The sequence below is a fragment of the Elephas maximus genome, chromosome 2, assembly GCF_024166365.1.
Source record: "Elephas maximus indicus isolate mEleMax1 chromosome 2, mEleMax1 primary haplotype, whole genome shotgun sequence".
In the NCBI taxonomy this organism is placed as follows: Eukaryota; Metazoa; Chordata; class Mammalia; order Proboscidea; family Elephantidae; genus Elephas; species Elephas maximus.
This window is the reverse complement of record NC_064820.1, coordinates 193,215,584-193,337,479: the sequence shown is the minus strand read 5'-3', so window position 1 is coordinate 193,337,479 and position 121,896 is coordinate 193,215,584. Positions and strand designations below refer to the sequence as shown.

Below are 121,896 nucleotides of genomic sequence, written 5' to 3'. Positions count from 1 at the left end.
AGAATACTCTTATCAAGATAAGAAAGAGCCAAATTTAAATTTGACAAAACAGGGTGTTCTCAGACAGCGCTATATTTTGTTATATTAAGCCCTTAAATTCAAAGTTTGAAAATTTAGTTTAAAATATAAATATTAACAAATTCCAGTACTTAGTAGTCCACGTAATTAATGGACCAAATCAAATATAATACCTTCAACTCAGTGTGCTATAGAAATTATATTAAAAGGCCATAGTCTATAAAGGAGGAATCTGGGTGGTGCAAACAGGTAAGTGCTTAAGTGCTAGCCAAAAGGTTGGCAGTTTGAACCTACCCAGAGGTGCCTTGGAAGACAGGCCTGGAGACCTGCTTCCAAAAGGTCACAGTCTTGAAAACCCTGTGGAGTATAGTTCTACTCTGACACACACACAGGGTCACCATGAGCCAGAATCCACTTGACAGCAACTAAGAACAAGATCCTAAAAAGAGAGAATCTAGGGAGGATCTGGGAGTTCAAAATCCAGAGACTTGTTAATCAAGATCCTCATGAAGAGTGGTCAGAAGCTGAGAATCTTCACCGAAAAAGACCGAAAGCTAAACCTCCTAGATACTGACTTTTATTATTAAGCATTTATTTCCTTACTTTTTTTGGACATTTGGCCTTAAGAGGTGAGGGAACACTCAGATCCTGGGATTAGGCCCCACTCACATACAGAAGGCTGCAAATAAAAAGAAATCTGCAGGGCAGCATGTGAACTGACAATTCACGCCAAAGGAACAACTCGCCAACGTTTACAGCCTTATATAAGCAAAGCACACTTGCCACTAGTACTTACATGACTGAACATTTTGTCACATCAGTTTGCTCTGCCTTGGCCTAAAAGTATACTCTTAATACTTTAAATATGTTATATTCCCGACCGTGGAAGCATAATCTACTTGTGTCGAAAATAAACAAGTATATTAAAAGAAATCTGAGTTAAAAGTTTTATTCATTCAACATCTCACATTACAAATATTTAAAAATTATATGCATACTGGTATAAATAGTCATTTGCAAACTATTTAATAACATTAATTTTCCACTAGCACTTCAACAAATGAACTCTTTTAAAAAAGGAACTGTGTTATATAACTTAAGAGTAGAACATACAAAAATAGGAACTTAAGGTGAAAATGACCTTAATAAAAAATGAATTACCCTTATTTAAAATGCTATAATAAATACTACAACCTCCCCATACACAGTAAAAACTATATGGAAATTCAGCCAAGTAGTACAATTAACTGACATACTTAAATAACTTTTCCTTCTGATAATATGAGCAATACACTGGAAAAAAAAAAAATTAGGGATTAGTAAAAACTAGACACCCACTTGCTAAAAGTTTCACTTCCAAAAAATATAACAAAAATCTGATGAAAATTATAAAAACTAATTATACTTTAAATTTTAAAAATATAAAAAATAAAACAGTTGAATACAATATCATCCCAATTCTTACAATGCTATCAATCACAGTAGCTTCAAAATAAGATAATAAAATAAAGCAAATGACCAAAACCTCTTTTATTCCATTTTTAAAAATAATCTCAAATTTACATTAGTAGAAAGATTGATTTCTGATTCTTTTCTTTAGAAACACCAGCAAGAAAGAGGATTACTCTTAACAGTAGAAAATGACATTTTTAAATGTCTGCAATTAAAAACAAAGAATTACACTGCAAAGATCTTTCAAAAGTTTGAAATAAGTATTGCACATAACTTGAAGTTAACTTGCCACAATTCATCACATTCAAGTTTTAAATCACCTTTTAACAGAAGATTCAACTCTTCAAAACAAAAGGGGTGAATTATCAAGTCTTCCCAACAGCACTCTCGTGAAATGCTCAATTCATTCACTGCAAGTTTTATTTTGCGTTCTGCGGAGGTCTGTGTATGGAGAAGTAAATACATTACACCGAAGCCTAGGGGCCGGGAGGGGCAGGGGAGGGTGCCTTCACGGAGAAAATAATCAGAAACACTTCATTGTACATTGCAAAAATAACCATGTAATTACTCCGTAACTACATTGTAAGTACATGGCTGGTGCCATGCTAGTGCGCTAGAACTACATGCTTGGTAAATTGAAGTGATACTCTAAAATCTGGGAACTAATTACATGTTAATTATGTTTTGAGTTACATGGTAACTCCCAACTACGATCTCGTGTAATCTGAAGGACATGTAATCGATAAAGTCCAGAGTAGTAGATAATAATGTTTTATGCCCTTTTGAAGTGTAACCAAATAATCTGTAAACACGCTTGTCACACAATCACAAGTAACTATTAGCAGAATAACGATTTCTTACATTAGTCATGCATACTAACATTACACACCTGTCCCATGGCAGGCTATTTTTTTTTTTCTTCTTTATATATAATTTAAAAGAGCAGACATCTCTGAATCAAACACTTAACATCAATTTATTAATATTAAAAATGGTTAAACATTCACCAAAAATGTCTGCGCTATGAATAATTTAAAAAACTTAGTAAGAAGCTGTAGACAATTTTGTTATTTTAAATTTCTACCCTATGCTTACGCTTTTTTTTTTTTTTTTTAGGAACTACAGTGTTATCTGTCATTTTCATGCGAATTTTTTTTCTGTTGATTTGTGACTTTACATAGATCTATTTCTTAAATTATAGGTACACCAACAGCTGGTGTTGGGGGTAGGATGTTTAAGCGACATGCTTTCTCTTCTCTGCAGACTCTAAAATAGCATTGCCAGTGCACAACATTCATAATTTAAAATGTATGCAGAGCACTGAAATGTATAAAAAGCAGAATATAAGAAAATAAAATTTATTAAAATTATTTATATTAAAAAATGAAGTATATGAAGATCTCTCAGTAATAAAAGTACAAAAAGCTACTCTTTGCAATATGAAAAATTGAGGTATTGCATAAAGAGATATCCCGTCAGTGAAAAGTGTGCCTAAAAATGTTCACTGTTGGAAAAACAAGATATACAAAAGTAGTGCATAACAAATATACATTATGTGCATGACAAAATAAGTTAGCTACAAAAACACTGTACCGAAATTCAGCAGGTCATGTACAAAGGGAAAAATTATTATTCAAAGCTAGTTCTCAAACAGTGTTATTTCTTGTAATGTAACTCATCACACCTGTTTACTGAGTAGGAACAGCACAATAGCACACCCCAAGCCACCTACAAGCGTTTAAAAGAAGAAAAAGAGGCAAATAAACATTCCAATCAGAATTATGTAGTTCAGGAGAAAAGAAAAAAATGTCCCTGACCAGCTACATCAGAGCACCCTCCATCCGCATGACTGCTTCCAATATTTGCAGGGAATTCTTTAAAAGCAACTCCCTTTCTGTGTTTTGACTATTAGACAGCAAATGTCTCCATTTTGACCTTTGGAACTTAACAGGTATAGTTCATTAAAGCCTGTACTAAAAACAAAGGACTGCTTTTCCTAAAGAGAATCAGTAGGGGGAATCAGCCAGGTGGTTCCACAGCAGCGCTGGGGGAAGTCTTTGGTTTTGAAGGATCCAAGATGGTACTGTTAGGTAGCACAACTAGCAAGATTCCCACTAGAGTTTTTTATTTAATGTTTTGCACACTGATGATAATAATCCTTTCAACGATGGGTAGGGCATTTCATAAGAGACTTTCAATTAAAATAAAATTTATTTCCATGACCAGGGCTTCAAGAGACTATTTTAAATTTACTCCTGAAGCATACTGTTCAGCACATAATAACGCCTTTCAAAGCTAGAATTTTACTTATAATAAAGCATGCATTACTTGATGAAGTTGGCACTTCAAACACTGACTATGTCCCATGCTAAGTTCTGAAACTGTAACATTATTTTATTTTATAAGAGTAAGATAAACATACGTACCTTTGCACAGATTTACACAGTTACTTAATTCAACAGTGCAAAACACTTTGCGACTACTTAACTTTTTTTAAACTTTTTTTTTTGTCTATGTTACAACTAAATTACAGGATACCCAAAGTAACTTCAAATCTAAAAAGTATGCCAATCAGCAGCCAATTTGTATATTGGTTTTGTCTTCCAGTTTTGGCTACAGGTGTACTGTAACGCAAAATCAAAAATGATATCCTTGAGGTATCTCTAGATCTGTTTTTAACGTCAAAATGGAGAGCAAAGGCTGACACCTGATGAGTGTTAGTAAATCAGGATATGGAGTTATATATAACATCAAAAATAAAATTTATATATTTGTTCTTTAGGAGAGGAAATGCTAGTTTTTCCACCAGTTGTCCTTAATTCTAGCTTTGGTAGGTTTTCTGGGGCTGTGACCAGATAAGTAAGTTTAAGAATAATAAATAAGTGCACTCCCCTCAGTAGTAATGTCACCCAATTTTTACATTCTAAGTTTTTTTTTAATTGTTTAAAAGAAAATACACCTAGCTCTGCCTACTTTATTTATTTATTCTTTTCTAATATGGTAGTATCTTTGAGGCATAATGAAATTATATTTGACCTCAAAACCTTTAGAGTTAATTATAATGCTGCTTCAATCCTGCTCATGCATTTGTTTGCTTTAACATGCTCTTTCCTGTTAATAATTGTTAACTTCCTCCACTGCTGTGAAAAGAACAAAAAGGGAATGGAAAAAAAGAGAGAGCTGATAAAGAGGAAAGAAAAGAAGGAAAAGGCAAAAGCACTTCCCCGGGGGAGAACTGTGTCAGGACAGACTGATAGTGTTATTGTTGCACGGATATTTTAATAAAAGTATTCTTATATGTTATATTATTAACAATAATTTAATTAAAAACCCAAAATACTCTATTGTTTCATTTCTCTTTTAATATTTCTCTCTCTCCTCTAAGAAAATGTTGTAGGAAGTTTTGGATCTTCTTGGTCTCCAGTAAACCAAGGGGATAAAACTTCCATGCAACATGATGGCAATACAAAAAAGGAGTTCATTTTGTTTTCAGTGACACAAGAATCTACAAAACGCCTATATTATAGGTCATTCTTCTCAGTATACTATTGTTGTTACAGACTGCTACAAAAGGACATGCCAGCGTGAAGAGGCTGAGGAAGGGGTCAGAATTAACAGAAGAGTGCACTGATTCTGAGGCCTGAAAATGAGCACTGTAGTTATCCTTTAGTTCCAGCGGAATGAAATATGCCGAGGGCGGTCACCGCCTTCCTTCACCAGGGGCTTGTGGAATTCCCTGCCAGCACGGGAGTGGATAGCAGCCCAGCAATATTCACAGTAATACTGCAGACAGGTAACATTAGCACAGAAAAATGGAGCAAATTTTCCCCCACAACGGGCCCCCTGACATTCATCACACAGCTGATCATCCAAGACATATGGCTTAACTTCCACCTGCAATCAAAAAAAAAAAAAAAAAGAGGGGGGGGAGTTTACATTTCTCAGTGGCTGGACCAGGTGGCAGATACCATACATGTACATTTCCACCTGTACGTGTACATTTCTACCCACTGCCTGAGTGAATCTGTGCTAAGGTGCCCAAAAGGGAAGAAGGGCTAATAATTCATTTACTGAAGAGAGTTCCTCTTTTGACAACCTGGTAAAGTGTTTATACCTACCATTTTTATATATTTGTTTTATTTAATAAACATTTTCAAAGAAAAAAAAAGGATTCTCTCAGAAACCATAAAGTGAAGCCAGTTGTTTAGGCTAGAATGTTATAATACTGAGAGCCCACAGGAGATTTTCAGAGATAAACCATCATTTTGGTTAGTGGGTCTGGATTTTTTGTCACAGGTGAAATGGTAAGACAACTAAGTGCTCACAAGTTCCACAAAACAGCACTTCAACGTTCAAATCTGTGGGACGATGCCTGACTTCCGCATCCCCAGCTTCTGAGCTCTAACAAAGCCTGGGGCAGGATTTCTATCATAGTGTACACAGCCTGGGTTATCATCACAAACCTGGAACTCTGGGGAAACCAGATGCAGCCACAGTACTCACAACCTAAAACCTTGCTTTTGTTCTTTGTCAGTAAGAACAGTTTACTTGGGTCTAAAAGTCAGAGGTGAACTTTTAAAACCGGGCCTGTTCCAGTCCTCAATAGGCCAGCCTGTCATTTGAGCCTCTCAAGAGTTAAAAATAACTTTGCTATTAATTCACCAGTTAGAAAAGAGTTGGTTATTTTTAGTCTTGGAGAGGCTCGTGGTTGAAACTCCCTTACACCAGGCTACCGCTACCACTGGTGCCATCCAGTTCAGACAAGGAATCCTGACAAAGGTTAGCCAGGAACAAAAGGAGACATGACATGAAAGACCAGGAACAGAGGACATCACTAAAGCATTAGGTTTCTGGCCCCCAGGCCACTCCTACGGAGTGGCAAGAACACTGATCAAAGGATTTAACGGTAGAGGAGCACAAACTGAGTCTGAATTTCTAATGAATACAAGGAGCCCTGGTGGCACAGTGGTTAAGCGCTCAGCTGCTAACTGAAAGGTTAGTGGTTTGAACCCACCAACTGCTCCATGGGAGAAAGACGTGGCAGTCTGCTTCCGTGAAGATTACAGGCTGAGAAACTCTATTGGGCAGTTGTTCTCTACCCTATAGGGCATTGTGAGTTGGAATCCATTCGATGGCAATGTGGGGTAGGGAACCTCACAACTCTGAAGCTTACGTTGGAATGATGCAGTGGAGCAGGGCAAAGTGCCTACACAAATGTGGATACTTTTCAGTGTAAATAAAAAATAAGCAGGCATATTAAAGTATACTGCACCTGATCTTTCCCCGTGCCATGTTTATTATACAACATACACCTTTCTCTTTAATATATTCAGAGTATAGTAGGACGACCGCTATTGTCTTCATTTTTTTTCTACCTCTGAAGTAGACTACACGTGACATGAAACACAAGCAGTAAGTGTAAACACTATTGCTTGACAGTTTCTACATCTCGAATTGAGAATACCAGAATATAATAAATCAGTAAACAATTTAAGAACAATGCCTTAGAGTGTCGGATATCAAAGTCAGTGCTAACGAAAGAGCCAGTGTGCCACGAAATAAGGAGCTTACACCAGAATAAGTATGAATGCACTGCTTCCTTCATCAAGGTCTTTCTATTAAAAAAAAAAAAAGTCAGCTGAACTAAACATTGGACTTAGTAACCTAGTTGATTTCACATTCTTATGTAAATAAATTCTTTATCTCACCATAAGCTAGTAACAGTTTGCTGACTGGGAGCCAGTTCACAGGCCACACTCAGGGTAGTACTAGTATGGGGTACAGTTCTATCTACTTGAGAATAAACTCATGAGAACAGGGACTTCTTATTCACTCTCTTACTCCCTAAAATCTACTAATGTCTGATTCATCCTAGGCATTAAAACACTTGTTAAATGTATGAAACCCAAAGATAAGAAGTAAATCTATAAATGCAAAGAAATACACATTATGGAATTAAAAAAAAAAAACCCGTTGCCGTCGAGTCGATTCCGACTCATAGCGACCCTATAGGACAGAGTAGAACTGCCCCATAGAAGTTTCCAAGGAGCACCTGGTGGATTCAAACCGCTAGCCTTTTGGTTAGCAACCATAGCTCTTAACCACTATGCCACCAGGGTTTCCACATTATGGAATATAGAGTTTCAAATACAATACACTGGGAAACAGAGGAAAGAGCTATCTTTGAACTTTATCCATCCAGCCTTGTACTTCAGAGGCTAAATTCAACAAATAAAAATGTAGAAGTACTGAAGATAATGCTAACTATCACCACCTAATTTCAGGTAGTAGGGCTGACTAAAAATAAAGATTCTGATTTCTTCTACTAAATACATGACAATCAAAGATTTCTAAGAGCTGTAGCCCTGGAAGTGAACTTATTCAATCTTATGTTATAGAGTGCAATGGAAAAAAGAGCTTGCTGAGGTATTTGTGATGTCCCAGGATTAAAAAAAAAAAAGTTCAGGCGATCTGAAGGGCATGCACGTTTGTATACCCCCTGTAACACAGAAGGGATTCCGTAAATACTTCATCAATGACTGCCTAAGTGATTAAGTGAATGGATAGAGGTGATAACTTAGGAAAGATTAAATTGACTCCTAAGTAAACTGATTATAGTGTTTTAGTTAGGCTACTCAGAGACAAAATAAATTCACAGGAAATTCTTAGATGTATGTATCACAGAACGAACACTTGTCCCTACAGGTATAATTGTCAGTTGTCAATTTGTTTTCATACACGATTCCCTCATTCCAATCTCGGTAACAATTCATTTAAAGGGCCATTTCTAGAACCTTCCAGAATGTAGTCTAGGACTTACCCGTTTATCTATCTCTCCATGCTGTAGCTGAACAAAGCGGGCGCTGATAGCAGCTATGTAACTCTGTTGATTAGAGAATGCAACTCGCCCAGCTCCTTTTGGGTATTTTAGCTCAGGGTCAGTATCAATCCCAGCATAGCACACACCTCCATACAGCCGATCCATTATCATTGCAAGCTCCACTAAATAAGAAAGGAGCAAAGAGGGTATTTGAAAACAGGAAAATTCACCTGGTTCATTAAAGGTTTCATCAAAAGCAGCTCATCTGTATTCTGAGCTCACTTCATTATAATGATTATTAAAATCAAACTTACTATAACCAATTGTCCACTGTGCTAGTCCTTTAACTATGGGCAGGAGTTCTGCTAGGTGTCTTACATGTGTATCCTCTTTTAAGCCCACAATAAACCTACAAAGTAGGTAATTCCCTGAGGAAACTGAGGCACAGACAGTATGACCAATCTGTCCAACGTCACAGACTGTTGAGTGACAGAGCTGGGCTTGGCACAGGGGTTTGCTCTACACCCTGGTGCCTCTGTATACTTACCAGTTAACAATGAATTGCTTAATATGAATAATTATTCTTTTATATAAAATAGGTCTATCATCCCAAAGAAAACTGATGGATAGACTCTTGTTTGGGGGCCCTTCTAACTTATCTCCAACAAAAAAAACCCTGTTACCTTGCCCACAGTCTAGCTACTCAGCAATTTTTCATATAAAAACTTGAAATAATGATGCATCTTCTTTTCCATCAAATTTTACATTTGGAAACTGAATTATTGCTCGCTTAATGTTTTTTTAATCTCATTTTTCTATTATACCTCAAATTATTTGAAGTTGAGGATGTAATTTCTTTTTTAAGTACTACTGTAAAAACATGATGCTCTACAGAGAACCCTATTATATTTCAGAGCTCACTAAATAGCTGTTGAGCAAATGAGCACATGGCAAACAAATGCTGCACATCTCAATAAACAATCTTTATTCTTGAAGGATTTTTTTTTTTCAGACGATGATGAGAGTGGTGGTGATTAGCATTACAAGACACTAAGACTATGAGACACTGAGCACTCTGCACTGGTTATCTCATTTAATCCTCAGAAAAACTCTGTGAAGTAGATACACTTATTACCCTATTTGACAGATAAGAAAATAGAAAATTAGGGAAATTAAGTAATTTCAAGACCACTCAACTATTAACTGGGAGCAGAGCACATAAATTCAAACCCAGACACTTCGGTTCTAGAATTCTCACTCTTAGACATTAACTCAAAGGCTTATGGAGAGTTTCACTTGAAAATCTGTGTATTTTCTTCTGCTAAAAGATAGAGAGGGTTTTTGTTTATGTGTTTAATCATACCAGCTCGTAATGGTCGAGGAACACCACCAACAAATATTGTTTTTCGTGGGTCCAGTGGCTGTGAACCATCCATCACAAAGTCACTGTCACTGAGATTCCAAGGCCGAATCTGTACCTAAGGATGGTGCAAACCGAAATGTATCATTCTCAGTACAGGTAATCTATGGGGGCGGGGGGAGGTAGAAGGAATTAAACATTATTACAAAATATTTTATTTTTAAGAGCAATAATCATGTCACTAGAAATCAATACGGCTTTGTAAAGTCAGAAAAGACTTAAAAATAATGTATCTCAACTTTTATTCCATTTTAAAGTACAAACTGAAACAAGGTGGAAAGTTCAATTGAATTGCCTACCGTAAGCCAAATCACTAAATCAGCATGTACTTAACCATCTATAAGTTAGTTAGCTGTTTGTCAGTTTATTTGTGCCTCTACCCTACCCAAACCCCCAACATCCATGTAATTCAAATTAAGCATGATAACTGCTGCTAATCAGTATGCCGACTGCCCATCAGGCAACCCCACATTCAGTGTTAGGTAAACTAAGATTGTGTGACCAATCGGTATATGTTCGGGAAACGCAAGCTACTCCTGAGACTAACAGAGCTGTCTGACATTTTAAAAAGCATTTCAAAGTAAAAATATTGATATTTTCAATTGATAACTTCATAATAAACATTTCAGTATGTCTATTAGCTCAGTCAATTAAGAATCATGTACCTTATTTTAAATGGTTTGCATTTATTGTTACAAATACCCACATCGAAGGCTATGGGTTGACAGTGGGGTATCCCCAGTATGCACACAACAAAGCCCTAGGCTAGATGTCCCCAATTCAAATATCTATGGGGACTGGGGACTGGCAGAGAACAGAAACAAGTGAAGTGAAAGAGTCCAGGTCACAGGAACTCTCAGAAGACTGTTTCTGGCCTAGACAAACCCAAGACACGAAGAGCTCACAGAATTATGGCTTGAGTGAGGCACACTAATGGCTCCATTCTGTGCTATATCCCACCACGAGGTGCTGGATGAGTTGTAGTGAGTTGCTGGCTTGCCAGATTGGTCAAAACAGGCCAACTACTACTCTTCCTAAAGACTAAATTTTATGATTAACTCCCCTCCACACACACAAAAAAAAACAGTATGTAATGTACCTATACATGCGTATACACAATGCATTCTACTTTGAGACAGTCCCATATGCAAAAAGTTAAGGCTAGCATTGGATAACATCTTGAACGAACAGAGAACAGAAAAAGAACCATGTACCTATGTTTGTGATCTGAATTCTATTTTTCAGAGGAAATTCAGCTACATCATCAAATACATTATCAAGTGAAGTCTTTTAATAGTAAAAATTTACCAATATTTTAACTTGCCAGATAGTCAATGTTAAAATAATGCACACAAATATACAGAATGTCAATGCTGGGAGCTTAGTAACAATGACAAAACTTAATACATTTTTACTTGAATTCTACTTACAAACCTGTCAATTAAGTATATCAGACCCATGAAGATATCCGTGGATGTTTCAAACAAGGCAGATTGCACTTACTGGCTTATCCTTGATAGTGGGACTTGATACGCACAGGTAGAGTTTTCCATCTTCTTCAATACATGCATCAATAAGAGCCTGAACAGAGCTCTCATCTTGAAATAGCAGGAATGCATAACCTGAGAAAAAAGGGGAAAAAGGCCGATAGGTTTTCCTTTTTCTATTGTTGTTACAATTTTTCAGGGGAAAGGAAGCATGAACTAAAACTGAGGAAGAAAAAAATTAACAACAACAAAAAAATCCCTTAATGTTCATATAAAAAAAACTGATAATATTAACATATAGTTCATTTTGATAGTATCTTAGAACATCTTTTAAAGTAAAATTCATTTGAATTAAAAGTATATAAAGTAGAAATTTTAAAGAGGCATTTAAGAAAATATAAGTTTAACAATGAAAAATTTTACTATGATGGTAAACAGTTATGGAAAGTCTTGAATATTAAACACTTCCTTTACAAGGACAAAAAGTACATGTACACTGAATCTTACGAATTACCTTTAGGAGGAAAATAGGATTTGCTCTCTGCTTTATGAGGCCAATCCACAATCAAAGGGCCAAAGCGACGAAAACTAGCTGTGATCTCATCTAATGAACAACAAAGCAAAAAGAGAGATTTAAATATTATCATTTTATGGACGAAGTTTTAAAAAAATGGTTTCAAACCTACTATTTACAAAAACTGTAAAAGAATTCCTGAATCCTCTTCATTTAGATTCTCCAACTAAACATTTTGCACATTAGCTCCTTCACTTTCTTCCTTCTTTCTTCTCCTTTTTCTCCCCCACCCTGCACTGCTCCGTCCATCCGTCTGTCCATCTATCCATCCTTTTCTGACATGATACCCATAACCCCAAAACACAATTGTTTGTAACTGTTTAAAGCAAGACTACTCTCCTATATACCATCCTACAACCCTTCCAATCAGGCAATAGTGATACAATGTTACTGTGTGCCATCCAGTGGATTCTGACTCATAGCGACACTACGGGACAGAGTAGAACTGCCCACAGGGTTTCCAAGCCTGTTATCTTCAGGAAGCAGGCTGCCACATCTTTCTCCCATGGAGCGGCTGGTGAGTTAGAACCGTTGAACTGTAAATTAGCAGCCGAGTGCTTAACCACTGTACCACCACGGCTCCTTCAGTGATACAATATTACTATTCAATTTGCAGACTCTAGTCAAACTTCCAACTGTCCCAACAATTGCTCTTTCTTCCTTTGTGATCCAGAATCCTGTCCAGAACATAGGCTGCATTTAGCTGTCACATCCCTGGGGCATCAGTCTTTTTCAATTTGGAACAGCTCCTCACTCTTTCCTGTCTTTGTGACCTTGACAGTCCTAGAGCGTACAGGCCATCCATTCTGTAGGATGACCCTCAGCCTGGTTCTGTGTGCTTATTCCTCATGACCAGACTCACACCGTGCATTCCCAGCCCGAATGCCACGTCATGGTGTCATGTCACCACGTCTACCACTGGGCATGTTAACCATGATCACCTGGTCCAAGTTGATCTACCTGGGGTCTCCATGAAAAAGAAACCATTTTCCCCTTTGTACTTCATTAGTATTTTGTGTGGGAATATTCTGCCTCATCAGCCTTGACAGCCATTAAAGACTTCTGCTTTTATCAACTACCACAATGATGGTTGCCAAGCAGTGATTATCTATTTCCTTTATTCCCTGTTCATTTACTACTAGTATTCTATGGGAAGGAAGGCCTCTTTCTTCTCCCCTATCTTTTTTCCTTTAATTCACATGTTTATTTATATCTATATGGGCCTATTTTGTTCAATAAGTTGTAGTTCAATTTTCCCTTATTTATTTTGATGCTCAAATTGTTGCCAAAATTTTCCCTAATTTGATCAGTAGGAGCCCCTTCAAGCTGGCTCTTGTGTTCTTTTGAATTGTCCCCATTATTCCTTAGGCACTGCCATGCTTTCTGGTCCAAGAAGATACTCTAGGCCATTTATTCTTTCCCTGTTCCAGCCCTAGAATCAGCCATTTTTTCCAAGAAGACGTGGTTCCTTTTAGTGGCAGAAGATATTTAAAAATTAAGATTTAGGTGCTTCCTATGATCATTAATAGCGGGGATTTGTTATTTCTAAGTCTTCTCAGTAGACAAAGCTAGGAAATATATGATCACACACACACATTTATGACTATTTCTGTATATATGTGTGTGTATAAAAACCACTGAGTTCACACTGGTACTTTCAATTCCAATCCAACATCTCAGGACTCTTTCTAGCCTTCCCCATTTCCAAGTCTATAAATTCCCTTTTCATCAGTGAAAAACCTGGCCCCCATCATGCTAAATATATTTACTTACTTGGCTTAATGCAATCAACCTTTCGTCTACCCTGAAGCCTCCTCTTCCCCTGACCTTTGACCCCCCATCCTTGCTGCTCTAATTTCTTGAACACCAAGCACACCATTGCTGAGACCTCTGAGAGGGCCCCCTACACTTATATACACACACACACACCTCTCCACTTGGTAATCTACCCCCCTTTGCCAGCCTACTGCCTTTGACGCCAATATCTCTGAACCTACTGGGGAAGAGATAGGAAGGGAAGATGGAATGGAAAAAGAAAGAAAGATAGGAAGGGAAAGTCTGATCATATTTTATTTAAATGATACTAACTATGCTGCATTATATATTTGGACAAGTAATGAGTAGATTATACTAAAATAAATTTCTAAGAGACTGCGGGGAAAAAGCAGGTAAGCATGTATAGACAAGAACTGGGAGTAGGGTAGGATAGAGGAATAGAAAAGAGAGATAGGAAAAAAAATGTTCAAATCCAGTCTGGTAAAATTGTTTTCATCTCTCTCAGATTGTGAAACAAAATCAGTACAATGTTTTCTGTTACAATACTGTTTTTATAGTGCTGTTTAGCTTGGGTGAGACTGGTAAATAAGGGAATCATGCAGTATAATGCAGAAGTTGTACTGGTTCATAAATGATTTTTCCCAGGCAAGATGTGCCAGCATTAGTGGGACTAGAATTATAACCCTTGTCAGCAAAGGAAAAAGCCTCCAGCTTGTGTGATACACAGGCAGAAGCCCTACCACCTCTATTTTAAGAAAATTAAAAATGAGCACGGCAACCAAGGATCTCTGGCCAGAAAGGGGTGCTCCCCAGTTTTGTACAGCTCCATCTCCAGGCAAAGGAGCCCTGGTGGCACAGTAGTTAAGGGCTTGGGTGCTAAGCACAAGGTGGGCAGTTGGAACCCAGCAGCCTCTCCACAGGAGAATGATGTGGCAGCCTGCTTCTGTGAAGATTAAACCCTATGGGGGCAGCTCTACTATGTCCTACAGGGTCACTATGAGTTAGAATCAACTGAAAGGCAATGTGACAGGTAATACGTTATTCTCCAGGCAGTTTGCAGTTCCTCGGGACTGAGGTCCTCTTCCACCTGCACCATCTCCGTGCTTACAAGCCAGCTTTCTACTCGATTGGTTTTGTGCATTTTCAATATGCCTGGAGATAGTCTCCAACCCTGCTGAGCTGCTTGCCAGAATTGTCCAAGCTCTCTGTAAGGTACTAATTCTCATTTTTTGTTAGTGCTTCAGGTACAAAGTTTATTAGATTTTAGTGATCTGCCTCTAACTCTATTTTCTCCATAAACCCTGTAATTGTTAGTGCACAATTCTACAGAACACTATATATATATATATATAAACACACACATATATATATATTTCAACCCAATAAACCAATTTATTTAAAAAATGGGCAGACATCCACCAAAAAAGAGAAACTGATGGCAAAGAAGCACATGAAAAGCTGTGCAGCATCATTAGATATTAGGAAAGTGTAAATTAAAACCACAGTTAGATGCCACCAGACACCTATTAGAACAACTTAAGTCAAGCCCTGGGCCCAGTGATCGCTAATTTTAACAGCCAAGGGAAAGTGCTTGACCACCCTGCCTCTCCGTTCACACAGTTTTTAGCATTTTTTTTTTTTTTTTTGGCTTTTCAGTTTTTTAAAAATTTTTATTGTGCTTTAAGTGAAAGTTTACAAATCAAGTCACTCTCATACAAAAACTTATATATATACCTTACTATATATTTTTTTTATATACTCCTAGTTGCTCTCCCCCTAAGGAGACCACACACTCCTCCTCTCCACCCTGTATTTCCAGGTCCACTCAGCCAGCTTCTGTTCCCCGTGGCCTTCACATCGCCCCTCCAGCCAGGAGCTGCCTACATAGTCTCATGTGTCTACTTGATCCAAGTGGCTAATTCCTCACCAGTATCATTTTCTATCTTTAGTCCAGTCCAATCCCTGTCTGAAGAATTGGCTTTGGGAATGGTTCCTGTCTTGGGCTAACAGAAGGTCTGGGGACCATGACCTCTGGGGTCCTCCTAGTCTCAGTCAGACCGCTAAGTGTGGTCTTTTTACGAGAATTTGAGGTCTGCGTCCCACTGTTCTCCTGCTCCTTCAGGGATTCTCTGTTGTGTTCCCTATCATGGCAGTCATCGGTTGTAGTCGGGCACTGTCTAGTTCTTCTGATCTCAGGCTGATGTAGTCTCTGATTTATGTGGCCCTTTCTGTCTCTTGGGCTCATAATCAGAACACACAATATTTTTCAGGAATACATATTTCACATTATAGTAGAAAGGCCTGCACACCTAAATTGCTATTGACTTATGAGTCTATCTTTTCATCTCTATCAACACGCTTGGTCTAAAGAAGAAAGCAAGATGACTACCCCAATACCCATTAATTTTGTTCAGTTTAAATCAACTCCTCTGCCAAATAAGTCAAAATTACCTGTGCCTTTCAGAATTCTAAGAACTGTGCTTTAAGCCATTTAAGATTGCTCAGTAATTTTCCAAGAGGATAGACTACCTAGGCCAGAGTAGAAGTTTATTCCAGCCAAGGTCAGATAAAATACCCTCTTCTTGTATGCAAACATACTATTTACTCATCAAAGATCACCAGAGACTCAGGAATCCCTAAGACTTGACCTTAAAGGGTCAAATAACCTAGATTCCACAGTAGTAAATACTGTGAAGATTCCAACCAAACAAAGTAGTAGAAGGCAACACCCAGGGTCTGACTAGGCCAGACAAGATTGTGACCAGGATGGACAGCCCATAACACAAGCTCTACTGTGTTAAGGCAGTATGGAGACTGATTCAGATTAGCCTGAAATTTCGGTGTGGCTTCCACTAAGACATTTTATGGTGGCCAAAAAATCCTGGATTTACTTCAATCTGTGGCTTTTTGAAATTGAAAGTTTGATCATCTTGAGGAAAATGGAATGGCTCAATATGCTTGATCTCAGTCTAAATGGGAAGTTATTAAACCATCCTGCATTAGTGGCCCTTTATACATTTTTAAAGAATTGGTTTGTTTCCATTTCCATTGTGAAAATCAATACAAAAGAAATTAGGAAAAAAAGCAACCAAGGGTATACTGTTGCTACAAGGTCTGATACTGATACTTTAATTTTTATTAGGGTCACCTGAATTTTTTAAATTCTTAGCTCCACAAATGAAGAGAATATTCCTGGACAACTAGTCTAAATCTTTGCGTGACTGGCTCCTTCTCAATATTTAGGAGCCTTGGTGGCACAGTGGTTAAGCAATTGGTTGCTAGCCAAAAAGTCAGCAGTTCAAACCCTCTAGCCACTCCTCAGGAGAAAGTGATGTGGCCGTCTGTTTGTGTAAAGATTATAAGCCTTGAAAACCCTATGGGGCAGAGTCCTACTCTGTCCTATAAGGTCACTGTGAGCCAAAATCAACTCCGTGGCAATGGTTGTTTTTTTTTTTTTTTCCCTCAATATTAAGGTGTCAGCTCATCCTCAGAGGCTTCTCAAGCACCTAAAGAAGATTTCCTGAGTCTCTGTATCATGTCACTAAGCTTTCTTTTCAACACTTATTCTCTGATAGTTTCTTGCATGTTTACAAGTTTTTTTTTTTTTTTAATCTGCCTACCCTCACTACAGTGAAAACTATTCAAAAGCAGGGATTTTTTATCTACTTTACCACTATAAACAAGCCTAATAGTAGCATATGGCATCTGGAAAGCATGTAAACATTTGATGACTAAAAAAATACAAAATGATGTAACTCTTAGGATTCCCTTTCTTATGGTAAAATGTAGGCTATGTTTTCCAGAAGTTCATGTTTAATCTAGGATTTTAAACTTTTAAACAATTAACTATGCATCTGTGGAGCACTCAACAAAGGTAGGAAAGAAAAACAGAAAAATACATAACTTCCATTTGGCCAATGTAGTAAACACACACCCACACCCACACCCCCCATGCTGCCCACAACCACTGACTCCTTGGAAATTCTCCCAGTAAAGTTTACTCTTTTCCACTTAGTCCAATCCTTTACTTCAGCTGGTTCCCACGGTTCTACTCCCCTTCCTTCTGTGAACTAATCATATCTGATAAAGTAAGGGATCCGTACACAGTAGGCGCCATGCTACACGCAACACTTTCTACATATACCTTCATCAATGTCAGGAGGCAATCCGCCCACAAACACCTTGCGAGAATATCGTTCCACTCTTTCCCCATTCTGGTGAGTGAAGCAGTGAGGTGAACCTAGGCCAGTATGAAGAGGTTGATCCCCACGGCCATCATCCAAGAACCCATCTTCCATTGGAAACAGTGACGACTGACCTGGAACAAAAAGCAGGGGGAAAAAAAAAAACTCACAGAAAATGTTCCTGGATATTGATTAACATACACAAGGAACAAGGGAAGGACAGATTCAGTGAAAGGGCTGCTTTTATTTTTCTCACTTAATAACAAACAGGATCACTTAGATATGCTCTTGAATTCCCATCACCTTAAAATCCAAACTGAGTCATAGAGAAAGTGCATGGTTAAATACAGGGCCACTCAAATATCCGATTGGAACCCAGAAACTTCAGCAAGGTGAAATGGAAGTACAGTAGGAGGAGAGAGCACTCTTGAAAGTCGTTGGCAACAGACTGCACTGCCTTGGCAGGTCCTAGGGCCATTGGCAACCTAGATATGTACACTATTATATTTGGCTACAAGCCACTAGACCAGTTCAATTTCTTTAAAAGATTAAATAATATAGTCTACAAAATTTCTTCCAAGAACATACTTAAAATGAACAAGTCAACTTTTAAAGTGAGCATGCATCTTAATATACCTCAACTAAGGGGATATATCAAAGCCTACTTAATGCCGCTAGCCAGCTTCATTGTTTAGTCTTATAGAATATAAGACTTTCAGGCATATTTCTTTTAGTTGAATAATTATCAGCTTGCTAAGGATGCTATCTAATTCTAAACTCTAGCCATCATTAAATTTGCTGTTTGAAAATCATATTATCCAGAATATATAAGAAGAAAAGGCCAGATATGCCAATGTGGGTAATATTCATCTTGTATTTACCTGACAGCAAAAATATGAACTTACAAATCATAAGCAAAACACAGAGCTACAAATAACTGCAGAATCTCTCAAGCACTGTTTTGTTACTTTTCAAGCTACCAATTTTACTTCTAGGTACTATGTAAGCAATTTGTTAATAGATTATCCTAGAAATGTATCTCAAGTGCTCTTCCTTTATTGAAACATTCCAATGCTCTTTTGTTGGCACACTGTCTTCCTTTCAACTTTCATTACAAAACACAATACAGAATCTTTGACATTATATCACAACTCAAGAATTACAGAAGACAAATAAAATGACTATAATATTGGAAGTTATTTCCTGAATAAGCTTCAAAAATCACTTACATTTTAAAGCTGAGCTATTTAGCTAACCTTCTTTTAAAAAGGCAAAATTATTACAGGAAGCAAAAATCAGGTTTACATGGGTACCTCTAGAAAATGACTCTTTGAAGTTCTCTTAAAATGTCTAGGCTTTTCCCCCCAAGGTTTGAGATTTATAAGATTAGTCATTTCTTTAGCTCATCTCATTTTAAACCAAATGTATTATACTTGCTTAGTAAAAAAAGGAGAAATAAAGTATTCAAGCATAATTGAACCTCCAAGATAATGAGGTATTTTGAGACTAGTCTGACTATATTTTCCTTTTTAAAGATTCTTAATTTTTTTCTAAGACATTTCTTTCACAAAAGGGTAATCAAATCTTCAGACATAAATACGTTGTTTATAATATAAAATCAAAAACCAAGTTCATTGCTGTCGAGTCGATTCCGACTCATAGCGACCCTATTGGACAGAGTAGAACTGTCCCGTAGAGTTTCCAAGGAGTGCCTGGCAGATTCGAACTGCCGACCTTTTTGGTTAGCAGCCTTAGCACTTAACCACTATGTCACCAGGGTTTCCATTTATAATACAGCATAGAGAAATTATTTTGACTCAATTCCAAATTCTATCATTTTTATAATTTCTCTCGAACTCCTTCAAGTTAGAATGTCTAAAATGTTAACTACAACACATAAACTACGTATGGATCAAAGCTGTGTTTTATCCCTCCCTCCTGCTCCCAGGCAAGGGTTAGAAACTGATCAAGCTTGGGTCTTTTCCAAATACAACTGATACATCCAAAAGTTAGAAACAGTAATGTTACCTCTCCTTCGCCCATAAGTCCTTGCTGCATGTCAAATAAAAGAGAAAGCAACTTTTCAAACATTGTCAAAAGAATCAACTGTAGTTTCATCTATCAGCTTTTTAAACTGAAAAATTCTGGCACAATTCTCATTTCCTGGTAAATGTCTCACAACCAAGGAATCTGGATGGATGGATGGATGGTGAGATGTCAATTTAATGCATTTTTTATTATCATTTTAATTCCTCATGGACACTTTAACAGTATAGTGAATCTTATTTGTTTGAAAGGAAGTCTTTTGCTGTAACTTCTATGCAAGGTTCAAACCATTATGACATTAAGGCAGTATACAACATGACCTAAACCAGCTACTACCATATCAATCTTATTTTCTCTCACACTTCCCTGCTAACTAGCAATTTAGTAGATATTCAATACTTAATTCATGTCTTTTCACCATTACAGGATAAACAGCAATTTTACAGTGTTTGATTAATCCCTAATAAAAGAAAATCATAAAATCATTTGAAATCTTTAGGCAATTTATAAACTTCCTTTTAGCCAACAGTTTCTTGTCCCTAATCAGATCTTCCTTTATGCCCCAGATGTTGAAAAATAAAATGTTTGGCATTTTATGGCCAGGAAGGCTGTAACCAAGGAGAGAAAAAAGGTCATTAGCAGTCCAGGACTATATACCTGAATACTCAGGGATTTTCAGTATCAACTTAAAATCAGTAAACATTCAAGGAAACATCACTCTTGAAACAAACTGGCATTTATAAACCAAGTTTGTCCAAACATCTCAATTCTATTCATCAAAAAACTTCCTGAATGCCTGATCTTGCTAAGCACTATGTATAACTAGGCATGGCCCTGAAGAAACTCAAAACCTTAAATGCAAAACAGCCACATAAGCAAACAATGATAATGTGACAGAACTACTGCTGAAATAACTGCGTCAGGTGTAACAGAAACAGACAAGGAGCAATTGGTTCTGATTTACGAGTGGGGTGTGGCATTTGAGATGGATATCAGGGGAAAACTGGAGGAAGGGCATATCATAGGCTTGGCAATGCTACCTACAGGGTGCTCCAACGTTGGAGAAAGGTGGCTAGAACAGGAGCCTATGGAACAGGTGGGGAGACTCTGGTGGAGATGAGGCTGAACAGAAGGCTGGGATAGGTTTTTTGAGTCAAAAGGTGTAGCAACTTTAAGAACTGGTCAGGGTTTTAATGCTTAGCTCTCTAGATAAACGACAAATAAGTATAACTCAGAAGTACCATGTAAGTATTTTCCAAAATGAAAATATACCTCGTAACAAAATATATTTCTACCATTACTAGATACACTGGACTTCACCAAGTACTTGACCAAATGGATTAAAACATAAAACCTCCCTTGTTGGTTAGGTTTTCACTTTAATCCCATCCCAATCGACTGCTGTCGAGTTGATTCCGATTCACAGTAACCCTATAGGACAGAGTAGAACTGCCCCATAGAGTTTCTAAGGAGCGCCTGGTGGACTTGAACTACTGACCTTTTGGTAGGCAGCCATAGCACTTAACCACTACACCACCAGGGTCTCCAAAAATGAGAATAACTGCCTGAACAGGGACATGAACCCTGGACCCTCAGATTCAAAGTCTGATGATCTACTGACTGAGCTACCCAGGCTCCTTCCACTTTAATAGGTCTTACATTTGGGGTAGAAAGGTATTTTCTGACTTCGTCTATCTGACAGAAGTTAGAAAGATAAATGATTATCAAAAGCTCTTGCTTATTTTATTCATACAATTACTTCAAAGACAAGGGTGTTCGGGGAAACAAATTAGTGATATGAAAACTTTAGCTCCATTAATCTAAAAAGTTGATTGATCCAGCTTAGATTTCTGAGAAAACGAGTATTTGAGAACAGTGTTTTTTAAAGATACAAAATAAATATAAACACTCATAGCTTCTATTATCCCAAAGATAAAGTTTTAGAAACAATAAGGGCTACAGGTCAAAAGCTAAAAACAACTTCAAAATCTTCAAATGTACACTTTTCAAACTTTGATTATGTACCACAAAATTAAGCTGGTTAGTATAAAAACATTCATGGTTAGACTCTGAGATTAAATTTAGAAAATCATCGGTTATTTTTCGTATCAAGTGGAAATAGGTTATAGCTGTACAATGCTTAAAACTATAAAAGCTGCCCAGTCAAATGGGAAAATTAATGTAAATTAACACCAAAAAAATTAAAACAATGATATTCTGGAGTAATGAGAATGTTAAATTTTTTTATTTCCACTTGCACCGATTATAAATAACGCTGTCTATACCATGCTTCTTCAGTGTAAATTCTGACATATGGCATATACAGAAAAGCACACAAACCATATGTGTGCAGCTGAAGGAATTTTTCACAATCTCACGATTATCAAGTGTTGCTTGTTACCTGATGTTTGAGGATACTGCAGGTGTACAAGAAAGTGGCAAGTAAAAAAAATTGCTTAAATTGCGTTTTAAAAATTTGTTTTGGAAATTTTCTAGCTAAGTCAGCTGAAATAAACATTGCTCAGATTTTTTTTTTAATTATTACGAAAAGGTAGACTGTGAAAATATTTTAAAAATACATGCTATTATCACTGAATAAAAATCTTCCAGTCCCCAACAGAGTTAAAATGAATACTATTAAGCGTCTATCTACTTTTCTCTTTATTTCTTAGTTTTGATTTATAAGTTCTTCAATAATTCCATATTCAGGACAAACATGATTCAAGAAAGTTATAAATGAGCTTGAAATATTATGGCTATGAACTTCTGGGTCCATGTTATTGCTGTTGTTGTGTGCCATCAAGTCAATTCTTACTCATACAGACCCTATAGGACATAGTAGAACTGCCCCATACGTAGGGTTTCCAAGGAGCGGTTGGTGGATTCCAACTGCCGACCTTTTGATTAGCAGCCTCAGCTCTTAACCATTTTGCCACCAGGGCTCCATGTTGTTATGAGATCTACGGATAAATACTTTAGTCTGGGATGCCAGAATTTCAAAGAAGGTACAAAAAAAAAACTTGTCAGAACTTTATTATAAATAAAAAATGAAAATATTATTCATCTCTCTTAAAAATACCTTTTTCGTATTTGTTGCAATACTTGTAATAGCCAAAAAAAACCAAAGTATTCATAATGGTGGTAGAATCATATGATGAAATACCTAATAAGTAGCCATTAAAAAAATGTGGCTGTTCATGTGCTGATATGTAAAGCTCTTTAATATGTACTTTGTGTGAGGTGCCTAGGTCCTAGGTGTGTAGTGCATGAGCCCTGTTATATAAATTAAAAAAAAAAATAAACAAAATATAAATAGACATGTGGGAGTATGCATAAATTTTTTTTCTAGAAACAACCACAAGAACCTTTTGGGGAAAAGACTTGGGATGGGGAAAGGCAGAAGGCTTTCATTTCTTGTTTTATCCCTTTCTGAACTATTTGAATTTATTATTATTACATACAGTAAGTCCCTGAGTTGTGATCAAGTGGTACTTGCCCTTTAATGTTATGTAAGTGTGCGCTCACTTTGAAATCACTGAACCAACCCTTACCCCATATTCACTGGGGCTCACAGTGACTCTATAGGACAGAGCAGAGCTGCTCCAGAGGGTTTCCAAAGAGTGGCTGGTGGATTTCAGCCACTGACCTCTTGGTTAGCTGCTGAGTTCTTAACCACTGCACCACCAGGACACCAGCCCTACCCCTAATCCCAACAAATTCTTCATCACAATCACCTTCACTTGCTCTACATGCAATTTTTAAATCACTGAAAAGCCTTCCAGCCTTTTCTTATGCTGAGACCCCTTGCCATCAAGTAGACTGTGACTCACAGCAACCCTATAGGACAGAGTAGAATGGCTGCATCGGGTTTCCTAGGAGTGGCTGGTGGATTCGAACTGTCCACCCTTTGGTCAGCAGCTGACCCTCTGGTTAACCACTGGGCCACCAGGACTCTGTCGTCCACTGAAGTAAGGCTAAATAAGAACAGTTATCATCTGTTCCAACTTACCTGCAAATTCAATTTAAAGACATAGTTAGGAATAGATCTCATCTGTAACCCAGGGACTACGTGTACACAACATTATTTTGTTAAAGGATCCTTTTTGGTCTTCTTCTTGATACTAATATTAAAAGCAAACAAATGACATATTAAAGTATCCTTTTCAGTGACAGCACCTAATCCATTTTGTAAAGAATAGGACTTTAGACCATGAGGGGTAAAATACTGCTAGGTTCTAGTAGGCAATGACGTAAGTGATCATATTCAGGCGCTCTGGCCTGCCTTTGCTCTCTATCTACCTGTACCTCTCACTGCCTCCATATTGAGAAGGCAGATGGCAATTTTTTTTTTTTTGAGGGGGGTGGCAGCTCAGACTAAAAGATGTTGTCAAATAACTGCCTTTCCAGTAGGACTGTCATGGATTGAACTGTCTCTCCCCAAAATACCTATTTACTTGGCTAGGTCATGATTCCCTTGTATGATTGTCTACCATTTTATCATCTGATGTGATTTCCCAAGGTGCTGTGAATCCTATCACTATGATGTAATAAGATAGATTGGCAATTATATTGCTGAGATCTACAAGATCAGATAGTATCTTAAGCCAATCTCTTTTGAGATATAAAAGAAAGAAGTGAGCAGAGAGACATTGGACCTCATATCACCAAGAAAGCAATGCCGGGAACAGGGCGTATCTTTTGGGCCTGAGGTTCCTGCACTGAGATGCTCCCAGACCAAGGGAAGACTGATGACAAGAACCTTCCTCCAGAGCTGACAGAAAGAGAAAGCCTTCCCCTGGAACTGACACCCTGATTTGGACTTCTGGCCTATCAGACTATGAGAAAATAAATTTTTCTTTATCAAAGCCATTCACTTGTGGTATTTCTGTTATAGCAGCACTAGATAACTAAGACAAGGACTTAAAGATAGACAGAGACAGACACTAGCCAAATCAAAGGCTGGAAGCTAAGTTATCTGTTAACAAAAGAATAAAGATCTAGAACCAAAAAGCAGACACAATCATTACAAAGATCAAGACATAAAATTCAACAAAGATGCAAACAATCATTTTAAACAACTTTATAAATCAACACCTAATTTAAAGGGCTCACTGTCAGGAAATTAATTCAGAAATATGCTTAATAGTTAGAATTTCCTATGTCACAGCGGCTTGTGTTTATGTTAACTTGTTTGTATAACAACATTCGAAGAGCACTGGTAAGATATGATAAAGACATGAGACTATTATTTCTAAGGTGTGACCTTAGAGACAGGCAGAGATTGAAACTCTAATTACTGTACATCCTGAATCCTCAATTTTCTTAATTGTAAAAATGGGGAGCTCATGAGAGAATAACAAAGGTACCATGTAGATATGTGACAGACAGATGTTCAATAAATAATTATTTCCTCACTTCCTCAAAAGTAAACTCACATGTGTACTCCTTTAGGTTGAACTTCAACAACTAGACTCCTGACTTTTCATCTGCACAGACTGCGTGATGTTGTCACGTTACCTTTTTACGGAAGGGCTCTTTCAGCATGCTGCTCAGTATACCATCCAGTAGCAACAAGAACCATATTTTTATACATTTTCAGTACCTGACTATAACCTACATTTCTCTTAGTTAAAATTATGCTTTCCTTTTGATGGATTTCTGCCTGCCTTGAATAAACAATTTTCCTCCTTTCATTCCAAGGAACTATAATTAGGAGATGTTCTATGCTAACCTTTAAAAGATCTCTTACTAATCTCCTCTGGGACCAACGAATATTTAGTTGATGCTTCTAAGTGCACAGACATCCTCAGAGGAATGGAACTACATTCATGACTGTTAAAACTTAATATATTTTTTCTTTCTAAAACTTTTCCTTGCCACAATGTTCATTTTTGCTAATGGCTAAAGCCGTGGAATGGGAGGTACCAGCACTTTTATACAGAGGTAGTGGTAGTTATAGTTTTCTTAGTCAAAAACAAAGCTTCAAAGCTGGGTAGAAAGAAAATTCATCTTTCAATTTGATGTCTATCTCAGATGTACGCCAAGACATACCACGGAGACTTGATAAGTCTGGCCTGTGCTCAGCACTCACTTTCATATACTTTCATATACTTTGCTGAGAAATGGAGCAAGTTTCAGGCTTGCTTTTTATAATCATAAAGTAGATATTCTAATTATATTCCTATTTCACAAAATTTACAAGTAAAAGGCACTAAAAAGGAACTATGAAGTTTGGTTTTTTATACATTTAAAATTCAAAGATTCCTCCCAATACTCCCCCTCAAAAATAAAATCTCTGTAACAACACAGAAATAAATCGAGTAATTCCCAGAAGGTAAACTACAACATTCTCAGCAATTGTTGTTTGTTGAATTATACTGATAATGCTTTTAAGTCACAAGTGTTATATGAAGGTCACGTCACAGGATGAAAACTTATGATAGTGTGTGTGTGTGTGTGTGTAGAGCATAGCAAAAAAAAGTCATCTGATCCACTGGATGAGTTTTATTCTCGTACACGCAAATTCCAACACGTACACGTAAATTTTAACCACTGTACCACCAGGGCTCCATTATTAAGATAGAGAACCCAAAATTTGCTATATTCACTTTTAAATGCAGTCATTCACAGCTTATATCTGTGCAGCCTTTTCTTAAAACTGAAAATAAAAGTTAAACACATCATATGGTTTTATGTTTATCCAATTTTAAGACTGAAAGGAACTATAAGGAGCTGTTCTTCCCTGTCAGGATCTTAAAAACCTTTAGAGACATTATTCCAATATAAACTCCTTCATCTTGTTTGTTTGTTTCTTTTTATTTAGTCAGGATTTAAACCCCATCTCTTTCTAAAAAGTTTGAGATTGCTTGAAAATTTCAAAACAAGTTATATAATAAAAGTCAAATTGTTAAAATTCAACAGTTCATGTTCAAATGTTCACATGAGCCCAGGCCCATTGCCGTAGAGTTGATTCCAACTCATAGCTGACAGAGCAGAACTGCCTCATACGGTTTCCAAGGAGCAGCTGGTGGATTTGAACTGCCAACCTTTTGGTTAGCGGGCTCCATGTATATATCTTCATGTTCATGTGAGAGACAGAGTAAACACAGCTCTTTCATATTTTTATTCAAACAAAAGAAATGGCTTTCAACTTAACAGAGACTTGGAAGAAGATACAGAAAGTTACAGCTGGAAAAAAGTAGAGTAATCACGTCTCTAAAGGTTTTTAAGATCCTGACAGGGAAGAACAGCTCCTTATAGTTCCTTTCAGTCTTAAAATTGGATAAAACCATATGATGTATTTAACTTTTATTTTCAGTTTTAAGAAAAGGCTGCACAGATATAAGCTGTGAATGACTGCATTAAAAAGTGAATATAGCAAATTTTGGGTTCTCTATCTTAATAATGGAGCCCTGGTGGTACAGTGGTTAAGAGCTCATCAGGCTAACCAAAAAGGTTAGCAGTTTGAATTCACCAGCCACTCCTCAGAAACCTTATGGGGCAGTTCTACTCCATCCTATGAGTCTACTCCCTGTGAGTCAGAATCGGCTTGACGGCAACGGGTTGGTTTTTATTTTCCTAACAGACAAAGCATGTCTAACCATAGACAATTTCTACAAACTCACCTTAATCCCTTGTTTTGTGTGTTTTTTCTTTTTCTTACAAGTCTTCAGCACTAATATACCTAACAAAAAAAATGACTTACTCTATAATTATTTTAACTTGGCTTACTACGTGCCAGGGGCTATGCTGTGATTTATATACGTTGAATCTTTACCATAACACTATGACATGGTATCATGGATTGAATTGTGCCCCCCCAAAATATGTGTCAACTTGGTTAGGCCATGCTTCCCAGTATTATGTGGCTCCTCCATTTTGTGATTGTGATCTTCCTATGTATTGTAAATCCTAATCTCTGCCTGGGGCTAATGAAGCAAGAATAAAGTGCCTTTAAAAAGGATTAGGGTAGGATTTTAACACCCTTACTATGGTCACATCCCTGATCCAATGTAAAGGGAGTTTCCCTGGGGTGTGGCCTGTACCACCTTTTATCTTATAAGAGATAAAAGGAAAGGGAAATGAGCAGAGAGCTGGGGACCTCATACCACCAAGAAGGCAGCACTTGGAGCAGAGCATGTCCTTTGGACCTGGGGTTCCTGAGCCTGAGAAGCTCCTCGAGCCTGGGAAGATTGATGACAAGGACCTTCCTTCAGAGCCATCACAGAAAGTCATCCCCTGGTGCTGATGCCCTGAATTTGGACTTTTAGCCTACTAAACTGTGAGAAAATAAATTTCTCTTTGTTAAAGCTACCCACTTGTGGTATTTCTATAATAGTACCACTAGATAACTAAGACAGATGGGTAATATTCTTTTCCTATTTCATAGATGAAGATCCTGTGGTCAAGAGGGGTCAAGAAGATCCTCTCCCAAGGTCACCCAGCTAATATGCAGGGTGACTGAAATTTGAATCTATATTCTACATGAATCCAGAAACAAAGCTACTGCCTCTTTGCTCAATATATCTATGTCAAGAAGTACAATCCAAAAATAAAAGCCCAAAGGCAATTAGGAGAATAAATAAATGATGCGACTTTGATAACCTTACAATTAAACCATTTACAGGTCAGTTATTAGAAAAATATATGGTACTAGAGAACTTATCATATTACCAGGAAAACCAAAAATGGTGATAAAACCCCAGAAATAACGCTCTGAAAGAAATTATGATTTTCTTTTTACCAGGGTATTCTGTTTCAGTGGGAAAGAATTATTTACTACATTTTACCTAAACAGTTTTTCACACCTTAATCATACACAGAACTGTTGACAATAACTGAATCAAGAAGTAACAATAAAGAAATCTAAGTTAGGAATTCTCACCATTTTAGGTTCTTTCTGGGGATTCTACAATCCCTTAACCTCCCACAGTAATAGAGATTATGCACAAATTTATGCATTAATATGGTGAGTGCCTGACCCATAGTCATATATGTTCAATAAATGCTTACTGAATAAATGAATGTTTAAAATTTAGCTTATTTTTCATCAAACACAATTAATTCATTATAGTAGATTTTCAATATCAGTATCCCCTAAACTTGAGCTAAAATAAGGACAAAACTACTAAGAATCAACAAATGAACGAAATTATTTTACCTATAGAAGTGAATCGCCCTAGAAAACGTTTCATAAATATGACTGAAGAGAATGGGCAATACTCACATCTAAGTCAAGGTAGCTAAGAAACTGTCCCAATACCCCTCTACCCTCACCTTGCTTTAATCCACAACTATTCAGCAGCCTTCTGTGATAATCTAGACTTAGCTATGGAGACTGTGTCTATTAGTCAGATCCAGCATCTGGTCTAACTAGAAGCTTTATTTCTCATTATAAATGAATAAAACTGGCATCTGGTTCCAGCTGGTTGGTTATTAAGAATTAACATGTGAACAATTCTGACAAAATCAAGTTTGGGGCCCCTGCAAGGCGAAATACCAGACTTGAGACCATAGCAGTCACAACCCCATAATCCAGGGTCTTGCTTAAGGAAAGTTAAGTTCATCCTCTTTGACATCTCTTCTTGTTCTCTTAATCCTCATACTACTCAGTCTGAGAAAACGTTAACTCAGTCAGTGTATCAGCACCAGTTGGCGTGGAGTCGACCCTGACTCATGGCAACCCCATGGGCGTCAGAGTAGAACGGTGCTCTACAGGGTTTTCAGTGGCTAATTTTTTGGAAACAGACCACCAGGCTTTTCTTCTAAGGTGCCTCTGGGTGGACCTGAACTTCCAATTTTTCAGTTAGCAGCTGAGCACATTAACCATTTGCACCACCCAGGGACTCCACTTTATAATAAACACAATTTCGATGTATGCAACAGTAGAAACATCTAGTCCCCTCCTAGAGTTTATGAGCTAGTAAAATTTTAAAACCTAAGTATTTGGGGAACAGTCTGCCTTTTTGCCATCAGAAAACAATCTATTCATAGAAAAAGGGGTATTAGCATTTGTCATTAAAAAACAATCTATTCATAAGGAAAAAAGGGACAATCTCATAATAATGGATAGTTTTTTTTTTAAATGTTAAGTCAATTATGCTTTAAAAGAAAAACACTACAGAGTGTTTACTTTTCTTACCTCAAAAAAAATATGCGTGCCAGGTGCAAATGACCTAATTTAATCACTTCATGAAGAAATAGAGACAAAGAAAAGTTGACCACTTTGCCTAAAATCACAACAGCAGTATCCTATGTCTTGGTTCAGAGCAGTGTGGAAACAGCACAGGGACCTGACTTGGAACTTGTTCCACAGCAAGAGATAAAGCAAGCCCTTGCATTCTAGCCCCTTATCCTGATGCCATTTTCACCACTGGGTTTGGTTTTTAACTACACATGTTTATCCTGGAATACTATATTGTGACTTATTTCTGGAAGCTGTAGCATGAAAAGACCAAAGTCTGACGAACAAATGAGGTTTTTTATGAACTATACGGTCTCTAGAAGATCTGACGCACCCAAACAACCCTCATAAATCAATCTCCTTGTCTCTCGTTTTTCCTGGCTCCGTGATGTTTATCGTACGCTGATTTCAAACACTACTCAAAAGGATATCCAGTCAAAAAAGTAATTTTTAATTCCCTATTCACTCTATACTACAGACAAGAAGTAGAAGCTTTTTCGGTTATTATTATTTGCTTTGTTTTTGGAATGATGAGAATGTATCTCTTTAGTCAAGAATATGTCTTAAAGGTGGGATGACTTAAAATGAGCTTTGACAAACAAAAGGTATTATCAACACACAGAAATTTGAAATATACGTTCAATAGTAAATGAGTAGAGAAGTAAACAAGACCTCTGTGATCCACCCAGTTATTTTAGACTATGCTACCAAAAAGTAAACACTTTTTAATTCTGTAGTTCCTTCTCTTCTCTTAGTGGATACCCCCGCTTCCCTGTGAAATTAAGCTCCCTTCAGCATAAGCACATACAAAGAGAACGCAACAGAATGTTAGTAACAGACTGGGTAAGGAGAATTTACTGAAGGCACTGTAAAGGCCAATGAAACTTCATCTTTGTTGTTCACCTTAAACAGCAAACGAATAGTGAATGACCTTGTCAATGTCAAGCACTGTGGTCTTAGGCTGCTTTTTCTGGTTTTAGATCTCTGATCACCCTCCCTTTCTCCTGGAACACTTTTCCAACTATGTGGACATAGCTTTTATTTTATTGACATTTCAAAGGTCACTCCACAGAAGCTGATGTTAGATAAAGCTATTCTTGATGCACCATTATCGAATTCTCATTGTCACCAATTTCAGGACAGAAAATCAGTTGGCTCTCAAATTTTAAAAAAGTATCTGCCACAATCTGGAGAAAAATTAATTATTCTTAAAATAGCTGACAGATAATAGCAACTTGCAATTATCACCGAACAAACTAATGTCATTTCTCAACTTGTTGAACCACACCTACTGTATTCTCACCTACTACTAACTTTTTTCAGATTTGTGAACTCCACTCGGGTAAATCAGTTATCACTTACCATTAATAAGCAGAGAGCTATCGGATCCTGGATATGAATAGTTTAGACGACCTGAAGGTAAAAGAAGGCCGTTACTAAATTTATTTTCTTCAGAGATGGTTTAAACGTATTCAGTTAACAGTGCTGAATTGATCATTTTTAATACACAAGGTATTTAAAAGGTATTTGAAAACTTTGCTGTGCTAATGAATGGAATGACTCTGTGGATGTGTCAATCAGCATGTCCACAACTATTCAAAGAGTGAAAGCTTGAAAGTAGCAAAATAAAACATTCCTCATATTTAACTATTAAACCCACTGTCATCAAGTCGATTCCGACTCATAGAGACTTTACAAGACACAGAAAAATTGCTTCAGAGGGTTTCTAAGGAGTGGCTGGTGGATTTGAACCGTTGCCCTTTTGGTTAGCAGCCTAACGCTTAACCACTGTACCACCAGGGCTCCATTTAACTATTAAACCAAAAAAAAAAAAAAAAACCTGTTGCCACTGAGTCAATTCTGTCCCTTTAGGACAGAGCAGAACTGCCTTATAGGGTTTCCAAGGAGCAACTGATGGATTAGAACTGCTGATCTTTTGGTTAGCAGCCAAGCTCTTAACCACTATGCCACCAGGGTTCCATTTAACTATTTAATTTAACTATTAGGTGAGTCTAATTTCCAAATTCCCATTCAAAGTAATTTTCTTTATATCATTATGTCCTAAGATCAACTCATTATCTACAATCTTTCCTTTTTTTTTATTTTACAAATGTGATTTTTTTTTTCTTGTCTGTTTAGTTTGGTGCTACTTTTAAAAAGTAATATTACAGTACTAATATGAGCTGTAATATTTTTCTATATCATCCAAACATGTGCCTACATGTAAGACACACAGGTGGGTTTAAATCCACATTTTGGGGAATAAGCACATAAGATAAAGAAAAACATTTCATTGCACTTATACATAAGAGAAAATTTCAAAGCGCTTAGCATGGTGCCCAGAACACAACAGACATTCAGTAAGTGCTGGGTTTTTTTCCTTCAAATTTTGATGTGGTTCAACATTTAACGGTACCCAAGATGCTTATCGAAGAAGAATTTTAAAGGTACTCAAATTTTTGGAGGATGAGCCATCTTCCATATTGGTAGCCACAATTAATGGGGAAAATGGCACTGGGATTTACCCACTTTTAAGAAATTATACAATTAATTTTTGTTTTAGAAGAATTTCTACATGTAAGTTGAGGCATCCAGACCATAAATGCTTACTGATAAAAATCAGTATGATGATATCTTTAAGTCCTTGTATACTACATGTCCTTCTGTACCTGATACCTTCCTAACAATGGTGAAAAGCCCTCAACAAGTCTTAAACATCTAGAAAAAAGCATAGGGGAACATGATTATTATTCATCTACCATAGTCTGGCACTCTTTACGCCAGAAATAGTGTGAGAATTGGAAGCAGTGGTGGTTTAGTCATAGAATTCTCACCTTCCACAGGGGCGACTCAAGTTCAATTGCCAGCCAGCGCACCTCAAGCACAGTCACCACCCATCTGTCAGTGTTGCTCTAATGCTGAACAGGTTCCAACAGAGCTTCCAGACTAAAACGGACTAGGAAGAAAAGCCTGGCGACCTATCTCTGAAAAGTCAGCCAATGAAGACCTCATGGAGCACAATGGTTGGATCCTGTTGTGCATGGGCCCCCATAAGTGGGGGGCCAACTCTAAGAACAATGACGACAGTGTGAGAATTTAAAAATGACTTTGAACAGCAAACATTAGGAAACAGAAGCCTAAACTCCAACCCCACGGAACCATAGCAGACTCTCAAAGGTCATGAAAAAGTGTGTAAGCAGAGGCTCTCCCATGCCTCAAGGCTGAACGAGCCCTCCCAAGATGCCAGGAAGACTCCACCTAGTTCCACTGAGAACTTCAGGAACCAGAGATAATAGGCAGTCCTATCAATCCAACAATCACATGTTACAATTCCAGAGAGGAAGGGCAGGCCTCAGCTATCTTCAATGTCTCAAAATCCTGCTTCTTTGAAAGAGTCCCCACAGAAATGAACTCATGCCATGAAAAGACAAAACTGTTCTCTATGAGAAGCAGCTTTAATTAATCTAAAACGTGGAGTCTAATACGAAACAAAATCTGAGCTTATAATTTTCCTACAGTTTAAAACCAAACAAAAGGTTGTTTGTTTGTTTTTCTAAGGCTTTTCACTGTTGCGCTTAAAATTTCAGCTCGTTCTTATCTAGAATTGGGGGTAAGACTGGAGATGAGGGAGAAGGAAGTAAACATTAATTTGGTATTTCAATTTCTTCCTAAAAATTGTTTCCATTCTTTAACACTAATGTATGCAGTCAGGCATCCAAATCCAGTGAATTCCATCTGAAGTGCTTTAACTACAAGCCTGGATCTTATGACCAGTCACAAGTATAAGACTTTGAAAAATAAAAAAAGGATAGACTTGAGATGGTAGGAGAACGTGACCTTAACTGTCAAAAACTGGGAGGGGAGAGTTCTGATTCTGAATCACGTGCCTCAAAGTAGCAGTTGATTTTCTCTAACAGTACATACGTGCACATTTTATAACTGTAAAACCCTCTAGTAAATGAACTAATAGAGCCATCACACATACCACTTTACTTATCAAAAAGCATTTTTAAAAGATGATGTAAGTCAATACAGCAACAAAAATATTAATTATATTAACTGAAGTTAAGAATTTTAGGAGGACATTTTATCATTTCTAAAAAGATATTTTAATTTTTAAAATGTGTTTTAATGGCTTGAAACCACTGTTCTATATGAACCATAACGTCTCTTATATGATGTTAAAACCAAAAACCAAACCCACTGCTGCTGAGTCAATGCAGACTCATAGTGACCTTACAGGACAGAGCAGAAGTGCCCCATAGAGTTTTTGAAGGCTGTAAATCTCAACGGGAGCAGACTGGCGCATCTTTTCCCACAGTATATGGTGTCAAAGAAGGATAATTAAAAATGACTGGCTAGCCCAGTTTAACAAATGAGGTTACACCTTATCAGGCTCACAGATTCAGATTCGGAGTGTGCACGGCATGCTCGAGACCCTTACAGTAGTGGCTATGGTTACAAAGAGCAAAATCCATTCATGAATCCATCATGGACAACACTTCTCTCTCTCTTTGTGGAAATATTCTGAAAGCTTCCATTATAAGTGCCATAGGACAAATCTTTCACACTCTCCTTGTACTCTTTCTCTCATTTTTCCTCTAATATTCCCTCTGCTCTATGGGAGCTAATTTACACCGACATTTCTGTATTTTCTATTCCATGGCTAGCTTCCTTCTGAGACAGTGGCCTCATTCCACGTCCCCAGCGAAAAGTATTTTTTAAATCTTTTTTTTTTTTTTCCAGGTTCACCTGCTCCCAGGACATCTTTCCCCACCCAAAAGGGAACCTTTTTTTTTTTTTTAAATTAACTAACCAAATTTATTTCTAGCTATATACAGCAACAGCTAACCTTATGTAATCATTTCAGCTACAGAACAACTTTTGTATCTCTTTCACATAGCTGCCCCCTTTAAGAGCTAGACCTTTTTTACCTAGGCACCCTGAGTTTAGGCACCAGGGAAGCAGTCAAACTGTTCATTCCACTGAATTTAAAATAGAATTTTAGAAATGAATCAAGTGTGGTAAAATAAAAACAACTGAGATACCTGAATGTCATAGCCCAGTGCTGTGCTTTTGTTTGTTTGGTTTTTAGTTTTTTGATAACTCATTTAAGTTTCAACACATCTAGAATGAATTTCTCAAGGGAAAAGGAGAACATCAGGATTTCAGGCAAGTGAAGCTATTTTGTGGGAAAAATTTAATCTCTGAAGGTTCTTGGTATTGATTTGTGTTATAAACATAAAGAAATACCGCATGATCAGCAGCCTTCATCCTCAGGGACGCTAGAACAAGAAAAGTGGTCGTCTCTGGAGGCCAGCTGTGGCATGTGGAGCCAGAGGCCTGGCATGCATCATGCAGAACGCATAGACTATATTTGGTGACATGACTCAACCTAGCCAAATATAGGCAACTGATACATACAGTGTGACTCTGGGGAACTAGACTACCAAATTCTAAAGCCTGGAAAAGATCCATACTCCACCTAGGCAATTCTATGCTAAGCTTTTTTGAGTTGGCAAGAGTCAGTATTTACTAATCGTACTGACTTAGAATTGGAGGGGGAGGAGAGGTGTTCAAAAGAACAGTATGAACTATCATATTCTTTAAGATGCTAACTGAAGCCACCTAGTTAAAGAGATGAAAAGAGAGAACACTAGAAGTAGACATTCCAATATATGAGTAGTATATGTATGTATTACTTTCATAATTAGATAAAAAAGTTATTTTCTAAAAAGCAACCTAGATGTTAGCAACTGATGACCCAGCAGGAAACGATATAATAAATGCTGCCATTTCAAACACATGAGCACTGAAAAGCATCAAACGCTCTACAGTGCTATTAGATTTCCTGCCATGACCTTCTCTTTTTCAGAGTCATGCCAGCATTGATGACATGGTATAGGCCAAGTAATAATAGGGGATAACTCTGCAGGGTTGTCTAAAACACAGCCATATAGTCCTATAAAGTGATAAGTGGCATAAAATTCTCAGTTAAATTTTATTTGACTGACTCAAACTATAAAAACTTAGATACATAAAAAAAAGGGGGGGGGTTCCTTGGTGAACACCGTTAAACATTTTTAACAGGGAAAAGGATGAGTATGTGCTCAGGCCCATTTTTAAGACAGATCAAAGATTTATACACAGGCACACACTTGTTGTTGTTTAACTGGAGGTACCCCTCCTACCTCTTCTCCTGCTAATTTTATTTAGCTCATTTCAAAGTAAATCGAAGCTACATTTCCATAGGTAATTTTTTAAAGGTGGCTCCACCTGTCTCTCCATCTGCTGTTTTTACCAACAATGCCTGATACTTGCGGCAAGATGGCGCTCTGAGGACCTGAACGAGGTATAACTGGGTTCAAGAAATGTGTAATAAATTCAGTTTCTGAATACCAACATTATACAAATGCAGACCACATATCAATATGAACGAATAAAATTTTGTTCAACATGTTCTATCATCTAATTATATAAAGTAATAGATATTCTATTAACCTAAAATAAATAAATAAATAAAATAACTCCCCCCAAAATCAAAATCTACTGCCTGGCCTGTGACTTGACCGACTTCCAATAAAAACATTTTCATGCAAAAAGCACAACAGTGGAACAGGCAGGAACCGTTATCATTTGGAAAGTCTTGCCCTGCCCTCCAAGAGCCATTTAAATTAATTAAACACACACACATATATACAGTTTAGGCTAAACAAAATCCCTCTCTGGAACAGATATGGTCTTCAATGTAAAAGCTGGACTTTACAAAATCCTTGCATTCACGCCCTCGTCCATCTCTCCAGGTTCATCTCTCCACGCTACCATTTCCCATCTCCCATCAGGCACTTCAGTCATTCAGAACTCCTGGCCCATAACTGCCTTTTACTTCTGGGTTACTCCCTCTGTCTAGAATGCTTTTACTTCTTTTTGTCCCCCATGTCTTATTACTCAACCCTCTATCCTTCTGCCCAGGAAGATTCCCTGATAGACATCACACATCTTATGGGAAGCCTTCTCTGACCCAAGCCACCCCGTCTCTGGTTCAGAAAATTCTACATGTCCCAGAGACCACCAATTGTACTTATTACACTGTGTTTAAACTGCCTATTTCTAATCTATCTCTTCTTCTCGGGCAAAGAGCACTTTGAGGACAAATTTCAAGTTTTGTACTCCAGAGCTTGGAGCAGAGAAAAGTGTTCAATAAATAGCTGTTGAATGAATCAATGGCACAAAGTCAGCAACTGGTAGTCTCTCTGCCATGAAAGCTGCAGTGAAAGGGTAGGGAGTCCGACCAATCCCATCCTGTGACCCAGGTCAAATTACTTAGCTTCCCTGAACAGTAATAAAACAAGAAAACGTTTCCATTTACTTCGGAGGGCTGTTGTAAGAAATTCATGAGATAGTATCTGCAGAATGCCCAGAAAAGCATCCAGCAGGCAGTAGGAATTAATCTTAATTCCTTTCCTCTCCATCCCCCCGCCCCCTCTAACTATAAAGCAGAGAGAACCAACGATTTTCCACTTGTGAGAGAAAGGAACAGGGATGATTCCTTTTGGCCAAACAAATCCCAAACTGGAACCCCGGAGAAGGGAGTGGCCATCTGAGGGATTTTTCAGTTTCAGAGAATAAGAGTTTGCTAGTAGTGTCCTTGGTTAAAAATAGGAATATAATTCTTCTCTGATACCAAAAACGAAAACCAAGCCCAGTGCTGTCGAGTCAATTCTGACTCATAGAGAAATGAAAACAAAACAAAACAAAAACCCTAGCCCCTTACTTTTATAATAGCAACACCGGCCATGTTACAGAAGGATATTAGGAAACGAAAACTTTGAAAAATTCAACTTAAATCTTTTCCTTTTCATGCAATCAGGGAGAATATTTCTTTTGTACCCAAAACTAAAATTTAATGTTTTAATCGTGATACAGTAGTTGAAAAAAAAGACTGTTACAGTGGCAAAAGGAACATGTAAGTCAACAGGATATGTCCCTACAGATTCAGGAAGGTCTACTATAAAGGAAGGATTGCTTTGGCTGTAGCTCAGGGCAGGTGCAAAATTGCAAAATCTAAAAGCATCTAAGATTTCAGGCAGAAGGAATGTCTAGAGAAAAACGAGCGAGGAGCTGACCCAATTAAGGAATTCAAAAGATTTTTTACTGCCAGTAAACCTAGGGACAAACCAGCAAGCAGGGAGGCTATTTTTATCACTGACAGAAGCCTTCCCACTCTGGATGCTACATTTAGATGTCAGAGCAACAAGATAACTTGCCTTAAGAGGATGTTATGATACCAGTGATTAATGGCAATTCCTAAGATTTAAAAACCTAAGCATAGTTTTTGTCCAAGCTAAACCAGCCAAAGTCAGTTTAAAAAAAAAAAAGTGAGTAATATAATAGAAACAAAAGTGGAAAAACAGACCAATGGATGGTAGAAAAACTTTAATTCAGGAAAAGAAGAAAAGGCAGTAAATTAAAATTCTATCTTGCAAAAAAGATTGATTAAAGGAAGCATGTTTTATAAGAGACTTTTTTTTTTAAGAATTAGTGAATAAACACAAAGAATTCTGGAACTGGCCCCAGTGTAAAAATAATTTTGAGAAATGGCTTTCTGTACTAACCGGAGTATAAAGGAAAATCAAGACAAACTTATCAAATTCCTAGGACCATGAAGTAATTCACTTGTAAATGGCTACAAACTTGAGTTAAATTTATACATATCCTAAGAGAAACACAATTAGACCTTTCTCAGACTGACTGTAGAAACTAAAAAGAAGTAAGACTGATTTCCTTATTTACGGCCAATATTTTAAAAAATACAGGACTACTTCTCCAGTGATTAAAAACCACCCTTAAAACTGGTTGTTGTTGGGTGCCGTTGAGTCAACTATAGTGACTTCATGTGACAGGGCAGAACTGCCCCATAGAATTTTCTTGGCTATAATCATTAGACACAGGTGCCAGGTCTTTTTCCCATGGATGGGCTGGTTTGAACCACCGACCTTTCCGTTAGCAGCCTAGTACTTAACCATTTACACCAACTGGGCTCCTTTAGGAAACCCTGGTGGCATAGTGGTTAAGTGCTATGACTGCTAACCAAGAGGTCGGCAGTTCAAATCTGCCAGGCCCTCCTTGGAAACTCTACCAGGCAGTTCTACTCTGTCCTATAAGGTCGCTATGAGTCGGAATCGACTCGATGGCAATAGGTTTGGTTTTGGGTTGGGCTCCTTTAAAACTGGTTACTGAAGTCCAAAACAAAAACCATAATCAAATTCACTAGCTGGCTTTCTGCATACATACCTATCATCAACTCTAATCACTTACTTAATATAAGTTCTTATGACTTTATTGAACCTAATGAAGGATGTGCCTGCCAAGCGGCCACCTAAGATGCATCAATTGGTCTCAATCCACCTGGAGCAAAGGAAAATGAAAAACACCAAAGACACAAGGTAATTATGAGCCCAAGAGACAGAAAGGGCCACGTAAATCAGAGACTACATCAGCCTGAGACAAGAAGAACTAGATGGTGGCTGGCTACAACCGATGACTGCCCTGACAGATAACACAACAGAGAGCCCCTGAGGGAGCAGGACAGCAGTGGGATGCAGACCCCAAATTCTCATAAAAAGACCAGACATAAAGGTCAGACTCAGACTAGAAGGACACCGCAGAGGTCATGGTCCCCAGACCATCTGCTAGCCCAAGACAGGAACCATTCCCAAAGCCAACTCTTCAGACAGGGATTGCACTGGACTATGGGATAGAAAATGATACTGGTGAAGAGTGAGCTTCTTGGATCAAGTAGACACATGAGACTATGTGGGCAGCTCCTGTCTGGAGGAGAGATGAGAGGGCAGAGGGGGTCAGAAGCTGGCTGAATGGATACGAAAACAGAGAGTGGAAAGGAGTGTGCTGTCTCAGGGGGAGAGCTAACTAGGAGTATACAGCAAGGTGTATATAAATTTTTGTATGAGACACTGCCTTGATTTGTACTTTCACTGAAAGCACAATAAAAATTAAAACAAAAAACAAAAAGAATGTGCTTGAATTTCATCCTGATCTAATATTTCACCTTGTGTACTTCTCAGAAGTCTCAGCCACTATTTTCTCCTGTCAGTATTCAAGGCACTGCGTCTTCCTCTTATTGGCCTTCAAAACTAGGTAATAAGCAGACTATTCAAAGACATCAGCCAATAATATGGAAGAGAAGCTGCATGAGGCCAGGAATCTTGGTTTTTACTCCCTGGTATTTCCCAACACTCTAAAACAGTGCCTGTCACGTAGCAGATGCCAGATATATATTTGTTGTATGAACCGCTTCAGACAACTTTAAAATTTACACACATCTAAAGTGGTTCTCAAAGTGGAGTGAGGGTGGAGGTGAGGAGGCAGATCAGTATCTATGAATCACGTGGGGGATAGAGCAGCTTAGGTCCCATGACAGACCTGATAAATCAGAATCAGGGAGAGAACAAGCCAGCCTGGCAAAGTGCCCTCAGTGATCCTATTTTGACCTCTGTCCTCAACAAGACACTCTTAAACAGGAAAGCAGCAGGTTTAAGATCTGAACCTTTTACAGAGCTTATTATGATAAAATACAGATTTCAAATTCTGCACCTAGTCTTGTGAATAGAAATTAAGAAATTTTAATGTCTACTCTCTATCTAAAGCACACTACGTAAGGCTAAAATGCTTAAGTGTTTTATGATGCTTGCATCCCCTTGAAAGGCTTCACAATAAATACCTAAGCTATAGAACCAGGAGCCAGAGGCGGTTGAGTTCTGTCTTGTTCTCACAGATACCAGTTAGTTGAGTGACTTTACAAAAGCTGTTGTATCCTTCTGAACCTCAATTTCTTCAACTGTAAAATGAAGATCACAAAACCCACATAAAAAGCTATTGTAAGAATTTACCAAAACCCAAACCAAACCCGTTGCCATCAAGTCGATTCCAACTGATAGCGACCCTATAGGACAGAGTAAAACTGCCCCATAGAGTTTCCAAGGAGCATCTGATGGATTCTAACTGCCGACCTTTGGGTTAGCAGTTGTAGCTCTTAACCACTACGCCACCAGGGTTTCCATGTAAGGGTTTAAGTTAGAGCTAATTCTCAGAAGGGACAAAAATACAAGTCATAGCAACAGTCTCAGGAAGAAGTGCCCTTTTACTTGGAACGGGTGGTTAACACTGCTTTCTATACAGAATGTGTCCAGGTCTACTCAAAAAGGAAAAACACAGTCTATCATTATAATGGAGCGTAAATTCTGGTGGCATAGTGGTTAAGTGCTACGGCTGCTAACCAAAGGGTCAGCAGTTTGAATCCGCCAGGCACTCCTTGGAAACTCTATGGGGCAGTTCTACTCTGTCCTATAGGGTCGCTATGAGTCAGAAGCGACTTGACGGCACTCGGTTTTTTTTTTGTTTATTTGTTTGTTTTTGGTTTTTTCAAAGGAATTCCCTAAATTCCTGAGGAATAAAAGTCAGAATCAACACAAAGCTGGTTCCTATGAGGTGGAGGTCAGATATACCTCCACTCTCCAACTTCTTCACCATTTCTGATACCAACCATCCTTTCTCCCTTCCCCCATGACATTATTTCTCTGCTGAGTTTGATAATTCATCGCGATGGCCACAGAACTCATAAACTGTACTTACAGTGAAGTTCAAGACACAACCCAGAACAGGATGCAACTTGGAAATAACAGGATACAACTCTAGACAAGATTAACTTGGAAGTAACAGGATATAACTCAGGACAAGATCAATTTCATCAAACAGGGCAGCTCCCAGCCAGGACAGCTCTCAGCTCCTCTCAACCAGATACATCCTCTTCTTGGCTGTGCATTTGTTCTTCTCAGCTGTGCACAGGCTCTCAGCAGTCCCTCTGCCTTCAGCCTCCCAGTGTTGGCCTTTCTGCTGTTAACTGGCCCAGCTCATAGCCAGTGTAGCAGGAGCTTTCTGCTGTCACCATTGGTTCTGTTGCTGAGCCCCTCTTCGGGGCCTCTCAGTGTCTTTGAAGTGGGCAGAGGGTTATCAACCATCCCATAGGAGCTGTTTTTCAGAAAAGTCTACTCTTGTTACCTTTTTGTTACAACTTTTACAACACCTCACCATGATTGGTTGGTTCCCCAGGTTTCCTGCCTTCTCCTGTAGGAGGCAGAGGTGCAGGCTGCACAAACTCCAAATTTACCAGTTATTCCGACCTTCCTGGGGTGGCAGTAGCGAGCCATAGCCATTTTTTTAGGGCTGTGCGCAGTATTTTTAGAGCAGTACGCAAAAAATCACTCACAAAAATGCAGACAGCACTCGCATCTCAGGACTGAAGATCCTCCCCTCACTGTTCATGAATATGTATGTCACTCCCTATATAAGGAGCAAATCTGCCTTAGTTCAGGGAGCTGGCAGCCTTAGGTCACCAGACCCTGCCTGCCTGCCAGTTTGAAAACTGTGAATAAACTTTTCTGTTCTTCGAACCCTGAGTCTGGCTAACTTCAATCTGCTAGTCTGCTAGGCAAGAACCTATTAGTTGTAGGCTTCATCTTCAGTTTTACAGCTCTTCTAGGGGGTTCCTCTTGCAGGAACCACTCCACTACAGGCTCTTCTTGGTCTTGAGGTTCCCTCCTCACATCTTTTGTCTCTCTAAAACCTTCTGTGGGGTTTGACGTTTATATAAGTAAACTCCTTGCCAATTTCTGGCATGCCCTCCCAGCAGGACCATGACCAAAATCCCCTTAGTGGACCACAAATCGCTCAATCCTATGAGGTGATTTTTAAAGCCAGTATTTGAGTAGTAAATCGACCAATCCCTAGCAAGACTGTGGTCCAGCCAATCATTCTGGGAGAGTCACAAGCCCATGAGATGTCAATCAACTCAGGTTTTATACAGAAGTACAAGCCAGCAGAGAACACTTCCTCCTTGGACAAAAGTAACAACCCTCTGGTGTAGAAAGCAACCTGGAAGGTCCCCCAAGTAGTTTCTTCAAAGAACTAGGGCAAATGTAACAATTCCTTAGGGTTTAGGGGGAAAAATCTCCCCAACTCTTCTTCCGAAGAACCAAGGCAAAAGTCTACATAAAGGACTCATTTCACCACAATCACTAAATGTGTCCTTCAGTCTGTGGCTGCCTGGTAAGTGAACTATGTGCAAATGTTAGTGGAAATGGACTATAAACAGAAGCCTAAAATGTAACATAATTCCAAACCATTGTGGCTTAAAGAAGGCTTTAGTAGTACCTGTCTCCCCTTCCTAACAAAGGCTGCCATGTTACAGGACTCCAAATTACACCACTTTTGTCATATGGCTCCCCCTTCCCCTGGCATTGTGCAGGGTGTAGTCTAACAGCCCACACACTCCTAGCCCTGCCTCAAAGGGCAAAAATGATTTTGGATGTCAGAGACGAAGTTCCAAAATGCTATTTGGTAGAGATGATAATCTAGGATCTGGTAAGTGACCTCCTACTCTTCTCTGTCTTCCTCCTCCTCATCTCCTCTATTAAATTACTTTCCATGGCATATTGTTCTTTATAATAATAGAGAACATTCTAAGGACAGGATCCTGAACAGAATAACTGAGAGACATTCTCTAGAGCAGTGCTACACGTTTTATAATTATTCAAACCTATTTTGGCCAAAAAATTGCATAGAGGTTCCCCTTCATGACAATAACTATATATTCTCCTCCCCTTTTAAAACACATAAAACAACAAAAGCTTAATTACAAAAGGCTGCTGTGAATTCAGCAACAGCTTTAAATGTATTTTAATTACATTACATCAGCATCCACATGCTTTTGGAAGATAATCATGCATATATAAGTGACATCTCTCTCATCTAACTGGAATGTTTAGTCACTAATGAGTTCACAGGCTACTTCAAATAATTCCCAAGGCTGAAGGGGCCCACAGCCCACGGGTTGAGAATAGAAACATTTCACGAGGCCATGTTCAAACAATTGCTTCCTAAATATATTTCTAGGCCTACCTCAAAAAGAAAACATGCAGTCTAGAAGCAGAGCCTTCACTAAACTGACTAAATATGACTGATGTCTAGTTATATCCCTTCTACAAGTTATTCAATATTGAATACTGCCACACACAGACTCACATGACATTCACGTACTACTTTCAGTCATTAAACTATAAAAACCTCCTGTTCTGTTACTTAGGAATAGCATGCCCAAGATACTGTGTAGAATTGCAGTGAGGAAACCGTGGTAAAGAAAGAAGTAACCAACCTATAGCCATGTAACTGGTAGTAGCAGTCAGGTTTGAACACAATCCTAAATGCTTCTCTGTTTTATTTCCTAACATTTGGGAAAGTCTATTGCAAGCTAGGAGTTCCTAGGTGGTACAAACAGTTAACACACTCAACAGCTAACTGAAAGGTCTGAAAGGTTGGAGGTTCGAGTCTACTGAGAGGTGCTTCCAAAGAAAGGCCTGGAGAACTACTTCCAAAAAATCAGCCACTGAAAACCTATGGAGTACAGTTCTACTTTGATACACACGGGGTCACCATGAGTTGAAGCTGACTCCCCTGCAACAGGTGGTGGTATTGTAAGCTAACAACTTCTAGTCATTTACAATAAAGAGATCAAGTAATTTGACTTAAATACCTCTATTTAATCAACTAAAGGAGTTCTGGTGTTGCAATGGTTAAGCACTTGGCTGCTAACAGAAAGGTTGGTGGTTCGAACCCACCAGCTGCTCTGTGAGAGAAAAGACCTGGTGATCTGTTCCCATAAAGATTACAGCCTAGGAAACCCTATGAAGCAGTTCTACTCTGACACACAGGGCTGCTATGAGTCAAAATCAACTTGAGGGCATGCAACAACAACATTTAATCAACCATACCAGACGTTTCTTATTTAGAACATTACAGTACTAGAAAAAATCATAGTCAAGAGAAGCTAGATGGGTTTTTTAAGCTTTTCGTATTTCTATTACTCACGGCTGCTCTTCAGAGTTACAGATATGCCCTTTATTACTAGCTTCTCCAGAATGAAAAAGGGTCTTCTGATTGGTTGACTCCTCTTGCTCTTTCCCAGTATAGAGCAACTGGCATCGACCCAACTGGATTCAAAAGAGATTATGGAGCCGCTTCCCTCCAGAGTTCCACTAATGTTCTTAATTGACTGGTTACCAGGTAATACCCTGAATAAAACAAAGCCATTGCTTTTACAACTGAGTGCACAATGTGAAACGGAATTGAGAAACCAGTCCGTTAGACAAAATAACAAAGCTGGGAGACAACCTAGCCATGTCAATTTCTGACTAAAAGTTAGGTAACTAGTTTAGAACTAGTAAAAAAGTATTCTTTTTACAGATTTATACTGCTCACCAGCAATAAATTCACTGAGTTTTGTCTCTTTTCCGTCTTCGCACAATCAGGCATATACAGCTAATAAATCAAGCAACTGTACAATGTTCAGGTACAAATTCCATGCATTATCAGGACGTAATAATTTTGTGGCTAATTGTGCAACTATTCTCTCCTCCTCTTGCTAAATTCCATGCAAAGAGGGTCTTGGATTTTTTTTTATGACACCTATGACCCAGGTGGGGCCCTGGTGGCACAGTTGCTAACCAAGAGGCTGGCAGTTTAAATCCACCAGCTGCTCCTTGGAAACCCTATGGGGCAGTTCTACCCTGTCTTATATAGGGTCACTCTAAGTCAGAATCGACTCAAGGCAACAGGCTTATGAACCTGGTGGTGTTGCTTCCCCTCACCCAAAGTCAGCAAACAATATATTCCAGGATTATATAACCCAATCAAGGAACACCTTAAGACCTTCATAGACAACTCCTTATTGTATTACTCCATCATCAAAAGGGCATTTATTAGGCAGATATTAATCTAGAGAGCTGTCCTAGGAGCTGTGATAGCAAGAGTCACCTCCCTATAGAATTTTACAATAATACAGAAAGAAAAATAACTGACACTATCAAAAGGTACACAGTATGCAATATTAATTTGGATGTGGAACATGCACAAAATAAATCTCTATAAATGTTCTGGCTCTCTTTTTTCATATCATAGGGAGGTTCCTAATATTTAATCACTGACAGAGCACTGACAAAGTCAGAAAATCCTACTACTTAAATGTCATTCAGATTTCATTTCTGAATGGAGAATATTATTAGTTTTGTCTGTCCGCGCAGTAAAATTTATACTAAGTTATGCACAATACTTAATGTGAAAGTGTAAAGCACTAAAGTCCGTATTAATTTGTTACCTGATTGCTGATTGTTTTCTGATTTATGTCTAAATGCTTAACTGCTGCATCTAGTTTATTCCTTAACAATCCCTGCCCTGAACATGTATTCAAACAAAATTAAGTCACAACAGTCATAAGACAGGTGAGTGTTAATACAATTGAAAAGAAAAACAAAACTTTAAGTTAAAAGAATCTTAGACAAATTCTCCCTTTGTGACAACTGCTTATATGAGTTTCAGAACAAATAAAAACAAGGGTCAAATAATTTATCACAAGTACGTGGAGGGTGGAGGGCAAGGGATCACTACTTTCTACTTTAAAGAATGTTATATAAATAAACAGGCAGAGGAGGATCTGGCCAGTGCACAAACTGGTTTCAGTTCAGAGGCCAAAATCAGGAAGACTTCAATCCAGTGCTATGATTATATCAAAAACATTGTTTTTTTCTCCCAGGTATTTCTCCTTTCCCTTCTCCCTCTCCCCCCTTAAAAAAGCAAACAACCGGAGACCCCTAATCTGAATAATTCATTTTTATAAGCTCTGCCTACATGGAGCTGAGAGGAATCCAACAAATTCTGACCAAAATGGAGACAGTTGTTCAAAATTAAGAGTATACCCTGTACCAGTAATACAAAGAAAATCATGCCACACTACTTTGCTCTCTTCTTCCTCCTCACAAAAGAAGTTACCTCAACACAGAAGCCCAGGTCCCACCACTCGGCACAGCTAAACACAGGCAAAAAGGAAAGACTGTTTAGGATGTTCCATTTCAGCAGTCAGGAAAGGTGGAGTACAGGAAGGGAGGAAGCGCACTTCGTTTCTAAACATCGACAAAGCTCATCGTAGGCGAGCAGTACCTGTAATTCTTTGCTATGCACCTTATTCCGTTACTCATGAGGCTTCTAGAAGGAAGGCAATTTTCCACTCTTTTGAGACACCTCGGCTACTCCCCTGCTGTGTTGCTTTCAATTACTTGGTATCATCCAAACACAGCAAGAAGGAACCAGCCTGATTCAGGAAGGCTCAACCAGGCATGCAGGGCAGCTGCCTGGCAGACTCTGAATCCTAAAGAAAGACTGGCAATTTTAAAAGATCCAGCAATTAGCCAGAAGACATCTGATACCACGTAACAGTAATTTACTTGGAAGGAGAAATTTGGTTATGAGCCTAAGTAAAATTAGTTGGTTTGCATTATCCACTTCTTCTTTATGGTACTTTATGTCATGCCCCATTAAAATGTCCCTTAAAGGAAAATGTCCATCTAACCCTTTAAAAAAGCAGTGGGGGGGGGGGGGGGGGTGTATAGTCAAGGTGCGGAGAAGTGCTTTCTCAAATTGCCAAAGGCAAACTGATTTAACAGGAAAAAGGTTAAATACTGTAAGAAATGATACCCTACCTCCAACCTTATTTAAAATAAATCATTCTAATTTTATAGCAACAGAACCTATTTTAGAATGAGTCTCTTTCATGTTAAAAAAAAAATTATTCCTGAATTATTTCAGATTTAAAATTCAATGACAAAATTTAATCCTATTTTCTGTGATGCTCATAGCTGATTTTTAGAGCTCTCAGTCTACATAATGTCAGTTATCAGTTTGTAATATCTATCTGTTCTAAAACATCTCTATCAATGTATAACATCTGTTCTCTAAAGCAGAGAACCTGTGGCTACAATTTGGAAGATAGGAATATGAGGAGAATTTTGTATCACAGAAAAAGTTAAGGATTCCTAGTTATTGCTTATTATATATATTTGTGTGTGTGTGTGGCATTAAATTCATTCTTTCTCTACTGTGAAGATATAGAATTTAAATAATTATCCCAGTAGTCACTCTTAAAATGACATTAAAAAAAAACTCACAGGAAATTAATGAAACAGGCTTTGTGTACTAAACTTTCAACTGAGTTTCACGATTTTGTTCTAGAGAGGGTATATTATAAATTTTTTTTTGCTTAGCAACAAAGAAAAGAGGCACAGATGGAATCATTACTTGACCACTCGTTAAAGCATTTGTTTCCAACAAATCCACAGCAATGAAAAAGTACGTGGGGAAAGGTCCCCAAATTTAATGTGCAAAGTGTTTGAAAATGCAAGGTCACACACCTTCAGCAGTCAGAAATTTGAAATACAGGATTTGTAAGTAGATCCATAGCTCTTGAAATAATTGTAGTAAATGAATGCATGAAGCCAGAGAGGCAGCAGTGCTCCCACTCTGTACTCTGCATATGCAATCAGTTCCTTGGGCACCATGGGATATGTAAAAGATTGGCACTTTAAATTAAGCAACTTGCATTTCTGAATGCAATCATTATTGCTCACATTCCAATGAAGTATTCCAAATGCCTGAAAACTCAGAGGGACTGTGGTGGTGGATATGTTGGGTCCCCCTTCCATAAACTGAAAGCAAGACACATTCTAAGATAATATTAAAAGATTCCATTTTCACAACATTCAGGGGGAAAATATGATGACATTCTGATTCATAATTTAGTTAATTAATAGCTGAAGAACATAATATTTTGACAATTTGCAGACTGCCTTTGTTCTCTCAGTAATTTTACTGTCTCATTTTGGCTTTCTATAGAATGAAACAAATTGGAGATTAAATTGTTTTCATATATAGTTTTCAAAATACTCAACCACTATTATGAAATTGTGGATTGTTCTACTCAGTCTGATATCTCATAATTTTCCAGCACTATTTTTCGTCTCTTTATTTGAGCGCTATCTCCCTCTCTTTCCATTCCATCAACTACTACTTCTTGGTTCATATCTAATTCCTTTATTCCCTTCACACACACAAAAGGAGGGAGGGAAAGATCCTTAATTTTTAGAGGTCTCTCCTACTATACCCTGAATGTAACGCTGCTCCATGACTCTGACCGTGGCCAACCTACGCTTCAAAAGGCTGGAAACAGATGTACTCGCATGTGGTTTTCATCTATATCATGCTGCTCCACTTCTACACAGTAGGCACCAATTTCACAGGCCAGAAAAAATACAAATAATAGTAAGATACAATATTCCCTCAAATAATCATCTAGGCATCTACAACAATAAAAGGAGATTTTTCTGTCGAAGTGAAGAAAATACTTGATAAACCTAATAATCCTGTAGCGATGTACAAGCTACCACCTGGGAGATCAAAATTCAAAATTGGTCTGTAGCTCAGGTTCTTAGCTTATGATCCTGAGTGTGAGGTAAAGAAAACGAAATCAGTCTCTGGGGAAGAGCTCCTAGAGACTGTCACTGGCGTTGGCTATGGAGAAGGCAATACGCAATCTTGTGGATAAAAATAACATGCAGACATGCCAGCTGACCAGAGAAGGGACACGGAGATAAGGTATGGGGAGGACCCTTTTCTGCCTCAAAGACCTAAACCCCTATACATAGAGAAAATGATAGCAGCCTTAAAATATCTTAGAAAACAAGTTAAAAAATAAACCATAAAAGACTAATATTAATTACGAAATGACGGCTAGGTACTCCTTTTGAGCCTTTGTAATAAAAAAAGGTTTCCAACAAGCTAGTTGGAGTCAACAACACACTTATTCATTAAGAAACTAAAAAAGTATTTCAAAGTTCCTGGACATATTAGAATATAACAGTGAAAATAAAAATTTAAACCCTACTACGTTTAGGGAGATTTCTTAAATTTTTAAAAAATTAATACAGTCAAACCAATTCGTTCAGTGAAGAAGAGGAAGACCCTCAACAAGATGGACTGACAACAGTGGCCGGAACAATGGGCTCAAGCATAACGATGACTGTGAGGGTGGTACAGGACCAGGCAATGCTTTGTTCTGTTGCACACAGGGTCGCCGTGAGTCTGAAGTGATTGAGCTCACCTAACGACAACAACAATTCATTCAACTTGTAGTTTTTATATTAATTTTAGGCTTTAATTCTTTGAACATGTGTACACACATACAAACTGCATATCTTTGAGGAACTGCAAATAAAAATAAACATAAATGGAGTCACTCATTATTTATATTCATAAATTTAACACAAAAATAGTCAAATATAAAATTTGCCTTCATATGAGCCTTTTAAAAAATTCTCAAATGAATCCTTTTGAGTTTATATACATATATATATATATATATATATATATATATATATATATATATATATTTTTTTTTCCCCTGAGAGGCATACTGTTCTCTGAAGGAGCCCTGGTGGCACAAAAGTTAAGTGCTTGGCAGCTAGCCAAAAGATTGGTAGTTTGAACCTACCCAGCAGCTCTGAGGGAAAAAGACCTGGTGATCTGCTCCTGTCAAGGTTACAGCCTAGAAAACCCTATGTGGCAGTTCTACTGTCACGTGGGGTCGCTGAGTTGAAATATCGATTGGACAGCACCTAGTAACAACAACATATTGTTCTCTACTAGTCATATAGAATTAGTGCTCATTTTCTGTTTCTAGGGAAAAAGAGCATGTGGAGAGGACACATTTATTTTCCAAGTAAATCAGCAGATTTTAGATACTTTAAAAGGACAATGTGTTACATGTTTAAGGTACTCAACTTTTATTATCACCTTTAGACAAAATCTTACAGTAGAACCAATGCTCCTAAAACAGCTATCAAAATCAGAAGAGAGTTAATAATAAGAAATGAAGTATTCCCCTGAGCAAAACTCCATTTTGGGAAGCGACAGACTACAGTGATATAAAGAGGATCATCTTGGTTTAACTATAATCTTGCATTTTAGAACCATGTACTCATCTGTAAATTCTTTATTGCTTTTTGAAGGAAAAAACACACAAGGGTCATTTAATATGCTTAACTTACTCTGGCATTTCAATATGAACTGTTAAATCAAAACTGCCTTTCTCATTTAGACGAACATGAAAGCAGAACTCTAGCTGAGTAAGAACACATAGTCTGCTGTTTTACTGGGTGCCTGCTAAGAACTAGGCAGGGTGCTGGATCTATAGATACATCACGTTTAACCCTCACAACCACCACCAACTGGTACAGATGAGTGGCATTCTGAACCAAGACCTACATAACTCCAAAAGCCATGGTCTTTCCATTCTACTATGCTTGCTGCGCCTTTTATTAACCACAATTTTATAAAAGCTTTACGTTCCCAGACTAGGTTAACCAGATTTAATTTTTTCTGTCATCAGACTTAACTTTTGATTATCCCTACAGAATCAATTTAAAGAAATTTAGGTAAAATTTGTCAAGAAAAAACTTAAAAGGGAATATAGCATAAAGGCAGAACCTTATACAAGAAGCCATTTAGCAAACTAAACCACCGCCCCCCCCAAAAAAAAAACCTGTTACCATTGAGTTGATATAAACCTGAGAGAAATGTCCTGGCTAAAACTGATAAACCAAGGAAATTCTACTGATACTCCTGTTAGAATAATGCGTGCAAACAATTATATCTAAGTACTAGCCGCAGGCTTGCTTCTTAGAAGTATCACACAGCAAACTGTATCTGCTACTGTTCGTCAACTTCCTTCTCTGATAAAAACCATAGGCAGTTATGAAAAATGAGTTCTAGTTACTTATTATTCCTAGTATCTAGTACACAGGAAGCTCTAAAAAAATAACTGCAGGAGTAAATACATTAATAAACAAACGTCCTTTACCTACTTTTTTTCTGTCCTTAATTTTTTATTTTGAAACAATTATAGATTCACAGCAAGTTGCAAAAAGTAGTACAGAGAGATCAGGTGTACCCTTTACCCAGAGCCCCTCAATGATAACACTTTACGTAACAATTTACATACATTACTCAGATTTTCCCTTTAGCTACTTTTTAAGACTGGGTAATTTTTCTGGTGCTAGAAAGGACTTTAGACTCTCCTCAGTCGTCTGAGAAAACAAAGGCCCAAAGAGGCTGAATGACTGTTCAGTGTGCTAAAACGTGGCAGAAATAAAGCCAATTCTGAATTGGAGATCACCTTTCCTAAGCAATGACAACTGCTTATAAGGAACAGAGCATGCAGCTGGGTTAGAGTGATCCATCAGAATTCCATAAGGAATTCGGTGAAGACCTTTAAAATATTATTTCCAAGTCATCTCATCAGATGGGTGCATTTTTTTAAACATTATTTTTCATCTCTCCAGACCCCCAAAAGCTCTTCTCATTAAAAAATTTAACCACTATTGGTCTACAGAAGAACACCTAGTTTTACTGCATCAGTAATATGATAAACCAAACACAAAGCTAGGTGAGGGAGGCCACAACCTGCAGCACAGGCTGCCTTGCCGTCTTTGACCCCAGTGCAATCTCTCATGTTGGGCACAGAGTAGGCTCATAAATGTTGAATAAATGAATGAACAAATGATCGAACAAACAGGTGGGATGACCAACTATACCAAACATTCCAAATTCCTTAAAAAAAAAAAAAAAAAACTAAAAATACGCTTCCTATTAAACTGAGATTTTTGTGAAGAAAAACGTTTGTTTTGTGGGGTAGTTATCACAAAATCATGGGATGACAGAGCTGGAAGGGCCCTTTGAGAACAGTCTAGTAATTCTCAACCCTGGTTGCACCTTAGAATCATTTGAGACATTAAAATAGCCCAAGCCCAGACATGTACTGGGGCCTAGGCACCTGTATTTTATTTTTAAAGTTCCCAAGGTGATTCTAAGTCCCTTATTACAAAGGTAAGAAAATTGAGGCTTAGTCAGACTGAATGTCTTCTTCAAGATAACACACCTAGTTAGTAGCTAACAGAATTGAGACCAGAATCCAAGTAGGAATAGCACTACTTTTTTAACATAACACTTACATTTCAAGAATTACAAAGCTTCATTTTGACTTTGAACCTATAAGGCATTTTTAAAACCGTGAACCCAGGCAAAAACTATCTATCAACATTTTTAACTGTTTCTAGTGTACACTCACTCTCACAGGGCACTAAGCAGTTTTTGCCTGAGATGTAGAAAAAGAGGGGTACAGTTCATGTCTTCCCAGTTAACTGCCCACCCTTAGCAATCAGTACTCTTGTAGTACTCTTAACTCGACTGAGATCGGCCTGCTGTAGATAGCCAGCAAAAATGTATTATTTAACAAAAAAGAGGTACATGTGTAAAGTTGATAGAACTTACTAGAGACCGTGTGTGAAGCCATAATATTTGCCATATTGCTCATCAGATTTATTACATAGATAATATACTTTTAACTATTTACTAAAATCAGAGAGTTGTATTTCTAAAATTACCTTTAATCGAATCATTTTCAGCTCTCATTATGTCAATGAGTGAGCTCTCCAGTGAGTGCATGTCAAACGTCCGGGGGCGATCCTGTAAACATAAACAGTCACAAACCACGTTTAAAAATAGAATTAGAATATAAAAGAGGAAATAAACTACATTAGTTGGGACACAGGTCAAAAAAGGCAATGTTACTCTTTTTCTGTACAGAGTATACATTATTACTAATTTTTATTATTAATATTTCTGAACTGTTAATAATAAAAATGTTTAAAAAAATCAAAACCCACAAAAGAAAGTACACAGGGTTTAGCACAGAGTAGTGTCTATTAATAATTACAACAAAAGCCATTACTTTCATTCATAAAGCAGAAATAAATAAAACTAATTCCCATAGTAGTGGAGGCCATTAAACAAATGTAAAAATAACATTCTTAATCTTTCTCTAGCATTTCAGACTGCAGTAATGTGGCAAAGCTTTCCAAACTTGTTCTAGAAGTTACCTACTAAAGAGGCACCTATATGTACTACTCAGAATAATTGTATTTTCTTATAAGCCAAGGTTTGAAAATAGTCACCAAATGTCTATAAGGCCACTAAGAGGCAAAGGATTTCATATTAAATATCACTGGAATCACAAGACAAATTATACCTTTATGTGTAAAAAAAAAAAAAAAAAAATTGCTTGATTTATCCATCTCTATTTTTTTTTTTATAGGCTTTTTTGTTTGTTTGTTTCAGCAGAGCTTCCATACTAAGACGAACTATGCAGAAGGGCCTGGTGATCTACTAACAACAAATAGTGCCAAGGTTATCCTCGAATGTCAATGATTCACCTTCTCTAAAGATTTACTTTTAATAAAACTAATAACCCATATGGAAAGTAGACAGGATTCCCCCTCATAAAAAAAACTAATTTTTGTGGAATCCTCCTCTCCAATATAAAAATAAATTTGGTATAATGAAGTACAAGGGCTGCTCCCATTACTATGATGAAACCTCCTCTAAGGAAAAGAACCACCACAGAGAATGCTGAAGCGTGTTCTGCACCCACTCCCCACTGCATGCAACAAGTCATTAGGTCCTCAAACAGCCCAGTTATTATTTCTGGTAAATAAAGGATCAAAGGATACTGACCAAAGTTAGAATCTGGTTGAGGAAACCAAGTAACATTTTGATTCTCATTTACTTCCTCGACTTGGAAAGTCAGACTTTATTTTGCTGCCATTAAAATTAATAAATGCATAAAGGGAAGAAAGGGTGTGGAGAATAATGCTGGGCTAAAACTCTGGCTTAAGAAAATACATTTCAAGAATGGGTGAGGAATCTTCAAATATACAATGCCCAAACTGTACTGGCATTCTTCTGAATGAAGTGTACTAAAACCAAAAAACCCATTGCCCTTGGACAGAGTAGAACTCCCCACAGAGTTTCCAAGGAGCACCTGGTAGATCTGAACTGCCGACCTTTTGGTTAGCAGCCGTAGCTCTTAGTCACTATGCCACCAGAGTTTCTGAATGAAGTATACTAGAGATAACTAAAATTAAAGTTTAGCTTGATAAGTTAAAAATAGGAGATGGAAACACTAAAATTAAACTCTGAAATAAATTAAATTTCATTAAAATTTAAAAATAAACTTCTATTAATAAATATTAATTTAGAATTAAAATTAAACAAGTAATACATATGTCTGACCCACCTTAAGAATAAACACACACACACACACACAAAGACCACTACAAGAGTATTGTCTTAGTTACTCAGTGTTGCTGAAACACAAAACATCACAAGTGGGTAGCTTTAAAGCAAGGCCTTGGACTGGTTCTTCCTGGTTCAGTCATAGCTGAGGAACTGAAACTGGAACAAACATGAATTTTTAAAATTTGGATGAACTGGAAGGATAACCAGAATGATAAGAATTACAGGTCGAAGCCCTGCAAGAAACCTAATCTCCTTCTTAGAAACCAAGGGTAGTGTACAGGTTGCAGAGCAACCAAATCTCTTGCTAGGCAGATTTTGAGCAGAGTTGGAAACAGCAGTGCCCTGCTCAAGGACGGCACCGACTGTGCCCCTTTGAACGTGTGCTGCTCTTCACAATCCTGGCAATAATCCAACCCCAAGAATCAGGCTCCTGATAGGGCTCACTACACCTCTTCTGAGTATCCCATTCCAGGGCTTCAATCCATAATTTTTCCTTTCCAATTATTGTTCTGGATTACCCAAACTGTAAAAATTCAAGTCTGCTCCAGTTTTGTTTCATTGGCGATGACTGGACCAGTTTGAACCAGTTCAAAGCCCTGCTTTAAAGAACAGAATTTATTTTCTCACAGTCAGAATTCAGGGTGTGGTTCTAGAGGGAGATCCTTCCTTGTGGGTAGCCCTCAAGTTCCAGGGAGTTCCTTGGGTGTGTCTGTGACTATTCTGCTCTTTTTATAAGTCAGGAGGTTTTAGATTTAAAATCCACCCTACCCTGGTATGATCTCATTAAGAAAAGAAACCCCCTATTTCCAAATAGGAACATATTACAGGTACCAAAACCAAAAAAAATGAAATCCATTGCCATCAAGTCTATTCCAACTCATAGTGGGGTTAGTATTTCAACACATACTTTGGAAGGCCACAATTCAATCCACAGCAAGTATTAAAGAAAGATTTCCAAAGAAATTTGACAAGCAGAACTCTATAACCTTTCCTTTAATCCTATTCTCTCTTATATTACTCTTTAATTCAAAGCTTTGGCTTAAAAAATTTTCTTTTGCCTCCTAATTTTATTCCTCATCCCATTTTTTAAGTTGTTGAGATTTCACATCTCCACTTCCCTGGCTAGGTTTGAGAACCTTAAGGCTGATATAGCATTTCTTCCACTTGAGAACATTTTTTGATCAACCTGACATTTCTCCTCATGCTTCCATGACACTTGCCACCTTGTATGATTATTATGCTTCTTTGAAGATAGGGACCACCCCATGACCCCACTCCACCACAGCAGATACACGGTAGTGTTCACTGAATGAATTGTTTTACGATTGAAACTTTTGACCTCTGCAACGTGAAGAGTCCAAGGGGGCAGTTGTAATTGGATATAATCCAATACTGGAAGTAGTACAGAGTATCACAGGATTTTTTCCAGGGGTGGGGTGGGAATAGGGGTGTGGAGGATACCTTAACACGCTATTCTGCTCTAAACTGGTACGATTCACTCCAGAACATCTTTCCCACCCACCTTTTCCTCCTGTTTCTTTCCTGTCACTCTCATCTCTTCAACATGGTTTATCAAGAGGCAGGAGGTCATGTGGCCAGAATTAGACTTTCTAAGCATTAGTGTTCAAAAAGAGGAGAGGCTATTCTGTTTTTATCCTTCCTTATCTCAAGGACCAAATAAGACCAAAACCCTTAACGCCTTTTCTTTAAGGCATAATTTGAAGGGTTACAAATTAATGCAAAGTTACAATATTACATTCTATAACACTTAGATTTGTTTCTTTTCTGCAGTCTATGAACTACACCCATAACTGGACCATCTACTATCTCCAACCCACAAACAAAACCAGTCGTAGAATCAGTGAATCATTCTCGCCGTCTGTTCACTTGGCCGTCTTCTGTGAGCTTTCCAAGGGCAGGAACTGGGACAGATATCAAATGTCCTGATGTGTATACCTCAAATGGGTTCCAGTATGCCAAAATACTCATCTCCTCAGCCTCAGCCCTCAGGACTGCCCAGAAGGGACAGTTAATCTAAATTAAAATATCATCATTTTCTATGTACATCCTGAGATGAAAAGGGTTGAGAAGCACTGTCTTACATGTCTGTATCACGGTGCCTCACTCAGAGCTTGGTAGGTAGAAAGCATACAAATGTTTGCTCAATCAATGAATTAGCAAATTCTTCCAAGCAATTATAAATGTTTAAGTTATTTTCTTTTCTCCTACTTCCTTAAGTTTTGTTTTATATGTCCTCTTTCCCACTCCAGAGTTGTATGTTTTCTTTTGCCAAAATAACTCTAATGGGGGAAAAAGTAAAGAAAACATAACTAAGGTAGCAAGTAAGCAACCTTGTGAGCTTCCAGAACTTTCATTTTTGCCAATCACTGAATGACAAGGGCACTGAAGAGAAACAGTTGATATAAAGAATATTCTTGTTTCAGTTAATTTGTTTTACAAAAGGTGTTTCCAGTAAGTCAAGAAGCCTCCTTTTTACCTATAAGTTTCCAAACGTGTTACTAAAATTTTGTAAAGCCATCTCATAGTCCTTAGCATATTGCCTGGAACATAAAAATTTCTTGCTAATTTAATAAGCACTGACTTGTAATTGGTAGAGTATATATATTTTTTTTTATTAAAACTAAAATTCTAAATGAAATTTTATCATGTCAATAATGCAATAACAAAAAAATAACTCTAGATTTTTTACACTGATACTGATTTTTATTTTGTCATGACTTAATAGAAGGGTGACAGGTAAATAGTAATAAACAAACTCTGATCAACTGGTACTTACTCTCAGATGCAATGTGTTGAGGATTCTTGGGCTCTATACGGTTTAAGGAGGAAACTGCGCCTCAGTAGACGCTAAAAACAACCTAGCACAAGGTATAAGGCCCGATCGCAAGAGTACCACATTCTTGCCAAGCAGAAAGGTAAGAGTACCACATTCTTGCCAAGCAGAACATAGTCTACTATGTTCTCACCACAACCCAGCCTTATTAGCAATTATAATTGTTATAAACTACATTTGTATAACATTTTCTTTCTTATGATGCTTTGGTAACTCAAAGAGTTCAAAAGTCATAAAATTTGTCAAGTAAACATTCTGTTCTCAGAGACAGTCCAAAGTTTATCATTCTTGATTTACTTCCTCACTGATTTTTTCTGCCTATTTTTAACACTAAAAAAAAAAAAACAAAAAACTAAACTACAACTGTCCATGCCATCAGGAAGTGGAGGAGTGGATAAACAAATAAATAAGCTCAAAGTATACAAGCAACAAAAACAATTCAGGTTTTCCAACCAAAAACCAGAGTCAAATCCAAGGTTGATTTCCACACCTCATTCTTCGATCTTGCCTTTCTTGGTTGCTAACTGTACCAAATACCATAACCATCGAGCTATTTTTCAGGATCCATTTTCCAGAAAGTAAATTTACTGGGAAATAGAAACCTTGTTAAAGAACAACTCTCCTTGACTGAACTTGAGCTGGTCATCAAAATACGAGCAGCAGCATAAAATGAGTGGAACGAACATTAGGCACTAGGAAGCCCCAACTCTGCCACTAATGTGTTACGTGAACTTAACACACTTCCATTTTCTAGACCTCTTTTCCTGATCTGTCAAATGAAAGGCTTGATTAGATCTCTAATTGCTATCTCCTAGCTCCAAATACATTTGTATTCTAGCTTTATAATCACATTTCCAATATCCTAAAATGGTCTGTGCTCTCCTAAATTTTACCGTTATAATTATGATAAAGATTATGGCAGGAACCAAAAATGTGAATAAGAATGTCTAATCAAAGTCATCACTCTTTGCCTATAAAAAGGCAAGAGTCATTGACAGAGTAATAAGAAAATGAAACCTTAAAATCTTAAAAGGACAATCACTGCATTTTCATTAAGCTATACATAATGCACAATACAAGCTTTTCAGAAAAAAAAAAACTACGTAAAACAATTCTTTGAGGGAGGAGGAGGGTTCTGATTTTAGACAAAAGGTCAAAGTATTTCTTACAAAGCAAAAAACATGGACAATTATATTTGCTTTAACCCACCATTGCCCACTTCTCTTCACAGCCTAAAGGTAAAAAAAGAACTACCCTTCATTGAGAAATCTTGGCACATTATTAATACTGTCTTATTTAATCCTCAAGTCTCCTTTAAGTTAGATTTTATTATTTCTATTTTAGCAATAAAAACTGAGGCTAAGGAAAGCATACCCAGTTTACAATGTAGTCAGGTTATTTCATAGTCAGCATAGTCAGGATTCAAGCCTCCAAAGCAGGTGATGCACCCCTGGGTAAGCTAACGGTCACAGCAGTCCAAGGACCACACTAAGACATACATACGAGTAAAATGGTCAGCTCTAAGGTCCATGAGGGCTTGGTTTGCTCTAAGGTCCATGAGGGCATGAATGTGTTGGCTAGTGCCTGGCAAACAGTAGGCACTCAATTATTACATAATAAATGAAAGAATGAACAAAACGGGTAAGGGCAACAGAGGATGATATCAGAAACATCACAGATTAGAAGTAGTAGTCATAGTAATAATCAAATCAGTAGTTAACATTTCCCAAGCTCTTATGCTTTACATACATAATCTCATTTATTCCTCACAAGAATCCTATACAACTAAGTATGTTCAGTTATTCTCTTTCTTCACAGATAAAGAAACTGAAGCTTAGAGTGATTAGATAACTTTATCAATGTCAGGAAAGTGGACAGAGCAGAAGTTGAACCTAACCCTTCTCACTCTACAGTATGTGAGCATGAACAAAAATAAAAAAGTACCAATTATTTCCAAGGCTCATCAAAGCAAACTTTACTGCAACACTTAGACTTCATTTTATTTTGTAATCTTGATTGTTATGTTTAATATACTGAGTTGTACGTCAGTAACTGGTTGGTTTCAGTTTCTGTCACCTGTAACTCACAGGACAATTTCTGAAGGAAAAACCATACAATGTCACTTAGGAAAATCAAAGTTGATCAATATAACCTTCTAACAAAACAAATTTCTATTGCAAAGGGCAATGTGCTAAGACCAGTCCTTCTACTTATACACCTGAATAATCCTGCCTGCCATGACAAAATAAGACCTACACAGCATATTGTTGGTGACATTGATTTTCATAACATTCCAGAAGTAGCTGTAAGAAGCAGGTGAACCTGTTGGACTATTACTTTTAAGAAAAACAATTAAATTGCAATTATGCCACAAACAAAATCATTTCTTGCAATAATTTTAATATCCAGATGGATATATATTAGATGATATCTAGTTTTAATACACATCTAATAATATTGATGGATTTAGATTACAGCCAATGGCTCTCCCACTTGAGAGTGCAACAGAATCACTTGGCAGTCTTATTAAAACACAGATTACTATACCCCACGCCTACAGTTTCTCCTTCAGTACGTCTGGGTAGGGCTCAAGGATTTACATTTCTAACAAGTCAAGGATTTCATTTTACTTGGATTCATAATTAACGCCCATGGAATCAGCAGTCAAGAAATCAAACAACATACTGCACTGGGCAAATCTGCTGTAAAAGACCTCTTTAGATTGTTAAAAATCAAAGATGTCACTTTGAGGACTAAGGTGCACTTGACCCAAGCCATGGTAGTTTCAACTGCCTCATATGCTCGTGAAAGCTGCACCATGAATAAGGAAGACCGAAGAAGAACTGATGCCTTTGAATTATGGTGTTGGCAAAGAGTACTGAATACACCACGGACTGCCAGAAGAAAAAACAAATCTGTCTTGGAAGAAACACAGCCAGAATGCTCGTCAGAAACCAAGACAGCAAGACTTCAACTCATGTACTTTGGACATGTTATCAGGAGGGATCAATCCCTGGAAAACATCATCATGCTTGATAAAATAGAAGGTCAGTGAAAAAGAGGAAGGCACTCTTTTTCAACAACATGGATTGACACAGTGACTGCAACAATGGGCTCAAGCGTAACAATGAATGTGAGGATGGCACAGGACCAGGTAGTGTCTTGTTTTGTTGTGCACAGGGTTGCTATGAGTTGGAACCGACTCAAAGGCATCTAATAACAACAAGTTTCCAAGTGGAAAACTTTGAGAATCACTGAGTTAAGCAATTCCATTCAAGAGGTGAGCTTCATTAGATACTTGGGGGTATAATCTGTAGCTTCCATTTTGGTTAGCCAGCACTACAGTCCAGCTGAAATTCAATATTATACATTCTTATGAAGAGAAGGGCTTTGCTCACAAAACCTGAAACAAATTCCTCTCTTCCAAGTTCTAAGATGCATAACTTGGAAAGAAATTTCAATCAAGATAGATGGAGTATTTCAATAATATGGACTTGCTCTTTGAGAAAAGCCTTGAGAGGTAAGTGGTTTGCTATTAAGAATAAAATACAAATCTGGTGCTTACATTTTCTTTTTTAAAATAATATTTTATTGTGTTTTTGGTGAAAGTTTACACATCTATTTAGGTTTCCATTTAATAATTTCTATGTATATTGTTCAGTGACAGTGATTACATTTTTCACAATGTATCAGAATTCTCATTATTTCCATTCTGGTTGTTTCATTTCCATTAATCTAGCCTCCCTGCCTCCCCACCCCTTATCTTCTCATCTTTGCTCTAGGGTAAATCTTGACCATTTGGTCTCATATAGGTTTGTTTTTTTTTAAAGAGCACAGGTTGTTTATTTTATGGGGAATCCACTGTTAAGCTGAAAGGTTATCTCCAGGAATGGTTTCAGTTCCAGGTTTAAAGGGTGTCTCAGGGCGACAGTCTCAGGGGTTCCTCTGGTCTCTACCGGTCCAGTAAGTCAGGCTTTTTTTTAAGAATTTGAGTTTTGTTCCTTCTTTTTCTTCCTATCTATCCAGGCCCATCTACTGTGTCCCTGGTTAGAACGATTAGTAATAGTAGCCAGCAACCATCTAGTTCTCCTGGTTGCATGGTAGATGAGGCTGTAGGGCTTACATTTTCACAACAAAACACTATCTTGGATTTCTATGTACTTGATATTTTAAACACACGGCTCGTCTTTCATTCAACAACACAGAATACATGCTCTTTAGGTATTCACTACTGATGTGTCTCTATCTCAAAACATCATCAAATGTCTCATAAGGCCATCTCCAAGATGAACAGTCTAAACAAAGGCTATGCTAACCACCCATGCCTCAAGATTGTAACTTCTTAACAAGTCACAAACCAAATCCATTGCTATTAAGTCGATTCCGACTCCTAAGGACTCTACGAAGGAGCCCTGGTGGCATAGTTGTTAAGCGCTCAGCTGCTAACCAAAAGGTTGGGAGTTCGAACTCATCAGTTCCACAGGAGGAAGATGTAGTAACCTACTTCTGTAAAGAAACTGCTTTTTGGAAACCCTATGGGGCAGTTCTATTCCGTCCTATAGGGTTGCTATGAGGTGGAATCGACTTGACAATGGGTTTAGAACGAATCTAAAACACAAAATGTAATTGACTGAATGTAGCCATGTTATTAAAAATCAAAGTCAAGATTCAGTGACTCCTTTACTCATTCTCTTTCTGTAAAAACACATCCCACGATTGTCATTTTTCAGGCTGCTACGTAACTGTATTGCCCTGTGCAAGTTTCTCTTTCTGGATTAAACCTTCCCTGGTTAAGAAGGGAACTGAAAATGTTTTTGTTGGAAAAAAAATTTATGCCAATGTGTGAGCCACCAAAATAAACAGGAAGTCTGAGATGCCAGTAGAGGCTATAATTAGCCAAAGGTAACTATGGGAGTTTTAACCCAAGATTTGCCAAAATGTAAATATTCTTCTTGGATTCAATAATATTAATCCCACAGATCATCAAGACTTGACCACATAGTCAATTTTCAAAGTTCCACTTCCAAGTGACACTCACATCCCTGTGGAGGCAGCAAGTCACATTTCCTCTGTTTTCCCCAGGCCCTCTGACACCCACATGATAGTGACACTCTGTGTTACAATTATTTACCACTGAACTGCAAGCTCCACTCACTCATCTCTGTAAACACAGATCGCAGCATATGTCTGGCATACACTAAGTCCATCATCATCATCACCACGATTATTAAAGTGGAGCATGCTCCTCCTGGTTGTGTTGTATACAGCTCACATGCCTTAGATACTGTCTCAGTCATCCAGTGCTGCTATAACAGAAATACCACAAGTGGATGGCTTTAACAAACAGAAGTTTATTCTCTCACAGTCTGGTGGGCTAGAAGTCTGAATTCAGGGCATCAGCTCCAGGGCAAGGCTTTTCCTTTCTGTTGGCTCTGGAGGAAGGTCCTTGTCATCAATCTTCCCCTAGAGCAGGAGCTCCTCTGCACAGGAGCCCCAGGTCCAAAAGATACGCTTTGCTCCCAGCAATGCTTTCTTGGTGATACAAAGTCCCCCCTCTCTTTGATCACTTCCGTTTACTCTTATCTCTTGTAAGATAAAAGGTGGTGCAGGCCACACCTCAGGGAAACTCCCTTTACATTGGATCAGGGATGTGACCTGAGCAAGAGTGTTACATCCTACATTAATTCTCTTCAAGGCAATCCATTTTTGCCTAATTAAGCACAGGCAGAGATTAGGATTTACAACATATAAGAAAATTATACCAATCACAAAATGGAGGACGACCACACAACTGGGAATCAAGGCCTAACCAAGCTGACACATAGTTTGGGGGGACATGATTCAATCCATAACACTACCATTTACACACATTAATTCCTCACAACCATCATGTGAAGTAGGTATTATTATTATCTCCATGTTAGGCAAATGAAGCTGTGAGAAGTCAAATGACCTCAAAGTCACAAAGTGGTAGAGCTGAGATTCGAACTTGGGAGTCTGACATCAGAGAAGAAGTTCAGGAAAGTGGTCAGTTTAAATGAGCCTTGTTATGACCTAGAATTTTCATTCTACTGATACCTGCAAGGTATGAAATCTTTCACTGTATGTATGTTTGACTTGGCTTGACTATACAGAAGAAGTGGTACAGGTTAAAAGCAGAGGAAATTATCTGTAGTAGGAGGCATCTCACTGAAACCATCTCATATTTCTCATTAGGTTCCCTCTTCAGTCAGTATTTTTTCATTATAAACTCTCAATGAAGGTTAAGATGTTAGGCTACCAAAAATGTTCCTGAATACAATTATAAACTATAACTTAATGGATGAACGTCTTCAGTGTTTTACCCTGATTAGGTCAAAAGCTCCATTTGGTTCCTGTGTAAACTGACAAATCAAAAGAACTCCCCAGAGAGTCTCTGAGAAGAGAAAAATTTATTTCATTCCACCTTTCCTAAATAAACCACAGGTTTTTTACCTGGGACATCAGAAATCCTTAAGGTGATAAACATTTCTTGTCACCACTTAGCTGTAGTAAAAAACAAACACACTGGCATTCTATACTGATTAGCTAGTTCCTAGATCAACAGACCCCTTTCTTCTTCTAACTTTGCAGGGCACAGAGAAATAATTAAAATCTATTACAAGACCTGAGTTCAAATCACCACTTGACACTGCAACATCTTGGAATATTGGTTTCATCAGCAAAATGGGGATAACAACAATTCCCTTATAAGGCTGTGGTGAGGATTACATGAGGTAAGTATGTAAAACCAGAAGTTAACAGACCCATTCAATAAGCATTCCCTCTGCCCCTTCTCTTTCTGGAGCAATGGCAAAAAGAGTCCAAAACTAACATTTCAAATTAGGTATTAGTACATCTGAATAATCCAGCTGTTCTGTACTACTTCCTATAGCCAATTTTCAGAGATAATCAAAATAAGCCAAAACCTCTGAACCCAAAAGTATCATTGAAATAAAATGAGTTTTTCTGTAAAGCCAGGCAAGATTTTTCCTGTCTAATAAACTATTCAAGACAAGACGTCATTAGTTTATGGAAAGCAGGTAGATAGTACTAAATCTCAGCTCTGAGGAATACAGCCATGAAGACCCTTCCGGCACTCCTCTATCTTTGGGAGCTTGCTGGCTGTCAGGGTTCCTCCTCTTCATGTCTGTTAGGCCCAATTAGGGTGCAGAGTCCACAGGGAATGTTGGTCCCCCAAATGTACAATCTTTATTCCAAAACTGAGGTTTGTGTCCTGTAACCCTTGACATCTCTTCTTTTTTGTGAGCCTTGTCAGCAATCTCAAAAAGCAGCGTGTCCTTGGCTTCAGCTCCTCTGGGCCCTCACAGCTTCCCACACCCCCACTCGGTAGCTCTCTGAAGTCTCCTGAACAGAAGGTACTTCTCAACACTCCAGCACAACACAAAATGTCACCAGGCTGTACACTTCATAAGCACTCCCAGCACACGATCCATTGTTGTTGCTGTGTGCCGTCAAGTCGATTCTGACTCATAGTGACCTACAGGACAAAGTAGAACTGCACTATAGGGTTTCCACGGAGAAGCTGGTGGATTCAAACTGCCAACCTCTTGCTTAGCAGCCTGAACTCGTAACTACTTCACCACCAGGCCCAGCACATGATCCACAGACGGCATTAAATATCTGCGGTTGAATGAGGGCAAGAGATTAAAAAGTGTGATGCAGTCTAAAGGCCCGCAAAGACCAAAACCCTCTAAACCCCTCTAAAAACAGAAACAAATCAACAGTAACAACAAAAATACAACCAAAAAGCTCTCGGCCCTGTCCTGTTCTTTCATTCCTCCTTTCAGAAGACCTATACCCAAAGCAAGGCTGAAATGAAAGGAGGAAAACAGTATAATCTCCTCCCAAATTTTTGGCCACCAGTTGATGTTTTGGTGATTCAGCTGGATCTCTCTCTTTTTGTTTTTTGATGGCCTTGGTGACCACCAGCATCTTGCCATGCCTAGAGGGGAGGAGGTGAGGTCAATAGTGGTTTTCTTAGAGATTAGCACCCTGTGGAGTGGTAGAACACGCTGAGTAGGTGCAATAAAAATGGGGGCCTTGCTTCAGTTTCTCACTATCATTCTTTAAAAAACAACCAGAAAAATAGTTTCTTACTTTTTTAAGAAAAAAATACTAAATAGAACTACCATACCATCCAGCAATCCCACTCCTTGGAAAATATTCTAGAGAAATAAGAGCCTTTACACAAGCACACCCATGTTCACTGCAGCACTGTTTACAATAGCAAAAAGATGGATACAACCAAGGTGCCCATCAACGGATGAATGGATAAATAAATTATGGTATATTCACACAGTGGAATACTACGCATCGATAAACAACAGTGAGGAATCTGTGAAACATTTCATAACATGGAGGAACCTGGAAGGCACTATGCTGAGTGAAATTAGTCAGTTGCAAAAGGACAAATATTGTATAAGACCCCTATTATAAGAACTCGAGAAATAGTTTAAACACAGAAGAAAATATTCTTTGATGGTTACGAGAGGTGGGGAAGGAGGGGGGGTGGGAGAGGGGTATTTACTAATTACGTAGTAGGTAAGAACTACTTTAGGTGAAGGGAAAGACAATACACAGTACAGGAGGGGTCAGCACAACTGGACTAAAGCAAAAGCAAAGAAGTTTCCTGAATAAACTGACTGCTTCAAATGCCAACATAGCAGGGGCGGGGGTTTGGGGACCATGGTTTCAGGGGACAACTAAGTCAACTGACATAATAAAATCTATTAAGAAAACATTCTGCATCCCACTTTGGAGAGCGGTGTCTGGGGTCTTAAATGCTAGCAAGCGGCCACGTAAGATGCATCAATTGGTCTCAACCCACCTGGAGCAAAGGAGAATGAAGAACATCAAAGACACAAGGCAATTATGAGCCCAAGAGACAAAAAGTGCCACAGAAACCAGAGACTACATCATCCTGAGACCAGAAGAACTACATGGTGCCCGGCTACAACCGATGACTGCCCTGACAGGGAACACATCAGAGAACCTCTGAGGGAGCAGGAGAGCAGTGGGATGCAGATCCCAAATTCACATAAAAAGACCAGACTTAATGGTCTGACTGAGACTAGAAGGACACCAGTGGTCATGGTCCCCAGACCTTCTGTTAGCCCAAGATAGGAACCATTCCCAAAGCCAACTCTTAGGCAGGGATTGGACTGGACAATGGGATAGAAAATGATACCGGTGAAGAATGAGCTTCTTGGATCAGGTAGACACTTGAGACTATGTTGGCATCTCCTATCTGGGGGGGAGATGAGAGGGCAGAGGGGATCAGAAGCTGGCCAAATGGACATGAAAAGAGAGAGTGGAGGGAAGAAGTATGCTGTCTCATTAGGGGGAGAGCAATTAGGAGTATACAGCAAGGTGTATATAAGTTTTTGTGTGAGAGACTGACTTGATTTGTAAACTTTACTTAAAGCACAATAAAATTTTTTTTAAAAAGACCATCTTTTATAGACACATACAGAACCATTTACTGATAAAAGAGTATCTGGGAATCGTTTCAAAATAATATGAAAGAGGAGAAAGCAGACAGGAGTAGAGATGAAACAGGGTTACCCATGAGCTGGTAATTGTTGAAAGTAGGTGACATGTACATGAGAGTCCACCATACTATTTTATCTACTACTGAATATGTTTAAATTCTTCATAATAAAAAATTAAAAAGAAGTAGAGAAAAAAAATTAGCCAAAAGAGAAAAAAAAAATTCAGTTGGTCATTGAATTTTCAGCAATGTTCGAGAAAATGGGAACATTACCTAGCCTGATTCCCACGATTACTTACGCACAGGGACCTTATTTCTAAAAGGATAGTTCAGTTTATAAAATTCTACTTTAAAATTAAGCTTAAATTACCATACATAAGTTATACACTGGTTTTCACTTTCTAAGAGACTGTGCTATTTGTGAGATTTTGAATTAAAATTTCTATTTGATGACTTGTTTTCTTACAACAACAGAATCTTGTGGAAGCCAAATACTGTATATTCAGGTAGTCCCCGACTTACGACGGGGTTCTGTTCTGACAACTTCATTGTAGGTTGTTTCTGACGTAAGCCAAAAACCTCATTTTTTTTTTTTTTTTCAGTCGTAAGTGCAGTTAGTCATAACTTGAATACATTATAAGTCAGGGACTACCTGTATCTCATTTTATCCTCAAAAAGACCAGGCAAAAGAGATGAGAAACTGAAGGATCAGGAAGGTTTAGTAGCTTGCCCTTGGCCACGCAGCTAATAAGTGGCAGAGCCATACTGGAACCCAGACCTGACTTCCATTACCACAATTGGAATATTTTTCTAAGTAGCAGTGTTTTATATATACATATATTTGTCTTTCTTAAAGGTATTCATATGAACATTGAAATGATAGCAGCTGTTTTACTGACTTGCACAATAATCCTACTGACTTGATACATTCCTCAAGAATACCTCAAAGAACTACTATTAAAAGTATATTACGTAGTATTTTAAATATAAATGTGGCTTTAAAATGTACATTACTGAGGGTGACTATAACTAAATTTAGATCTACAAAAAATAATAATTGGGCTATATCTGATATTCAGCCAACAGAAATTGCCCAAAATAACTATCTTATAATATGGAAAGTACTTGCACAGCTTAAGGCCTTAAACTTTAATAATTTACACTGTAAACAAGAAAAGAACTGTGGGTCACTGCTGGAGCTTTTCTTTGACAGGTACTGGGATCTGAATTCTGCCACCCATATGTTCAAGTTTGCCTTTTCTGATAGCATTTTGTCACAGAACTTAAATAAACGCATGTTGGGTACACATGTATAAGGCACCTTGTAAAGGTGTATATTTATAGATGTGATTATCAATAAAATATCTGGAAATACCATTTATGCATTGTTTTTGTGATACCTAAAGTTGAATCTGTTAGTTTGTCTTAACGTTTAACTAGCTCATGAATTAAAATGTAATCAAACTAATGTGCTAGCTGATTGTTTTTAACATTTAAGAGGGGAAATGTATGGTCAGCATCATTCAAAGATTAGCATTGGTTAGAGATACATAATCAAATCAGAACAATTTTTATGAGATATCTAGTTCTGTACGTTGCCCATTACATAGCAGGTGTGTAAAAAATGTGTGCCAAATAAATGAATTAAAATCTAAAAAAAAAACTGAACTCCAGCATAAACGCCAAATTATACCCAATTCAAATTTTTACGGTATCTTTTCCTATCTCTTTCCAAAAAAAAATCTCAAATTCTTCATTAAAATATAGTCTTCTTTAATGTATGCAAAAGCAACCACATTGCATGTTCTAAATTTCTTAAAATAACTGCAGGCAAAGTCTTTAAAAATACTGAAAGATACAGGCTGCCAATGCTAACGAAAATTTAAGAATATATATATATATATATATATATATAAAACCTCTCTTCAAAAAAATTGATAATTCTTCTGGTAAATATTTTACGTATCTTGGCTGCCTCTAGCTTATCAAAGGGAGTTATTCTCAGAAATAAAGCATAAATAATAAGACAATGCTAAGGACTGGTTAAAATCTTTCATAAGAGCCCAAGCTATATTTGTAATTAATTTAAGTTCATGATTTTACTCAATATAAAAGATCCATATTTTACATTAAAAAAAAAATTATGCTACCTCATATGGCCATATACTCAAGATACCTTACAAAAACCCTTCAAGTTCAGTACAGTCGTGCGTTGCTTACCATCCAGGATACATTCTGCAAAACAGAATGTCACGTAATTTGGGCGTTGTGCAAACATGCCTAAATCGTGAACAATAGCATCCACTGGTTTTCCACCTTCGTGTTGTCTAATAGCTTTCTGCTGCACTTCCAAAGCAGTGTTTCTCCTTCACCTCTTGCTGCTGCTATCACTAGCACTGATTTTGCTTCGTTTAGGAGACATGATGCACTTCACGGGGTACTATTTTTTAAAGAAAATTAAACAGGAGATAATACTACAACACTCAAGAGATGTGTGATACACAAGCTTGGATGTTGTTGTCTACCAGTCGAAGCATACACTGTTATACAGTAAACTTTTTCTCTGTAAGTAGAAGAAGTTCACCTTAAAATAACAATAGAAAGTCCAATACAGTACATACACAAGCCAGTAAGATAGGTGTTCATTATGACTATCAAGACATACGTATTACAGGCTATATATGTACTGGCAGTGCTACTGCTGTGTGTACGAGAGACGAGATACACGTGTTGCACGCAGGAGGCTGTTCTGGTTACGTCTGATATGTTCTGTTCTCTAATCGGGATTTCTTGAACTCTATTATAACCTTACGGTACCACGAACCTATATACTGTTGGATGTTACCTGAATGGATGTTATGTGGCGGGTGGCTATATTATTAACTTGATGAGGTGCTGTCTTCCTTTGTTCAAGGTCACACTGCTAAATAGAGTTCAGAATCAAACCTAAGTCTGCCGGGACCCAGGGCCTGTGCTTCATTCTATTACATCTTTGGCCTCACAAATAGCTTTTTTCAGTAACTTTGTATTTTACCTTCAGAAACTGATTAAAAATAAGACCTACACCTTTATCTTTCTATCCACTGCGTATTTTCTGAAAACTAGAAAGTAGAACCCGTTCCATTTCAATAATATAAAATATGAAGACAATCTACTCTAAATTTGAAATTAAAAATTATACATTGGTCTAAATTTACCAAGGTAAAAATTTTACTTCAATCCCTGCAAGTCACCTTTGAACAATTAAATATAAAATAAAATGATTTTGTAGGGAAAATTAAAAGGAATGGTCATGTTATAGGCTTCTGCCTTAAAGAAAACATATTGTACATACTATCTTATCCGTGATGAGACCCAAACCCAGATCCACTATGGTGCTGAAAAATATGTCATAGTAGGTCTTCAAGCTTATTTTCCTTATAGTGAGTTAAAGAAAACTCTTACAAAAAATGTATTTAGACTGTAAAACTCCAACCAGGCATTTATTAATTTTAAGACTACTTTTTCTATTTCTTTCTCATGAACACCAACAAGGATTACTTTCAAAAGCTTAAACTCATTAACTAAGCGTAAGTAGCACCTTCCAGTTGTGAGTAGCAACAACCACATTCATTAGGCTTGCAATAAACAGGTTTTTCCTGAAAGATATTGGAGCAATGTGTTGATCATATTCTGTGGCTTCTCTCAAGACAACAAAAAATAATAAAAAAAAAAAAACTCTACTCCACCCACGTTTCTATTCTAGCAATTAAACCTAGTTAAAAGGCCTTCTACAAAGAGAGGTGAAACGGCATCTGGTAGGCTTCACCCAAAGTTTTTTCAATATCTCAATTCTGTTACAGCCCTCCAACCTATGCTTAACAGTTAAAAATTTGTTTCCCCCCTTCTAATATAAACAAATGCAAAGTCAAAGAAGATGTTTCCTATTCACAGATTCCTCTTGGGACTACATTAAGAAACAAAAAATGCAATAAGGTGACATTTTTGACAATTTTAATAATTCACCATGACTTTCAGAACTGAAGCAATGCAGTTACTGTCTGTGCACAAATATAAGATGCCACATATAATTTTAAGGATCAAGAAACTGACAGCAAAAGGAGAGTTATTATAGTGACAGGCATTATTTACCTGGTTAAGACAACGTAACAAATCTGCGGTGACTATATTTAAAGTAAGAGCAAATGGGCTCTAAGTGAAGTCCTGAAGTGTTTCTCTTTCAATCAAATTTTAGGACAGTCTATATGACTTACAGAATTTGCCTTTTGTTTTGTTTTTTTCCTGGTTTTAGCTAATGGAGGTGGCAGCATAATTAAGCTGTAGGTAAGAGGGTATTAGCATATATACCAGGCAATTCTCCTGTCTCTACGGACAGAAGAAAATCGAGGCACCCCTCCAAAGAAGTGCTATGGTCATATGTAATTACCGGTAGGTGCCACAGTATATTATTTGGTGTGGACATAAGAATTCCAGGATGTGTTTCGCAGGGATCTGAGAGATTTTTTTTTTTTCCTTAATGTAAGGGTGAAATCATGCCTGTACTAACATGAATAATGGACCTGTTTCTTCATGCTGAAATTGGGAAAATAATGCCAACTTCACAAAGTAGGGAAAAATCTACATATGAAGTGTAATAACATATTTGAAAGCATCTAGTTCAGTGCCTGGTATATAGTATATACTGAAAATTCAAAAAAAAAAAAAAAAGAAAAGAAAAAAGTTTTGACTTGAATATGATCAAGTTTAGTCTTTTAAACTTGATAAACAAATATATTCCATTATTTTCCACTTTCAAAATTATATCTACAACTAGCTTTTGATCATTTTATTCACCATAAAATTTTCCTCACTTCGTATGTTTCTGGGTGGCATCCTCCCCCCAGCTTCCCTCTCAGCCATATTATGTCTGTGAAGAGGCACTGTAGTATATCAGTTAAAAGCCACATCTTATGTGTGAATGATGAGAACAATAATAATAGTTTCTAACCTCGGAGAGTTGTTGAGTGAATTAAATGAACTAACACATGCAAAACACTTAGAACATAGTGGCATGTTAGCTATTATTATTATTAAACGCATATGCCTTTACTTATATCTGAAAACATGATTTGCAGCATGCCATCTGAATTCATATAATGAAAGCTTTAAACTAAGCAAACATGATTAAGAAACAAAATGTAATTAAAAAATTCCCAAAATATAATGCCTTCCCATATCAGTTATTTGAGGATTATGCACATATTTGAAATCTCTGTTCCTGCTCCATAAACCTGGATAAAAGGGAATGGTGAGATTGGTCAGACTAAATTGAAACTTTTACCATTAATTTTAATTCACCATATATACCCAAGTCTGCAGTAAACAAATGTAAAAATCATTCTGATTCAAATCAAATTAAAATAAACATTGCCCAATATTAGTTACGTTTCATGTCAATTATTTCCTTTTAATACAGCAATACCTTGCTAGCCTTTGCTTGCATACCAATATTATCACGTAGCCATGTAAACTCTATCCGGTATTTCTGTATTTTAAGACCTCTCTATAACGCCTAAGAAATATTTTCTAGCAGCAATTACATTGCTAATATCTATAAAACTTCTTTCCTAAAACTGATAGTGCTTAAGATAATATTTTGAAATAAGACAGGGCTGTTTAGAAAGATGAGTGTGGCTTGCAGTTGCAACAATTTAAATTTCACAGTAAATTGCTTAAGGATCGTTAGGAATTTTAGAGATTGCCTAGGTCATTTCCCTCCCACATTTTATGAAGAAACTGAGCCCCCCCCCACCCCCCCGCCAATACTATAATAATACTGATAGAGCCAAGACTACAACCTAGGCCTCCAGGCTCTTAGTCAAATAAATGTTCCTTTCCATTTTTTCATATCGAATTTAACCAAGTCATTGATATCAACTCGAAAGGATATATCTTTGCCAAAAAACTAATTCAAAAGAATTATTGTTTAAACACACACCAGAAGAACTGCATTCATGTAAGTAAGCATCACAGTAGCCAGTTTACTTACTTCTTAGGATTTTTTTTCAAGATTATTAGGAGTTTGTTGCCACAAAAGATTTTTTTCAAATCACTTATTTTTCTTGTGACCTTCAAACCACCCCAGGACTCTCCATCCCACCCTAACACACACACACACGCACACACACACACACACACATAAAAACGGTGAGGGCAGGGAGCAGAAATCAGAAACTTTCTTTCTAATCCGACCATATCTGAGCCAGGTATATTGACCCATTCTTTTTCCATCCTCTGCATAACACAGAACAATTCTAAGGGAAGAGTTAGTGTCTAACAGCATCTTTTAATATCAATCTTAGTCTTATTATTTCCTAAACCAGTTTATGCTCTAAAGAAACTATCTGATCAAGAAGATGTTAAACACATTCTATTAGCCCCAACAGGGAAAAAAAAAAACTATTAATGACATGCATATAAGCATAGCTCATTCATTTTCTGAAACGTTCATTTTTTCCAATGCAAACCTTTATTAAAAGTCAGCAATCTGAGAATGCAAAACAGATCACAAGTTCACATAAGTTCATTCTGTCAGAGTAGAGCAGCAAAGTAAGAAAAATGTTTTCAATTCTGAGCCAAATTTAATCGAGTTAAAACGTACAGAGTGCCATCTTAAATTGTTAAAATTAGCAATCTATAAATATCCATAAAAGTTACCTTTGCACTACATTTCCTTTAAATTTATGTTCAAAGGAATATCAAAAGCAACTTCTAAAAAATAGATTTCAAGGGATTGCCAATGTCTTAACCTTTCACCGGACCATCAAAGAACAATAATTGCTCGAGTTTCAGTAAAAACTCATTCTAAAAGCAAATGTCAACAGCTTTTTGCTTAGGACTCTTTCAGGTTTACTATTAGAAAAGGAAATATCTATAACTGAATTTAACCAAATATTTTAAAGTATGTCCTAACCATTACACCTGAATCCTTAAAGAAGAAATAGATATTTAACTCCTTGGAATGACAAAGGGTTTTCTTAGCAAACTTCTCCTTCCTCTACGCAAATTACTAATTAAAACGGATAATTCTGCTTGTGCTACTGTATTTGAGAACACTGCAACTGTTTTGTTTTAGGCCTTGCAAAAAAATTTCTAAAATAACCCTCCAGCTGTAACACATGTATATGTGCATATGTACGTATACATGTATATACATCCTTGTTGTTAGTTGTTGTCTAGCTGATTCCAACTCATGGAGACCCCATGTGTGACAGAATAGAACTGCTCCACAGGGTTTTCAAGGCTGTGAACTTTCAGAAGCAAATCACTGGGCCTGTCTTTCCAGGTGTCTCTGGGTGGGTTCAAACCACCAACCTTCTGGCTAGTAGTCAAACACTTAACCATCTGCCCCACCCAGGGATTGTATATAGATATATATTTTTAATTCTTGGTTTTTCTTGTTTGTTTGCTTTTAACCAAGAATGTGTACTCTTACGAGCTATGTGCTCTTGGGCAAGTTATCCCATCTTTCTGATACTCAATTTCCTCATCTGTAAAACGGGAATAACAATAGTACTTACCTTGTGGGGTTGTCGTGTGGACTGATTCAATGTTAGCTATTATTACTCTATACACATATACTAAACACACATAAATCATTACACTCCCGAAGTACACACATTTAGTGGAGCATCTGATGTCCAATTAACTTTGAAATTATCTTGTTCCTGTCAACTAAGCTGGCTGCTCATTAATTCAAAAACATCCAACAACGTGACTCTGGTGCGTGACTCTGGTGCGTGACTCTGGTGCGTGACTCTGGTGCGTGACTCTGGTGCGTGACTCTGGTGAGAATAAGGGTATTCTGGTAGCAAAATATCACTTTTTTGGGGGGGGCCTGGATCTATTTTTGCCTGAACCTTTGTCTGGATCTATTTTTAGCAATGGTTTAATCTTCTGCACCCTTAGTGTTTAGTGTTAACACTGAAAATTAAATAAATGGGTGAAAGGCATCATAAGAGAGTCATCCTAAGATCAACAGTTTCATAGTATTTCAAAATAAATGTGCATGAAGAAAACATTTAGATCATTTTTCTCACTACTAGTCCTTACTAACACAAGGCAGCCCTGAATTGGTAAAGCGGTTTAACAGATATTGCTGGATTGACCGATTCAGACTGTTCAGACTGCAAGATTCTAGGGGGCTCCAGGTTTAAAACGCAACCAATGAGAAAACTAATTGAACAGCTGGTTTTCAGTGACTCCCTACCTTACAGGGGAGAAAGAACTGCATTGTATGTGGTTACTGTATATAGGCAGAAAATGGTCATGAGTTTCCTCAATGAAAAAAATCTATACCTACATATTATTCATTCTCACTTAGGTAAGCAGGAAAAAACCAACCCTGATTCTCTAGTCAGGCAAGAAGGATATTACAGTTAATAGTTACGAAATCACTAGCTACCTGGCATTCATAATTATGCCAAGTCATAAGACTGTCTGTGGCTACAATTACAAAATTATCAAAGAAATCATAGTACTTACTAAATATTTTGTTCCGAATTATACTCCTCTGCTGCTAAAATAATGTCTGAAAATTAATTTATTTTCTATCTAAGAGAGCTCAGATGTGAACAAGGACAATTCAAAATCTCTTAAGTAAATAGATTTTACACCATGACTATTTCCTAATTCATCTAAATCTATTAATGGAACACAATCTTACCGGAAAAGGAAAAATGTTGTCAGCTCTGTTCAAGCTATCTTCCATCCAGGATTTGGGAGCAAAGGCAGAGCTGGGCCGAGCATACTTCTGGAGCTGAATATGATTGCTTGCAAAATTTTTCTTCAAAGGTGAGATGGAGTTCAGGGGCGTTATTCCTCCATTCAGCCCTCTGCGGTGATCTCGGCCTTGGGAGCCTCCCCAGCCTCCATATCCACCACCCCCTGGGCTCCAGGAAGAAGACGGTGTCGGAGAGGGGCTCTGGTAGCTGCTCCATGGAGAGGGGGGTTTGTTAAGATTATTCGCCAAATGAGGCAGCTGGTTAAAAGCAGCATTTCTGTGTGTGAAAGGCGGGGGATGGGGACTGGCAGGCGACCTCCTTTGCTGCTGATGCTGGCTGTGATGATGCTGGAAATGAGGGTGATGTGGGTGGTGCTGCGACAGGGGCCCGATCTGAGGGGAGAAGCTGCCTCCGAAACCAGGGCTGACATGATGGGGAAAATTTTGAAACAACAGAGCACCGTTATTCGCTGAGGCAGCAGGGACCCCTCCCTGGTGAAAGAAACTTGCATCTTCATTGATTATTGTAGACGATGAAGGCGCTATCGCTGCTGACCAGTTACTGAACCCAGTAAGAGACGATGCACTAGATGTCAAGGGTTGGGTCGAAGTCCCTAGCCCCGTGGCTTCTTGATAATCGAACCCTGTCAACACTGGCGATTCGATTCTTATTTTCTCCTTTCCACTGCCATTTTCTGAAGAATTGTCCCCTTGATTTTCTTCAGATTTTGCCTTCTCCGTTTCAGGCAGTATTCCAGCTTCCTGACCTGGACTGGGGGAGAGCTGCTGCTTTTCCAGAGGGTCCTGCTGTTCCTGTTGCTGACTTTTGGCTTTTTCTGACCCCAAGATCTCATCCTGAATGTTATGGGTGGCTGGGGCAGGAAAGAGCCAAGCTGACCCAGCACTGCTGCCATTGGCAGCTGTGTTATTATTTATAAAAGCAGCAGGGCTGGGGGTGGCATTTTGGTGATGGTGTGGAGGCTGCAGATGTGGATGGAATCTGACTGGAAAAGCAGATTTATTCCCAGTATTGCTTTGCACTAGCACTCCAAACCCGTAATCCCCCATTTATTATTTTTAAAATCAGAATCTTACAATAAAAAATAACAACCTGATGTCTCACACTTTTTTCCTCAATGGAAATTTTAAGTTGTTTGTTTGTTTGAAATGTCTTATTTATAGCTAGCTCAAAGATCAAAGCTTATCCCCACCCTAAATAGCTGATTTGGAATTCTGGTCTCTGAAAAACAATAACAACAAAAAAAACCTAAAAAAATCTCTTAAAACATTGACATGAATCCAATCGGGCTTATTTCTAGGAGGGAATAAAAATGAAGAGGGTAAAAATCAAGTCTTTGGTTAGTAAAATAGGCGCTTTCTTTTTCCAAAGGAAAATATACATGAATGACAAAAACACAGCTTCTCAATCATCTATGGATGTAGAAGAATAAGCATTGCTCGAAGTAAAAATATATTTATATATATAATTTAACAATCACATATGGTCTTCCTCAGCAGTTTAGATTCACTCACATAAAAATTAGAACAGGGCTAAGGGGAGAATACGTTTTTTTCTTGGCAGCTTGGTTTAAAAAAATCAGGAATAATTTAAGAACATTATATATTATATATTATATATATAGATTATATTAGGTGATCTGGGGTGGGAGTTGAATTTCTGGTTGTGGGAGAGGAAATCAGCATTGACTAATGGAGGGATGATTGCAGGGAGGCTTCTGCTGTTCCTGGTCCTGTTTCTCCTCTTTCTCAGGGTGCAGTTTGGGCCTCTGGGGCTGTTCCTGAGGCTCCGGGTGCAGATCCTGCTGCGGTCGCTGTTCCTGGGCTCCCCCTGATCTCCTCTCCCCCATGAAATGGGTTGGAAACACCCGTTTCTCCCTCTTGAGGGGGGTCGCGATCAGGAAGAATTAGCGAGACTCGACGAGGACGCGCTGGTGGCCCGGGGGTGCGGGGATCAAGGGGGCGACCTGGAAGGTCCTGCGGTCTCTGCCTCTTCCCCTCTCTGCGGCTCCGGGGTTTTTTTCCCTCATGGGACCCAGGGGCGGTTTGTTCAGTTCTCTCAGTTCGATTCTCCGCAGTGGGGGGGGGGAAAGAGGAAAGAAAGAAAAAAAACCCACTGCTGCGGTACTCTAAAGGAGAAGGGCCTCCCCTCTTTGCTCTCTCTCTTTTCCCCCAGATTTTTTAAAAAAAACTATAATTTAGAACGCTTTTGTTTCTCCTCACGGTTGTTGGGCCGTCGTCGTCGTCGCCGCCGTCGCTTTACCCCGGCGCCGCAGTCCCCGCTGTCGTTGCTGCGGACTCCGCCTTGCACTTCTTTTTCTTTCCTTCTTCCTCCTCTTCTTCCCCTACTGTCGCCGCTGCCGCTGCCGCTGCCGCTGCCGCCGCCGCCGCCGCCGCCGCCGCCACCGCCTCCCGGTGACCGGGTCCTGCAGCCGCGGCTGAGTCCTTCTCCTCAGGACCGAGCCGAGTGAAATGACAACCAGCTGGAAAGACCAAGAGACACTTCCGGTTAAAGGAGGGAGGGATGAGGTACCGGGGACGCCCCACCTACCGGCCGGAAGACCAATAAACTGTTAGAATTTTGGTTAGGCCACGCCCCCCCGGCTCAGGTTGCCTCCCAGGAAGGTCGAAAAGTTATCTCCAGAGACGCCCCTTCCGTCTACGCCTCGCCTAGTGAGGCCCGGCACCTGGAACCCGCCCCCCACCCCCCACCTCAAGTGAACGCAGTAGGTTGCCATCTTTGGTTTGGGCAAGGGACTCCTTCGATGTTTATCTTCCCTCATCGGGCTTTGCAGGAGGAGCGTCTGGAGACGCATGGAAAAGAATGGAATCCTTGCGCATGGCGGAAAAGAATCAAGGGTTGGAGATCGAAGTGGCGACCCGCGAAACCCTGGGTGAACGGGAGGGCTGCCCACATTAAAAGTGGTTCCCCAGGCCTCACGTGCTCTAGCCCGAGCTCCGCCCCGGAGGGATCTGGAAAGGGAGGCGGGTCTTCTCAGTAGCTGTCTTTTCCCTGTAACTGCGTATGCGCTAGACCTGAAAGTGGAGTTTATGTAGTACTCCTCCTTCACCTTCCACCTGCCCCTCAACACCCACTCCCCGAGCCTTGTGCAATTTCTCGTTACATCTGCTGTAGCTGTCTGTGGCCGAGCCATGTCCACCCTGTTCTAGTCCGCCCAACACGCGTTACCAGAGGGACATTTCCGAGACAAGAATTGTATCATGGCCCTCTCCTACTCGTATCTCTTATATGACTGTCAATTACCTTGAGGAAAAAGGCCAGACTCCTTAGTCTTGTATTCAAAGTCTTTCTACTCTGGTGTGTGTATCTTAACACCTCATCTTCTTCCAAGTGTCCAGCACCAAGCGGCTCCATGCATACTCTCTGCCTTTCTACGTGCCCTTTCCTCTGTTCTATACTTGGTAAACTGTTTAGTTTCGGGAATCCATCCAAAAGCCACCAACTCTGTCTCCTGAATTTTTTCAGGGGCTTCCACATCTTGCCATACATGTACATTTGAGCTGTAATTGTAATGTTGGTTATATCTCTCAGACTTGTGCTGGGGACTCTGAGGAGACACTGTAAATAGAAGGCCTCAGTGAATAAATACGTAAGAAATGAACGAACAAATTTGCGACAATGTTTTCTCTGACTGATAACGGTCTGAATTAATATCGTTCTTTGCACATTCATAATATTTGGTTTGGAGCTCACATCTCTCAAACTTTCATCATATGGATTATTTGCTACCTAGGGGCTCCATGTCTTTATTCATCTTTTATAGTCCCACCACTATGATGACCATAATGGCCTTAGGTAATGCCTTGCTATCAGCACAAGCTCTAAAGTTGTTGAATAAGTGAATGTTTTCCTTGAGCAGAAAATGGAAAACGGTATAAAAAAGAAATCAGGGTACAAACAGAAGTGACTATGGCAAAACTAGGGAAAAAAGAGAAGGTGATAAAAGATTTTTAAGAAGAATCTTATGAATAATGGTGGCTTCTATTTCATTTCAACAGCTTTCCTCCAACTGGCCCAGCCTGGAGAATTTCTGCTGCCTCAGTCCACCAAAACTTCTATGGGCTTCAATTAATCAGACAGTAATTTTTATTCTCTTTCGTTATATCATGAACATTAGTTTTGTCTCTGCAACTCTACTGTAAGTTCCTTGACAATAGGGACTGGATCTTACTCTGTAGTTTATCCCCTACAACTGTGTATGCCTTGAGACCAAGTTGGTTCAGTTAAGCGTCATTTTCTTGAGAATACCTTTCTTGATTGCCCTTCTCCCTTCTGGCTGAGCTAGGTAGCCCCCCTCTGTGCTCCCTTAACATCTTGTAGATTCCCTCTGTTTTAACTGCTGTTAGTTGTCAGTGATACAAGCCGAATTCAGAAGAGGACATGGAACCAGGGATATCATTGCTGATGTCAGACAGATCCTGGCTGAAAGCAGAGAATACCAGAAAGGTGTTTACTTGTGTTTTATTGACTATCCAAAGGCATTCAACTGTGTGGATTGTAACAAATTATGGATAACATTTGCAAAGAGTGGGAATTCCAGAACACTTAATTGTGCTCCTGAGGAACCTTTACATAGATCAAGAGGCAGTCGTTCAAACAGAACAAGGGGATACTGCCTGATCTGAAGTCAGGAAACGTGTACATCAGGGTTGTATCCTTTCACCATACCTATTCAATCTGTATGCTGAGCAAATAATCTGAGAAACTGGACTTTATGAAGAAGAATGGGGCATCAGAATTGGAGGAAGACTCATTAACAATGTGCATTATGCAGATGACACAACCCTGCTTGCTGAAAATGAGGAGGGCCTGAAGCACTTTCTGATGATGATCAAAGACCACAGCCTTCAGTATGGATTACACCTCAACATAAAGAAAACAAAAGTCTTCACAGCTAGACCAATAAGCAACATCATGATAAACGGGGAAAAGATTGACATTGTCAAGGATTTGATTTTACTTGGATCCACAATCAACACCCATGGAAGCAGCAGTCAAGAAATCAAAAGATGCATTGCATTGGACAGATCTGCTGCGAAAGACCTCTTTAAATTGTTGAAAAGCAAAGATGTCACCTTGAAGACTAAGGTGCACCTGACTCAAGGCATGGTGTTTTCAGTCACCTCCTATGAATGTGAAAGCTGTACGATGAATAAGGAAGACTAAAGAAGAATTGATGACTTTAAATTGTGGTGTTGGAGAAGAATATTGAATATACCATGGACTGCCAAAAGAACGAACAAATCTGTCTTGGAAGAAGTACAACCAGAATGCTCCTTAGAAGCAAGGATGGCAAGACTATGTCTCACATACTTTGGACATGTTGTCAGGAGGGATCAGTCCCTGGAGAAGGGCATCATCCTCAGTAAAGTAGAGGGTCATCGAAAAAGAGGAAGACCCTCAATGAAATGAATTGACACAGTGGCTACAACAATGGGCTTAAGCATAACAATGATTGGGAGGATGGTGTAGGACCTGGCAATGTTCCATTATGAGTCAGAACTGACTCTATGGCACCTAACAACAACGACAGTTGTCAGAGGGTTAGTTTCTTGAGGGCAAATCCTGCTTCTGATTTATTTTTGTATTCCTAATGGCCAGCAGATACAGAGCAGACGCAAGATGTGTTTATTGAATGAATGAGTGAATTTCAGTGTCCAGTCAATGTTTGAGGGTCTTTTGGAGCTACAAGTAAAATGTCTAAACTGGCAACTGTAACTTGGAGGAGAGAGATCAGCCTTTGGAACCAAAAAAGACCTGAATTTGAATCCGAGCTCTACCATTTCCTAGTTGTGCAGCCTTGGACATCACCTCTGCAAGCCTATAGTTCCTCATCTATAAAATGTGGATGGTATTTCTTCCATCACTAGGTTGGTCTGTGTAAATTATATAAATTATAAATTATTATAGATATTATTATAATTATTATATAAATTATTATGAGAGATATGTGAAGTGCTGGTTCCTAGGAAGTATTCAAAAATGTCAGTTCCTTATTAACATATTAAGTGCAGAGATACATTTCACACGTCTTTTGCCTAGAAGCAGCTGCATGCTTGAGGGAATCCAGGAACCTGTCTTGGTTTGTAGAGGGAAGAGGCATGCCCGGAGCCGCAATCAGGGTGCTGCTAGGTCAGCCTGATCTTTCAAGGCAAAATCAAGGGTGGCTTGTAGGTTTGGGCTGGGCTGGACTGGTGCCAGGATGATCACTGTAGACATTAGCCAGGCTTCTGTTAGGGACTGGGAATGTGGGAGCAGGAACCAAAACCAGTTGCCATAGAACGGATTCTGACTCATGAATTGTGCTGCACAGGGTTTTCAACAGCTGATTTTTTGGAAATAGATCACCAGGCTTTTCTTCTGAGGTGCCTCTGGGTGGACCTGAACTTCCAACCTTTTGGTTAGCAGCCTCGCATGTTAACTGTTTGCACTACCCAAAGACTCCACAGGAGAAAGAAGAGAGAAGCAATTCTTTTGGGTCAGTTGCCTACTCAGAAACCTAGGATACCCAGCTCAGGACTGCCCTCGTTGAAAACATTCTGGTCCCAGAAACTGTCCCATGGTAACCATGACAACAACTCAGCAGCTCCTTTTAGGATCTCCAAATGGATCTACAGTTGCAGATGAGTGCTGGCTTGAACACTGCTGGCTGATGAGAGCCCCTCCCGTGAAGCATGCTCACTGGGAAGCTTTCTGGTTGCAGAGAAAGCAAGCTCTGCCCCAGCATGAAGGGACTACCAGATAAAAAAAGCTCCTCCCTGTCCAGCCGGGGTAGACACACCTTCAGAGGAGTGGTAAGTTGGTGAGTGTCTGTGCCCTCTTGGCTACTACCCAGTCCCCTCTGGGATTTGAGGTCAACCACACCCCGAACCCAGAGCTTCTAAGGAAGCAAAGCCTTAATATCTCCTTCACCAGCCTCTTTTAAAGCTTGGCAGGCAGTACAAATCTCACTCTATAATCACATAGGGTGAACTCTGTTCCACTCCAACTCTAATGCCACTGCCCTGGAAGGATACAGTGTCAGCCTTCTCCCAACAGCCCACACCCAGGCTCCTCAGGGGCCCATCTGATCACTAACAACCAGGGCCACCACCCAAGGCCGCCTGGGTTGTGTACTGCACAACTCCATAAGGCATTACAGATTATAATGTGAATGCTGCCCCTTGGAACTGTGCAATGTGGCCGCCCTGCTTCGCTTATTCCCGTAAGACACAGGGACACATTATGCGAATATAACACCCATACAAAATAGTTACCAGAGACCACCGTAAATTACATGAGCACATGCTCTTTACAAGCAGATATATTTAAAGTAGCCAATCCTTTTAGAGTTGGTGGCCCAGGAGCTTTCTGTAATGAAATCGAAGGACACGGTGTCCTTGGTGTTGATTTTGAGTTGAAGCCATGGTGAGAAGACAAGTCTAGGCAGGTTTATGCTTCAGCCCCCCCAAGAGATTAATAACCGGCAGTTACTTTGCCTGGTAGTGTTAACATGCATTCTAATGTACAGGTAGAGTATATGTTTTAATGAAACTTTAAAAAAAATAAAATAAAAATCAAAGGCAGGTCCTGTGAAGAAAAAGGAAGAGGAAAAGGATTACTTCTGGGATATATATATATATGCTCTTCCAAGAGTATATGTCTACTCACTATCATAAGGCAAAAAAAAAAAAAAAAATCATAAGGCAAGCTGGCCAAAAAAAAATTCCCCAAAGAGGTTTTATTAAACCTGACCTCTGATCTTCACCTGTTTCAATATTGGAAGTGTGCATGTTTACTTAGAAAGCTCCATTGTTTTTTCACAACTAATTGCTGAATTACATTTTCTCCTTCTGTTTGTTGTTTTGCACACTGCGCAAGCCCTCTGAGTTTTCTTCCTGCCTTCACCTTTGTGGGGAGCACTGAAGCCAGTTCCTCCAATGCATTGTTACTGACTAAATGGTTTGGAAAGGCCCAGGACACAAACATACTTCATTTGAAATTCTCTGTACCCTGGCAAAACCTTAGGTGAACCAGTTGACCTTTCAAACTCTGACTTGCATCACAGGGGATAACTTGGATTCTCTTGGGGCTCCTGTGAGCACAGGCTGCTGACCCAGATTACCCCTGGTTGTTTTGACTGGAAACACTTCACTTCCTGTATCAAAACCATGGCTGCGCTACAGCACAGCTGCCATCTCACACCTTGGGGCCAGGCTGGAGGGTTTTCTTTTTCACCTGCAATGCTAGAAAAAGAAGAGCTTTTCAGAGCTTGTGCGGAAGCTGCGGGATCCAGAGGTCAGAGTGCTGGGGTCAGAGACCAAAATTCTACCCCACCATAGCTATACACTCACAGGCCAAAACCAAAAAGTAATTGCCACTGAGTCACTTCCAACTCATGGCGACCCCACGTGTACAGAGCAGAACTGTGCTGCGTAGGACTTTCAAGGCTGCGACATTTCAGAAGCAGATTGCCAGGCCTTTCTTTTGAGGTGTCTCTGGGTGGGTTGGAACCACCAACCTTCATCGTTAGTAGTTGTGTGCTTAACCATTTGAGCCACCCAAAACAAAAACAAAAACAAAAAAAAGTCCACTGCCGACGAGTCGATTCTGACTCATAGTGACCCCATAGGACAGAGCAGAACTGCCCCATAGGGTTTCCAAGGCTGTAAGTCTTTCCAGCAGCAGACCGCCACATCTTTCTCCTTTGGATAGGCTAGTGGGTTAGAATCTCTGCCCTTTCAATTACCAGCTGAGTGCTTTAACCACTGTACCACAAGGGCTCCTTGAGCCACTCAAGGAATGCTAAACTCACAGACACTGGTCCAATTTGTCTGACAATTTCCTTACAAGTAGATTTTGAACTACCAAAAGAGTTTCAGTTCTGAAATCATTAAGCAAAAAAGTTCGAAGAAACTTATCTGTATCTATTACAAAAAAACACTAAAGATGGTCCTTTCCTTTTTATGTCCAAACTTCTTGGTGTGTATGTATATGTATATATATATATATAATATACATACATGAAACCCTGGTGGCATAACGGTTAAGAGTTATGGCTGCTCAAAAGATCAGCAGTTCGTATCTACCAGGCACTGCTTGGAAACCCTATGGGGCAATTCTACTCTATTCTATAGGGTGGCTATGAGTTGGAATTGACTCAACGGCAATGCGTTTGGTTTTGGTTTACATATATATGTATATACACACATATATTTACTGAAATATATATGTATTTTTTTTCTAAAGACCATTTATAAAAGTTGATCCTATAAACATCCAACCTCGAATTTTAGTCTGTATCACTCCCCAGAGGAACCCACCGAAATGCAGATTTCCAGGCCCTACCCCAAGGCATTCTGATTCAGCTTTCTCATAAAATTATAAAGTATAAGATATTTTCTCATAATAATGTAAGAGGACAGAAAAAAAATTGAATGGCTAAGACAAAAAGGTTTATTTCTCACATAAAAGAAGTTTGGGAGAGTCAATCTAGGGCTGGCAAGGGGGTTTCAAGAAGTCATCAGAAACCTAGGTTCCTTCTAACTCATTGCTCTGCCCATCTCAAAATGTGACTTCTGTCTTATGTCTCAAGATGGCTGATCAAGTCCCAGCCTTCATGTCTACATTCCAGACCAAGGGAAGGAGGAAAGATGAAGGACATCTTTGAAGAACTCTTCTGAAGATACATACATCATTCCTGTTTTCCTTCCATTGGCCAAAACTTGGCCTTGGCCATACTTAGCAGCAAAAAATGTTGGGGAGTATGATCTTTATTTGGGGCTCCTGTGTGCTTAGTTAAAAAATCAGGATTCTATTACTAAAGAAAAAGGGGAAGGTGAATATATGGGGTAGACAGACCCAGAGAGGTTTAATGACTTTCCCAAGCTCTTACCCACCAAAAAACCAAACCCACTGCCTTCGAGTCGATTCCAACTCATAGCGACCCTATAGGACAGAGTAGAACTGCCCCATAGAGTTTCCAAGGAGCACCTGGTGGATTCAAACTGCTGACCTTTTGGTTAGCAGCTGTAGCACTTAACCACTACGCCACCAGGGTTTCCCAAGCTCTTACAGCCAAGTTAATGCTCTCATTTTGCAGTTGGGGAAACTGAGGCCCAGGGAAGGGCCTTGTCTTAAATAACTCTGTTATTTTACCCAGGTATCTTGATTCAAACTTTTTCACCTACCCCGTGGTCCCCACATTTTAGCTTGTATCAGAATCACCTGGAGGACTAGTTGAGCCACAGATGAGAATTTCTGACTCAACAGGTATGGGATGGAGCCAAGAATTTGCATTTCTAACAAGTTCCCGGGTGATGCTGATTGAAAACCACTGGTCCACAGGACATCCCCACCTGGACTTACTAAAGAGCCTTCAGTTCAAAGTGACCAAACTAAATCCATCACCCTCCCTCCCAGCAGTAATTCTCTTCCCATTTTCTCTAGCTTATTTAATGGTGCCATGATTCATTTCTTTAGGTTGTCTAAGCCAAACTCAGGAGCAATTCCAAACTCCTCTCCCTCCCCTCCAGCCTCTTATAGTTGGTCCCAGTTTTTCTTCATTTGCCCCTCCTAAGGCGTCTCCTCTTTCTGTCTATTCCTGCTTTGGCACAAGTCTGATCATTTCTCACCTGGATTTTTTGCAAAAGCCATTTTGAGGCCTAATGCTTGGCCTTGCCCACGGAATCTTCCTAAATGCAGACTTTGATTATATTACTCCATTGCTTAAACAATTGCAGTGCCTCACTTGTTTTTCCAACTCCAGTGATTTCCATCTTAGCATCGCATTTTTTGCCAAATAGATGTAGCTCCTCCACTATCATTTATTTAATATATTTCTGTAAGTTTGCATACTTTTTTAAAAAAGTTAGGTAAGCATACTTTCAAGGAAACTTGCTTTCACCACGGCAGATTAAAAATTAGTGTCACTGGCTATAATCAAAATGTACTCATCAAAATTCAAACAATGAAAACAAAATAATGACATTAAGTTCCCCCTAAATTTTGTGTGCTTATGAAAGGCTCTGAGTCTGAGGTCTTTTTTTCTTTGTTAAAAAAGATTAACAAGACTAGAGAGGTATTAATGACATAATTCCAAGGTCGTCTTTACATAATTCCATAAACCAGACCAGTTGCCGTCGACTTTGACTCATGGAGACCCCATGTCTGTCAGAGTAGAACTGTGCTCCGCAGGGTTTTCAGTGGCTGATTTTTCGGAAGCAGACGACCAGACCTTTCTTTTGAGGCACTGTTCAGTGGACTTAAACCACCAACCCTTCAGTTAGCAGTCATTTGTACTACCCAGGGACTCTTCTTTACATAATTAGAAAGATCAAAAGACCTGAAAGAGAATGGAAAAGGAACTAAATTTTTCATTGTGTGATTGAAGATTATGTCTTATCTGTGTGCCGCCTTTGCTCATCTCATATACTCCATTGGGAAGGGACCCATTGTTTGAAATGTGCTGCCAGACGCCTTAACATGGCCGCCAGGGCCCTTGATGACCTGGTACCTGCCTGACATTTTAGCACCATCTTTTGCATCTCCCCAAGCACTTTATTCTAGGCATCCTGAAAAACTTGAGGTTCCACAAACTTACCATCAGCCATGAATGCCCTTTGCTGCAAGTAACAGATGCATGATTTAAATAGTGGCTCTTTTGCTCACTCACCAGGAAGTAGAGATGGATGGTTGCTGGTGTTGACAGGTCATTGATGACATGGTTCTATATTGGAATATCTGGAGGCACTTTGTCTTCCTCTCAGGGTGGTCTGCCACAGCCCTGGTCATCCCACAGTGACATTTAGAAGCAGGACACAGAGAGTGGCACAAGGCTGAGAGCTCCTTGCTGTAATCTTTCCTCCTATCAGGGAGGAAAGATCTTACCCAAAAGTCCCTGGAGCATACTCCCCCATGTATTTTTTGGTCAGAACTGGGTCACATGTCCTGTTCTAGACCAGGACTTGAATCCACCTTTCCTGAGATGAGAGGATCCCCGTGTGAAACATGAACAAAATCGGCGTTCTGCTAGCAAAGGAGAAGGGAAAGTCTTTGGAGGAGTCAACAAGTGTCCCTTAACACTCACTGTACTATTTCCTTAGGTCTTTCCACGTGTGTCTGTTTATCGAGAACACCTATTTTGCCTGGGGAGCTCCTACTCAAGCATCCTTGTTCACCTTCTCTGACCACTAAGCAAAAGTAGGCGTCTTCTCCTAGATTGGCTCAGACATCTAGCTACACGATTGACTATGACATAACTGCCTCTTTGGATCCCACTCATTAGAGTTACTTTTCCAGGGCAGGGACTCCTCTTTTTTCCTTTGTATCCTCAGGACCTGGGATTATGCCCAGCACATGTTGTGGTTATTAGCCGTCATCTAGTTGCCCCCCAACTCATGTGACCACAGCACAACATGATTGGGCCATTGTGATCCATAGGGTTTTTGTTGGCTGATTTTCAGAAGTAGGTCACCAAGTCTTTCTTCCTAGTCCATGTCGGTCTGGAAGCTCCACTGAAACCTGTTCAGCATCATAGCAACACACAGGCCTGCACTGACAGACAGCTGGTGGCTGCACGTGAGGTGCGGTAGCTAGGAATGGAACCTGGGTCTCCCACATGCAAGGTGAGAATTCTGTCACTGAACCACCACTGCCTTCACCCAGCACAAGCCCAAACCCAAACCCATTGCTGTCAAGTCAGTTTCAACTCGTAGCGACCTTATAGGACATGGCAGAACTGCCCCATAGGGTTTCCAAGGAGCAGCTGGTGGATTCAAACTGCTGACCTTTTGGTTTATATCAGAACGCTTAACCACTGTACCACCAGGGCTCTGCCCAACACTTAGTAGGCCTTTAATGAGTGTTTATTGAAGGACAGTTGAATGAATCTATATTTTCTGTCTTACATATAAGTCACAAGTAGTAACTGTTAGGTTGAATTTAGCAACAAGCATACTTTGGAAAATTTAGTGAAAGCACTACAATTTTTTTTTTTTAATTGTGCTTTAAGTGAAAGTTGACCATTCAAGTTAGTTTCTCATGCAAAAATTTATACACGTTGTTATATGACCCTAACTGCTCTCCCTATAACGTGATGGCACACTCCTCCTTTTTACCCCAGATTTCCTATGTCCACTCAACCAGCTCCCATCCCTTTCTGCCTTCTCATCTTGCCTCCTGACAGGAGCTGCCCATTTAGTCTCACGTACCTACTTGAACTAAGAAGCACTCTCTTCACGAGTATCATTTTATGTCTTATACTCCAGTCTAATCTTTGTCTGAAGAGATGGTAAAAGCACGGCAGATTTTATTGTTGTTTGTTTTGTTTGGGGGAAAATACAGTAATCTTCAAAGAGCATATGTGAAGTTACTGTTGGCATAAGGCTTCTACCACACTGCTGATCTTATAGTCAATCAGTCACTTTAAATAATGGAGAGGAATTTTATAAACTTAGTAAACCATTTCGATCTTGTGTAAAGCACATTATCCAGGGTAACAGCTTCATTTGACCCAGTCAGCTTAGGTGTAGCTCCATAGTTGCATTAAGCTAGTCCTTATTGATATGCCCTTAATGTTAAACAGCTTCTTAATGAGGTGGATTGCCTTGAAGCCATTGGTAGTGTGTACACACACACAGACACACACACATGCACACAAAGTTATCACCACTCAAAAACAACTGCGGAGGCAGTAATTATATAATTTTAACAAGCAATATCATATACAATTGGATGTGCCACTTTCTAATGCAGCTGAGTTGACTCTCAGTAATGGGCTTCTTGAAACGTCCCGGCCCCTATTGAAGTACCTTCGGGTTCAACAGTCCATGTAAAATATAATAAATGCATAAATAATTTAGCAAGGGAAATAGGTAGCATTATGGCCATGGTGCTGTGCTGCTGTTATTTAAAAGCCTGGCAGCTTGGTAGTCAGAAACCACTATGTCCAGGGGTGTTGTAATTCAGTCCTAACCATTTGCTCAGAGTTGAAATGAGGCAGACGAGAGCTCTAGGCCCCTAGCTCATTTTTTATTTAGAGGCATTTTTTTTTTTAAATCCATTCGTCCATTTAATTTCCAAAAATAGACAGGAGAAAAAGAAATAAACACTCTTCAAGTTTAGTAGTTTAGAGGCGGCTTGGAGTCCTCATCATGTAGGGTCTGGGATGCATTTTTTTAAGCAATGTTCTGCAAACCTGTAAGGCACGGTGAGAGTTTAAAAATCAGTTTCATTGTGTGTGTGTGCGTATGTTTAATCCACATACGATGGTTTATGAGGTGATTTTTTCAAACTTTAGTTGTTTCTATGCTCTTAGATACATAATTTTTGCTGTGTTGTTATACTATCTTATCTATTATCTACCCAACATTATTTTTAAATGGACTCAATTTTTTAGAACTTAGATAAATATGCTTAAAAGGAAAATTTTGTATCATTACTGTAAATAGAAATATGACATGTCAGAAACAGAAGCTCTCCTTTTTTTCTTAATGCACACTAAAATAAATACACGTTCGTTCCAACGAATGCCTCGTGCTTAAAATAAGAGACTGCGTACTCTCTAAAAGCACCTCGAGACTGGTGGTGGTGGGGTAGCGAAGTGCTGGATTACTGGTTAAGAACGCAGACCTTTCAAATCAGGCAGGATTGGGTCAAGTCCCACCTCTGTCACTCACTAGCAAATGACTGTGAGCAGGTCCTGTTGCCTCTCTGAGCCTCAGTTTCTACATCTGGAAAATGAGGATAAAAATGGTTGAGCAGTTTATTGAGAGGATTATATAAGGTGATACATGTAAAGCTCCCAGCGCAGTGCCTGGCAGTTTACTGTCTTAGAAATGTCAGTCAGCTATGGTTGTTTTGGAGTTGTGGGTCATCACAGAGGACCAAGCACCAATGAATTTAATTCAGATCAAAACATACTAGGTGTCTGTCTACTATATGCCAGGCTCTGTGGTAGGCTCTGGGGACACTGAGATAATTCTGGGGGTGACAGACATATCAAGTGATAATGACAGTGGGAATTCCGGGATGGTACAAACAGTTAATGCACTCAGCCACTAACTGAAAGGTTGGTGACTCATCCAACCTTTTGGATGGTGGTCCATCCAAAGGTGCCTCAGAAGAAAGGTCTGGCGGCCTTTTCCCAAAAAATCAGCCATTGAAAACCCTGTGGAGCTCAATTCTACTCTGATACACATGGGGTTGCCATGAGTCAGGGTCAACTCAACAGCACCTGGTACTGAACTATTTGAAGTGCAGCAAGAGGTATTTGCCCAGGTTGTTCTGACAGGCCAGAGAAGGAACACATGATGAAAGTCGCTATCAAGGAAGGAAAATGTACAGATGCATGTGTCAAGCCTTTCCTGAAAGCTTGTAGGGACATACATCAGTAATTGAAGGTACCGAGCAAACTGGATTTCTGCTGGGAAACAGAAGATGCATGAAATTCAAACACATATACAGAAATGGAGATACATGTCATCATTTACTTACAGGATCAAGTGACATTAATAAATTGATGAATATGATTTTCAAGACCAAATAATGGCTCAGTTGATCAAGCAACATGTAAATGAGATTTTAAGCTTTTTTCCTTCCAGACAGCAGTCTTACACAGGTGGCTCGCAGACATTTTAATTTGGCCTGCAGAGTAATTTAAGATGACTTAAAACGATTTGCCAACATATAAAAGTCAAATATGAAAGCCTAGATTTGTGTCTTCTCTCTAAAAGTGGAAGATGTGGCCGCCTGGGTCCATGTCTCTGCATATTGCAATTTGAGGCTGGAGTTGAGCGGCTGCTGCTGCTGTAGGATGGGCATTTTCTCAATAGTTCACCATCATCTGTACCCAGCTGACCAATAGTACTGCCCTGAGTGCCAGGCGGAGTCCCTGGGTAGTACAAATTGTTAATGGTTAATGTTCTTGGCTGCTAAACAAATGGTTGGAGTTTCAAGACCACCCAGAGGTGACTGAGAAGAAAGGCTTGGTGACCTACTGCTGAAAAATCAGCCATCAAAAGCCCCCTGGAGCACAGGCCTACCCTGATACACGTGGGGTCACCATGAGCCTACTCAAAGACAACTGGTTTTGGAGAGCCAGGCACATGCAGCCCCATGCTTTAGAGGACCCCATTCTGGCCCTCCTCCAAACCGGCCCTTCCCCATGCAGTGAGGAATCCAAGGGGCCAAAGGGCATGCCCACCCAAAGCTTACACTCTGTCTTCTAGACCACACTCCTGGTGCCAAGGGACCCTGGAGTTCCCTAGCCAAATAACTAACCCTGCTTCGAAGACCTGTAGAGGCCTCTTTCTGGGCTAGCTCTGCCAAGAGTGGGCAGCACTGCTAGGGTGCCAAGGAGAAGGTTGGTTTGCTTTTTAGGAGAGGTTGCATGAAACCTGGATGTGTAAGCCAGGGTGTCCATCCACCTGTACGAGGCCCCTCGCTGTGTGAGATGGAAGCAGGGATAGAAAGAGAGTGGGGAGCAGATAGTGTGTATGACTTTATCTTCAGGCAAAGATATCCAAGGTGTATAAGAAGTCTAAATTTGAACTTCATCTTTCAGGTTGTTATAAAGGTATGTTTGTCAAGGTAGAAGAGAAGAAGTTATTTAAACTTGTTAGCTTGGTTTATAACTGATAAATATTTGAGCATATGATAAAACCTATTGCCGTCAAGTCAATTCAGACTCATAGGGACCCTATAGGACAGAATAGAACTGTCCTACAGAGTTTCTAAAGAGCAGCTGGTGGATTTGAACTGCTGACCTTTTGGTTAGCAGCCAAGCTGTTAACCACTGCACCACCAGGGCTCCAAACATATGACAGGCCTCTAGTCATACTCTTTCCCTGGGCCTGCAAATGTCACGAGCCGGCCTGATGGTAGTTTTCACTCCTTTGTCCTTGCTGCCTGGCCTCTGCTGGTATTTGAGTTTGTGGCTCCGGCTAGACTGTAGGCTTCATGAGGGTCGAGTAACCCCTGCTCCTAGTAAAGTCCTTAGCACATCACAGGGTGCCCAAATAATACTGAATCAGTGACTATCTAAATATCTAACCCGATAGTTGATATTTCTGGTCAAAATTACTTTCTCTGTCATATATGTACACATATTATAGAGGATTTTAAACATTCTCCTTAAGAACTTTATCAATTGCTGGAGACTTTTTTATTATTATTATTTATAATTTTCTGATTAAAAACGAATTTATATAAGTGGCAAAATATTCTGAAAGCTTTTTTTAAAAAGTTAAAAAAAAAAAAAAGGAGAAAAGAAATCACACATAATCACAACTCCAGTGGAGCAAGAATTACTAACGTTTTGATATATTTATTCCCGGTCTTTTTTTCTTACATTTCTTTTCATTGCTGAGAGTATACCCAGAAATTTATGACAATAAACCTACCATATTCCAATGATTTGAGCAGCTTTCTTGCTGCTGTTTGTCATTCTCCATGACATATTTGAAAAGATAAATTGCGTAAGAGGCTTCTAGATTTCATAAAGAAATACCGAAGTGAGGAATGTTATAAACACCTTCCAAAGAAGTGAATGTAGTTCTGAATTTTGTGTGTGTGAGAAACTGTTTTGTGAATTACCCTATTTTACCAACTGTTCATCATTTTTATCATGATCATAATCACTATCAAGATCAATTATTAGACATCTAATTATTTAGAGCCCTTTTCTCTTAAGCTCGGTACAAAGAAAGCTGCATATACTTGGTCCCTTCCCTTCCGAAGCTGACAGACTGCTGTGCCTGCAGGCTTATCCAACCCAGTCAGCCGTCCACAAACATTATCAGGTGACACCCAAATACCGTGGGCCATCGCGACCCTGAGGCTATTCAGTGTAACAGGGAGAGATGACTGAATACTGAATTGCAATAAGCAACGCAAGCCAATAAAGAAGGGTGTTATGGGGACACTGTAGAGAAGACTGTCTTAACTCAGCTGGACTCCAGGGAAGGCTTATAAGAAAAAAAAAGAGGGGACATTTGAGCGCAAGCTGGAAAGATGAGCAGGGGGCTGGCGGGTGTGGAAGGGAATCAGGTGACGGATTGGGGCCCCACGGGGCTGGGGCCTGGTGAAAGGGAGAGTTCCTAACCCAAGTGCTTACTAGGTATCAAGGGCCGTGATGGGTGCTGATGACAGAGATGGGTGGACCTATGGGGCATTCTGTAGAGTAGAATCCTCCAGAACTGCATTCTTGATAATTAAGCTGAAATCTAAAGCATTCTAGAATATTCGTAATAAAAATAATTGAAAATCTCCTCTTCAATTGGAAAGTTTTTATCAAAATTAAAAACTTTTATATCCTGTGACCCAGATTCTTTTTTTTTGGTTGCTACTCTGTCCTGTAGGGTTGCTATGAGTTGAAACCAACTCGACAGCAATGGGTTACTGCAGAAGAAAACTTTTCCAAATCACTTGCTCGTGTAAAAGGGTGCACACTGCAGCACTATTTGTAAAAATGAAAAAAATTGGAATCGACCTAACTATATTCATGGAGGAATGGCTAAATAAACTAGGCTACATCTATTCCTTGGAAATGTATGGAAAGTTAGAAAGAGCGAGATAGATTTATACATACACAGGAAGGGCTCCAAGACAGACAGCTGATGAAAAACAAAAAGTGACAGAATACAATATGATATCATTCATTAAAAAATAATAATAATTCATTTTAAAAAATCCACTCAAAAATATAGAGATACATAAACTTTTATTAGTCCACAGATGTACAATTTTATATAAGTGTATATACATAGTTAAATAAACGCATGAGTAGTGGACTTTTACTAATTTGAGAACAGTAGAAATTTCTGAAAGGCTCAGAGATTGCAGAGGTGCTTAAAAGAGACTTAGACCTCAACCCTTTACGTTTTTTACAAGGAAAGTGTATCCCAGGAACTACTTATGCAATTAAAGATTGATTAAAAGAATGAAAATGTTCTAACTTTCAGGGTAAATCAGTATCACCTATTTAGAAAGAAGTCAAGCAACATGAAGCAAGACAATCTAAAATATTCCTACCCTGTGACCCCGTAATTTTCCATTTAGGAATCCATCCAAAGGAAATAACCCCAGATAGTTCCAAAAACCATCATATAAAGATGTTCAGTGTAGTGTTATTTACAATCGTGGGGGAAAAAAAAAAAAAGGAGCCACGTGAAATGCTCAGTAATGGGTAGAAGCTTAAATGGTAGGTCTATACAGTGGAATGCTGGATAGCCATTAAAACCATGAGAGGAGTTTTTAATGATTTGTGAAAATGCTAACAAAATAATATTAGGTCAGAATATAACAATGCAAATAGTATAAGCTCAGCTATGATATAAGCACAAATGCACATATACCATGCCCATAGGGTATGTGGTGGGCAGCCGGGAGGGCCATTTAACCTGGACTTCATGTCTACACAACCCATTGCAGTCAAGTCAATTCCAACGCATAGCTACCCTATAGGACAGAGTAGGACTGCCCCATAGGGTTTCCAAGGAGTGCCTGGTGGATTCGAACGGCCAACCTTTTGATTAGGAGCTGTAGCTCTTAACCACTACACCACCAGGGTTTCCATGTTTACGTAAGGTCTCAAATTTAGACTTTTGACTTGATCTCTAAATACAGTTATACGAATAATCATAAGGATACTGTAAATGCAGTTACATGTAGTCACAGAGATACTCTTACAGTTTGTCGTGTGACTCTGATAATTATTTTCAAACATTTAAAATACAGCGCAATTTTTTCATCCTGCTTTAGCATTTCTTCATACCCAACCAAAACCAAACCAAACCCACTGCTGTTGAGTCGATTCAGACTCGTATCAGCCCTATAAAAAAACCAAACCAAACCCGCTGCCCTTGAGTCGATTCCGACTCATATCGACCCTATAATAATAACAGAGGAAAACTGTCCCATAGGCTTTCCAAACCTGTAAACAGGCTGCCACAGCTTTTTCCTGCGGAGTGGGCTGATGGGTTGGAACCACTGACCTCCTGGTTAGCAGCGAGCACTTTAACCGTTGCACCACCAGGTGTCCTTTCTTCATACCCAGAACTTCACAAATAGAGGAAGCCCAGGCTGCCCTTACCTTCTGAGGGGGCCTGTTCAGCCACAGGCAAATGGGGTCAGAAGGAGATACTCCAAATATCAGTGTTTGCGCCCGTTATTTCTTGGCAGTGAGATTGTGCATTTGTTTTTAATGGATAGTTTTCTGCTTTTGCTAAATTTTCTACAATGGGTGTATTTCTTTTACAAGTTAAAAATAGCTCCTATGGTTAAAAAAAAAAAAAGAAGAGAAAATGTCCTCCTTTTAAAACACCAAGGCAGCACCTGGCTCTAGAATGTGCCATATCAGGATGTTGTGCCCCACCCCCCACCCCTGGTAGAGACCTCGCCAGGCTGGCACCAAGCCTCGACAGAAAGAATGCAGCTGGACCCTGCTCCAGTGTGTCACAGAAAGGCCATTGGTGACTCCTGCCCCCACCCTGCCCCTGCCTGCGCGGCTAGGTGAGGTCAGAGGAGTCCCTTGGCCAGAGGGGGAAGGTGATTCTGGTTCAAAGCTGACAGTGTTTGGAGGGGGTGGGGAGGTAAACCAGGCTCACCCAGGCTCTGTAGCTTGAAATCAGAGTGTGCGAGAGCGGCTCTGAGGCAAGCAGGAGCCACTCATTTACAGGAGCAAATGCGATACCCAGGTTGGGCTGATAAATAAATCCCTTTATCAGAGGACTTCAGAACAGAGGGTTTATTTGCGTGGCAGACAAACTGCACAGTGGATGATGGGCACAACAGGGTGACAGGTGACAAGAATCACTAGATTACAGGCAATCTCTTAGATGAGGAGCTGGGCCTTACTCTTGACAGGTCCAGGAAGGGTGTGTGTGTGAGAGTGTGTGAATGTGTGTGTGTTTGCGTGCTTGTGTGTGTGTGTAAAAGTGTGTGTGAGAGAGCATGTGTGTGTTCCTTCCTTCCCCCACCACCATCGCCACCCTCTGCTCCCACTGCACAGCCTTGTTTCTTTCCACTAACAAAGCGGGTGTAACTGGTTTTCTCAGCAGAGTAAACACAAGGCCTTCGGTTTTCTCCCCTGGTGAGGAGCTCGCTGCTGCTGCTCGCTGGGGGAGCACACGCACCGATGGGTCAGGAAGCAAACAGAGTGTCTTGTGCCGAACAGCTGGGGCCAGGAGCCAGCACCCTCATTAGAGGAAGCTGCGACTATTTCCAGCCTGCCTCTATTCACTGAAAGCAGGTCATTACAAACACAGCGCCTTTTTGCATATTAACCAAATTAAAATAATAATGTGTTCTCTCCCTTCATGTGCTATACTGATAAATCCCAATTTATGAATGAAACATGCTGATTAGTTAGTTGAAAAATATTTAGTCCCAGAATGTGCTTCTAAGTTGAAGACTTAATGAGTGCACACAAATACATTTTTATAAATCCTCTGCAGATGAGCCTTTTAAAGGAAAGTATTCATAAAATGAGTTCACGAGAGACACACGTTATGAAGTAGCCTGATGATATTTTTCTTTTTTTTCCGAGTGTGGGATGAAATTTGGAGGTTATTTAGTGCCTGTCAGGCTGGGTCACATTGGAAACATGGATTCAAGCAATGGCTGGTGTACTTGATTGCGTTTTGGTGTTAAAATTGTTAAGGGGTGGGATATCAGCTCAGAGTGTGTATGAATGCATATACGTGTGAACGTGTGTGTGTGTATATGTGTGTGTGTGAATGTGTGTGTGCGCGTGTGTGTGTGTGTGCGTGTGAGTGAGTGTCCTGGATAGGACCTTCCATCTCTGTTACAGGGCCTTCATTTCTATAGCCCAATGCTTAATTACAGAAAGGCCAAGAGAGGGCCCTCACCGCAAGAACATCTGGGGGAAAACTGGGGGGCAGGGGGAGTGGCATCCACAAGACCAGAGTGGGGTCTGTTCAGTTTTCATTGTGTTGCCATAGCTGGGAAAACCAGTGTTGGGTTCAGGATGAAATCTGCGTGTTTTGGCCACTGAGAATCAGAAGGCGCCATGCACTCCAGGGACAATGGGGCACTGAGATGGTGCCAAGCCAAAAGCCTTTAACTCACTGACCCCTTCCTAATCTGGGAGGCTGTGTACAGCACGATTGTGCCTTACTGGGGCTTGTATTCTGAAGACAGCACCACCTGCATTGTATATAGTCAAAAACCACCCTTGCTTGCCTGTCAAGTATGCATGCTTCAGTAAGATGGTTTCACCTTCAGTCTCAGACCAGATCAGTTTCTTTGACTGAGCTCCAATGGAGCAATAGGATTGCATTTAGAAGTCTTGTACGGAAATCACACGCAAGAGACTGAGATACTTTTGCCATGAGAGACACCTAGGAAAAGAGATGTGTGAGAGACGTGCAGATTCAGGCTTCCGTCTCGCATGTCGTTGAGTATTCAGATGAAAGGAATGGCCCCTGTTTTTAAAATTGCCTTCCCCTTCCCCAGGTATATAAAGCAGAATTCACATAAACTAAATGGTCCTACTCTCCTCTAGGATATGAGCTCAGAAAATGGGATTTGGTGTCAGACAGACCTGGCTGTACAAACTCATCTTATGTCTCTGAGTTTCAATGTACATTTCTTGGGCATAACAATAACTAACATCAAAATAGGACTTTCTCTGTGCCAGGGACTATTTAGGTGTTTTATGAATCTTCGCTCCCCTAATCCTGACAATTTATCTGTGTGAAAGATCTGGAACATAATAGGTTGCCATAATTGACAGCTATACCATAGCTGCTCCTTAGCCTCATCCTCAGTGATTCCCCATTACATCTCCACCGCTTCATTCATTCGCTCACCAATCCTTCATTAATTCACCAAACTGACCACACTGGGCCATGTGCCTTGCTAGTCTCCAAGACATCAGAGATGAAGAGACCCTGACAGTGCCCCTGATGGATTCTCTCCTGCCCTTCTGCCTGCATGGCTCCCTCAGCCTGGAACTCCCACTCCTGCAATCTGTCTACCTAATGAACATGCCCTTCTTGTCTTGGCTCACACATCACCTCTTTCGTGAAGCTTTCTTTCAATCCACCATAAGCTGATATTCAGCCAGTTCTGTGTAAACTCTGGACTCTGTTCTAATGAGTTGGCAATCCTTCTGCCTGGTCAGTCAGCTGTTGTTGTCATTGTTGTTAGCTGCCATCAAGTTGACCCTGACTCATGAAGACCCCATGCATGATGAAATGAAACACTGCCTGGTCCTGCACCAACCCCATCATCAATTGTAGAGCCAACAATTGAGATCCATAGGGTTTTCATTGGCTGGTTTTTGGAAGTAGGTCACCATGCCTTTCTTCCTAGTCTGTCTTTGTTCTAAATAACCTTCAAATTTCATCCCACACTAACCTGTTCAGTATCATAGCAACAGGCAAGCCTCCACTGACAGCTGGGCAGTGGCTGTGCATGAAGTTTATTGGCTGGGAATTAAACCTGAATCTCCCACATGGAAGGTGAGAATTCCATCACTGAACCACCAAAGCCCCCTCGTCAGTCAGTACCAGTCGTGAAAGTCACCTCTGATCCTGCCTGCTCTCTCCCCACATTGTGGCCGTACAGCGCTCTGTATCTATCTCCATCTTTGCTCCATTGTCTTGTATATTCACTGTTGGTCTTTCCTGCGTGACTCCCCTACTTGACGGTGAACCCCTGGAGGGCAGGGCTGAGTGTCATCTCTGTAGCTAGAGGGTATCAACAACCAAGGGAGAGGGAGAAGGAGAGGAGGATGGGTAGAAGACAGGCAACAAGGGAGGAAAAGGAGGGAGGGCTGGTATATTTTCAGCCCATGAGCTACTCACCATGAGGAAGTGGCCAGAGGCTATAAAGAAAGCTGTCTTTATAGACACCTCCCCCAGCCATCTGCCCCCAAAATGTTAGCACAAGAAATCGCTGCCGTTCCTATAGAATTTTCAGCTTATATGAAAATCATACATCCATGTTAAGTGTGATCTGGGTTTTGCATTTGTTAAAGAAAACAGTCTCTTGCTCTGGCCTGTGTCTGTATCATTGTCCAGCCCTTTGCAGCTCTGCTCTGTGAGTGTCTGCACCAGTGTGTGTGGCTGAGAATGGACGCTTTATGTGCAAAGGGAGCGAGGCTTTTCTTTGGCTGGTTCTCTGAACCCAGCTGCCCGTCACAGGGCTGGCTGCCTTGACCTGCTTCAAAGAAGTCTCATGTCTATTTCAGCTCTTGAGGAAGCTGTTGCCTTTCCAGGCAGGCCTCTGGGACACCCCCTGAATCAGGAGTGCCCTGGGGCTGTGGAAGGCCCAGGGCCTAAGCACCAGGCAGCACAGAGCAAAACTAGAGGTCCTTACATGTTTTGCCCCTTGGGATGCTGTGCACTGCAGTGAAAATGAGTCAGATCTGGGTGCAAATCTGACTCTGAGTCTCCAGCTGTGTGGTCTCAGACAAGCTTTTTGCCCTCCCTGTGCCTCAGTTTCCTCATCAGCCAAATAAGAAGGGCAGAATCACCACCTTGCAGAGTTACTGTGTGAAACAGGTGAGCCCGTGATCACATTTTGTGACCCAGAAAGTTAAATGTGCATGTGAATTTATTATCTATGTAACAGGAGGTTAAACAAGCTTTAACCCAGGCTAAACCTAAACAATAGACAACAGGTGTTACCTTCCATAGGAGGGACAAGGACGAACGCAGGATTTACAAAAGGAAAAAATCCCTAAGCCAGTTGCACACTTCTTAAACTCTTCATCTCTTTGGGTGGTAGAAAAGGGCTGGTTTGTTGAAATTTAAGGAAGATTTTGTGAAGACTTCTCGGGAAACTGGGTTTATGCCTTCATCTTCAGTCTTAATCTAGTGACTGGGGCTCCAGTGGGACCCTCAGAGAACTTATTTTGTGTTACCTGCAGCTGAGAGATGTGGGAAGCCTGGGTCTGACTTGTATTCAAGGAAGCTACAGTGGCTGGTGATAGCAGAGGAGAATAGGGACGTGACCTTACTATGGCAGGTCAGAGGTAGGTGGATCAGTATGTGTGTGTGTGTCACACTCAGAGCAGCAGTAGGAATGTCAACCTGGGTAGTTGTGACAAAGATCCTGTCCAGAAGGAAGTAGCTGAGGGTAGAGGTCAAGAAGGAAGATGGGAAGCCACCAGCCAAATCAAAGTCCTGCCCGCATTGAGGGAGATAGAATTACAGGTCGCCCTACAAGGATGTCTCCAGAAAACCTACTGAGCACCTAGGAGAGAAACTGTCAGCTTAAAACATCTGTTACACTCAGAAGGTGCAAATCCAGCCCTTGACAGTACCAACTAAGTAAGAACTTACCTATCCCCCTTACCTCTTTGTCCCTACATGATCCCTGGAAGGACCAGAAAATAGGTTAGCAAGCTAGGGGAGGAGCAGAAATGTCAGACTCATAGGTTCCTGCTGGCAGCAGGCCCTAGCAGGAAGATGGGAGAAGATGAAGTCATGCATGGAGGCAGTGTGCCTGATTTAAAGTGACCACAGGGCCTTTTATTAACTGACAGTAACTAGAAAAGTCACAAGCTTGCCCGTATCCTCATTCAGGAGCAAGGAACAGATAATACACACTGAATAGGTTTAAAGGGAAAATGGGAGAAAAAAACAAAGTTGTTTTTATGATTGCATGCCAGGATTCCTGCTTGTTCAATGTACTAGATATTTTATCATTACTTCAAGCACAAACCATGTGCAAAAAATTGTAAGAAGCACTTTACTTTATCAAAATAACCCACAGAGATAGTTGCTATTATAATACCCATTTTGCAGTTGAAGAAATTGAGGTTCAGAAGAGTTAGATAACCTGCTCCAGGTTGCACGGTGGGTGGGACAACCCAGGCAGGCAGGCTCCAGAGCCTCAGCCAAACCACCTTTCCACTTCCACCTCTCAGTAGACAGATCAGACAAATTATCTGGGGAAGAACTAATATGTCCCTCAGGCCTCCGATCGCACTCAGCTAAAAATACTCCAAGAGGTCACAGAAATTTTTACCAATCCTTTTAGGGAAGGGTTTCAGGTAGAAAATCCTTAGGTTAGAAGGGCTTAGTTTTAATATCAGAAACCCCAGTCAACCTGGCTTAAGAGAAAACAAGGATGTTATCATAAGGTCACAAGGATGTACTCTGGGCGCCTATCAAGACTGGCTGCCTCCATCCCTCTCTTTTCTGTCTTCCTTACTTATCATCCTCTTCCTTTTTCTCCTGCACATTCCTCAACCCATTTTACAGGAGCTGCCCTACAGCTCCTGTGTTAGTGTAAACTCAGTTCCAGCCCTGAACAGACCAGCTGGCTGAATCCTGATCCAAAGTGTAGAAAAAGAATCAGTTAAATGCATACTGAGTATCATCTACTAGGCGCCAGGCAATATGACAAGGATCCCTGGTGGCACAGTCCTTAAAGAGACTGCTAACGGAAAGGTAGGTGGTTGGAAACCCCCAACTGCTCCATGGGAGAAAGATGTGGCAGTCTGTTTCTGTAAAGATTTACGGGCTTGGAAACCCTATTCGGTCGCTATGAGTCGGCATAATGGCAATGGGTTTGGTTTCATATCATCTACTAGGCGCCAGTCATCATGACAGGAAGTCCTGTTGGCACAGTGGTTAAGTGCTTGGATGCTAATCGGAAAGGTTGGGGTTTAAACCCACCAGCCACTCTGCAGGAGAAAGATGTGGCAGTCTGTTTCCATAAAGATTACAGCCTTGGAAACCCTATGGGGGCAATTCTACCCTGTCCTATAGGGTCACTGTGAGTTAGAGTTGACCAGATAGCAGTAGGTTTGGTTTGGTTTGGGGGATAAGACAATAAACAAAATGGCGCTCACTCTCTGAGGAAATTCTGATTGGTCTATCATGGGTCAACTGACCACTCTGCCTGGCCCAATCAACCATGGCTGGGGATGGGGGCTGGAGGCCCATCCCTGGGACTGTGCTAAGAGAGGAATACTGGGCTGCTTTATCCCTGCAGTGATCAGGGCCTGAAGATTTCAACACATGCTTGAGCTGGTTCTAGCAAGTCTTCAGACCCTCCGTGGTGGTAGCTGCCGTTGCTAGATCCTATTGGCCTTCTCTCTTAGCAGGGCCCTTACCTGGTCAGCTGGGTTTGACACATCACTGTTTTTTGTCCAGCCTGTTTCGTGTTGGATGAAATGAAATCTTATTTTCCTGTTGCTTTTTGTTCTTTTTTCCTTCCTAATGTCAAGCCTTACCTTTCTTTCCTGAGTTAGCCCCTTTTAGGGGGAAATGGGAGGCACCGGTGGTTCAGTGGTAGAATTCTCACCTTCCACGCAGGAGACTGGGGTTCAATTCCTGGCCAGTTCACCTCATGCATAGCCACCATTCGTCCATCAGTGGAAGCTTGTGTGTTACCGTGATGCTGAACAGGTTTCAGCGGAGCTTCCAGACAAAGACAGGCTAGGAAGACAGTTGTGATGATCTACTTCTGGAAATCAACCAACGAAAACCCTATGGTTCACAACAGCCGTATTCGCAACTATCAAGGGGGTGGTGCAGGACCAAGATGGTGCATTTTGTTCCGTAGTACATGGGGTGGCCGCGGGTCAGGGGCCACTGGCCAGCAGCTAAGAACAGCAACAGGGGGGAATGGGGATGTCTCACCCTGCCCCAGTGCAGGCAGCGATCAGAGGCAGAGGGGATGCTGATGAGCTCACAGAGACAGGATGGACTATACTGGGGCTGTTGTCGCCCCAGATGGTCTCCTCTGAGGCAGTGACGCTGCTTTGTACAGCTGGGCCTGGCTGGAGAAGCCCAGCACCTCGCTGAACAGAGCCTTGTCAGGGTGAACCTCCTCCTTCACTGTCTGGTGATAACCTGCAAAGTTAGAGTCCTCTCTCACCTCCTGCGTGACAGCCGCAGTGAGCGGCTCCTGTGATGCTGCATTCTGGACCTCCCTACCTGCCTACCATTTCTACACCCTTTTTTTCTTTTACCAACACGAGCCACTGCACATTCAGCAGTGGGATAGATTACATCAGAGGCTATGTTTGCCAGCCTCGGCGTTAAGCTAAGCTCCTCGCCACTGCAGCTGAAGGTGTCAACCTGGTTTATTCAAGGGTGGAGTTCACAGTGCAAAATCCACCTGCTCAGGTTACTGTGGGACCCCTGTGTCCTGTCAGTTGAGAAGTGTGGTGCTGTCTCTTTTCCTGGTGGTGAAGGGCATGAGAGTCTGAGTCAGGGAGGACCAGGAACAGTCCTGCTGGAGCTACTTACTGCATAAGGCTCTATACGAGGAACTTAACTCTTGGTGCTGCAATGCCTTCATGTAAAATGAGGATGGCTATGGTTTCCTCAACTGGCTGCATGAATGGGAGTTGGAATTGAGATGATGTATGGAATCCTTGGGCGGTGCAAATGGTTAATGTGCTCGGCTGCTAACCAAAAGGTTGGGGATTCAAGTCCACTCAGAGGCAGCTCAAAAGAAAGTCCTCGTGATCTACCTCTGAAAAATCAGTCACTGAAAACCTTATGGAGCATTCTACTCGGACACACATGCGGTCACCATGAGTTGGAATCAACTCGAAGGTAACTGGGTATATCACGTGTTTAATGAGGTTTCTGGCCAACAGTGAAGACCCAATACATGGAAGCCCTTGTTAATATATTTGCTACATCTCTTCTTGAACCCTGACCCCCAATGTCATCTCCATAGTCACAGGGACAGTGTGCTGAAACCAGGCTTTGGAATCAGACCTGCAAAGTTGTGACCATCTCACACACACACGCACATACACACACCTCCCAGGGTTGTTACGAGTAGTAAGTAAGATAAATGCGCAGAGTCATAATAAACATGTATAACGTTTTCCACCACCTGTCTATCGGTTTGTACCGTGGCGGCTTGTGTGCTCCTAAGATGATGGAAGCTATGGCACTGGTATTTCAAATACCAGCAGGGCCACCCAGGGTGTACATGTTTCAGCAGAGCTTCCAGACTAAGATGAGGAAGAAAGGCCTGGCAATCTGCTTCTGAAAATTAGCCAATAAAAACCTTAGGAATCACAACAAATATTGTCCGATGTGGTACTGGAAGATAAGCCCCCTGGGTTGGAAGACACTCAAAATCCACAGTAGCTGCAAAAACGGACTGGAGCATACCAATGATGGTAAAGATGATACAGGACCGGGCAACGTTTCACTCTGTTGTATATGGGGTTGCCATGAGTCAGTGCCGACTCTACAGTGATTAACCACAACGGCGCAAGTGTTTACTCATTTAATCCTCACAGCAACTCTGAAAAGGTAGGTACTATTATTATATGTATTTTCCACTTGGGAAAATTGAAGCATTAACATTGGTGTTAAGTAACTTGTTCAAGGCCACATGCTAGTAAGTGGATGAGGCATGCTTATTCACTGTGCCAAGTCCCATCCTCTGCCCTATGGCCTGAAGTCCCTGGCAGCTAGTAGGAGTTCCAAAAATGTGAATTATATTTCTACACATTGCAGATGAATAAACGACAAGGCTACAGAGCAGAGTGAATGTTTGGGACAATATCTGTATAAGTCATAAGGGAACAAAATCAAGGCAATGGTTTGGTCAAATAAGATTAATGGTACCTACTATGTGCCAGATGTTCTCCTAAGGGCTTAGCATGTGTGGTTGATGACTAGGCCTTGGTGGTTCACATGAATTATGCCCACACACACCTCTGAGTTTCCCCATCTCAGATGAGGCCTGGAAACCACTTTTCCACAGAACTCGGAGGAAAAGTGACTCTTGTGGCTAGCTCAAACTAAATAGAAAACAGGATATGCAAAGATTTGGAGGGACAACCTTGTCATGGCCAAATTTCCAGCCTTATTTTCCACTGGTCTAGAAAAATATATGCACAGAGGGAAGCCGTCTGCAGGCTGAAAACCTGGAGGTGTCAGTCAGGGCCTGGCAGGAAACAGATGGCACACTCAAATGAAGCGATTTGAGGAGAGTTTAATAAAGGAGATATTTACAAAGCTGTGGGGAAGCCACAAGGGATGGTATGGGTCCTCTGGGGCTGGGAATAGCTGAGTGCTGAAAAGGGGACTGAGTGGTGACCTGAACCCTGGACAGAGAGTACTGTGTGGAGAGGACCACCTGGCAGGAGCTGTGCCTTCAGTGGGGGGACTCAGCCAACTCACACTGACATAACAAGGCAGAAGCAGGGCAATAAATACTTCGACCTCACTCTCCTTCCTCCTTCCCATGTCCCGTCTGGGCTCCCTGTTGTCTGAATGCCACCAGGAATCACAGGACAAAGGATCTCCTTGGATGCAATCCACTGAGAACAGCCTCCCAGTGCACCAAATAGGGTGCAGAAGGCTGGAGCGTGGGCCTGCTCAAGTGAAGGGAAGACTGCTCTTGTCTAACCGAAAGACTGAAGGTTCAAAACCACCCAGCAGAGCCACAGAAGAAAGACATGGTCATCTAATTCCATAAAGATTACAGCCAAGAATATCCTATGGAGCATAGTTCTACTCTATAATACACGGGGTCGCCAGGAGTCAGAATCGACTCAACAGCAATGGGTTTGTTTTGTTTTGTTGTTGTTTTCAGCAGGAACCGCAGAGAAGCCTGCTGGGATTGGAGATGTGAAGGCAAAGAGGAGTTTGGAATGCCAGTGTTGGTGGCATGTTTCTGGGGTTGCGGGAGGGGTGGGTACGGAATCCACTGGCCAAGTGCTGGCCAAGCGGGAATCCTGACATTACTTTGTCCCTCCGTGCTTTGGATGGGGTTACTTAGCAATTCTAATCCAATCTAGTATTGAATCTAATATTTTTCTATGGCTAAACTCTTGTCTTAGTTATCTAGTGCTGCTATAACAGAAATACCACAAGTGGATGGCTTTAATAAACAGAAGTTTATTTTCTCACAGTTTTTTTAGTAGGCTAGAAGTCCTAATTCAGGGCACCAGTTCCAGGGGAAGACTTTCTCTTTCTGTTGGCTCTGGAGGAAGGTCCTTGTCATCAATTTTACTCTGGTCTAGGAGTTTCTCAGCACAGGGACACTGGGTCCAAAGGATACACGCACTCCTGGCTGTTCTTGCTTGGTGGTAATGAGCCTCCTCGCCTCCATCTCTCTGCTTCCTTCTCTCTTTTATATCTCTGGAGATTGACATAAAACACAACCTAATCTAGTAGATTGAGGCCTGCCACAGTATATCTGCCTTTAATCCTGCCTCATTAACATCCTAGAGATAGGATTCACAACACACAGGAAAAACACATCCAATGACAAAGTGGTGGGCAATCACACAATACCGGAATCATGGCCTAACCCAGTTGACACACATTTTGGGGGTACATAATTCAATCTATAACAACTCATATTAGCAAGAAATGGTCAAAGAGGCCTTTGCAAGCTCAGGAATGTCTCTGACTGCAAACTCCTTGTCTGTCAAATTCAACTTAAATTGCACTTCTTCTGTGGTGCCTTCCCTGATGTTTGTGAATGTCCTGCTGTCTAACACACAGACCCAACAAACCAAAACCCAGTTGTTGTCAAACTGAGTCCAACTCATGGTGACGCCATGTGTGTCAGAGTAGACCGGCATGACACAGGATTTTTAATCGCTGATTATCAGAAATAGATTGCCAGGCCTTTTTTCCGAGGTGTCTTTGGGTGGGCTTGGACCTCCAGCTTTTCAGACCTTTCAGTTAGCAGTTGAGCATCTTAACTGTTGCACCACCCAGGGACTCCAGACCCCACAATAACATGTTTTATTCATCTCTGTATGACCAGAATCTGACACAAACTTGACATATTGCATTCTATGTAGAAAAAGAAACTGGAAAGACAGAAAGAGGATAAGAATAAATATTTGTTACATCTTTCTGTCTCCTGTAGTTTCAGGCAGATTCCAATTGAACCGAATGGTTCGTGCTTGACTACTAATCTAAAGGTAGGTGGTTCGAACCCACCCAGTAGTACTGCAGAAGATTTGCAGAAGATCACAGACAAAAAACCCTGTGAAACTCTTCTACTCTGTAATTCACGAGGTCACCATGAGTTGAAAACGGTTTCTTTTTTTTTTTTTTTCTTTTTAACTATACTCCATGGTGCAGGACTGGGCAATGTTTCATTTTGTTATACATAAGGTCGCCGTGAGTCAGAGCCAACTCGACCATAACTAACAACAACACTACTCTGCAAGCACTGTATTAGGTAATTTTCATATCGATTCTCTAATTACTAGTCACAACAACCCCGGTTGTATTACCCACGTATTTACAAATGGGGAAACTAAGGCTCAGAGAGATGAAAGTGGCAGAGGCTGGATTTGAACAGCATTCTGCTTTCCTAATCTAATGCTCTTTCCTTTCCTACACAGCGGCTGTCCCTTGATTGGTCATTTAACAGTTACTTCATGCATATGCATGAGCTGATTGCATGAATGAGCCCAGCTGAGGAGCCTTCACGTTAGCTCACACACGCGCTTTTTGAGGCTCTGAGCATATTATCATGGCGCTGGCCTGCTCACAGTGTTCTCTGGTTTGATGGTTCCTGCCAACTACAAATATTCTTCTCATAATGGCTACCTTAAACCTACCATGGAATAGCATAGGGTCAGGTCAGACTGATGCTGTCCCTGAACTTGACTCTAAATGGGATGGAAGGACCTGGAAATTTAGCTTGCTCCAGTTGTTTCAGAACACACTTGCTTTGGACAGTTTCCTCTGTTGAACAGTGAAAACACAAAATTGTCAAGTTGTTCCTCAGTGGAGTTGCCAAAATTCTAATTGGCCAATAAAACCCTCCTGTCTTAGAAGAGCCCCAGACCTATCCCCAGTGACCAGAAAGAAACCAAAAGCTAAAAACTCGTCTTTATTGTGCATACGTCACATGCTCTGAACTTGGAACCCATGTAGCGCAGCGGTTAAGAGCTCTGCTGCTAACCAAAAGGTTGGCAGTTTGAATCCACCAGCTGCTCCTTGGAAACCCTACGGGATAGTTCTACTCTGTCCTATAGGGTGGCTATGAGTTGGAACTGAGTTGACAGCAATGAGGTTTGTTTTTTTTGTTTGTTTTCTAACTTGCATATTGTTCTCTCAATTAACCTGCGCAACAGCCCTGAAGGTAGGAACTATTGTTAGCTGTATTTTACAGGGGATGGGCATGGGTCTGATGCTTTGTGGGGCAGGGCACTTGCTTAAATCCACACAGCTAGGAAGCGGCAGAGCCAGGACTCAAGGCTGGATTCGGATGTCTGGCCCAAGGCTGGACCAGCCCCAAAGTGCTTTCTGCTGCTTCCGGCCTCGCTGACCCTGATCACAGACAGAATCACCTCCATTCCTTCTCATCACCTTCTGCCCTATTTCACTGAGGATTCAGGGCAGATTCAGATCTGACCTAGAAAAACATCTTCCTGGCCCCACAGAGAGAGACAGGACTGTGTTTCTAGGCCTTCTCTGTAGAATCTAAGACACTTTTATGACAAATGTTTCTCCTTCCTGTTAGTCCCCAGGACACTTTATCTAACTCTTCATATGGCCCTTGTCACTGTTTACCTTGTTTATTTCTGCCCTACCTTCTCCCCACTAGAGCCCTGGTGGTGGTGTGGTTAAAAGCTGAGTCAACTATGGCTGCTAATCAAAAGGTTGGCAGTTCAAAACCACTAGCTGTTCCTCGGAAACCCTACGGGGCAGTTCTACTCTGTCATATAGGGTCACTATGAGTCAGAATAGGCTCAATGGCAATACTTTTTTTTTTTAAATCTTCCCCTCTAGGCAGGGTCTGAGTCTGATCATTTTGTCTCCTTTCAGACCCGAGTCTCCATGTCCATCAAACATTTATTGAGCACAAACTGTGTGCCAGGCACCGTATCAAACAGTTTCACAGCTGGGGCCATGTTTCCTGTCCATGGTAGTAGATTGTATGATTAACCCATCTTATAGACAAGGATACTGTGGCTGGAGGGAATGAAAAATTTGCCCAAGGCCCCAGCGGTAATAAAGGGAAGAGCTAGGATTTGAGTACGGGCCTGTTTTACCACACTATTGGTGATCTTTTTGCCACATTGCAGCTGCTGAGTGGATACTCAGTAAACTTTGGTTGAGTGAGAAAGGAAGAGAGAGAGGAGAGGAAAAAGGAATAATGAAAAAAAATTAAAGACAAGAACATAAAAGCAAGCGAATTTTTTTTTTATTATACTTTAGATCAAGGTTTACAGAACAAACTAGTTTCACATCCGTTAGTACACACATTGTTCTATATGACATTGATTAACAACCCCACAACATGTCAACACTCTCCCTTCTCAACCCTAGGCTCCCTACTACCAGCTGTCCTGTCTGCTCCTGCCTTCCAGTTCTTGCCCCAGAGCTGGAGCACCCCTTTAGTCTTGTTTTGTTTCATGGGCCTGTTCAATCTTTGGCTGAAGGGTGAACCTCAGGAGTGACCTCAATACTAAGCTGAAAGGGTATCTGGGGGCCATACTCTCAGGGCTTCTCCAGTCTGTCAGGCCAGCAAGTCTGGTCTTCCTTTTTGAGCTAGAATTTTGTTCTACATTTTTCTCCAGCTCTGTCTGGGACCCTCCATTGTGATTCCTGCCAGAGCAGTCAGTGGTGGTAGCCAGACATGATCTAGTTGTACTGGACTCAGTCTGGTGGAGGCCATGGTAGGTGTGGTCCATAAGTCCTTTGAACAAATCTTTCCCTTGTATCTTTAGTTTTCTTCATTCTTCCTCGTTCCTGAAGGGTGAGACCAGTGGAGTATCCTAGATGGCCGCTCACAGGCTTTTAAGGCCCTAGGAAAAAAAAAAAAAAACCTACTGTCCTCGAGTCGATTCCCACTCATAGTGACCCTATAGGACAGAGTAGAACTGCCGCATTTGGTTTCCAAGGAGCACCTGCTGGATTTGAACTGCTGATCTTTTGGTTAGAAGCCTTAACACTTAACCACTGAAGCCATCAGGGTTTCCTGTAAGACCCTAGAGCAAGTGAATATTTCAAAGCAGTAAATTGGTAGAAGATTAGAGAAATGAGGCTAGAGTCTAAATTCGTCTCTTCTGAGATCATGAAAAGAAAGGCAGACACCCGGGATTGGAGGAGGAGAAACACAGAAGCAGCTCTGGTTTTAGCTTCAGAATGGATCTTTTACTGGGCTTCCGGTGGGAATGGAAATGCTGTTGGTTATCACAATATAGGGATGTGCTGCTTAGTGTTTGTGTTCCATGGTCAAACAGCAACATTTTCAATATACTTGGACAATTTATATATACAGTATAATCCATTGCCATTGAGTCGATTCTGACTCTCATAGTGACCCTACAGGACCAACTAGAACTGCCTCATAAGATTTTCAAGGCTGTAAATCTTTACAGAAGCAGACTGCCACATCTCCTTCCCACGGAGCGGCTAGTGGGTTTGAACTACCCACCTTTCAGTTAGCAGTACAGCTCTTTAACTACTGCGCCACTAGGGCTCTACGTATACACAGTACACCCACGTATACATGCGCAGTGAAGTTAGAGATACCACTGCCCTTACAGTTAAATGACCAAGGTTCAAATTCCGGGTCTGCTGTTCCCTAGTTGCCCAGCCATAGGTAGAATCTTTCATCTCGCTAAGCCTCAGTTTTCTCAGCTGTAAAATAGGCACGACGCAATCCCTCATTTCATAGGGGGTTTGATAAATCAAATTCAGCGACCTTGTGAACATAAGCTCCTCGCAAAGTGTTAAATGTTTCCCATGGCGTTCTATCGAATTCACTTCAAAGGAGGAAAGGCAAAGTTGCCCCCTCTGTGAACATCTCCCACTCCTCACCTGGGTTAGAACAAGGGCTTCAAACTGGTTCATTTCGGTTGTATTTCCACCCCAGGTATACTGAATCAGAATCTACATTTTAACAAGATCCCTGGGTGTTTCTTATGTGTAATTAATTTTAAGAACTACTGCTGTCCTAGTGGTTCTCAGAATTGGCCCCTAACCAGCTACATTAGCACCCCTGGGGAACTTGTTAGAAATGCAAATTCTCAGCAGGGTATCAAACTGGAACAAACAAATTGGAAGCCCTGGTTACCACAGGAAGGTAGTTCTGAACAGTGGGGAATACCAGATTCTGGAACTAGACTGCCTTTGCCATGTCACAGCTGGTTGACCTGGGACAACTCACTTAATCTCCATTTGCCTCAGTTTCCTTGCCTGTAAAATGGGAATAATTATAGCACTTCCCTCTTAAGAATTCTTTGGTAGAGTACAGACCCTAGGAACCCTGCCTGGCACAGAGCAAGTCAGAACATTTGGTTATCAGAATATTATTATTATTATTAGATGCTGAGTGTTTTCTTATGGCTGCATTTCAATTGTGGCATTGTTCCCTCCCCCACTTCCTCCATATTCCTTCCAACTGCTGAGCTGGAGGCCCTAGATCTGCAGGCAGCAAGGCATTACTTAAGCCAAGAGAGAGCCTCATCGTCTTTCGATGATGTCAGGAGGGCTCCTTATCAATAATTGAACAGTTTTTCCAGGAACCTAATCTAAAGAGTGCAGGGCCCTGGCCTCAGCAGGGCCTGGCTGGCTGGCGTTCCCGGAAGGCCCCCGGCAGAGGGGGGATTTTTATCTTGGGTCTGGACCTGCCTGCTGTGGGCAGAAGGGGCTGGTTACTGCTGGAAGAGCTGCTGCTACAGGGTGGGACTCAAAACTTGACCCTACAGGGAGGGATTCAAAACTTAACCCTTCCTCCAAGTCTTGCCCTCCGAGACCGGTTCCAACCTCCTGACCATAGATGTGTGTGCTTCTCGATCGTATGCTCAAACCAGGAGGCCAGGAGTCATTCTGAACACCCCCCTCCTCCCTCACTGCTGTTCCAGGCCATTGGCAAGTCCATTTCCCAAGCCTGCCCTATTCCTCCATTCTCATTGCCACCACCCTAGTCCAGGCTTGCCTAGGTCACTCCAGCAGCATCTCACTGGCTTCTTGATCTCCACCCTGTATCATCACCTCCTCCCCTGTTGACTCATCCCCCGCACCAGCTAAGGATAATCTTTCTAAAGTGCGAATCCGGTTGTGTCACCTCCCTTCCTAAAACACTTCAATGCCTTTGTGTTGCTCTCAGGAAAAAATTCAGCTCCTTCATGGGGTCTTCAAGGCCAACCTCTGTCTAACTTCATCCTGAGCATTTCTCCTCTCTGTCAGTTCCAGGAACAGGGTGTCTTAGTCTCCTAGTGCTGCGGTAACAAAAAATACCACAAGTGGGTGGTTTTACAGAACAGGAATTTATTGTCTCATAGCTTTGGAGTCTGAATTCAGGGCATCAGCAGGTTTAGGCTCTCTCTCTTTGTGCAGGCTTTAGAGGAGTGTCCTTCCTTGTTGGCAGCCCTGGGCATTCCTTGGCTTGTAGATGGTTCCTCAAATGGTCTCTTATCGCTCTGTGTGTCTCTCTGCGTCTGTTCTTCCACTTATAAGACACTACTCAGAAGGGATTAGGTGCAGGACCCACCCTATACAGTAATGACCTCATTAACATAATAGAAGAAAACTCCTATTTCCAAACAGGATCACATTCACAGGTACAGAAATTAGGACTGTAATACATCTTTTTTTGTGTGTGTGTGTGTGAAAAAACTTACATTTAGAATTAGCCAGCTGGACTCAGTTTAGATATTCCCAATTTGTTGGCAACATCCAAAGCACCATAGTCAGGGGCCAGTCAAACACATGCCTTCTTCTCTCCATCAGGTCTGATCAAGGTGTTGACTTGGCCATGTCAATGTCATAGAGTTTCTTCACAGCCTCTTTGATCTGGTGCCTGTTGGCCTTGATGCCTACCATAAACACAATTGTACTGTTATCTTCGGTCTTCATGGCTGACTCAGTGGTGTAATATATCTTCTAGGGGGACTTAATTCAATTCACAATACAGGGTGAACTATTTCTCGCCTCTGGGCCTTTGCCCTTCTTAATCTCTACAACAGCCCTGAAGATAGGAACTCTTATTAGCCATATTTTATAGGGGGTCCTGAGGCTTTGGGAGGCAGGGGCAGTTGCTTGAAGTCACACAGGTAGAAAGTGGCAGAGCTGGGACTCAGGTCCTCTAATGTCTGGTTCCTACTTATCAGGCATTTCTCAGATAACATCACCTCCTCTGAGAGGCCTTCCATGACCCTCCTGTCTAAAGCAGTTATCCCACATCCTCAACCTGAATCCCTGCCACAGCCCTTGATTATTTCTTTCATGAAACTTATCACAGCCAGAATGATTTTGTCAACAGTTTCCTTGTTTGTGGTCCATCCTTCTGCTATCCACTAGGTGAGCTCCTCAGGGACTCAGATCTTGTCTGTCTTGCTTTCAGCTGTATCCTCAGGACCTCAAATAGCCCCTGGTACCTGGTGAGTATACAATAAATATTGAATGAATAGATGGAAGCTGGGAGGTTGTATGGTGGAGTGGAGTGAGTGTTGGTCTCAGAGTCAAGAGTCGTGGGTTTGAGTCCCAACTGTGTTATCTGCTCCATGTGCCACTGGGCAAGTAGTTGTACCCACCTGGAGTCAGGAGACCTGGGGGCTATCCCTAGCTCTGCCATTTCCAGTCTACCTATGTCTCTGTGTCTCCTTTTCTCACCTGTCAAATGGGGATTGTGCTACCTGACTCACAGGAGAGTTGTCCAGATTACATGAGATAAAATATTTTGTAATCCATGAATGTAGGTAGAGTCCAGCATACCCTGGATATGGTGGGAGGGGAGCCTGGGGCCTGCCAGGTCCTACCCAGCATTTGGCACTGAGAGGTGCAGGCAGAAACTGTGTTCATCCCAAAGAAGCCATAGCCAGAGGCCAAAGACAATCCTCCAATACAATAGCCTGGTTAGATGGCACCCCACTTCAAAGGAACCAAACCAAAGCAACACAACTCAATGCTTCCATCCCGCTTTTGGAGAGGGAATGCTCTAGACTTTGTTGAGTTTCCTTTTGGGAAGAAGCTAACAGATTATTCAGATACCTTGAGTGCTCAACCGTGAACTTTCTACGGCAGTGTGAGTGTTCATCGTGCAAACTGGATAGAATCCAATGGATCATTTATGCTTTATAGTTGGCTTTACCAGGTCCCCCAAGGGAACCACAAGGGCAGTGAGTCAAAAGGCTTTGAAGTTGTAGCATTTACTTTGTTCGAGAGACTTTATCTCATAACGTTGGCTGGAGAAGATGATAAAGAGGATAAAAAAATATGTAAGATACTCTGCACCAATGTCCAAGCTGGCGATGATAGTGAGAATGTCACATGTCCCTGCACTACAGAAGCTTGTTGGCATATAGGTTCTATGGCTATGAATGCCAGGCTATAAAAACACTGTTACTGTTGGGTCTCCAGTAGGAAAATTATTTTGTTACTATGACTCTAAAACTCTTTAGTACAAACCCATTTTTTTTTTTTGCTCCCATTGAAGCAGTTTTATAACAATGACCTCAGCATTGCTCTGACATTAATGCCAGAAAAGGCCAGCAATGCTTAGCAAATATGCTTTCGCCTGCTTGCCAGGGTGTTGCTTTTTTTTTTCTCTCTCTCTCTCTGGAAAAAAAGAAAAATGTGAGTAAGGCACTTAACACCCATAACCTGTTGCCGTCGAGTCGATTCCAACTCATAGTGACCCTATAGGACAGAGTAGAACTGCCCCATAAAGTTTCCAAGGAGCACCTGGTGGATTTGAACTGCTGACCTTTTGGTTACCAGCCATAGCTCTTAACCACCTCATCACCAGAGTTTCCTAGGCACTTAACACAGTACCTGGTATATAGTTATCACTCTATAGACATTAGCTGTTTTCATTCCTACTCCTATTTCATCAGCCGTAAGTATATATAAAGATACTTCGTAGTAAACAGCCTCCGATCCTTTCTGGAATGAGGTGAAGGATAAAGAGATTCTAGGAGCCTGGAGCACATTTGAAGTGCGTGAAGGAGTAAATTTGGCTCCGGTGCCAGGTAACCCTTAACACCGGTTGTCCTACATCCCCTGGGTGATGCCTAGCTGTTTCTCATGCCTAAAGCAGACCAGATACGAAGCCCCTTCCTGGATGTGTGGAGGGGACTCATATGAGTAAGCACCTGCTAAAGGAAGAAACCAGTTGCCATTGCGCCAACTTGGACTTGTGGTGACCTCATGTGTGTCAGAGCAGAACTGTGCTCCATAGCGTTTTCAGTGGCTGAGTTTTCAGAAGTAGATCATCAAACCTGTCTTCAGAAGCACCTCTGGGTAGACTTGAACTGTCAATCTTTCAATTAACAGCCGAGTGCTTCAACTGGTGGCACTGTCTGGGGACTCCTACTAGGCACCTCCAGATGCCTTTTCTCGTTTAAGCTTCATGGAAATCTTGGGGAGTAGGATTTGTATCTTAGCTACCCAGTGCTGCCATAACAGAAATACCACAAGTGGATGACTTTAACAAACAGAAGTTTAGTCTCTCACAGTTTAGGAGGCTGGAAGTCCAAATTCAGGGTGCCAGCTCCAGGGGAAGGCCTTCTCTCTCAGTCAGCTCCGGGGGAACATCCTAGTCATCAATCTTCCCCTGGTCTAGGAGCTTCTCAGTGCAGGGACCCCGGGTCCAAAGAACATATGTGCTCCTGGCTCTTCTTGCTTGGTGGTAATGAGGCCCCCTTCCTTTCTGCTAGATTCTCTCTTTTATATCTCAAAAGAGGTTGACTCAAGGTATAATCTAATCTTGTAGATTGAGTCCTGCCTCAGTAACATAACTGCCTTTAATTCTGCCTCATTAACATCATAGAGGTTAGGATTTACAACATATAGGACAATCACATCAGATCACATAATGATGGACAACCACACAATACTGGGAATCATGGCCTAGCCAAGTTGATACATATTTTGGGGGGACACAATTCAATCCATAACAATGTGTTTCCCCCAATTTACAGATAGAAAAACTAAGGCTCTATCTGTAGATAGGCAAATCAGTAACTCACCAGAGAAGTATAGCTAGAAAGTAGCCAGACTGTATTTGATCCCAGACCTTTGTGACTCTAAAGACTGCACTTTTCCACTCTCTGGAATCGTTCTCAAGGCTCTGCTACTTCTCTAGGAGCCACATGCAAGTCTGAGCTAGCAAAGCTTGCATGTGTTTAAAAGTGGCATCCTAAGCTTCGATTTATATCCCACTGTCCATTCCCCATTTTGCAGGCAGCTCTGGGCCAGGCCTCTGACTTCTCTGCCTTAGCTGGTCTGGCCTCTCATTTGTAACCCAACCCACAATTCTAGCAGAACCCAGTCAAAGTAACTTATCTGCTGTCAGAGCTGCTTAAATATTTCATGGTGGCCTGGATCAAGGCAGAGGACAGATAGCTCTGCTTTGGGGGCAGACGAGGCAGCTAATGGATCAGCTGCAGGCACCAGATGTCCAGGGGCTGGGAATAGATGGCCCGCTGGAGGAGGCAAGCTGATGATGAATGCTTCCAGCCAAGGGCAAGCTGTGTGTTTGTAAGGGGACAAAATTTCAAACACCCTACTTAGGTGGACCCTTGAACCTGGACTTAGAAGAAAAAGTTGCTTTAGTGTTTTTATAACCCTTATATTAGACCTTGGAGTCCCTGGGTGGTGCAGTTAATGCTGTTAACTAACAAATTGGTGGTTCAAGTCCACCCAGAGGTGCCTTGAAAGAAAGGTCTGGTGATCTACTTCTGAAAAACCAGTCATTGAATTGGACTGATGGAGCACAGTTCTCCTCTGACACACATGGGGTCACAATGGCAACTGGTTGATTCTATTAGCCCTTATCTGATCTTCTGAGAAACACATGCGTGCAAACACACACACACACACACACACACACACACCCTTGAGGTGGCTGGTTGGCCACTCCAATCTGCAGATGGGTAAATAATGGCTCCCAGATTAAAACGACTTGCTCTAGTCCCCCTTGGAGGTAATGGCAACTTTGGGATAAGATCCCAGTTCCCTCTGTCTCCATCTAAAGAGTAACAGGTTATAGAAAAGATCTTGGAACCTGGGGACAGAGGGAATCTAGGTTCTCTTTCTACCTCTTCCACTTACTCTCTGTGGCCAGATCACTTTCACTGTCTAAACCTCAGTGTCCTTCATCTGAGGAATTCTTGGGATCTGCAGTGCCATTGCCAGTTTGACTTTCTTTCCCCAGCGGTAGACTAGGTGGGGACTGCTGGCAGAGAAGCCTGGGAAGTGGAGCTGAGGGATGAGGAGGCCACTCTAACTCTGTGGCCAGATCTTGGCCTGGAGAACATAGCCATCAATCCTGAGAACATAGCCATCAATCCTTGAGTGCCTACTATATGCCACCACCACTCTTCTGTCAGTTTGTCATGTTGCTGGGTGGCTTGTGTGTTGCTGTGATGCTGGAAGCAATGTCACCAGTATTTCAAATACTGGCAGAATCATTTATGGTGGGCAGGTTTCAGCAGAGCTTCCAGACTAAGGAAGGTCAGGTGAATCTCCTGAAAATCAGCCAGTGAAAACCCTATGGATCACAATAGAATATTGTTGGTTATAGTCCTGGAAGATGAGCCCCCTAGGCTAGAATGCACTCAAAATACACAATGGCTGCAACAACGGATTTGAGCAGACCTATGACCACCTTTTTATGACCACCATGAAGATGGTGCAGGACCAGGCAATGTTTCATTCTGTTGTACACAAGGTTGCCATGAGCTGGAACCAACTTGGCAGCAACTAAAAACAACTATATGCCAGGCCTTGAGCTAGGACCTGAAAACAAGTTCCTGCCCTCTTGAGACCTACATTCTAATGTGGTGGAGGACGGATCTATCACAGAACAAGAGACATTAATGTTTTTTTTAGGGCTCTGAGGACACAGACCAGGATGTGGTAGAGTGACTGGTGGGAAGCACTTCAAATAGGAAGTGCAGGAAGGCCTCTGAGGGCCATGGCCTCTGAGGTGAGACCTGAAGGATGAAGTGGAGCCTGCCCTAGGCAGAGGGTTAGGCAGGGAAACAGCAGGAGGAAAAGCCCCAGGCCTTGCATTAATTAGGAGGACAGCAGCTGAAAGAATAGAAAAACCAAACTCAGCCCAGCTTAAATGGTAACCAAATTTGTGATCTCACTGACCTGGGAGTTCTGAAGTAGAAGACCAGAAATGGGGGGATCCAGAGCTGTTCAACCATGTCATCACAGCCCAGTTTCAATGCTCGGCCAGTCCCAGCAGCCCAGGCTAGATCCCCTCCTTCATCCCAGGCTGAATCCTCTCATGGTCCTAAGATGTCTGTTCCAAGCTCATCCAGACCTAAGAATTTCTAGGGGAAAGAAAAAAAATGTCTCTTGTGTCTTTTTCAAAAGAGAGGAAGTACTCCCAGAAGCTCCCCCAGCACACTTTCTCTTAGATCAGAACTAGCTCACAAGTCCAGTCCCAAACCAACCATAGGTGAGGGAAAAAGAAATATCCATGATAAGATAAAACAGTAGGATTTACCACTGGGATGGGATAGGATAACTTCTCTGATGATGGATGCTTCTAAAAACCAAGGATCTGTGAGCCAAAAGAAAGGAAGGAGAGACTGTTAGTGAGGCAAGCAATGGTGTCCAGTACAAGCAGGGACAAGCTGGGGTTGGAGGTGTGAAGAGAAGTCAAATTAAGCAAGAGCAAGGTGTCCCAGGAGGAGGTGAATCCAGAAGGGTGGGCGATGGAACCTTGGTTCTCTTGTGGACAAGCTGAATTACTCATCAGTAGGAAATGAACACGATAATAATGTATTTCATCAAACATAAAGTGCCAAAAATTATAAGGCATACCATTATTTTATGTGCCTTTAAGATCACTTGAAGCACTTACTGATGAAGATCAAAGACCACAGCCTTAGTATGGATTGCAGCTCAACAAAAAGAAAACAAAAATCCTCACAACCGAACCAATAAGAAATATCATGATAAATGGAGAAAAGATTGACATTGCCAAGGATTTCATTTTACTTGGATCCACAATCAACAGCCATGGAAGCAGGAGTCAAGAAATCAAAAGATGCATTGCACTGGGCAAATCTGCTGCAAAGGACCTCTTTAAAGCGTCACCATGAAGACAAAGGTGTGCCTGACCCAAGCCATGGTATTTTCTATTGCATCATATGCATGTGAAAGCTGGACAGTGAATGAGGAAGACCGAAGAAGAATTGATGCCTCTGAATTGTGGTGTTGGCAAAGAATATTGAATGTACCATGGACTGACAAAAGAACAAAAAAATCTGTCTTGGAAGAAGTACAACCAGAATGCTCCTTAGAAGCAAGGATGGTGAGACTGCATCTTACATACTTTGGACATGTTGTCAGGAGAGATCAGTCCCTGGAGAAGGACATCATGCTTGGTAAAGCACAGGGTCGGCAAAAAAGAGGAAGACCCTCAACAAGGTGGACTGACACAGTGGCTGCAACGATGGGCTCAAGCATAACAATGATTGTAAGGATGGCGCAGGACCAGGCAGCGTTTCGTTCTGTTGTGCATAGGGTCGCTATGAGTCGGAACCAGCTCGACAGCACCTAACGACAACAACAATTAAGAAAGAATAGGGGCCCTGGTGGAACAGTTGTTAAGAACTTGGCTTCTAACCAGAAGGTTGGCAGTTGGAATCTAACAGCCATTCCTTGGAAGCCCTATGAGGTAGTTCTACTCTGCCCTATAAGGTCTCTATGAGTCAGAATTGACTCAACAGCAATAGGTTTTTATTTTTATTTTTTAAGAAAAATAACTACTGTCAATTAAACTACGAGATGCTATTGACTGTAAAATATACTCTGATTTATGAGATATGAAAATGTGGGGGAAAAAAGTGTGTCTTAAAATCATTGAAATAAGGTGGTACCAACTGGTGCAGAAGCAGAACTAGAATTTGTGTTTCTTCTAGTACGGTGATAAAGTTCCTGTGGGGTTTATTATGACCATACCTTAAGAGAGGGCCTGACATGTTTGACTCATATGATGGAATGGAAAAATCACATGGCATGGAATAAAAACAATGTAAGTCTGAATTCCTCTTAGGCCACCCTGCTGTGATGGGATCTTGGACAAGGCCCTGAGTCTTTTGGCTCTTCTGTCTCTCCTGGTTGCTCTAAAGAGTCACTGAAGCAGATGCATGAACCGTCTAGCATATCACCTGACACATGCTGCTGTTAGTTGCTGTTGAGGAAGCTCCTACTCCTGGTGACCTCAGGTTGCCTGGTCTGCACCATCTTCATTGTTGTTGATGTAGTTGAGCCTATTGTTGTGGTCACTGTGTCAATTTATCTCATTAAGGGTTTCCCTCATTTTCATTGACTCTCTATTTTACCAAATGTGATGTCCTTTTCTAGTGATTGGTCTTTCCTGATGACATGTCTAAAATAAGTAAGCAGAAGTCTTACCATCTTTGCTGTTAAGGAACATTCTGGATGTACTTCTTCTAAGATTGATTTTTTTGTTCTTCTGACAGTCTACTGTATATTCAATATTCTTTGCCAATGCCACAGTTCAACACATAGTAGGTGCCCAGTCCATTCCCTTACTTTCTCTCTTGCATCTGGTAAAAGATTGGAACATAATTCCCCAGGGATAAAAATAGTAGTAGTCTCAACTCCCCTTCACAGCCCACCAGGCCTAACGAAGCTCATCTTTCGTTAGCCTTTGAGTCAATAATCCCTAGAAGCGGGCATGACTTTGGACTACTCTGGACTGTGGCTGAATCAGCTCTTGGCCCTCTACTGCTTGCCACCCAAT

The 121,896-nt window shown here is 40.3% G+C and overlaps 1 protein-coding gene and 1 non-coding gene across 5 annotated transcripts; both read right to left on the bottom strand.

Moving 5' to 3' along the window:
• Positions 1-955: 955 nt before the first annotated feature.
• Positions 956-78,721, bottom strand: CPEB4 (cytoplasmic polyadenylation element binding protein 4). 4 transcript variants are annotated; one of them, XM_049874342.1, is made up of 10 exons: positions 76,143-78,721; positions 53,360-53,441; positions 31,323-31,373; positions 19,760-19,783; positions 17,692-17,865; positions 11,712-11,801; positions 11,214-11,332; positions 9,654-9,768; positions 8,291-8,472; positions 956-1,911 (listed from the first exon to the last, which is right to left on the bottom strand). In XM_049874342.1, the coding sequence occupies exons 1-10, from the start codon at positions 77,265-77,267 to the stop codon at positions 1,714-1,716; spliced, it is 2,160 nt and encodes a 719-aa protein (XP_049730299.1). In that variant the 5' UTR covers positions 77,268-78,721; the 3' UTR covers positions 956-1,713. The 4 variants fall into 4 exon arrangements, with proteins under 4 accessions (XP_049730299.1, XP_049730297.1, XP_049730298.1 ...); XM_049874340.1 differs by having other exon boundaries at positions 1,818-5,364; positions 76,143-78,715; XM_049874341.1 differs by lacking the exon at positions 19,760-19,783 and having other exon boundaries at positions 1,818-5,364; positions 76,143-78,715.
• Positions 21,340-21,412, bottom strand: TRNAQ-UUG (transfer RNA glutamine (anticodon UUG)). Its single transcript has one exon. It is a non-coding gene; the product is annotated as a tRNA-Gln (tRNA).
• Positions 78,722-121,896: the final 43,175 nt, after the last annotated feature.

Coding starts and splice junctions, on each gene's coding strand:
- CPEB4 (XM_049874340.1), bottom strand. CDS start 77,267: ATGGGGGATTACGGGTTTGGAGTGCTAGTGCAAAGCAATACTGGGAAT. Junction 53,442..76,142: donor ACAACATTTTTCCTTTTCCG/GTAAGATTGTGT, acceptor TTATGTTTACAG/GATCGCCCCCGGACGTTTGA. Junction 5,365..8,290: donor ATGGAGAGATAGATAAACGG/GTAAGTCCTAGA, acceptor TTTTGATTGCAG/GTGGAAGTTAAGCCATATGT.